Raw genomic sequence first — 144,179 nt, forward strand, 5'->3', positions numbered from 1 at the left:
TCTACAGGTTGACATCCAGTTATGCCAGCTGGACTGGGACTGAACGAGCATGTATTCAAACCAGATTCTCTGAATGTGGTTGACATGGGGGCTGACTGAGAAGCCATTGACAATGGCACTGGGTCTGGTTTCCTCTGCATGTACTGGCTTTTTGGGATCCTAGTCTGTTTGGATGCTCACCTTCCTGGACCTGGAGGGAGGGGAGAGGACCTTGAACTTCCCACAGGACTTGAAACCCTGATTGCTCTTAGGACTGGAGAGGGAGGAGGAGAGGGAGTGGGGGGAATGGGAGAGGATTGGGAGGAGAGGAGAAAGTGGAAATTTTTATAAATAAATAAATCAGTAAATTAAAAAAAGCAGGAAAAAAATAAGCATTCACATTAAATATTGAAAATACTAACTCACTATAATGGCCTTTTCCCCATTAAATATTTAAAACTGTTTTTTGATATGTCTACAGTATTATGGAATGTTGTTTTACAAAAACAACTATACAAAATCATGTTCATGTGTGCATTCTCGTCTCTAATGAAAACTATAAACATTCAGCTATTTCATTTATCAACACACCATGTTGTGTTCCCAAATATACATTTAACTTTAATGTTTTGTAGTTTACCGATGATTGTGTTGATAAAGAGATAAAAATTAAACAAAATATGACAAATACATTATACGAATAATATATATGTTTGCATTTACATAAATTTTTCTTGCATAATGTATTAAAATTTTTATGTCCTCTAAATTGCAAAAGTATGAAATAATGATAATTATGTCTAAACAAGTTTATAAAATGTTTACAAAACTGTATTTTACTTGCATGTGTCAAAATTTATATTAAATATTAATGAAAAAACGATGATCAAATTGTAGTCTATTATATAAGCAGTAAAAATATAACTGACTTTTATGTGTTTGGAATCTGTGCATAATTAAATATGCAACTCAATAATTGTGACCTCTTAATTGATTTGTTTTAGTTTCTTAAAGTGAATGCTTTCACACTGACTACTCCATAAGGCCACTAGGCAAACTAAGTACATTATGTAGGACATACATTTCTAGGTGACTATCTAAAAATTATGTTATGTTTATTATTATATTAATCAGAATTATTTTAGCTAATCTGTTCCAGATAGCTTTAGTAAAACTACTCAAGAACGCCAAGATGAGTTACTGTCCACTTCTGTTCAACATGAATCCTATTCATATAAATTCCTTAAGAGCAATAAAGAAATTTAGTGTACTTCAGGGAATTCTGATTCCAGTGTTAATTATTTACATATGTTATCAATAATAGGAATCTCATTATACAATTAATAATTTATGTGATGCTCCATATTCATGAAAAAACAAAAATAAATACTTTCTTTTTATTTAATAGAAAAAGTCTAAACTTTTTTATTACACCAGAAACTGCTTGAATATTGCTTAATTCAATGGATAACTAAGGGCAAACATTATATTTCACTTGGATAATTTCAACTGTAGCTTTCTTGAGTTTGGAATTTTATATAGTGCTATACAGCAATATAAAGAATCACGTGAAATTGAATGGAAATCTCCAAATGAAACTACCCAGACAAAATGCATTCCATAAAATAAATGACTGGAACTCTAGCAGTTAAAATGGTATTTATTCTTACAATGAATTTGTGCATAATGAACCACATTGGTATAAAAATTTGCAGGTAGACTGATACTGGTTTGCTTAATTTCAGTTTAGAATTTCCCAGATATTTTGTCTTCAAATTAAAATGTATTCAAGGTAAGCACAATTACTACTTATCACTGTTTGATAAGCACTTCATTTTTAAAACTAAGTGTGAGGGGCAGTTCATTTTTTAAATTAAGTATCATCTCCATGGATTCTACTTTTTTCTTAGTATACAAAGCTTGAGTGCCTGAACACATAAAAAATGTGTGCCTTCTGAATAAAATGATATTTTATTCCTTATGTCGACATTATCAAAAAGGTCAACCTCTGAAGTATAAATTCATTAAGTTACTGCCAATATTTTATCTTCTAGTTCACCTGAACTTTCTCTAAGGAAGAAAAAAAATCATTGAAGTTAAAATATGTTTAATCACTGGTCATTCTTTTGTACTCTTCACCCACAAAAATAGTAAATTAATAAAATAAATAATATTCATTAAAATAGTACACCTTTAATATACTTGCTATTATGTGTAAGACATTATGTCTGTTTTTTTTATATCTCCCTAAATATTGGTTGAATCCTTCCTTCCCCTAAAGCTTCTCACATGTCTCCACTTGTCAAATTCTTAACTTCTTGCTTAGTTATTATTGGTACAAATATGCACACATGAATATACAGCCTACTGAGTCAATTTCTCATTGTTCATATTTAGATGTGTCCTGTTCTAAATGTTTGAGTTTGAATTTCCCATGTAAAAGCTTGTTCTTGCACAAAACTGATTCTCCTCTCAGCAGTTATGGAGCACCTGTACCTCTTTATCATTGGGTGTGACTTTGTCAAACTCATTCACAGTATTCTTAGTATAAATATATGGATAGTATAGTCTTAGTCTTCTCTTTCAGTCATTTTCACATAGCTTAAAACAACCTTAAAATAGACCAGAGGTAGAATGTTAAAAACTTGCTTTTAGAAGTAGATTTTTCACAAATGGCTTTAATATACTTCAACTTAAACCAGTGTTTTCATGGCTAATATGAGGTGGAAACTGTTACACAGCAGGACAGCTAGATTAATCTTTGCCCTCCAGGTCCTGATATTCAAGAAAAATTAACAGAAAAGTATTGTAAGCAAATAAATAAACTAAACAGCTTCCAATTTTGGAATGAATACAAGATTCTATGTTTGAACTCATTGTAGGTCTTCATATATAATGAGTAGAAGGGGCACTTAAACAAAACTATATAGACATCACACTTCTTTAGAGAAAATACGACTAAATGGGTTTAAATATAACGAGGAAAAAATTGTAATTTTTTTTCCTTTTTCTTTTTTCCTTTCTCAAGCAAGAAGAGGAGTTACTATACTCTTGCTGGAGAGTTCATGAGTAGAATTCAACAATGGATGGAACAACAAACTAACAAGTTTCCTTTTGTCTCTTTTCTTTGTTTTTTTTTAATGAACACAAAAGTGCTATATATCTTATACAATTTTGAACAATATGTTTTAATGATTCTCATTCCTTCTCATATCTGCTTATGATCCTGATTCCCACTTCTAACTCCCTGTTTTTTTTCTCTTTAATGTCCCCATATGCATATATGCTTGTGTGTATACACGTACTTATACTACAGGCTATGATTCAATAACAGACAACTTTGACTTAATAGTTTAGGTTGACTTGTTTAATATTATCCGTTTCAGATCTAGCCACTTTCCTGCTCATTTTACCTCTCATTTTCTTGAAACAAAATAAACAAGTTTCTAAGTTCAGAAAAACATTCACCAAATTTATTTCTTATTTACTATAACATACAATTTGAGACTCTAGGAAATCAATATTCTTGTTTGAAGGAAAATAAAAGGCCAAAGATAAGGACAATCATTTATCAAAAAAAAGTCTTTCACTTGGGTTTACTTGTGTAACACAATTATTAATCCTAGTCACAGATAAAAATATCTACTTATCCCTTGAAATATGATCAGAAACTTGTGGAAGTATTTTTATCTTCCAGGCAAAAACATTTGTCTAATCAAATTATGATTATAATATCTGGAGAGTGATCTGCTTCAGCTCTGACCTTCTGAAACTAACCAGTGATCATAAATCCCATGAAGAAGACATACCCCTAAGAATACTCAGTAACTGGGAAAAAGTAGGGTGCTATAAGATCTCGGAATGCCCTTAAAACACCTCTACGTAGAGTTTAAATATGCTTGAAGGGAATACATCACTCCCTAGTTATTCTACATTCTCAGATTTAACAGGTGTTGCTCAACTTTTGCAAATGAAAACTGGATTCAGCAAAACAGAGATGAATGAAATATTGTCTTTTATCTTGTAATAGACTTGTTTTAGTTGTTGTTATTGTTTATTGAAGACTGCATGGAATGCACCTTTGAAGGTAATAGAGCAGTAGAAATCAGTTTCAGTCTCCTTTGTAGTTATGTAGCTGTACTTGGAAATTCGAGTCTTTAGTTTTGTTTTCATACACATCAGATTATTTTTCCCCTTTAAATCTCTATTATTTGCATTTAAATCATGTGTTTTTGCTAGTTGTGAAATATTTTCTTAGAAAATTAAAAGACTGTAAAAATCTGTAAATAAGGCAGATAAAGATTAAGTTCCATTCTTTGAGTGCTCCACCCACTGTCAGCTGGACCAGGGCTTCCTTGAACATCCTTTTGCTTCCCTCACAGAGCAGTGGAGGTTGGTGTCCTTATTTCATAGGCGTCCCTTAACTCTAATTTAAAAGTAAACTCAGGTCTTTTGCCATGTACCTGCAATACTATTTTTTGCAATCTGTATAAGTAGCAAAGAAAAAAATGAGAGAGAGAGAGAGAGAGAGAGAGAGAGAGAGAGAAGCAACATAAGGCAATTCTTTTGGTATGTAACATCTCCCCTATCTCCACTTAGGCCTTTGTACCTTTAATGTTTATATCTTCACTTGTCATATATTGTCAAGTGTTTATTATTCAGTTTCTTTGCCTTTAGAATTTGATGTGAAGCTCCCAAATTATAGCTTTGAAAGGCAAATTTGAAAGAAAGGCATGCCTCTTTGAAGAGAAGAAAGAGAAAGGACTTTTCTTCATTATACAATATCATTTAAATTCAAAAACTTCAATGAAATGTTGGAAACATTAAAGAGATTGCTATTATATAAATATATATATATGTATGTATGTGTGTGTGTATGTATAATATTGTGTATTGCAAAATACACATTTGTCACAAAATTGGACATGGTACCAGCAAAAGGTTGGGTTTTTAGTATAGGATATAGTTGAAGACACTCTGAGTTTTAGGTTTCTTTCATAAAGGGAGAATGACAATGAAGGTTTTCAAATTTATTCTCATTTTCTCTTACGTCATGACATAAACATCCTTTCACTAACAACTACTCAACACCATGAGGTTACTGAGTTACATAGCACACATAAACCAGTGCCAAGAGACTACAGATCTTGATCTACAAATTTGAAAACCAAATAGGTCTTTGTTACCTACAAATTGTGTGTCTCAGATATTTGATATTGTGATGGAAAGCTTACTCAAACAAAGATATATTTGATATCTTCAGACCCCAATTCTAATAAAACTGAAAAACTCTTTAGAATGTCAATTTTTCCCATAAAAATAATTTTTACATCATTTTTACTTATACTATGGCTTTATGTATATTTTCTGAATAAACATAAGAGTCAGAGATAGATGCCATGGATCCACCAGAGACAGACACTGGGAGTTTTACCCAGTAAGCCACTGCCACATGGCGATACACAGATTAATAGAAATTGGTTAAATTAATATGTAAAAGAGCTAATGGACTAATCAGTGGTTTAATGAATACAGTTTCTATGTGGTTATTTTGGGGTTAAGCTAGGGGGGCAGCGAGGACAAACAAGTGGCTCTCCTTGCAACACATAAGGACTACAAATTTGTTTGTTCATACCTCATCCATTTTATAAACATATATGGTAATTTTAATGGATCTAACAATATAAGTGCCCATAATAATTTTGAGTTGATCTAACTAATCTGGTTTCTTAAACATAATATTATTTATCTGAACAAATGATTATTATTTACTTAATTTTGTTAGTGATGATACTTATTTATATGGTTATGTTATTACTTATAGAGCTACAAGCAATGTAGTTGAAAAATATATTCATGAGAAGTATCAGGGATTCAGATATTTTAAGTAGATTATCCAAATTTTTTTTTTAAAATCTGGAATAAGATTAAAAAGAAAACATGGTGTCTACATCTCATTGTCCTATTCCCCTTTGTCCATTTACCCATTGTCAATTTGACACTGCCTCCTGAAAAGTTTTACTTGACTGGGTGTAACATATTGTTTTAAAAGCAGCAATAAGAAATCACCAAGCTAAACAAAAGGAAATATCTTGTGATTATTTTTTAAATTCCTGAGATTTGAACAATTCTTTACAATATACTGTCATATGTAAAATCAGTAATTATACTTTTATATTTCACCTTTATTCTCTACTGTAATTCCAGTTCCCTAGATGCTTACTTATATTATATATCCATTTAGCTTCTAAGTAACTTTTCAAATCTTTGGGTTTTCTTTTTTGTTGTTTGTTCTTTTTCATTGTCTTTGATTCATTAATTCTTTTAGCACTTCAAATTAATGTTAACTTTATCTTCAGGTTTCCTATTTTCTTTTCCTTTTGGTAATCTTTTTTTTTTGATGAGAAAGTAATTTTATTAAATTATAAAAGTTTCCATTTCCGCCCCTCCTCCCAACACCCTCCCACTCCCCCCACTCCCTCTCCTCCTCCCTCTCCATCCCTAAGAGCAGTCAGTGTTTCCTGCCCTGTGGGAAGTTCAAGTTCCTCCCCCCTCCCTCCAGGTCCAGGAAGGTGAGTATCCAGACAACTGGATCCCCAAAATCCAGTACATGCAGAGGAAACAAGTCCCAGTGTCATTGTCAATGGCTTTTCAGAAAGACTCCGGGCCAGCCACATTCAGAGAATCCGGCCACATTCAGAGAATCTGGTTGGATGGCGTCCTCGTTCAGTCCCAGTCCAACTGGCCTTGGTGAACTCTCATTAGATCAGTCCCCTTGTATAAGTGGGTGAATGCATCCCTCGCAGTCCTGATTTCCTTTTTCATTTTCTTCCTCCTTCTGCTCCTCATTTGGACCTTGGGGGGCTCAGTCCGGTGCTCCAATGTGGGTCTCCGTCTGTATCGCCATCCATCTTCGGATGAAGGTTCCCTCTGATCTTGCCTTCTTTGCTCGCGTTCTCTTTCCTTCTGCTTCTCGTTTGGATCTAGGGAGTTAAGTCCAGTGATCCAATGTGGGTCTCTGTCTCTATCTCCATCCATCGCCAGATGAAGGTTCTATGGTGATAAGCAAAATATTCATCAGTATGGTTATGGGCCAAGGCCGGTTCAGTCACCCTCTCCTCTGTCCAGAGAACAATCTGGGGATCTCTCCATGGACCTGGGATCTCATTTATAATCAAGTCTCCTGTAAACCCTAAAATGACTCCCTTAGTTGAAATATATTCTTCCCTGATCCCATATCCATCCTTCCTCCCTCGCCCCATCCCAGTCCACCGAGCTTTCCCCATTCCTCCCCTACTCCCTTCTCTCTAACTCTCTCCCCTTCCAACAACCCTCCCACCACCCATGCACCCGAGGTTACCTGGGACTCTTGTCTATTTCCTATCTCCAGGAGGATAGCTAAATAATTTTCATCAGGTTCACCTTCTTATTGAGCTTCTCTAGGATCACGAATAATAGGCTCAAAGACCTTTAATTATGGTTAGAATCCACTTATGAGTGAATACATACCATATTCCTCTTTTTGGGTCTGGCTTACCTCACTCAGTAAAGCATTTTCTATTTTCATCCATTTGGACGCAAATGGTGCTGGCATAACTGGATGTCAACCTGGTAATCTTTTTTTTAATGTTTGAGAGTTCTATGTGCCTGTGCAATCTGTTTTAATCAAACCTGCTTCTCATTCTCTGCCGTACAATTCCTTCCCTGTTCATAAGCAGTTTTCTGTGCAAAATTTATGTGTTCTTCCCTCTTTCTTTTCTTAAATATACTAAGTCCTATTAGTGTTGCTGCAATTTTCATGAGTGTATGAAAATCCGTTGGGGCATGTGTAGCCTATCATAGGTCTTATCCTTATGTAAGCTGAATCTGTCTCCTGTTTCCTCCAGGATCTATCATTCCTAATAGCGATCTGTGGAACTTTATGAGACCCACCATCCATGTTGGAATTATAGGTGTTTTAATTTTGGGCAGGTCTTTAAATACTTCCTAACTGCTGTGAGTTCATGCAGGCAACAGCCCTGCCTTGGTTGAAATGTACTATTTTGCTATAGACACCTCTCCAGGATTTCAATTTTCCTCCACTTTCCAGGATGATACCTGAGCCTTGAGGTGAGGGGTACAATACCAATATCCAATTGATGACTTACAAGTGCATAGTCTCTCATTTTCTGCATGTAAGTGCTTGTGCATCACTGTATTAGGCACCCTTTACTCCCAAGAAAGCTTATAAAAAGAGGGCTGGGGAATTTCCTTACACAATTCTAATATAATTTTATAAGAAAGACACTTAAGGTCATGCTCAACCTCCTTAGCGATCAGGGAAATGCAAATCAAAACAACTCTGAGATACCATTTTACACCTGTCAGAATGGCTAAACTCAAAAACACCAATGATAGCCTATGCTGGAGAGGATGTGGAGTGAGGGGAACACTCATCCATTGTTGGTGGAAAGAAAACTTGTGCAGTCACTTTGGAAATCAGTGTGGCGGTTTCTCAGGAAACTGGGAGTCAACCTCCCTCAGGACCCAGCAATTCCACTCTTGGGAATATACCCAAGAGATGATGCCCTATCATACTACAAAAGCATTTGTTCAACTATGTTTATAGAAGCACTATTTGTAATAGCCAGAACCCGGAAACAACCTAGGTGCCCCTCAATAGAAGAATGGATAAAGAAGGTGTAGCACATATACACTTTAGAGTTCTACTGAGCAGTAAAAAACAATGGCATCTTGAATTTTGCATGCAAATGGATGGAAATAGAAAATACTTTACTGAGCAAGGTAACCCAGACCCAAAATGAGGAATATGGTATGTACTCACGCATAAGTGGATTCTAGCCATAAATAAAGGACATTGAGCCTATAATTCGTGATCCTAGAGAAGCTAAAAAAGAAGGTGAACCTAAAGAAAAACATATAATTATACTCCTGGATATTGGAAGTTGACAAAATTGCCAGGCAGGGGTTGGGAGCACGGGGGTGGGGGTGAGGTGGGGATAAGGGGAGATGGGGGGAGAGAAGGGAGATGGGGAGAGCTTGAGGGAATGGGATGGTTGGGATGAAGGAGGGGTGGATGTGGGAACAGGAAAGTATATATCTTAATTAAGCGAGCCATTTTAGGGTTGGCAAGAGACTTGTCTCTAGAGTGGTTCCCAAGTGTCCAAGGAGATGTCCTCAGCTTGTTCTTTGAGCAACAGAGGAAAGGGTGCCTGAACTGGCCTTGTCCTATAGCCACACTGATGAATATATTGCATATTACCATAGAACCTTCATCTGGTGATGGATGGATATAGAGACAGAGACCCACATTGGAGCACTGGACTGAGCTCCCAAGGTTCAAATGATGAGCAGAAGGAGGGAGAACATGAACAAGGAAGTTAGGACCGTGAGGGGTACGTTCACCCACTGAACGGACGGTGGAACAAATCTAATGGGAGTTCACCAAGGCCAGTTGGAATGGGACTGATGGAGCATGTGATCAAACTGGATTCTCTGAATGTGGCTGATGGTGGAGGATGACGGAGAAGCCAAGGACAATGGCACTGGGTTTTGATTCTACTGCATGAATGGGTTTTGTGGGAGCCTTGTCTATTTTGATGCTCACCTTCCTGTATTTGGGGGCAGCGGGGAGGACCTTGGACTTCCCATAGGTTAGAGAACCCTGACTGCTCTTTGGCCTGAAGAAGGAGAGAGAGGGGTGTGGGGAGAGGGGAGAAGGGAAGTGGGAGGAGGTGGAAATTTTTAATAAAAAAAATAAAAAGAAAAAAGAAATGAACTCAGGAGCTTTTTAAAATATTTTATTTTTATTTTTATTCATTTTTTTTTTACTTCAAATCAGTCATGGGTTTTGAGGTCAAGTAACAGTACTTTCTATGACTTCTGTTGTCTGAAGTGGGATTTCAAACCAATCAGAAAATGTTTGAATATTTCCTCTACAGTCTTTCTATTGCTGTACAACTGGGCATTTTGTTGTGAGCGCAATCACAACAGTAAATCAAATAGTTCACACCTGGATAAGATTTTTAATCACCTTTTTTCTCAGTAGCATTCATAGAACCTTCGAGCATTATGAATGCATCTTTTTTGGTACCAAATTGATTCCTTCATGTCTTATGACTCAAGTCTTCATTGTCTTCAGAAATCGGTTTTATTTATTTTACATTTTGATATTTCTTATAAAACATATTTTATTATGTTTTCCCTCTCTGAAATATTTCCAGAGCCCCCTGACTTCCTACCCACCAAGCTTTTCTATCTCACTCTCAAAAAACAAACATCAAAAAAAGATAAATTAAAATTTAGAACTAAGGAAAAACAAATGAGATGAAGAATAAACAAATCAAACAATAAATAAGAATAAATAAACCAAACAAACCCAAAGGAGTATTCATGAGACCTGTTCAGGTCAACAAAAGTTCAAAACTGACAAGGCAAGTATGTGTAAAAATCCCACTCCTAACCAGGAAAATATTTCAAATTTAACTTTTTATTGGTTTTATGTGGATTTCACATCATGTGTCTCAAGCCCAGTCATCCTCTCATCCCTTCTCATCCACCCTCTACACTTGCAACCTACCTCCCAAGGATAAAACAAGATAAAATTTAAAAGAGGAGAGTAAAAAAAGAAAAATCTTTTCGTGGAAGCTAGTAGTACGACACAGTAAGTCACTCAGTTCTTTAGTTAGTCCTTTAGTTCCTATATGGTTACCTACAAGCGTTCATTGCTTGACTCATTGGCCTTGTTTGAGATCTCTGCCTTTTTTTTTTAACATCATCAATATGGGGCCCTCACTGGGTCTCCTCTTGGATACTGTTGTTGTCCTGTGTCTTATTGATCCAGTAGTTTTGGTCTGCAGGACCAACCACTTCCCATGCTCCAGCAGATCATATATGGAGTAAATGATGGCATGGGCCAACTCATAGCTCTGGTTAAAAAATCTATTTGTAAGTAATACTTTGTGGAAAAAGGAAAGTGAATTTTTATCAAATGAATGTTACTGGCTGTATCAACCATAACTTAGGGCAGTCCTCTTGGCCAGATGGTGACCAACAGTCAGAGATTCTTACTGTCAACTTCTAAAGAGCAGACAAAGGAAACTATCACTGTCTTCAGTATTTGAGGGCATATGGGGCATCACTGGAAAACAACACTAATAGAGGCATTCAATTCATGACACTTGGAGTTATCTAGGAGAGAGATTGTTTCTCTGTTATAAAGTAACTCCATTTGAACACTTTTAATATTGGAATATGTTTGTGTTTTAAAAAGTTCCTGCAATACTAGTTTATTCTTTGACATTTTTAGAAATTCTTTATGATGTTTGATAGTATGAATGAGATGTTTCCCCATTCAGTAATTTGAATACACACAGTAGAAAAACAAACCAAAATAAGAAATAGCAATTGTGGTTGGAAAGATGATTTATATTTTAAGAATTCTTTTCATTTTTGCATAGAATATGAGTTAAATTCCCTGTAATGATGCAGATGCAGTAGCTTCCAACATAATGTGACTAAGGTCCAGGGTATCTGACACACCCTTTTGACCTCTGTGAACATCAAGCAACTTCTTCTGTGAACACACATATGAATGAAGGCCAAAATCATATACATAGAGTACAAATAAATAAATCTTAAATATAATTAGCAACTTAATTTCAAAGAGATTTTTATTGAAATAACTGAATGTACAATAATAAATCAAAATCCCATGTACACATTTAGAAGAATAATGAGAGCGGCAAGTTAACTTTTAAAAGGGTTTAAACTGATTTTCAGTCCATGAAATATGAGTTCAAAAAACAAGGGGTACATTATATCATAAATAAATTAAGATGCACACGGATCTTATCCAGAGTGTATGAAGTCATGAACTAAGAGATCTTATACCATACATCTGATACTTAAAACAGGAGGGAGAACTCAGCACATGAGCTATCATATTGCTTACTGCATATTCAAAAGTTTACTAGTGCATATTTTCAACTGAACACATTCAAGAATATTCATTGAAGTGACACTAGAAGAAGATAAATAAAGAACTGAAAGAAACTCAAATGACAACTCTTAGTAGAATGCAAAATATCACAGTATATTTGTAGGTACTCTATCTAGTAAAAATAGTCAGGAGAATTAACATGAATAAACCACAGGAATATATCACTTTGAGTGACAGCACATCACAGATGTGTAAAATTTTGTCTGGCATCATACATATATATTAGAGTGATTAGAATTATCCTAATTCTAATTATTATTATATTAATAATTTATTAATATAAATATTAATGATGTATTATAATATAAATATATAAATAATAATCTATTATATTAATAATTTCTTAATTATCAATATAATGCCCTTTATAAAAAATCACCATGTATGGTATACTCAGAAGTCTGAAAAATTGCTTACATCTGAGACATTTTTCAACTATGAGGAAAGAACTAGAAGCTTGAGACTCTTAATTTGATTACATAAATGTATAAAATCTAGAACTTATTCCTATCCATATTTTTGTATGTGAAATGTTGAATCATTCTTAAATACAAGTTTTTCTTTTAAATAATGATTACATACTGAAGAGAAGACTCAATACTTAAGGTGGGTTTGGTGGTATTTTAGAGGACACTTATTAGGTTTCCAATACCCAGAGCAGGAGGTTCAGAGCCACCTGTTAGACCAGTTCCAGAATATCTGATGGCCTTCTTTATCCCTGAGCCTTCCTTCACACATGCAGAGGACATACAAATATGCACACACACACACACACACACACACACACACACACAGAGAGAGAGAGAGAGAGAGAGAGAGAGAGAGAGAGAGAGAAATCATTTACTTTGAATATCATTCTCTAAAGAAAATTTAGGAAATTATAAAATAAACAAACAAAACAATAGCAAAAGCACTTCTTCAGGTTTATTTGCCATTCATCTTTTCTTCTAAAAGAATGAAGGATATCAGTAGAGAATAGATACATGGCCTCAAAATAAATTGGTCATAAATTGATCAGCTAGTATGCATAAGACACATTGTATGCATGTACACACACACACACACACACACACACACACACACACACACATATATATATATGTTAAGTATAAGTGTATGTATGAATTTATCCCTGTGTGGGGTTCTACTTTTTCTCTATAAACAAAAGTAAATATCAAGTATTTATTGTTTGCTTCTCAATAAGCTTTTTACTATATTTATCTGCTTATTAACAAAATTAAGGACTGTTATTGAAAACATGTAAATTAGTATTGAGCAGTTCCTATTTAAAGATTGTTGGAGAGAGGGCAGCTTGCTCGTCCCTGCTGCCTGGATAGTTTAGCCCTGAAATAACTACACAGAAACCGTATTTATTACATCGCTATTTGGCCCATTAGCTCTACTCTCTTATTGGATAACTCTCACATCTTGACTTAACCCATTTCTATTAATTTTTATGTCACTATGTGGTAGTGGCTTACCAGCTAAGATTCAGCATGTCAGACACTGATGGCAGTTCCATAGCATCTCTCTTTGACTCTTCCTCCTTTCTCCAAGCATGCTATTTAGTTTTCCCCACCTACCAAAGTTCTGCCCTATCAACAGACCCAAAGCAGTTTCTTTATTAACCAATGAAAGCAACAAAAAACAGAAGGACATCCTATACCAAAAGATAATATACTAAACAACTATATGGTTTAAGGATATATCTAGGTAGTAGAAAAATTGCCTGGCAAGTGAAGGCAGACATTTAAGTCCATGACTGCAAGAAATAAAAAAAGCAAAACTATTAATGATTTTAATTAATATAAACCCAGCATTTATAGTCCATAAACTCAAAAAGTGTAAATGTGATATTTTAGTCGTAAAAATAATTCCACGAGGCCTTATTTAACTAATTAAATGTGCTATATTTTATCTATTAAAATTTAAAATAGTATAATTTTAACATTATTAAAATTACACTTTTTATTACAAATAAGAAAATATGAAAAAGGAAATCAGGACTGCGAGGGATGCGATCACCCACTGATACAAGGGGACGGATCTAATGAGAGTTTACCAAGGCCAGTTGGATTGGGACTGAATGAGGACGCCATCCAACCAGATTCTCTGAATATGGCCGGATTCTCTGAATGTGGCTGGCCCGGAGTCTTTCTGAAAAGCCATTGACAATGACACTGGGACTTGTTTCCTCTGCATATACTGGATTTTGGGGATCCAGTCTGTCTGGACACTCACCTTCCTGGACCTGGAGGGAGGGGGTAGGAACTTGAACTTCCCACAGGGCAGGAAACCCTGACTGCTCTTAGGGATGGAGAGGGAGGAGGAGAGGGAGTGGGGGAAGTGGGAGGGTGTTGGGAGGAGGGGCAGAAATGGAAACTTTTATAATTTAATAAAATTACTTTCTCATAAAAAAATAAGAAAATACCTTGTAATATCCACATTTCAAAAAACTTAGGTAAATTTGTTACTGAAAGAAGCTACTTGCGTATCTAGAACAAGAAACAGGAATTTCAGCACTTATAGGCTTCATTTACTCCGTAACTAATTAGTCGAATCCTTTAAGCAAGCTCTAGGATTCTGCATCAAAGCACAGATCAAAGCTGTGTGGAGAACACATTATGTACCCTGAATTAAGAAGGTTGAAACCATGAAATAACAGTGTATTGTGAAAAAGTGTTTGTTGGTTTAGAAACCAACAAAAAATGTTTGTACTGAAGCTTTAAAATGCATGTTTTGATAATTTTTAATTACATTTCAGTGAAACTTTTCAAAGACAAATCATGAATACCAGCATAGAAAACTACAAAATATGTTAAATTATATTGATTCCATTCCTTTTAAATTTTGGAAATAATGGACATTACATTTTAAGCATCTTTAAATTATAAATAAAGGAAAAATGTAGAGATTTCCTAAATATTATATCAGTTTATGTATTAATAGCTTATTTTAGAGTGATGACTTAATAGCTTGCTGAATCTCATTTTTAATGATTTAGAGACTAATATTAAGGCATCATTAAATAAAGTCAATAGTTTATTTAAGGATTGCCATTTATAAACCAAATCCTATATACTTTGATTTATGTCTAGCAGCAAGCATTGTATCATTCCAAAATTATATAATACTTGTATTGCTTTAAAATACTCCATTTCTTCTTTCCAAACCTTGCTATTTTATTTTATTTCTCTGGATGATTTGTGATAATATATAATATAAATATCATATCAAGTATCTATCATTCATACAGTTTGGTTAGTAGGATGGCAGATGTTAATTTTATACTACTGATCTATTTATTTATTTTACATTCCAGGTGACGTTCCTCCTCCCTCCCTTTCTGCCAGTCTCTCCTTCCCAAAGTTCTCAGTTCCCAGTCCACTCCTCTTTCTTTCTGTTTACGAAATTGTAGGTATCCCATGGATTTCATCAAACCATGGCATATCAACTTGACATAAGACTAAGCAGCAACCCATATGTTTATGGTTTGCAAGGTGACCAAGTATGAAAAGTAGGTGTCAAGAAACTATAAAAAACAATACTCAGAGATAGTCCCATTCCCATATTTTAGGAGTTTTATAAGAGGACCAAAATACACAACTACAACATATAAACAGAATGCCTAGGTTAGTCCCATGCAGGTTCCTTGGTTTTTGGTCTAGTCTCTGTGAGCTTCTACGAGCCCAGTTTAGTTGATTCTGTGGGTTTTCTTTGGTGGCCTAGATCCTCTGGCTCCTACATTCTTGCCTCACCCTCTTCTGCATATTTCCCTTAGACCCACCTAATGTTTGTCAGTGAGTCTGCATCTGTTTCCATCAGTTGCTGAATGAAGACATTCTGATGACAATTAGCCTAGGGATCAATCTATGAGTTGTAAGTGGAGGCTGTTGATGCCTTATTCCCCCAGAAATAAACAATCACACAGAAACTAGATTAATTACAACACTGGTTGGCCTATCAGCTTAGGCTTATTAACTTATTAACTAACTCTTACATCTTAAATTAACCTATTTCTATTAAACTGTTTTTTACTATGAGTCTGTGGCCAACCAGTAAGTTTCTGGCATGTCCTTCTCCTTCAGCAGCTACACAGTGCCTCCCTGACTCTACCTACTCTCTCCCTATATCTCTGCTTGAATTTTCCACCTGTCTTTATAGGTTGAAGCAGCATCTTTATTAACCAATGATAATAAAACACATTGACAGCGTACAGAGGGGAATCCAACATCATCTCCCTTTTTCTGCTTAAATAAAAAGAAAGGTTTTAACTTTAATTTGTAAAATTACATATAGAAAATAGGTGTCAAGCGAGAATTACACTTACGATATTTAGTCTATTGCATTTGGAAAGTTTCATATCTAATTTATCATTTATTTTAACCAAGAAAAACTTTAACTGTAACTATCTTTCTCCAAATCCACAAAAGACCCCAGAATTATATTATATTACCTAACTAAAGAAGAAGTCCATTGTAACTGACTTCCAAAACTCTAAAATTGACAGAGACGTCTCTCTGCTGGAACTGTCACCCAAAGTTCTTCTATAACATCCATATTCAGCATATAGGCCCATACTATCTGGCAGACTTTTCCATGAGGCAGGGAATTAGAAAGACTGTTTTGCCTGTATTGGCAGTTTGTCAGTCCTAAGGATGTCTGGCAGACACTTTCATGAAACAGGAACACTGAAGTACCATCCTATCTTTTGTAAAATTCAGCAGACCATTTTCTGTGGGTTCAGCATGCCCAGTTTATACAGCATACTATCAAGCAGTCCAGTCAAGATCAGTTTCTTTCCAAAACACCTAGCAAATGCCATAATTAGAATCTTCGGTGACTATCTTCATGGGGAAATAATTAGTTCTGCCAGGAGCAGGCATGTCTCATTGTTGAGAAAAGTCTAAAGTTCTTAAAAAAATTTTAAATGCCGTATTCTATAGGTCTTTGAAGTGTTGAAGAATATTGGCCTAACTCAAGCATATCTCCATATATCTACAAAATCTAAGTAATATGACTAAAAGTTTCATTACTACAGAAGACTATCTTTGCATTGCATTTTTAAAAGAGATGCACAAATATAATACCTTAAATACGAGTAGAAATACATATACACAGTTTTTAACAAAATCTTTATCGTGTCTCCCTTTCAATGAAAACAAACATTTATAGACTTTATGGATTATTATTTTTTTAATTTATTTATTCATTTATTTATTAAAATTTTCCACCTCCCTCCCCGCTTCCCTTTTCTCTCTCCCTCCCCACCTCCCCCTCCCTCTCTAGTCCTAAGAGCAATCAGGGTCCCTGCCCTGTGGGAAGTCCAAGGTCCTTCCCCCTCCATCCAGGTCTAGGAAGGTGAGCATTCAAACAGACTAGGTTCCCACAAAGTCAGTCCATGCAGTAGAATCAAAACCCAGTGCCATTGTCCTTCTTATCAGTCAGCCTTCATTGCCAGTCACATTCATAGTGTCCAGTTTGATCACATGCTCCATCAGTCCCAGTCCAGCTGGCCTTGGTGAGCTCCCATTAGATCAGTCCCACTGTCTCAGTGGGTGGACACACCCCTTGTGATCCTGACTTCCTTGCTCATGTTCGCTCTCCTTCTGCTCCTCATTTGGACCTTGGGAGCTCAGTCCAGTGCTCCAATGTGGGTCTCTGTCTCTGTCTCTATCCATCGCCAGATGAGGGTTCTATGGTGATATACAAGATATTTATTCATCAGTGTGGCTATAGGACAAGGCCAGTTCAGGCACCCTCTCCTCTGCTGCTTAAGGAACAATCTGGGGACCTCTCCTTGGACCTGGGAACCCCGGCTTAGTTTTTTTCCAAAGTGACTCCTGCTGTTTCTTGGGCAAATATTTTTAGAGTTCATAAAGACCTTTCCAAGAGTTCTATTCAATCAAACCACATTAGCCTGGAAGGATTCCACAGGTTCTCATTCTCTGTGACTACAAAAGCAGAACCTCTTTTCCTAAGTAATATATTCTTAGATTCAAATTTTGATGTTAAGAAACTTTAAAAATGATGATGTTGGTTTAACTTATACAACAAAATATCTCTCTATACTTAGCTCTTTCACAGTCAAAAATTTAAAGAAAACACAATAGTATATAATCTATACTCTCTATGTTTTTTCCATTTTTACATGGATTTTTTTCTATTACTTTTTAATATTAGTTTTATTACCCTTATTCCTTTAATCTATGACTGTCTATACTCTTTTATACTACTTTTATCAATCTATGACTATCTATACTTTTTTTCCTCTCTCAAGTCTATATACATTTTTAAATACACTGTGTCTCATTTAGAAGTCTTTTATGTCTGACTCTGTCCTGTTGTGTATCTGAAATCTTTTTCTGACAAGAAGCACATTTTTTAAATGCTAAGTGGGAGTATCTAGGACCAACTCTGTGTTGCTGCCTGTTGGCTCTGTCCCATCCAACATGGTGGAGGTATGTTCACTGCCTCTGCGAGCCATGCTCACCTCTTCGGCTCCAGTGATGGAGCAAGTCTACATGGGCATTAAGCAACGAGTAGCACATTGTTCACAAACTCAGTGTAAGTATTCCTCTACCACATCAGCATGAACCAGGAGGCCCACTCATAAAGGAGCCATGCAGTTTTTGCTGATAATGCTGAGTCAGGAATCCTTCTCTTATAGGAATCATGCCTCTGCTTGCCTTTAACAAACAGAACCTATCTGAGAAAGTGCTGCTACCAAGAAGCTGTGTTAAACTCTGTTCTTTAGTGTCCAGAATTCCTTCCCAAGCTCTTTCAACTTTTATGTGGATGTAACTGATCCATGTTGGCCTTCCATTTTGTAAACTGAGACTGCTTGTTTGTTTCCTGGCCACTCAGATCTGAACAACCATACAAAAACTATATTAATTACAACACTGCTTTGCCTATCAGCTCAGGATTCTTATTAAATAACTCTTTCATCTTAAATTAACCTATTTATAGTAATCTGTCTATCACCATGAGGCTGTGGCCTACCAGTCTAGTAAGTTTCCAGCATAGCCTTCTCCTTTGGCAGCTACACATTATCTCCCTGACTCTGTCCATTTTCCCTTTTTATCTCTGTTCATATTTCCTGATTGGCTTTATTCTGGCATGCCATAGGTCAAAGCAGCTTCTTTATTATTCAAAAGTAATAAAACATATTCACAGCATACAGATGGAAATCCCACATCAGTAAGAATAGCATGATACCATTAGGCATTATTTCATTGACATTTTTCCTTTCAGTCATGTTTGGTTCTATCCTGGATCTCTGAGTCAGTTAACCTGTGGGTTCCAGTGCTCTGGACAGTGTCAGCCATGGGCTTACTCTCCTGACATAGGTGTTAATCTTGGTCAGTCATTGATTGGCAAGTCCTTCAAACTCTAAAGTACCCTTAACCCAGCATGTTACATATGCAAAATGGATTGTATGATAAAGTTTATGCGACTGGATTGGTTTTTTATTCATTCAACTTGAAGTTTTGCCTGGTCACAGTTGACGGACAGGTCAGACTGTATCTGCAATTGCCAGAAGTCTTAGCTAGGGCCATCCTTTTAGATTCCTGTGAAGAAGAAGTAGAAGAGACTTTGTGAGTAGACTGTGGGCTGATGGGGTTGGGGACATGAGAGATGAAGTAGAGAGGAAGAATATTGAAAGACACTATTGAGAAAGGGAGGGAATTTCAGGGTTGTAATAAATCCTGGTGCAATGGAATATATTTTTTATATATTTGCTAATTGCTATGTTTTTTTTTATTAATTTGAAAATTATTAATTAACTTTTTCCTTTCATTTATTTATTTGTTTTATTTTTAGATCATAATGTAATTATATATTAGCACTTGAAATTAAAAAGGGTTTGCTAACTTATCCCTAGTCTCTGATTTTATTTATTTTCTTCATAAATATTTTGAAGAACAGAAATTCAACATTTCTTAATATTTTTCTGAAATTTTAAAAGGCAATGTACATTCATGGACAATGGAGAATATGGGGGTATAGAGCACATGATTTCAGGAAAGCCAGAAGAGAGCTTCATGTACACTGGAGCTGAAGTTAAATGTACTAGAACTGAACTCAGATCTTCCTCATGGGAAGTATGTGCTCTTTACCTTTAGACTACATATTTAACCACTGGTTAATATTTTAGCTTAAAACAAAAGTATATACATTATTACCATTAAGTATTACTGCATTTTACTTGTGTACATTTAAAATTGTGTTAACCTGCGTAATGGAGCATAGAATATTAATGCTATTTGTTTAAGATATATGCTCTCTGTATCTTGGGTGCAATTGATATTTAATCTGTGAGCACTTGTCTCTGTGACCACGCTTTTCATGCCAATATGTACATCTAGGTATCTGGAACCATAAGACAACTATGGTCATATATGTCATAATGACCATATGACAACTCTGGTCATTATTTTGTATCCCAGCAACAAATAATTAACTTGAATATTATTATTGTCTCATTTTAAATATTTTGAAAAACCCTTACAAAAATTAAGCTATATTACAAAATATACTGTTAAATGTTTATGATAAATGAAAAGGAATAGTTCTAAAAACCCAAATCTTGTAACAGAAATGTTACAGATATAATCACAATCCCTTAACTCTAATCTTGCCACATACATGCTCAAAATAAAATACCAGTAGCATTTTTTTTTTTTACCCTAGGTCCATGGGCTGTCTAGTCTCTGATTCTGGGTCAATCAGACAGGGCCTGGTATGGGTTCCATTTCATGAAACATGCGTTAAGTCACATCAGCCATCTTTTGCTTGTTCTCATAAGGTTTGTGACACCATTTCCTTAGCATATTTTGCAACAAGCACAAATTGAAGATCAAAGATTTTTCTGGTACGGTGGGTATTTTGCCTGTCTTTTGGTCATATTTTCTTTGATTTCTAATTCAGTGAGGTTAAAGATTTTCCTAGATAAAGGCATTAAGACTCGCTTACTGTTACATCGGTCAGATTATGTCTCTTCTTGTGTCATAGTTCACACGCTCTGAAGTCACATAAACACCAGTAGTACTAAGTTGCAGGCAGAGCTTAGGGTGTTTTACCACAGAAGTGAGCTTTATTTTATAACAACATTATATATGTATTCAAAACAACAACAACAACAACAAAAACAAAGAACCATACCCCTCACAAAATATCAACCCTACTGGGTTATGCAAAAGTACAATGAAGACCAAAGATCATACTGGAAAATGAGATTAGCACCACAACACTCAAAATTAGCTATGCTGCTGATTTTAAAAGGGTGACATTGATAACAATGGATGATGCAATATTTTAAGCATATTAAATTATTTTTAATTAAAAGGCATTTTACATACCAACCACAATTCCCCCTCCTTTCCCTCCCCTTTCCTCTCCCACCTTCCCCCCAACCCTTACCCACTCCTCAGAAAGAGTAGGGGCTCCTATAGGGAGTCTACAAAGTCAAGCTTCAAGTTGAGAAAGGACCAAGCCCTTCCCTGCTGTATTGCGGCCGAACAAGGAATCCTTTAATAGAGTCTTTATTGCGCATCAATTAATTACTTCCTTGTCCCACGCTACCGTCTCGCCAGCAAGAACGACGCGGGACACTTAGGATTCTTCTGCAGTAAAGCTTTATGCGTCTTGAGAGGGAGAGCATAAGCTTACATGGCGGAGACCCAGATAAGATGGAACCCATCCCTTATATAGGAAACAGACCCTGCTTTGGACGTGTCATTCTTTGATTGGTCAACTGCTCCCAGTCCCAGGTGAAACCTTGGGAGTAGTGGAAAATACCAACACACGTGAGCTTTCTAGCTCACCTGGCGGTGCAGCGCCATCTATGGTGGAGAGTGTGGTTGCGGCCCTCTACATCTCCCCCTAATTTTACTTCTTTGCAGAAAGGCAACTCCCTAGGAAGGTAAAGATAGAGGTCGCACTTCCCAAAATGAAAACATTAAAATGGGCTTACACGGAATCTGTCCCTAGGCTCATGACACCTGGAACCTATCCAGCCTGCCCTCTGCCAATTTTCTGGGAAAGGGAATATATGGCAGGAAACCCTTAAGCAGAGCGACTTATCTCTCAGAGAGGGCCATTCTCTGTGCGATGCTCTTCAGCTCGACAACCTTCAGGGCTAGCTAAGCCAAGCACTCCACCCTGTGCAATGGACCATAGTCCTAGGGGTGCAGGAGCTGGTTGGCTTAAACCTTACTGCTTTAACATAGATAACCACACATCAGTAGAGGCCCCCTGTTCCAGGGCAGCCAGCGCTGTTGCAAAAACCACTTTGTCCCTATGGCTTTGGGATTAGAGTCAGCAGACCATCCAGAGGAGAAACACTATTCCATAGCAGGACCGTTCCAAAACACTCCCACCCCCACCCATTCTTTGAAGTAGGGGATGAAGGACACGATCCAGGACTAGAATCCTTTGGCCAGGCTTATGTCCACTCGCGTGGAGTTGATTGTCACGATGGACCATCTCAAGGAGGACAGCAAATCATCAAAATTCTCCTGCAAGATACAAAGACAATTCTCGGGACAAGTTAGCCACTTTTATAAAGTTCTCATATAGTACACTGGTCACACAAAAGGCTGGAGTTTTCCATACATAGCCCAATTGGGCAAGCTGCCGTAAGCTATCCACCTGTTCTTTATTTTACCTCTAATAGATGTATCTATGGTAGCCTGTTGATCCAGGGCTGTAGCCACTGTGGTAGATAACTGATTGAGGGTCTCTGTTTTTTATGATATAGGCCGTGCTGTCCCAGTGGCGCCTAGGAAAAACCCAGGCCCTGTTTGTTGATATTAGGTTTAAGATTTATTGGCTCCCGTACTCCTTGCCGGTACGGTGGCCTTGGGTTCCAGAGCCCGCCCGCCATCCAAGTGCTGTGCGCGGCCCTGGGCCTGCTTGCTGCTGCGGGGATCCCTGTGTCCCACTGTGCGGCTCCGCCTGTCCCAGGCCAGGAAGTGGCGGCTCCACCCCCAGGCGCCCCTGCCTTCCCCACGGGGCTAGCCTAGTTCTCTGAGGCTGTGTTGGTGGCGGAGTGTGGCGGGAGCCGACACTCAGACCGAGGCGGCACAGGCGGCAACATCTCAAGGTCCGCCCAGAGCCGTTGCGGCTCAAGGGGCCGATGGGAGAGGCGGCGAACAGGGCCGCTTTCCTACTAGCAAACTCTCAACACCTGTGCCACAGCAAAAGCAGCTGTAAACAAACTCTCACAGACCCAGCCAACGACCCAATCACTTTAAAAATCTAAGGGCTTTTTGCATCTACCTCCCTGTGGATCCTGAAACATTAGATTTAAAACCAAATAGTTGTAAGCTGCCATGTGGTCACTGGGGAATTGAACTCACGACCCTTGGAAGAGCAGGCAGCATTCTTAACCCCTATGCTATCTCTTCAGTTCCTTATTCAGATGGAAAATCTCTCGGGCTAGTAGCCAGCATTGTTCGCCCCGCCTGTTGCCCCAGGCTGTTACCTAGGATCAGCACAGCTCAGCTCAGCCAAGCGGAACAGAAGCCACTCCAGCCTCAGAGCCCCTCACAGTTTCAGGCACATTGCAAGCCTTCTGACCTGGCAGCTTGTGGCACCGTTCTCATTCTCGGTACTGCTGTGATACCCTCCAGGCCAGGCACCAACTGAGCCTGCGCAATATGCCTCCCACCATAGCCACAGAGCAAAGCTCCGCTCCAGCCGCCCTCCAGCCCCAGCTGCACCCACTCAGAGCCCAAACCGGTGCACGGAGCAAAGCTGAACTCAGAGAAGCAGGCTTGAAAGGACCTCATTTAATCTTTAAGGGAATTTGGGCGTCGTTTAGTCTCTTTGGCTGCTTCCTGCTGTTATTGGGCCGCTGCATTTTAGGGGTATACATTACAACATTTCAGGAGGTCTCAGTGATTCAAACCACGTAAATCCCAAGTACACCCTTAGGCTCTCCCCCTCCGTGGAGACGAAAACAGAACCTCCCTCCCAAAACACCACATCCTCAGCAGTCTCCAAGTTCAAATATCCCTCTCCCATCCAGTACACAAAAGACAACATGAACAACACAACATAAAGCTTTTGACCCTGCAAATCAGCCCTCTCCCCCATCCTCACTCTCTTTTAAAATCACTGGGGGGTCCTTTTTAACTTATTTTCTTTTCTGTCTCCCCCATTCTTTACTGGAGGGTCCTTTTTAACTTATCTGGGTGCGCGCACAACCTCCCACTGCTGCTCAGTTTCTGATATGCTCTCTGGACTTTAGAACGTACCTCTCTGAGCACGCATGCCTGCAGTTCTGAATCCTCCTTGTGTCCAAGGGGTCTCCGGTGGTGCAAAGTTCTTCTTTTTCTTCCCGGGTATGGCACCAGATGTCCCACGCTACCGTCTCGCCAGCAAGAACGACGCAGGACACTTAGGATTCTTCTGCAGTAAAGCTTTATGCGTCTTGAGAGGGAGAGCATAAGCTTACATGGCGGAGACCCAGATAAGATGGAACCCATCCCTTATATAGGAAACAGACCCTGCTTTGGACGTGTCATTCTTTGATTGGTCAACTGCTCCCAGTCCCAGGTGAAACCTTGGGAGTAGTGGAAAATACCAACACATGTGAGCTTTCTAGCTCACCTGGCGGTGCAGCGCCATCTATGGTGGAGAGTGTGGTTGCGGCCCTCTACACTTCCTTATGATTGCTTTCATATATTTAGTAAATTTTCCCTGCACTAGAATTTCAAATTGATCCTGAAATTCTGTTCAATTATACCTGTTTCTTCTCCTATTCCATTTCTCAATCCCCTCTCCCATCTCCCTTCCCATGTTCTCATTCTCCCTTCAGTACGCTCAGTATCTATTCTATTTCTCATTTTCAGGGAGATCCATGTGGCCCTCCTAGTACCTTTCCCTATGCTTATCCTCTCTGGGTATGCATATTGTAGTTTAGTTATCATTTATTTAGTGGCTGATACTGAGATATAAGTGAATGCATGTTATTTTTATCTTTATGGTTTTGGGTTACCTCACAGGATGATTTTTTCTAGTTCCATCCATTTGTCTACAAATTTCATGAGGTCATTTTTTAAGAGCAGAGTAATAATTCATTGTGTAATCATATCAAATTTTCTTTATTTTTATATTGAGTATCATGTAGGCTGTTTACAATTCCTGGCTATTATGGCTAGAGCAGTTATGAGCATGTTTTAGAAAGTGTAAAACTTACAAAAATGTTTATTGTGGTAAAATAAACACCCTTTGAATATATGCTCTTGAGTGGTATAGTTGGAATTTGAAGTAGGTCAGTTTCTATTTTTCTGAGGAAATAAGTACCATACTATTTCCATACTGACTGTAAGTCTTCATTCCATCAAAAATTGAGGAGTGTTCTCTTTATTTCCTTTGCAAAGCATCTTTGCAAGCTTTCACTTGTATAATTGATCTTTGACATTGTGGCAGGTGAAAGATGAAATCTCAAAGTAGTTTTGATTTGTGTTTCCCTGATAGTTAAAGATGCCGAACATTTTTATGAGTTTCATAGCCATTCAAGTTCCCTCTGTTGGGGAATTCTCTGTTTGTATTTGTACCCCAGTTTTTGATTGGGTTATTTCGGTTTTTTATATCAAGTTTCTTGAGTTGATTATATATTTTAGATGTTCGTCCTCTGTCAGATATGTATTTGGCAAAAAAAAAATCTATTCCCTTTTAGGTAGTAGGTACTTTGCCTAAATTGATCGTGTCCCTTGCTGTACAGAAGCTTTTAAATTTCATGAGGTTTCATGTATTGATTGCTGATCTTAGTGCATTCATTAATGGTGTTTTCTGTTCAAAAAGTCCTCTTCTGTGCACTCAGTTTAAATATATTCCCTATTTTGTCTTCTATAAGATTCCATATACTTGGTTTTGTGTTAAAGTATTTGGAATTAAGGTTTGTAAATGCAGTCATACCGTTTGATCAGTACCATTTGTTGAAGATGCTGTTCCTTTCTCCAGTGATTCTGGCTTCTATTTTTTAACTTTTATTATTATTATCATTATTAAAAATTTTCACCTTCTCCCATTTTCCTCCCCTTCCCCCGTCCCCGGCCTCCCCCTCCCTCTGTAGTCCTAAGAGCAGGCAGGGTTCCCTGCCCTGTGGGAAGGAACAGGTCCTCTCCACTCCATCTAGGTCTAGGAAGGTGAGCATCCAAACTGACTAGGGTCTCACAAAGCCAGTGCAAGCAGTAGAATCAAAACCCAGTGCAATCGTCCTTGGCTCCTCAGTCAGCCCTCCTTGTCAGCCACGTTCAGAGAGTCCGGTTTGATCACATGCTCCATCAGTCCCAGTCAAGCTGGCCTTGATGAGTTCCCATTAGATCAGCCCCACCATCACAGTAGGTGGGCGCACCCCTCACGGTCCTGACTTCCTTGCTCATGTTCTCCCTCCTTCTGCTCCTCATTTGGACCTTGGGAGCTCAGTCCATGCTCCAATGTGCGTCTCTGTTTCTATTTCCATCCATCACCAGATGAAGGTTCTATGGTGATATGCAAGATATTCATCAGTGTGGCTATAGGATAGGGCCAGTTCAGGTTCCCTCTTCTCAGCTGCTCAAGGAACAAGCTGGGGACATCTCCTTAGACACCTGGGAACCCCTCTAGAGTTCAGTCTCTTGCCAACCCAAAAATAGCTCCCTTGATTAATATTTATACTTCCCTGCTCCAATATCCACCCTTCCTTCATCCCAATCATCCCATTCCTCTAAGCTCTCCCCATCCTTCCCATCTCACTTCTCTCTACTCATCTCCCCTTAAACCTACATCACCCCCTCCCTCAAGCTCTCAATTTTTGCCTGGCAATCTTGTCTACTTCCAATATCCAGGAGGATAACTACATGTTTTTCTTTGGATTCACCTTCCTATTAAGCTTCTCTGGGATCATGAATTATAGGTTCAACGTCCTTTATTAATGGTTAGAATCCACTAATGAGTGAGTACATACCATATTCATACTTTTGGGTTTGTGTTACCTTACTCAGGATAGTATTTTCTATTTCTATCCATTTACATGCAAAATTAAACATGTCATTGTTTTTTACCCCTGAGTATACTCTAATGCAGATATATTTCACACTTTCTTTTTCCATTCTTCCATTGAAGGGCATCTAGGTTGTTTCCAGGTTCTGGATATTACAAATAATGCTGCTATGAAAATAGTTGAACAAATGCTTTTGTAGTATGATAGAGCTTCTCTTGGGTATATTCCCAGGAGTGGTATTGTTGGATCCTGGGATCAGGTTGACCCTGATTTTCCTGAGAAACTGCCACACTGATTTCCAAAGTGGTTGCACAAGTTTATTCTCACCTGCAATGGATGAGTGTTCCCCTTACTCCACATCCTCTCCTGCAAAGGCTATCATTGGTGGTTTTGATTTTAGCCATTTTGACAGGTGTAAGATGGTATCTCAAAGTTGTTTTGATTTGCATTTCCCTGATAGCTAAGGAGGTTGAGCATGACCTTAAAAGTCTTTTGGCCATTTGAACTTCTTCAGTTGAGAATTCTCTGTTCAGTTCAGAGCCCCATTTCTTAATTGGGTTAATTAGCATTTTATAGTCTATTTTCTTGAGTTCTTTATATATTTTAGAGATCAGACCTTTGTCTGTTGTGGGGTTGTTGAATATCTTTTCCCAATCAGTAGGTTTCCGATTTGTCTTAATGACAGTGTCCTTTGCTTTACAGAAGCTTCTCAGTTTCATGACGTCCCATTTATTCAATGTTGCTCTTATTGTTTGTGTTACTGGGGTTATATGTAGGAAGTGGTCTCCTGTGCCCATATGTTGTAGACTACACCCCACTTTCTCTTCTATCAAGTTCAATGTGTTCAGATTAATGTTGAGGTCTTTAATCCATTTGGACTTGAGTTTTGTGCATGGTGATAGAAATGGATCAATTTTCATTCGTCTAAGATTGATATCCAGTTCTGCCAGCACCATTTGTTGAAGATGCTTTCTTTCTTCTATTGTATACTTTTAACTCCTTTGTCTAAAATCAGGTCTTCATAGGTTTGTGGGTTAATATCCTGGTCTTCTACTAGATTCCATTGGTCGACTTCTCTGTTTTTATGACAGTACCAAGCTGTTTTCATTACTGTAGCTCTGTAATAGAGTTTGAAGTCAGGGATGGTAATGCCTCCAGAAGTTCCTTTATTGTATAAGATTGTTTTGGCTATCCTGGGTTTTTTGTTTTGCCATATAAACTTGATTATTGTTCTCTCAAGATCTGTGAAGAATTTTGTTGGGATTTTAATGGGGATTGCGTTGAATGTATAGATTGACTTTGGTAGAATTGCCATTTTAACTGTGTTGGTCCTACCCATCCAAGAGAAAGGGAAGTCTTTCCATTCTGGCTTCTATTTTTATTTCCTGAAATATTTAGCTATATACAAATCTCAATAAAATCATTAAAATTAATAGACATGATATGGAGATTCAGGTTAGAATTTCAGAATACTCTCTGCTCATATAGAGGACTGCAATTTAAGTATCAACAACTATGTTAGAAAGCTTAGTACTATGTGTAACTCTAGCTCCAGAGGATTCAAATCACTTTGCTGATATTTTGAAGGCCCCCTTCATGCACATGAATACACATACAGAAAGGCACAGACAAGCATACAGACAAATAAAAAATCCTTTAAAAATATATTAATAAATAAGTAAAGTTACTGCAGTTTTTGTCCCTTCTTATTCCCATAAGAATTGTTTGACTTTCAAGATTAATATATTCCTGCAATGCAGTGTATTATTGAAAAGTTGGAAAGAAAATCTATATATTATTAAATTCAAGGAAGAGTTTAATTTCTTTCTTTATTTCTTCCTTGACCCAGGGGTGATTTAGTAGTTGACTGTTCAGTTTCCATGAGTTTGTTGGCTTCCTGGGGGGAGCATTGTTGTTGAATTCTAATTTTAGTCCATGGTGATCTGACAAGACACAGGTAGTTACTAATATTTTTTTGTATCTGTGGAAGTTTGCTTTGTTACCGAGTATGTGGTCAATTTTCGAGAAGGTTCCATGAGCTGCAGAGAAAAAGGTATATTCTTTCCTATTTGGGTGGAGTGTTCTATAGATGTCTGTTAAGTCCATTTGATTCAATACCTCCAATAGGTCTCTCAATTCTCTGTTTGGTTTCTGTCTGATTGACCTGTCCATTGGTGAGAGAGGAGTGTTGAAGTCTCCTACTATTAGTGCGTGTGGTTTGATGACCGCCTTGAGTTCTAGAAGAGTTTCTTTTACATATGTGGGTGCCTTTCTTTTACATATGTGGGAGCATAGATATTCAGGATTGAGACTTCCTCCTGATGAATTGTTCCAGTTATGAGTATGAAATGTCCATCTCCATTTCTTCTGATTGATTTTAGTTTGAAGTCGATTTTGTTAGATATTAGAATGGCCACGCCCGCTTGTTTCTTAGGTCCATTTGCTTGGAAAACCTTTTCCCAACCCTTTACTCTGAGTAAGTGTCTGTCTTTGTGGTTGAGGTGTGTTTCTTGTAAACAGCAGAATGTTGGATCCTGTTTTCGTATCCAATCTCTAAGTCTGTGCCTCTTTATAGGTGAATTGAGTCCATTGATATTAAGTGATATTAATGACCAGTGGTTGTTGACTCCGGTCATTTTTTTTTTTTTTTTAGGTAGTAGAGTGTACTTGTTTTTCTTCTTTGATTTGTGCTTGTGAATGGTCGCTAGATGTTCGAGTTATTGTAGGCCGTGTTGGGAATGTTGGATTCCATTGGTAGTGATTTTCCTTCTAATATTCTCTGTAAGGCTGGATTAGTAGCTACGTATTGTTTAAATTTGTTTATTATTATTCAATTAATAAATATATTAGTATTTATTTCTTTGTTCTCTTTTACCACATTATTCACAGTGCATTATAATTATTCATTTACTCATATTTCTTTCTTTGTATTACAAGACTTCTATCCAAACATAGCCATCATAATAAACATCACATCTCTTAAATAGTGTGAATAAATCAAATCTTACAATGTCCCAATGTAATGTGACATTTCTAAAGTATAACTTGATGTTCAAAACTCATGATTATCATGAATCTTAAATCCATCATCTCTTAGTGATTAAATCTGAAAATAAGCACAGCTATTTACATTTAATAAACAAAATGTTAAATATATTGGATTTTATTGAAGCATTTTGCTTTATGGTCCCTAAATTAAGTGGGAACTCCTCTAAAAAACATACATTAACCTTAAAGTAAATGAATTACTATCAACTTGTGCCTGACAAGTTCAGTACCTAAAAGTTGTGGTTTTAGTTAAATTTCACCAAAATATCACTTTGTATGCTATTAATAATAAATAAGTATTTTGGGTGCAGGAGAGTTGGGTCAGTGGTTAAGATCAATTCATGCGATTGCAGAAGACCCAAACTCCATCCCTAATCTCTGTATGGTGGTTCATCTCTATCTCTAACACCAGTTCTAGTGGATCCAATCCTCTCTTTTGACCTCTTCAGACACCAATAACAGACATGGTGCTCAGTACACGTGCAAGACAAGCACTCAATAACTCAGAAAATGACTGGGCAACGGTGGCACATGCCTTTAATCCCAGCACTCTGGACGCAGAGGCAAACAGATCTTTGTGAGTTAGAGGCCATTCTGTTGAACAGACTGAGTTCCAGGTCAGTCACCAAAACTACACAGAGAAACCCAGTCTTGAAAAAAGAACCGGAAAATAATTTAAAAAATATTTTTAAAAAGTGTTAGAAAAGATCAACAGTGAAGATTAAAACAGCATCTGAAAGGGTATTCAGAAAAGCACTCCTACAATCAAGAACCTCAACAGTTACAACTTCAGGAGAACGTATCAGACATTTATCAATATATTCAGCATTTTCACCCTTATGTTTCTTTTATTTGCAAAGACTGCACACATAAAAATTTGTACTTTATGATAACTTATAATACTAATATTTAATAACTTGTTTTTGCCAACTTCTTCAAAAATCTCGGTATCTGCAAAATGTAGAATAAACTTCTTATCTAAGCCTCACCTTTTTAAAGATAAGGGAAAAAATCATCTCCAGAGGTCGCAATCTTTTTCTATAATGTATTTTTTGAATTATTTTTTGATGATTTCATTCTTTCAGGCTGTTAAAGTTCCTTGGAAGCATAAAATGAAATATAAGTGCTCTGAGATCAGCAAATGAAGTCACTTTATTTACTCACAAACTTCAAGGAGTCATAATGGAATTTGTATTGGGCACACATAGTGAGTCCAATTTAGGTTGCAGAGAAAAGGAGGAATTTTCTAACTAGATACATGTTTTAAAGTATAAGTTATCATTTTAAAACATGGCATAATATATTTATAAAAGACTGCCTTATACCTCAGCTCCCATGGTCATGAAGCTTTCATGTGGTAGATTCCTGGACTTTTCTAAAACCATGTAAGCCACTTAACAGAATTAAAAGCAGAAAAATAGCAAATATAAGCATGCACAAAAACACAGTGACATTCTTTTGCCGTTCAAAAGCTAGAAGATAATTACTGAATGCCTTTTGTAAGCCCCTAAACAACAGAACTGCACAATAACAAAAAATTGTAAGTTGAAAACATTAGCCAACAAATGTTTGGGTATAAATTATTCCAATTCTTAATTATGCTATTCCAATACTCAAATTCTCTACTCATTCTCTCCTCATTGCATATATGACTTCAGTCAATAATGTTCAATATTACAAAATATACTACAGATCATAAATTGGTCAAATCTGACTTCAGACATTCATATGAATTAATAATTTTATACTTTGTGCATATCCACTTTGTACCTTCTGGTTGAAAAGAAGGCCAGACCATGAGCCTTACAGATATAAAGCCGCAGCTGTTCTCAGCATCGTGGATTACTTTATAAAGAGTGTAAATGAATGAGCTGGTTTCAAGCAACAGATATCACAACAATGTACCTTCTTACAAATTCTTTTGTTTTTAATTTATTTTTACTTTTGAAATATTATTTATAATTTTTCTTTCTTCTTTTCCTCTCTTCATACCATCCCACATACTCCTCCATGACTACTTTTAAACTTGTGGATTTTTTGTTTGTTTTTTTTTTTGTTTGTTTGTTTTTGAGACAGGGTTTCTCTGTGGGTTTGGAGCATGTCCTGGAACTAGCTCTTGTAGACTAGGGTGGCCTCGAACTCACAGAGATCTGCCTGCTTCTACCCCCCGAGTGCTGTGGCTTTTCGTTTAACAGATTGTCTTGTATGCATATGTATTAACATGAATATTCCTAAATAAAAGCTGTTAAGTCTGTATAATGCTATGTGTATGTGTGTCTTCAGGACAGACTCCTTTCGATGAACAACCAGTTCATATGTTCTCACCTTTCCTGTTCTCAGCTTTCCTCAGTTTCTACAATTCTTTGCGTAATACTGAGACCCCATGGGTTTTCTCCATCCAGTTTGGCAACCATCGGTGCCATATTCTGCCATTGTTAATTACTAAACCCACATCAGGATAAAATATTAAATGTGATGTGGTATATAGTGACAAGAAGAAAATATAGCAATATTAGCTATATAACTTTCCTAAAATCATGTGCAATCCCCTCCTTATGTTATCATATCATGATAAATATCACACTCAATCCAACAATCCCATTTCTGTTTTAGTACAATCTTTTCTTGGTTCTGGCTTCTATCAACATTCCAGGAGAAATTGATGTCAACATTTGTTATTTTACAGGTTCCTCATCCTCACTGAAAAGGTATTTGAAAAAAACTTTGCACCTCAACTGAACATATACAAATGTTCATATAATTATTACCTGATAAATACATTACTGCTACTTAGGTAGTGGGAGGAACTGTAAGTAACTAGAGAAGATTTTCAGAGGATGCTCCATTTACAGAATATAATTGATACCGCTGATGAGCAGTAAACAGAGCTGTCCACAGCTTCCTGCTTCTTCTTTATCTATGACCAAGTTTCTGCCTATGACTTTCTCACACTTCACAGAAGTTAATCTTTGTTTCAAATACTCCAAATTTCTAGTAAGAGGGTTAAAAAAGGAAACCTCTCAATTTGTTTTATTACAAAAATAAATGACTAGTGAGTCAAGCTATTGCTACCACTAAAAAATGACCCACCGTGGTTTTCTTTTTTTTACTCTTAACATTTTATTTCTGAAATGATGAGATATATGTTTCACAATTTTTCTGAAAAGACATTGAAAGTATTACATTAACTTCACTCTCTCTTTTTAAGAAGCCAGTTTGTTAAGTTTGAAATAACCCACATACTTAGTATGCAATGCATATCTGCCCCAATGAACAGTGATCTGTATATTATTTGTCATTCAACTAGGTGCTCAAAAAAAGTTATTTGCAGAGACTTCATTGTTAGAAATATTTACCAAAACCAGATGGAGTGTCATGCATTCTTAATCCCAATAATCAGAGGCAGGCCTGGTCTACATAGTCAGTTTCATGACTATCAGAACTACATAGTAAAACCCTGTCTCATAAAAAACAAACCAAAACAAAACATAAAAAATGAAAAATGTTTAACAACATCCATGTCTTATTATAAATATTGTTTTAAAAATTAATCAGTGATTAAGCACCAATATAAGACAGCAAGCCACAGTTTTCAATTTACAGCCAAGTCGTCCTACTTCAGTTGGTACCACTCCTTTCTGGTGACTAAGCATTCAAATATATGAGCCTATGGAGGTCATTCTTATACAAAGCCCCATTATTATAAAACCACAATGTTTTGATTGATCGACTGATTTACGGGAAACCATTTTTCTTACAGCATCCTTCCCTCACAAAGCTTAATATTGCGTCTGCCAAATGTATCTAAATCTCATCACTAACCAAGCACAAAATGCTTCCACACCATTAAGAAATTTAGTACATTAGACTATAATATTTTTTATTTTTTTTTTGTTTTGCAAACAAAATTTATGGTTGTCATCAATTCTAAACTTCTGTCAGTCTTTTGCTGCATCATAGGTAATAATTGGAAGCCTGGTTCAGGAACAATGTTAGGAAGATTTGGTGTCCAACATGGTTTTCTATGATAGCCTGAATTTGTGGGTAGAGTCACTAAGTATCCTATTACTAACACTAGTCCAGTTGTTGATTAACTGCATTTCTAAATAACGTGTGTGTGTGTGTGTGTGTGTGTGTGTGTGTGTGTGTGTGTGTGTGAAACTTTGATTGTAAAGGAATCTCTTTCTTTTCAGTTATGTAGTGAAGTTTCATTTTTGTTGGACTCAGTTGAATAGATGACCAGGCTCAACAATTTCACCAGTCATACCATCTTCCATGTATTCACAAGCATAATATAATTATGCAAAATATCAATTTTGACAGTAACATTAAATATTCTTTAGTATTTTAAACTAATCCTAAATTTCAATTGGAATGGTGATGCATACATTAACTCTAAACCTTTCACATTATGCATCACTGTTAATTGTCTTAAGCTACCTTAATTTTAAGTCAATTAAGCATTTTAACAATGTCAGTTGAATACAGTATAATGTTTACAAGAGTAAATATATGTGGTAAGGTAGGAGGAAACAAAGCGGGATGGGTTACAAGACATCAGCTGTCAAAACAGTTAAGAGAAATAAGTTCTAGTGTTCTGTGATACTACAGAAATAGTACGACTTGCAGTAAATGATTGCATATTGTATTTTTTTTTTGCATTTCTATGTATCTGGAAGAAACATTGGGAGAATGCTTTTGCTTCATGGTCCAGAGGGTTTCAGTCATCTAGGAAGATTTAAGAAGTTATCTGGAACATGCTTGTTCATAAAGCTCATAGTTATGTGGTGCAGTTCTGGTAGGGAGTACCTCTGACCTATGCTTGAGTTCTTTAAAAAAAAGACACAGAACTATGTTCCATGGAACTACTAAAATTTTTCTTTTGATCTTGCCTAACTGTAGAGACAAACGGTACAAATAATTTTTCATATCTTGCATACAGAAATCATAATATACACAGGGTTTAGTTTTTCTCCATCATCTTGAGGAGCATTGCTGACTGTGTTTTAACTTTCCTGGTCTTTGTATAAAGATTAATCTAGTACTGTGAGAGTCTCTTCATTTGCATGGAAACTACATTTTAACACTGTCAAATAAGCAGATCTTAAACAAATATTCCTAAACATTTTAGATGGGGACTAGAAATTATGGGAAAAGAAACTGTTACCTTAGGGTTTGAATTATATCTGTCAAAATCTTTCTGTTGAGGAGGGAAATATTTTAAGGTCCAAAGAGGTGTACAGAAAAGAAGTCAATTTGCTTCTCCTCATAACACTGCTTCAACATAACAGACAAGCAACAGAATTTGTTTAGCAAACTAGAGATCTTGAAATACACAAATGCCATACTAATGAGATTAAGTGTGGTTCTGAATCCCTGAAAGTACACTCTGCTTTTAAATAGGCAAAGTAAGTTATTTTAATAGATACACTAATAAAAAAAGGGGAGAACTTTCAATTTATACAAAGTGCTCTGCTGAAGTCTGTACTTAAATGCTTCTAGGGCTCTCTCTGCTACTTGGGTAGCAATTAATCATGATTGTAGTGTAAGGCTGTTTAATAATCACAAGTCATTAAAGAGAGCCTGCTGTGTATGTATCATAGAATGCACATTCTATTTGTGTATTGATTGATATAGTTTTTTTTATCATAATTTAAGAAGAATGGTGGATACACATGCAGAGACATACAGCTTGTTCTAGATATAAGGTGGTTTAGAAAATATCTATGGGATGACTCAAAATTTCTGAAACACTGAAAAGATAGTCAAATGACAATGCTCAGAATATGTTTCATAAGTAAATATTTATTCATTACTTTCTTAAAGACAGGTTAAGGCACTTTAAAAGAGAATTCTTAAGTGACTAAAAAATATTAAGATGAATTTTAGAAAAATCTATAGTTGCAAAATTATAATTTTACCTTAGGCACAGATAACACAAATCTGTTCATCAGCCTCATTTAACAACAGAATATTCCAGTGTACAGGATAATATTGATTAGTTCTTTGAAAGATGAACTCATATAATTACATTACATAGTTGTTATTTTTTAAAAGTTTTACAATGATAAAAATTCGCTTTTCTGTTTCTACCCTATTGCAAATTGAATTTTATTTATTTTTTGTGTTTTTTTTATTTATTAAAAATTTCCACCTCTTCCCCGCCTCCCTTTTCCCTCCCCCTCCCCACCTCCCTCTCCCCACCTTCCCCTCCCCACCTCCCCCTCCAACCCTAGTCTTAAGAGCAGTCAGGGTTCCCTACCCCATGGGAAGTCCAAGGTCCTCCCCCATCCATACGGGTCTTTAGAGGTGAACAGCCAAACAAACCAGGCTCCCACAAAATTAGACCATGCAGCAGAATTATATCCCAATGCCATTGTCGTTGGCTTCTCAGTCAGCCTTCATTGCCCGCCACGTTCAGAGTATCCATTTTGATCACATGCTCTCCTGCTGGCCTTGGTGAGCTCCCATTAGATCAGTCCCACCATCTCAGTGGGTATACGCACCCCTTGTGATCCTGACTTCCTTGCTCACGTTCTCCCTCTTTCTGCTCCTCATTTGGACCTAGGGAGCTAAGTCCAGTGCTCCAATGTGGGACTCTGTCTCTATCTCCACCCATCGCTAGATGAAGGTTCTATGGTGATATGCAAATATTCATCAGTATGGTTATGGGACGAGGCCATGCAAACTGAATTTTAAATGGTTGCCATTTGCTGCTTTTTTATCACTAGGATGGTTTTAATACTATAGAGCACGTAAGCAGGTGAGAAGACTAAAAATGCAATTAAAGAATGGTCAAGTCACATAGAAGAGAGGGGAGAAAGAGAAAGGGAAGAAAGGAAACAAAAAGAGAGCAAAGAAGAGAGGTGGGTAGACAGAGCCTAGCAATTTCCTGAGAGCACCATGATGTGGACAGTGCACATAAACTCTGTAAGACTTTTTAATGACCGTTAAGTGGGTCAGAAAAAAAGCACTTCATTTATTAGTAGGCCATTACATGGAAAATGTGATTTGTTCAAAGCCATTTGGGAACATGCATTTGGAGTTGATGTTATACAAGTCAAATATGCTATCATTTAATTTTTCCTATTTGAAAACCCAAACATAATGTTAATAAACCATAGAGTGTTCTTCCTCTCCAAGATTTATATCAATTTATTTCATCGGAGTGTCTGAATAGGTGTGTTTAAGCCCCTACAAATTTGAAGCATATTTTTTATGTATTTTATGATTAACAAGAAAAATCGCTTGGATTTCAAATGAAACTACCTATAATTTATATTAAAACAGTTCTAGTTTGTTGTGGGAAGCTGCTTCTTCAATCATGCCTTGCTGCTCAGACCCGAGATAATCAAAAACTATATTGATTTAATCACTGCTTGGACAATCACTTAAATGTATTTCTGGCTGACTCTTATATCTTCAATTAACCCATTTCTATTATTTTATATTTTACCATGAGGTTTGTGGCCTACCTGCATGGTTCTGGTTAGCAGCTGATGTCTTTCTCCTCTGGCAGCTCCATGGCTTCTAACTGACTCTGTCTACTTTCTCTATATTTGTTTTCCAGCATGGCTATATTCTTTTAAGTCATTGGCCAAAAACAGCTTCTTTATTTATTAACAAAGAAAAGTAACACATATGTAGAAGGACTTCCCACTTACTTACCATTTAATAATTCTTATTGCATCTTACTTTTAAAGTAAATTGCTGCGAACTGTGCAAAAGGAAATGTTTAGGAGGCAGTGTATTTAGTATTCCTATCTGTGCCTTGCATGTTAGCTTCTTTAGTCATGTTAGTATTTCGAAAGCTATTTTTGACAAGTAAGAAAAAAATTTAAATAAAAGAATAATGTGTAAATCTATATTTGTCAATAAGATCAGTTATTAAATTTATTTTAAACAAGTCTTTAATTTATATATAATTTTAATATTTATTCAAGAGAGCAGCAGATTTTCATATTGAAAATTTTTCTTCCATATGTTATGATATTATGCCATTTAATAGTTGTTTGAATTTATATCGGGACAAGCATATTAGTTGCTTTTCAAATGATAGTATGCATAGTTAGATAGGTGATTGACAGATTAGCTATATACCATGTAGATGACATATGGATGACAGATAGGTGCTAGCTAGATAGCTAGATGATAGACAGATAATAGCTAGATAGACAAATGCTGCAAATGTAGATAAATAATGGATATGTGTCCCTGTCATAGAGACTGGTGAGTTTCCTTGGCAATAGCTCTATTATAGACATGAACTCTCTTTTATTTCTGTATTTTTCTCCATTACATTTGAGCTCCCATCATATGATACCTTCTGCTATGTTATGATAAGAGAGTAGATTTTTACCACCTTGATATTGTATTTCAAAGCTTCTATTGCAGTGAGGAATGAGTTCATTATGAATTACCAGTATTTGTTCTTCTCAGAAAGCAACAAAAACTCACAACAAGTTTAAAGAGGATAATTTTTGTGACAATTGTAAGTTGTAGGATCATTTGTATTATGCCATAAGAAATATAGAGAAATATGTATTTTTAAGACTAAAAATGTAGTTATTAATTGATTTCAAGAATTTTATATCTTTATGTATATAATAATAGAAATATTTGAAACTACAATTGAAAATGTCTGAAATGTATCTGACTCCTTACAATGGTTTCAAGCATTCAAATACTTATTCTTAATATTTTTGCAAATAAATATTATTTAATAATAAAATATATCAAAATTTATAGCTGATATTAGAAAATTAAGAATTATTAAGCTTTAGGCATACATATTTGTTGTTTCCAACAATTTTAAGTGCAAAATTTTAAACCAAACAAACATTTAAGATTTGACATGTCCTGTAACACAGTTGGTAACAGATAAGTTTGAGAGGGAAAAGATTTGTTGGATAGAATACTAAGGGAACATCCACAATGTCATAACGTTTAACATTGCCTCTGAAAGATGACAGGGGAATTGTGCTGAGGACAAATAAAGCTGTAAAGATAAAACCTTACTACCCACTATAAAAATGGTTCAATATTGGAAGAATAAATGGGCAAGGGAGAGGTATGTGGTAAAGAAGTCCACTTCTTTTCTAATCAACCAAAAAACTGTATACAAGGAAACCAATGTTACCTCTTGGAGTTTAGTGAGAACTTAAGTTGCTGGAAAATTGTCCAACTCCCACATATAAAGGGCAAGATTCATTCAGAGAACAGTCACTGAGATCTGCATATGGGGTAGTGGGTATGGCATACAGAAGTGGTAAAATACATGCAGCCTCACTGCAGAATGGTAAAGTAGCAAAGGAGATTAAATGAGGAAGATTATAGTCTTGACTTCAGAGCAGCCTTGCGGATTGCCATTAGGCTCTATTTATGTGTGGAATAAAATAGGTGTGCATGTGTGTACTAGTGAGCGTATGTGTGTGTATATGTGTGTGGTATGTGTGAGTGTTTGTGAGTGTGATGAATTACAGTTCTAATATGAAAAAAGGTGGGGGATCATCACTGTAAAAACACAATCAGAACCTTGTCTTTGTTCTGAGAATAAAAAATATGCTAAAGTCCAAGTCTGAAATGCAATTTCAATTCAGAAAGAGATTTCTTCTCCCTATCAGTTATGAGATTTCTGTATATTCTAGATACAAACCCTTTCCAAATATGTAGTTGTTGACATCTTTCACATTCTGTGGGTTGCCTCTTTACCCAGATGATAGTGTCCTTTGCTGCATGGAAGCTTTTTACTTTTGTGAGGTACAATTTACTAATTTTTTTTGTTATGGCTATACTAATAACGTCTTGTTCAGAAAGTGCCTTCCTGTGCTTATTAGCTCAAGTATATTCCAGATTTTTTCCATCGGACTCATGGAGTGAAGTCTCATGCTAAGATCTTTCATCCATGTATAGTTGAAATTTATGCAGGGAGAGATAGGAGTCCAGTTTCATTCTTCCACATATAGCTTTCCAGTTTGACCAGCACCATCTGCTGAAGAAGCTATCTTTTCCCCACTGTGTATTTTTGACTTCTTTTTTAGAAATCAAGATGTTGCTGCAGTATGTTGTTATAAGTGACTTCATAATTCTATTTCATTGGTTAAAGTTTCTGCTTCTATCACAGTGCCATGCTGCCTTTGTTACTATAGCTCTGAAGTATAACTTGAAACTTGGAATTATGATACCTATATCAAGTGGAACATAAAAAAAATACGTGACATCTTGGCTACTTTGCTCAAGACTCATGTATTACTTCTTCTGCATGATTTAAGTTCAATAGTCTTTTAACAGAGGAAATAATGTGCAATTTTTTAGAAGTTTCTCCAGTTTTCCACTAAGAGCTTCTTAAATTATTATATATAAAGAAGAGTCTTATCATTTATTTTCTTTTTCCTTAGACTTACAAGGTAAAGTTGAATCATCTCTAAACCATTTTCATCTAAAATGCCCAGGATTCATAGTATAAGTAATGGTTTCAAACTATTATGTTGTTACTTAAAATATACGTAAAGCATTCTAGCATTTACTAAAAATACAGACATGAAACAAAATGGAAACTGAAGATTGCACAATGTTTAGAAAGTCTCTGTGTAGGGATTACCAGCAAGAAAATAAGGTTAAAATTTTCCATGGACTTTGCTTCAAAATTGCTTTCTACCCATGAGGTTAACCTGTTTTTCAGAAATCTTGAAGAGGGTTAGTGCTTTTCATGAATAATTAAAGCAGTATTTGTTTTATTTACCCAGCTGATCTTTGCAGCTTGTGAGTCATGAGTTTTCTAGTAACTTGAAATGTCTTTTCATCAGGAAGTATATGTACTATTTTAACAGTCATGACAGTGTGACACTATGTTTCAAAGACGTTTTTGCCCTGAGCAAGATTTCACATCATTTCTAGCATTTTGGGAAGATCCAAGGCTTTTCTCTAGAGGACATCTGCTAACATAACTGTGTATAAAAGACTTTTGCTATAAAAGTGTAGTCTGCAAGGTAATTTCTTTGAATAATCAAAAATTCATCAACTATATGAGAAAAAGTGGGCAATCTAAAAGGTAGATAATCTCCAGGTAATAAAATGTTATACTTATAAAAGCTGTTAACTTAGCTCAGAATCTCAGAATACTATACTAATATTACACATTTTAGTCATTTTGAACTTCCATTACAATTTACTCTCCTAAATAATATTTCATACTTCCTTTTGCCCTCCTTAATTTCCCCATACTATCTTTATTCTGTGTTAATATTGCTAAATCAAGGAGAATATTAAAAGCAATTCTCATTAACCATTGTATCACTTTCATAACTACACTTTTTTTGAACTTTTCCAGCTGCTTCTCCATGTACCAGTTAGGTTTCTATTGTTGTAGAAAACATGAACATCAAATATGTCAGTGAGCTGGATACTCCCACATTAAATGTTACCCAAGAAAATGCCTCACAGGCTTGCCTACAGGCCAATTTGATGGTATCAGTTTCTCAACTGAGGTTCTCTCCTAGCAGAAGACCCTAGTTTGTATCAAGTTTAATAAAACTAACCAAACACCTTGTGAGTGTAAAGAATATCAAGCTATCTGAAGACACTTGTCCTAAAGTCACAAATCCCTTGTCTTGTGTTTATTCTCTGACATTCATCAAGCATTTCACTATTTCCTCTTCTGTAACTTCAACTGTATATTGCCTTCTAAATAAAACCTTCATGAAGAAGGAGGTTCCAATCTTTAAACATTTAGCTTAACCTCAACTTCTGTCTTCTATGGTAGCATGTTCTTTGTAAATAATCCACAATATACGACTGTGGGTACAGACCACTGGTACAATAATAGTCTGTGTAAGACTCTCATGCAATATTAACCACCAAAAAGTAAAAATGCTTCCACAAAACAGTGCCTAAACTGGAAACCTAATTGGCAATCCCCCCACCTCCTGCTTTATACTGTTCTGATGTTTACTGAAACTTGGCAACCACTTTAAAAACCAACTTTTTAGTCAAGGCACAAAGGCCACTTGTATATAAAAAATGATGAGGTTTAAGTACTTGTATTAGAGTCACTATTAGCAATATGTGGCATAATTGATTATAATTTCCTCTCTAATGCTTAAATCTATTTTTGTTTAGATAGGTGGAGTAGACCAAACAGAATGCTGGGAGAAAGAAAGTAAAGTCAAGCAGATGCCATGGCTCTCCTCTCCGAGATGGATGCTGGTTAGACTCATGTCGGTAAGCCACAGACAAGTGGTGATACAGATTATTAGAAATAGGTTCAATCAAGATGTGAGAGTTAGCCAATAAGAGGCTAAAACTAATGGGCCAGGCAGTGTTTAAATGAATAAAGTTTCCGTATAATTATTTCGGATAATGCTAGCCGGGATCCAGGTGGCGGGAAGCAGCCTGCTGCTCCTTTTATGTTTTTGCTTTCTTTGATCACTCATATTAAGCTCTGTATTTTAAAATAACTAGAAATGTACACAATTTTAATAACTATTAGGGTTACCTCTGAATCAGCATCCTCCATTTACAATAATTTTTAAGTCAGTAATATAAAATATAAAAAAACTGTTTATAAATTAAGCTTTTAATTGAAGTAGAATTGAAACACTTTTTCCCTTCCTTTCTTCTCACCACACCTCCCAGGTAACCTTGCTCTAACTTTTTCCATTCTTGTCTCATAATCTTTAACACATGTGTTGTAGTGTTATTTCATTTGTATTTTAATAAATAAACTTGCCTGAAGATCAGAGAATAAAACAGCCCCACTGGTCAGTCTTACAGAACAGGCAGTGATGACACACACCTTTAATTCCAGTAGCCACACTAGTTTGCTATAAAAACAGAGTGATAAATGTACATAGGCTTGGGAGAGAGAAGAAAAAATTAAGTGTAGACAGTTTCAAAAGGAAGTAAAATTTTTTAAAAAAACAAAATACAGTCTTTAAAGAGACAGAGTATAGACAGTCATAGATTGAAGGAGTAAAGATAATAAAATAATTATTAAAAAGTAATAGAGTAAAAACAAATAAGCCATGAAAAGATGGAAAATTTGCAGAGAGTCTGGATTATGCATATTATCGTGTTTTCTTTGAATTTCCTAAATTCAAAAGGAGCTAGGTACAGAGAGATATTTCATTGTATTGGCCTGTTAAGCTAAACGGGTATATATGTTCTGCAGGTATCATGACTTCCAAATTTGGGTTTCCACAGAGGATGAGAACTTGTGCATAGTTTCCAGACTAATATGGTTTGATGGACCAAGACTCTCTGAAAGGTTGCCGTGAAGACGTAAACAAAATAATTTAACCCAACTGCTGACTGAGATGAACCTAGCACACAGGATACATCATGAAAGACCTGATTAACAGTACTCCCAATGAGAAGAAAGTAGTCCAGAGAACTATGTCCCTATTCCCAAATATTGTTTATAAATGTTTGTTTACATATAAAGGGAATATGCTAAAGAGATTTGCATTGGTATGGATCTTGGTTTATTGGTACGAATTTAAGGTCAATTTTATTATATGCATATTTCTGCTCTTGATTAAGGTATTGTGTTTGTTCACCTCACTTAAAAACAAAGTGTATAATTAAGAAATATAGGCTAATAGATAGCCATCTATAATAGTCAAGCTTGTAATCATGTTCGTTAGATTTTCTAGATGTACAGAGATGTATTTCAGATGGATAGACATTCTTCAAACTTTTCAAAGACTACAGAATATGGCATTTAAAATGTCTTAGGACTTTTCATGACAATGAGACACATCTTTAAAATGTTTTAAGAAGTTGGGACTTTTTATGACAGGAGACACCTCTGCTCCTGGCAGCTATAATTACTTCAAGAGACAGATTGGCATCGAAGAGACTCTTTATGGTGTTTTGTTAAACATTTGGGCAAGAAACTGCTCTTGCCTGGACTGCTTGATGATATGTTCTGTGAACTGGACATGCCAGACCCACAGAGAAATGACTCTTGAAGTTGTCTAAAGGTGAGATGATCCTCTGGGGTTCCTGCTTCATGAAAGTGTCTGCTAGACATTTTGTAGGGCACAGAAGATAACAACTGACTAACTGCCAATATAGGCAGAACTGTCTTTGAAATTTCCTGCTTCATGGAAAAGTCTGCTGGATACTATAGGCTGAAGATGGATGCGGCAACATTACAGAAGAACTTTGGGTGACTGTCCAGGCAGAGAGATGTCTCTGTCAATTATAGAGTTTTGGAAGTTTCTTACAATGCCCTTCCTGTTTACTTAGGTAATATTGTATCCTTTTGGAGATTTTGATGAAGTTGAAGACTAAAGACAGTTTTCCTTAGTCATGATCAAAGATAAAATAGATACAAATATTGTAACTGTAATTATTGCTTGATACCTGTTTTGTTATATGTAATTTTATTATGTTAAAGTTAAAAGCTTCTTTTTTATTTAAACAGAAAAGAGGAGGTGATGTGGGATTCCACTCTGTATGCTGTGAATATCACTGGTTAATAAAAAACTGGTTTGGCCTGATAGGGTAGACAGGCAAAGAAAATTAAACTGAATGCTGGGAGAAAGGAGAAAGAGTCAAAGAGAAGCCATGGAGCCACTGCCAGAGACAAATATGCCCAAACCTTGCTCGTAGGCCACGACCTCTTGGTAATGCACAGATTAATGGAAATGGGTTAAATTAAGATGTAAGAGTTAGCAAATAAGAAGCTAGAGCTAATGGATCAAACAGTGATTTAAATAATATAGTTTCTGTGTGACTATTTTGGGGCTGAGCAGCCAGGAACCAACAAGTGGCATCTTGCAACAGATATTTTTAAATATTTTGATTCTTATCATTTGATAAATTTATATATTTTTAAAATTCTATTTATATTTTTAAGGTATCCAAATAACTCCTAAATTTTTGCTCTAAGAGAATAAAGAGTTTTCAGATTGTGTAATTAATTTCTATTGTTCTATTTTCTTATTTCCTAAACCAGAACTCTGTACTGTCCATTCTGATGTCAATGCCATCCATTTAGCTTTTTTCATTTTTCCCATACCTACCCATATAACCTTAAAAAATGCATTTTTCTTGTTCATATCTCAGTTTCTCTGCTGAGATAATTTGCCAAGACTTTGCTCATTTGTCGCAAACACAAACGAGAGGCAGAAGGAAAGAGAACGTGAGCAAAGAAGGCAAGAGCAGAGGAAAGCTTCATCCGACGTTGTATGGCGATACAGACCGAGACCCATATTGGAGCACCGGACTGAGCCCTCCACGGTCCAAATGAGGAGCAGAAGGATGAAGAAAATGAAAAAAGAAATCAGGACCACGAGGAATGCGAGCACCCACTGATACAAGGGGACTGATATAATGAGAGTTCACCAAGGCCAGTTGGACTGGGACTGAAGGAGGACGTGATCCAACCAGATTCTCTGAATGTGGCTGAATTCTCTGAATTCTGGCCTTTCTGAAAAGCCATTCACAATGACACTGGGACTTGCTTCCTCTGCATATACTGGATTTTGGCGCTCCAGTCTGTTTGGATTCTCACCTTCCCTGGACCTGGAGGGAGGGGGGAGGAACTTGAACTTCCCACAGGGCAGGAAACCCTGACTGCTCTTAGGGATGGAGAGGGAGGAGGAGAGGGAGTGGGGGGAGTGGGAGGGTGTTGGGAGGAGGGGCGGAAATGGAAACTTTTATAATTTAATAAAATAAAAAAAAATATATTCAAGATGACTGCTTAAAATATTCATCAGATAATTTTAAAATCTTTCCTGATTATTCTGTAATTTGATGCTGTCATTGTTGTCAGTGTGTTTAATTCCCATGCAAAACTTCCTGAGTATAGCATAAAAGTTCATTTTAATGTAGAAAGGAAATGTAAGTCATTATGCTATGAGTCATGGATCTTCTTTAATCATTTATTTTGGCTGGATTCTCTGACACTGCTTTAAGTGAGAAAGACTGAAGGAGTGAGTGCTGCTTTCTTGGTTAAAGTGCTGCAGCCGGTGCTCCTTCAGTATGATTAACCTCGGTGTGGGGAGCGCCACTCCATTTCTACTACGTGGTTGAGGTTTTCTAGCTCTACATGTGACCTGCACTGCTATGTGAGTCTGACAAGACCTCAGTGGCATGCAAATGAATTAAAAGTAGTTATTTTGAGCCTTCTAGAACATCCCATTTTCATGGAAGCCAGTTAGAGAGGGAACATCTAGTCCTTACAAAGAACACATTTTTGTTCATGGCGTTGAGGCAACAGTGGTTTCCTTTGATGTTTTGAGACTATGGTAGAATAGTTTTTGAACAGTCTTATTCAAGATCAGCCTGAGCTGGTGAGATTGTTTCAAACAATCCAGAATTCTGCATTCTGCTTATGTTGCTTGCAGTTGGACAATGTTTCCCAGTGAAACACATCTTCCTGTTATCTTTGTTAACTTTTCTCCAACTGGTCTATAGCATATGAAGCCAAAAGAAAAACTATGGAACTCGTCAAAATATGCACAAGATATCTGACAAAGGCCAGAAACTAAAATATACATAGAATCTTTAACTTTGTTCCTTGCATTATGCACTTACTAGCAGAAATAAGGAAAGTAACCTATTCTATTTTATATTTTTCATATTCTTCCTTGACAAAATACATCCTAAAATATCTGCCCCTCTGTTTCCTCCTTCCAGAATTCCCCTACCTCTTCTCTCCATGACATTCCCAGCTATTCTATTTCCCTTCAGAAAAGAGCAGGCCTCACAGTGATATCAACCAAGCATAACATAACAAGATTCAATAAGACTAAGCATAAATCCTCATATCAAGGCTTGATGAGGCATCCTAGTAGAAGAGAAAGGGTCCTATGATCAGGGAAAAGAATCAGAGGCACCCCCTATTCCCCTACCCCCACTGTTAGTAGTCTGTTAAAACCATTTTTTTTTTTTTTTGATTTTCAAGACAGGGCTTCTCTGTAGCTTGGAGCCTATCCTGGACCTAGCTCTTGTAGACTAGGCTGGCCTTGAACTCACAGAGACCCATCTTCCTCTGTTTCTCAAGTGCTTGGATTAAAGGTGTGTGGCACCATCACCTGGCAAAAGTAATTTAATTCACCCTCTAGGGTTCACTTTATTGGTTATTTCTTTTTATTGTCTTCATCAACATGCAATCTTTGCAAGAAGACAAATCTAACAATAGTAAAAACACAATAATGTAAATCATTTAAAAATAAAACTAATTCATCTAGATTAATGAGCATTACCGAAATTTGAAATTATGTGAACATTTTCAGATAAACAAGAAAAGTTTTGAAAAATGTGCTCCTTATTTTTATTATGGACACAACAGTTTATAAAACTTAAAGACTGGACTACTTTTCTATCATAAATTCAGATGGTCAGGGTCTTTAGAACAGTTTTCAAACAAGAGGCCATGGACAGTATTTTGACCTTCTCTCTCACTTCCATAGACAACTTCGAGTCTCTGCTTTTTTTTTTCTTTAATAAGGGTAAACATTTAACTGAGATGGTGGTTGCTTACAATTAAGATATTCAGTCCATTACCATCATGCAGGGAGCATGGCAAAATGCTTCAGACATAGTGCTACATCTTGATCAGAAGACAGTAGGAAATGGACTACGACACTGCAATGTTTGAGCATAGGAGACCACAGAACCCACCCTCATGGTAACACACTTCCTCCAAGGTCATACCCACTCCAACTAGTCCACACTTCCTAGTAGTGACATTACATAGCTTTACGGGGCCTGTTGCATTCAAACTACCATATTCCACTCCCTGGCTCCCATAAGCCTATAAAAATAACACAATGAAAAATTCATTTTATTCAACTTCAAAAGTCTCCATAGTTTATCACAGTCACAGCAATGTTTAAAAGTCTAAAGTTCAAAGCCTCTACTAATCCCCTGTAAAATAAGAATCAAAAAGCAGATCACATACTTCCAACATATAATGGAACAGTATATACATGACCATTCCAAAATGTAGGGAAGGGAGCATAGTGAGGAAATACTGGACAAAAGCAAGACTGAAAACAATCTGAGCAAACTCCAAACTCTACATCTCCATTTCTAACACCAAATCTTAGATTTTCAATTCCTGCAGCTGTGTTGACTGCAACACACTTTCTCTTGAGCTGGTTCCATGCCCTAGTAGCAGCTCTCCTTGGTAGGTATCCCTTGACTTTGGAATATCTAACATTTTGTGGTCTCTAAGGCAATCCTGGCTTCAACTTCATAGCTTAAAACAATGACCTCTCTAGGCCTCCAATCAGGGACACCCCTGACAGATGCCTGGCCATAGTGGCTTTCCTTAGGGTGGAAGCAAAGTCCATAACCCCTTTCTTCTATCTTTTATTCTACAGGAAGAAGCACTTGGCCAAAGTTGCTGCCAAGTTCTGCTGCTTGCTGGGGCTGGAACATAGCCCCCCTTTTCGATTACATTTTCACAAGCTTTCCAATTTTGCACTCTTAATGAGTGAGGTGCTGCCCAGAATTCTACCCCAAAAGGGGATGCTGACAAATCTTAGAGGCAGCATGTCCTGACAGCATGATGCTATTAAAGTCAACACAAAAAAAATAAACATTCTATGAGACATTCATGTATTTTCTCTACCTTTTTCATATCTGTGAACTCATATTCATTATTTTATAATATATGTGGCTTGAAGGAAAATATACTCATCAGTGATATGAGCAGGGTATATTTCAGCAAAAATATGAGTAGCAAGTGAAAGTAATATTCTTTTAATAAAATGTTTCAGTTTTGTGATAAGCATCAAATTACAAATGGGCAATCTCAGAAAAAGGGGTATGAGGAAGATGGAAACAAAAATGATATTTGATTCCTGTCACTTAAATAGAGTGACCATGACTTTGTTGAAAAATTGTAATGAATAAAGCAATAATTGAAATAATACATTGATCAAATGCAATATGAGTTATACCAATTAAAATGATAGATTAAGAATAGAATCATGAAAATGATATATAAAAAGAAAGTTATATTAGTCTAAGAAGTTATGAGGAAAAGCTGAAATAATATGTTGGCAACAATAATACACAAAAATCAATAATTAAGCATTACTACTGTCATCAAAGAAAACAGTTTGTACCATGTACTGGGACAGCTTCCAGCTAACTAATTAATATTCATGTTAATCATTGCAGTAATGTTTGTGAGTAGCTAAGATTATTACACTATTGAAAAGATAAAAGGTCAAAATATGAGTGTCTTATAAAAGGTCTCACAGATCATAAAGCAAGCATGTTAGTTTTGCTAAAGTAAAGGACATCAAATAGACATAGTTATTAATTGCCAGAAATGTATTATGTTGTAACATTTACCTAAGTTAACTTCAGATTTTACATTGATTATTATATAAAGGGCATTTTATTATCATATATTATTATTGTGTTATATTATTTTATAAAAATCTATGCTATATCACTTTTCTAAATCTAGAAGTTTACATTATTAACAAAAGCAGCATAAAGAAATGTAACACATCTTTGGCTGCATAAAATAATATTCAACAACAGTCCTTCCTCTCACATGTATTTCAAATAACATGTGAAAATATGTGCAAGCAGATAATTTTGGTATTTTATTAATCCCTTTAAGTATACTTATTGCCAAAACCTACTTTTCCTTAAAAGTAGTATTTTTAATTGATTAAGAAATTAAGTCTGCTTTATTTTCTGATTTGTATGTATTTATGAGTGTAAGACACATATGTATGGACATATGCATGTTTGTGTGTATGTGCACATACCTGGCTATAAGCCATAGCATGTTATGTACCCTCCAACTTTATTTTCCATCTTTTACTTTTTACTTTGAGGTTGTGTCTCTGCCTCAACTCTGTGTTTAAGTTTGCTTACCTAGACTAGAAGTCACCAATCCCTAGTAATCTTCCTGTCTTCATAACCCTGGATCAGGCATTATAAGGTTTATTGCAGAAGTTCTCAACCTTCCTAATGCTGCAATCCTTTAATAGAGTTCACTTGTTGTGGTGACTGCCAACCATAAAATTGTTTTGTTGCTATTTCATAATTGTAATTTTGCTATTATGAATTTTTTGTTATCTGATATGTAGGATATCTGATATGTGACTCCCCCCAAAGGTCACAATCCACAGATTGAGAATTGTTGATTTGTAGAATGATTAGATTGTTATATAGGTTCTTTGAATTTGAACATTTTGCTTCAAGATTGTACAGGACTGTTGTGGAATATTATTTTAAGCACAGAAAGATTTATTAAATTAGTTTATGCTGTTTTTTTAATGATGTACAAATGTGTTCCATTTGTTTATGGTGCATTTGTTTAATTATGCAAAGTTGTGTTGCATTTGTTTCCCCTCACCTGCCTAAGTCACTTGACTGGGCTAATAAAATGCTTAACAGCCACAAGCTAGGCAGGAGAAGAATAGGCGGAGCTGAGAGGCAAAAAGAATAAGGGACAGAAATCTAGACTCTAAAGAGAAGGAGAATAGAACAAGAGTGAAAAAGAGGGACATGCCTGGGGCCAGAAGTAAGGCAGACAGACAAGGAAAGCAGTGAAAGTGAGATACAGAACAAAAGAAAGGTTTAAAAAGAAAGCCCCGAGGCCAAACGTAAATGAAAAGAAACAGGTGGGACAAGTACAAGATAAGGCCAAGCATTCCTAACTAAGAAGAAGTCTCTGTAGGAGCTGGGAGGTGGCCCAAAAGAAATAGCCTGCTACACAGAATCTTGGAAATGCAGAGATAATGGACATGTTTATTTTTTGCATCGTGGATCAAATCAGAGAATGAAAGAGAAGACACCGATGTCCCTCTAATCAGAGGGAGTATTGAGAAGAGTTATGACTAACTAAAACTCAGGATCTGGCCACTTCTGTAGGGACTTGGTGCACTCTGGTACCAGATTCAAACTCAATGGACTATGACAGCTAGCAGAATAACAAACAATATACATCTAAAAGGCAATAATCACCAGCTCAGGAGTCTTACAAAAAATTATCAGCAAACTCTCATCAACATACATATGTTTAAACACTAGAAATTTTCGCTCTTTTTGGAGGTAACAAACATCAGATTTATTCCAGTGCACCCAAATGAGTACCCATTTTGTAGAAAACAGAAGGAAAGGAGATAAGAATTCAAGATGAAATATTATATCAGCATAAACAAATACTTTTTTTTGTTTAGGTATACAAACAACTGTTAAAGGAAGGTCTCTTGCCCAGCAGTAAATGACCAACACTAAATGAGTTCAATGGTATTTTTGGAGGCTTAATGTCTTATATTGTTTTCTTTGGGCATTTTTTAACCTTAAAGGTCTTTTGATTATTTATTATAGTTTCAGATTTTCTGTTTTTGTAGGATTTCCCTGTGAGTGTTTGTGTGTCTCTGTGTCTATGTGTACTTCTTGTAATTTTTCTTTGGCTCATTATTTTTTTGTTTGTTGTGTTCTATCTGGTTTGTCTGTTTTTCTTGCTGTTGCCTATTTCTAATTAGAGAGAGGAAGAGAGAAATGGTGTAAATGTGGGTGGGTGTGGAAGTATGGAATATCTATGATTTATTGGAGATGGGAAACTGATTCAAATACATTGTATGGAAAAATAGTCTGTTTTCAGTTAAAAAGAAAAATGCCTTAAAACAATCCACACAATTAATAATGTCTTTTCTAATTTCCAGCTAATTTCAGATTCTATACAATATGTTCTCATATGAAAACATAATAAACTGTATAGGACGTGATTCTCTACCTACAACCCCCACAGGGTTTGCATATCAGATATCCTGCATATCAGATATTTACAATTCATAACAGTAGCAAAATTGCAGTTAAAAAGTAGCAGTGAAATAATTTTTGGTTGGGGTCGTAACAACATGAGGAACTGTATTAAGGGTTCACAGTGTTAGGAAGACTGAGAACCTCTGGCGTAGGAAGAGTTGGTGCTCACAGCATTCCAACAGCACTATAAACACCTATCTGTCCTGTTATAGAAAGCAAAACTCCAACCTTGTTCATGTCTTATACAACCTTTATTGTGCTTTGTTTGTTTTCATTGCTAAATATAACCTTACAAAATATTGGAATAATTTTCACTGATTATATTTTGTCTCCACTGAGTTTAAAATGGCTGGTCTAAAATTAGCTTATTTTCCTATTATCTAGGATATGGGGCATACAAGAAGGCTCAGTGAGCCAAGATAAAATGCAAAGAAAAATATTTGCTTTACTGATTTACATATTTGTTTATATTTAGTACCAGGCTATAGCGAGCAAGACATTTTATTTTTCCTTCTGTTTTTATACTCATGAACCATGCAATTCGAGGTTGCCTACTGCAAAGTTGTAAACTACCAGTTGTAATATCATAGTGGGAATCAAAAAACCCACCAAATAGACAGAAAATGTGTTTTAAAAGAGACATCACCAATTTATTTGTTTATAGCTAAATTCCCCTGAGCACGCTGCTTCTATTCCTTTCTCCCTGATACATAGATCAAGTTTGAGATTCTCGTCTCCTGGGAACATATTGTGAGGAATAAACAAACAGGACCTTTTTCCTTTTCAAAACTTCACACTGTCCTTCACCTTCTATGGTCTTTGAAAGTTTCTCCCTCATTTAATCTATTTTATGGCACCTTAGTGCCCTACAGGACTCTTCCACTGTCCTATTTATCTTCTCTATGGAGGATTATTTTAAAGTCTGGCTGTTTAATAGTGACTAAATATAGCAGAGGGCATGTATTAGGACACATTAAACAGAGTTCTAGTTATTTTGGTGCATAGGATGAAAATATTACTATACATTTGCTATGTTGTATTATGCTATTTTGTCTGTAAGCTTTTTAGATGATTCCTCAAAAGAATATTTTAAAGCACAACCCTGTATGTGGAGTTTATTTTGCTAAATGAAGCATGTCAGTCTATGGAATGGAACTTTTGAAAGTTGATCAAAGAGAAAACATATTTAAATGGAAATAATGCAATAAATTCCATTTGATAACTTCCTCTATGGATTCATTAGTGGATGTAATTACCTCTTTAAGATAATATAAAAAACCCTTGGTGGTTAGAAAAGAATTTGAGACTAATATAGTATTAAGTAAAATGTTGTAAGGAGGCCACTTGTTGGTTCCAGGCTGCTCAGCAGCTTAGCCCCAAAATAATCACACAGACTACCTAAGTTCTGCCCTATCAGGCCAAGCCAGTTTGTTGATTCATTACCCAATAAAACAATACATAGACAATAGGATCTCCCACACCATTAAAATCCTAAAAAGTTGAAGTTAAAATAGCCAGAAGGTTCTAAGGCTATTGCCTCAGACCCACTGCTTATAGAATAGCCAGGTGACTGAGAAATTATACTATATTTTAATTTTATAAGACTTAACGTGCTTAAAAGAAAGTACAACTGAAAATTGGTGGAAGGGTAACAGGATATTAAGAATCATAATTGATTTAATTTGTTGAGAATAATAAATTTTTCTCCAATAAATGCAGGGATAGGAAAAATTACAGGGTCACATTTACAGTTGCAAATTACCCCTCCAGCTGGTAAGGAACTAGCAGTTCAATTAGCTCTCATGAGTACATCCATTAAATCTGTAGTGACAGGGTAATTACAATCAATACGCAAGGTACAAAGACTATGTGAAATGTGTAGTGCTGTGGTTAGTTACAGGCATGATGCCAAAAAGAGTTTCTTGTTTCAGGGCTTAAATGAGGACTTATCATTGTTAATTTCAGCTGTGAGGGATAAGTTTCAAAGAAAAAAAATATGATACTGTCCTTTTGGGTGCATGGGTAGGACAATGGATATATTTATTAAATAATTAACTGCAGATAGAAAACTAATGCATGGGTGGGAAAAGAAAGGTGGAAATATATGTCTTGGAATACACAGAAATATGTGCAAATCCTAAGTGGAAATTGCTACATAAAATGGCTATAGTACATCTTTCTAACATTTCTAACCAAACAAACAAACAAACAAAAAAACTTCCAGGAAAAGTCAATACATCAGTAAAGGAATGGTTAAAACAGAACTGAATAATATGAGGATGGCAGTTGCTTAAGTGATATGAATTCCTTCTTATCTGCAATAATTTCTGAGGCATACATCTCTTTGATGAGGCTTAGAACGATTTGTTTAAAGGGATACATCTGTTCTGGATGACTCGGAATGATAGTGTCATAACCTCTGCCTCTGGTTGTGGCACTGCAAACAAAAACGAAACTAGATCAAATATGCCTGGCATATGCTTGCCTGCTGTATGCAAGGCTGTCATTCTCAAATAAAAGGGAGCTTACAAAAACTTTCATCATTTCTAATTTGAAGAACAAGGTAAAGATAAATCAACAAAGTAAGTATTTAGTGGCAGCATATGCATCAAGAACTTGGAGATCAAAATAAAAGTGAAACTGTGCAAGGTTGGGAACAGTGGAACAAGTGGAGATAAGAAGGAAGGCAAAGAGCAAGTCAGCTGTTCTTACTGCACAAGGAGACACGGATTAATTTAAATAGGCCAATTGTTAGCATAATTGGTTACTTTAAAGGAGACTGAAATAACTGTTGTTTGATAGTTAAGACATGAAGCCAGTTCCAAAGGACACAGAAATCATAAAGAGTGGACACAAACCACTTACCTAATATATAAAGCTTCAGGGAAGGTATGCCATCCTCAGCTCTACAATGAAGCCAGGTCTTGCTGCACTTGGATGGTAGGGTCTCCTTGTCACACAGAAAAGTTGTTTTTGTAAAATTTATTATTTTTTTCACTCTGTGTGGAAAGGGAATTGTGTGATGGAGGTCCTATGAAACTAAATAAGAATTACATTCTGTTTCCCTGAGCTGGGTAGTATATAAGCCTTTGACTTGACCCTGAAGAATGTTCCATTGAAAAGAAAAAAAATAAAAACTGGTGCTAGGCAAACTATCCACAAAAAAGGAACCTAGTTCTTTCCCGAATCAGGAAAAATGTCCATCATTTACTGTAATATGTTTTGTATTTTTCTGCCAGGATCCTTTGATTAGACACAAGATTATAACAAAGGTGAAAAAAAAAGCTTTGACATAATCATTTCATAGTTTTAAGTGCAAACATTTGATTGTGGATTTAAATTTGGAGGCATTAAACATCAATAACAATAGCAGAAACACTAATTTAGAAAAACAGAATTCCACTGAAAGAAGTGTCTTAAATAATGATGAAGAAGCAAAATTTTCTTCTTTAGGATATAATTGTCTAAAATTGTATAAGTGATACCATATCCAAAATGTTGGGGAATTATAAGACAGATATTAAAGAAGTCCATTACGACAATGAGAAATTAGTTTTCAGTTCCCTGTCTGTGAGGTTAAGCAGACAAGTGAATCAGGATACGTTTTGTCAGAATAGGATCTCCAATCCACTTGATTTATCTGGCATTTATTGAATATTCCACCTAATATGTGGAGAATGCAATCCCATGAAAATGATTATGGAATTGAGCACATTCTAGAGTTATCAAACACAATCTAACAGATCAGATAGACTAGAAATTGTTTCAGATATGCTTTCAGTCAACAAATGAATTAAAATAAAACAAAAATGCTAGAAACATAACTAGGGATTTTTAAGTATTAGGAAACTAAAAGGGCAATTTTCCACGTATTCTACATATTTAAGAAAAGTGATTCAGTATTTTGTGTTATGAAGATGTAGAACAAGTGTTTGCCTAGCAATATGCAAATCTCTGATAATCAACAAATTTCCAGAGCATTACATAAGCTATCCATATTTCAGTACAACTGAGATACGCCTAGGAGAAACAGAGATCTTCTCTTCTATTTTGTTTGTTTGTTTTATTTTGTTTTTTTTTTCTTATTTCTTGGTACTTTGAAGTGAAAAAAGTGAGCATCAGCTCAGCTATATATCGCAGCAGGTAAAAATGATGAGTGTTTCACACCCAGAAAATGGAAGATTATTAGCTTCACAAGCTGTTCACTGATCTCTCCCACGTACCCATTTCCAGCCTGCCATCTACATAGCAAATGAACAAGTGTAAAAAATGAAGCTGCCATGAGAGGAGCACTGGAAAGGAAAACTATAATGCATATATTACTGAAAATCCATGCTAAAGCTCAAAACCCCACTGTATGCAATTTGAGGACTAAGAAAGAGATTAAAGTGCAAATATTCACCATTAACCTTTGACACTGGGAATGTCACTGATCTGATGGTTATGAGGAAGTGAAGAGTAACATGCCTTTATGGGTAATGATGCTTGGTCCCAAGCCTGAGAATCTGACATTGACCCTTTGGATCTACATGGTGGAAGGGTGAATCACGTCCTGTTAGTGGTCCTTTGATCTCCACCTGCTCCTTGGCCTGCAAGCCCCCAACCCTGTCAATAGATAGAACATGCTCTTGTAATTAAATGTCAAGAACAAAGTTATGACTTAGGCTTATTGAAGCTTGAAATTGAAGAAAAAATTAAACTTAAAAGCTCACAATTAAGATACATTTAATTCAATTAAAAGGTTTCTAACTACATTCATTTTGTGTTTTAGAAAAAAAATCTAATAATACTTGCTAGAAGTTGAACCACATGTTATGAACTTTTTATTTATTTGTTTGTTTGTTTGTTTGTTTAAGACAGGCATTGTGTAGCGCTATCTATACTGGAACACACTCTGTAGAGCAGGCTGGTCTTGAACTCGAAGATATACACTTATGTCTGCCACCTGAGTACTGGGATTATGGCATGTGTCACCATGCCCAACAGATAATAACAATTGGTAAATGGGATACTTTAATATTACAGTATGATGTTTCCAACAATGTCATAGTTGAGACTTCACAGGAATGTCATTGTCCTGTGCCCCTTAGTTCTTTTTCTTTTGTTTACTTACATAGTTTTCCATTTTAAAATGTCAAAGTAGATTGATAGTTTACATCAAATTTATCTAATAAATTTTCTTTTCTTCCAGTGATATACACATACATATGCTATCTTATAATTAAAATTGCAGCAATTACAATGATTATTATAGGAGTACATTTTGAAATTCACTAATATGCTAATCTTTTCTTTTAAGTTTCCTCAAAATTTCTCCTAAGTCCAGATATCTTAGCTAAATGCTGAAAGCGTTTATTTCAGGCACATCTATGAACATACACTTTCTTTGTAAATGTATAAACTCTCTGTCTCCCCCAGGTCCATCTCTGCCTCTAACTGTCAATCTCTATCTTTAATGCTGTGGTTACAAACATGCTCTTTAGTTCCCTACTAAATTGGTCACTTTTAACAATTGTCTGCATTCCTCTGCTTAAATCATATTATAAGTCTTTCTGATACATGTTCAGGCATGGCTAAAGAAGTGTTAATAAAACCATAGTTTGTAACTGCTTAAAATGTTGCTATTTAACAGTTGGCATTGGGTTATTAGGAAAAGTACTGGAATGTATCTGAGAACCAAGTAAGTATATATTTATACAAATAAGTGCCAACCACAATTTATCTTAATAATCAATTCCATAAGTTCCTGACTCCTTTTATTTTGTCAGTAACGACTGTCTTACGTACAGATAGAATAGAATGTCATTACTATCGATTCAATATGATTAGAATTATTACTATGCCTATAGATAAGTGTTAACTAAAATACATCAACTACAATTGAAAATAAAGAACAACCCTAGGTGAATCTAATGAAATTAATTATATTATATATAAGAGTGCATGTGAACTAATTATACATGAGTGAACAAGGATTAAAGAGCTGAGAGTGTTGAGACATAGAGGGAGAACAACACTTTAATAACCACTGAAGCATTTATAGCACTATGTCAATGGAAATACAATGCAGGAAGATGAAGTCACAGAAGACAGGTTATTTGGCACACAAAGACTAAAGATTTGAAACATAGAAGTAGCAACTTTACTGGGTTCAATCCTGTGGAGGGAGATATAACAGACATTCAAATTCACTACAATTAAAGTATTAACTCACACTCAGATCATGGAAAAATTCTATTTCTCATAATTTAAATGTAAAACAGGTAAAAAAGATTAAATATCACAGCTTTACAAACTTTAGAATTTTGATTCTGATGCTTTTAATATAGTCAATGTTGTACTTAATTGCAGGATTATGTAATTTTCAGATCATTTTCTATCCCAACAGAAACCTCTTGCTCATTAGCAATCATCCTTTACTTTACATGTCTTCCTTGACCCTTTGACTGTCAATGATTTTTAAAACTGTCTCTATGGATGAATCTGTCTTGTTGCTCGTGCTACCTTTCTGTTCATGTCATAAAACACTCTGACCCAAAGTAACCTAAGAGAGTAACTTATGTATTTTGCTTACACTTACAGATTATAGTTCACAACTGAGGGAAGTCAGGTTAGTAACTCGATGCAGGCAATTGAAGAAAAAGCTTTGGTGGAACACCTTACTTCCTGGATCACTGTCTCATGTTTAACTTGTGTGTGTGTGTGTGTGTATATATATATATATATATATATATATGTTATATGTGTGTGTGTGTGCGTCAGATGATCACATGACCATCTGCCAGAGACAAGGACCTTTAGTAGGATGGGTCTTCCTGAATCAATTAATAATTAAAATAGTGTCTCATAGGCATGCCCCAGGGTCCTATCTGATATAGGCAGTTCTTCAGTAGATACTTTCTTCTCAGCTAACGCTAGACCATGTCAAGTTGACAATAAAAGCTAAAAAGGGCAGCATGATATTTCATATGAATAGAATAATGCTATATGTACTTTTTCTAAAATACATTCAGTTTATTTATCACTGAAAACACTATTTTTTGAGGCATTTAACACCAGTGGGTATTTCCAATAGCAATACTACACCTAAAAGTCCAACAGAAAATTGTGCTGCCCAAGTCTAACTGCCTTATTTGATCAGATACAGAAAAACACAATTATTCAAATTAGCAAAAGAGTATTCTAAACAGAGAAAAAATTAAAAGATGAAATATTTCATTATGAATATGAAGTGGTATTTCTGGAAGAATCACTGTGGGCAAGTCAAGTATTTTGTCAAATCTTTGTGTTGGCCAAATATAATACAAAAATAAAAGAGAGAAAAACAAATCCATAGTTACAATAATATAAATTTGTGGAGTATAGAAAAGAATAGATAAGGATAATCTAGAAAAAGTTAATTTAACTAGATGCTATCATAACTAAATTGTAAATATAGACATAAGCAGTTGCTGATACATTTGGTCTTCCCATTATTTGGGAAAATATTGATAGTTTTGTGCTCTTGCTTTTATATTTGACATAAATACAAAAAGTTTCTCACTTTCCATATTAATGTATTTAGTTAACACTTTAAAACTTATTTTTTCTCTAATCATTAGTGTCTAGACAGGAACTACTTAAGTTTGTTTCAAATGGATCTACTATAATTTCCTATGTTACCTATAGAAATATTGGATTTTTAAAATTAGTTTTCTAATTGGTTCTTAGCCTCTTTTTCTGTGTCAATTAACACAGAATTTATTTAAAATAAATTGCTGCATAGAATTGCTGAATTTTATAACATTCATCTTTCCAATTTTAATAATACTGTCAGCTCAATTTACAACCGTATGCAGTGATTTTCATCCCCTACAGCAATACAAGATAATGTGTATCAATCAAAGTATGGTTTATGATCATTCTTCGTATTCCTCAGTGTTTGACAATTTGATTCAATAAAGTGATTCAGTTTTTCTTCACTGGATTGTTAATACATTGGATTATCATTTGTTTTCAATACTGGTGATCAAATCAAGGGCCTTATGCATGTTAGGCAAGTGAAGTATATCATAAATCATGACCATGTTTTTTCTCATATTTATCTTACTTCAATTATGTATATATTTTTTGTCTGTGTAACTTTCTGTATGAGTATGTATTGGAGGGTTTATTGCCTGTAGCATGAGTTATAGGCTTTTGTTACTACCCAACGTGGGTTCTGGGAACCTCACTCATACCTTCTGCATGAGCTGCAAGTTCTCTTAACCACTAAGATATCTCTTTAAAAATCATTATTTACTTTTTATATATGTTTATTCTTACCTAAGTAACTCATGTGCTCTGATATCAACTTCTGAGTTTTGTATTTGACAATGAGGAAGGAAATTGGCATGCCATATAGTCTCTTAATTTCAAATAAAGGGTATATGTAGAAAAAAGAAAATTATTGCACTAGTACTGAATTATTAAAGAACAGAAAATGTAGAATGTATGTAGTTATGTAAGAAGTTTAATGTGTGAATTGGAATGCATTGCTACTGATCGCTAAGCAATCTCATGAAATGTTATCTGAAGCATTATGAGTAACAAAGTTAGGTGTGTATTTCATCCTATATCTATGTGCATAAAAATCAAAAGCTCCACTATCTATCTGAACATACAAATTGAAGGAATGTCCACTTTACTTTTTTAGAAAAGGACATTTTTTTTTCATTTAAAAATTGTTTTTATTTAGTTATATATTTTTCTCCACTACGCTTCCATCCTGACTCCTCCACTTCTACCCTCTCCCATAATCTCCACACTCCCAATTTACTCAAGAGTTCTTTTATTTTTCTACTTCTCATGTAGATTAGATCAATATATGTCTCTCTTAGGGTTCTCTTTGTTGTCAAGGTTCACTGGGAGTGTAAATTTTAGGCAGGATTTTCTTTGCTTTATTTGTAAAAGCCACATATGAGTGACTTCATATTATATTTGTCGTTCTGAGTCTTAGTTACCTCACTCAATATAATGTTTTCTAGATCTCTCCATTAGCTTGCAAATTTTAAGAGTTCCTTATTTTTTCCACTGTGCAGTACTCCATTATGTAAATATACCACATCATCTTTATCCATTCTTTGGTTGACGGGTATTTAGGTTGCTTCCAGGTTCCAGATATGACATTTTCATGCTGCTATGAAAACAGTTGAGCACATGTCCTTGTGATACGATTGAGTAGCCTATGAGGGAAATACCCCAAAGTGATATTTCTGTGTCTTGAGGTAGGTTGTTTCCTTATTTTCTGAGAAATCGCCATATTGATATCCAAAGCTACTGTACTAGTTTGCACTCCCACCAGGAATGGAGGAGTGTTCTCTTTACCCCATATCCTTTCTAGCTTAAGTTGTCATCAGTGTGTTTATTACAGTAGAAGATGGTATCTCAGAATTGTTTTGATTTGCATTTCTCTAATGGCTAAGAATGTTGAGCATTTAAGATATTTTCTCATTCTTTGGCTGCCGTTGTCTTGTTGACCTTGTCCTTTGATTTACAGAAGTTTTTCAGTTTCAGGAAGTCTCATTTATTAATAGTTTCTCACAATATCTGTGCTACTATGCTTATATTTATTAAGTGGTCTCCTGTGCCAGTGCATTCAAGTGTACTTCCCACTTTTTTTTCTATGAGAATCAGTGTTGTTGGTTTTATGTTCAGGTCTTTGATTAATTTTGACTTGAGCTTTGTGCATGGCAATATGCATTGGTCCTTTTCATTTTTCTACATGTTGATATCCAGTTATGCCAGCACCATTTATTGAATATTCTTTCTTTTTATATATTTTATATTTTTTACTTCTTTGTCAAAAATCAGGTGTTTGTAGGTATGTGGATAGTAATCCAGGACTTTAATTTTGTTCCCTTGGTCCTCTTGTCTGTTTTTATGACAATACCAGGATATTTTCAGTACTATAGCTCTGTAGTAGAGTTTGAAGTCAGGGATTTTGATGCCTCCAGAAGTTGCTTTATTGTACAGGATTGTTTTGGCTATGCTGGGTGTTTAGCTTTTCCATGTGAAATTGAATATTGTTCTTTCAAGGTCTAGGAAGAATTTTGATGGATATTCTATATAATCTGTAGATTGTTTTTTTTAAGATTGTGTTTTTTTTAACTATGTTAATTCTATATACCCACAAGCCTGAGAGAACTTTCCATTTTCTGGTGCTTTCTTCAATTTCTTTCTTCAAAGATTTAAAGTTTTTGTTATACAGGTCTTCCACTTGTTTGGTTAGAGTTACTCAAAGATATTTTTTGCTTTTTGTGGCTATTATAAAGGATGATATTTCTCTGATTTCTTTCCCAGCCCATTTATCATCTGTAAAAAGGAGGTCTACTGATTTTTTAAGTTAATATTGTATCCTGCTACATTAATGAAGGTGTTTAAGAGTGTAAAAGTTTCTTGGTAGCATTTTTGGGGTCACTTATGTAAATTATCATATCGGCAAATAGTAGGAATTAGATTTTTTCTTTTCTTATTTGTCAACAGAGATGTTGACCAATGGAATCAAATTGAAGACCCATATATTAGTCCACAAACCTATGAACACCTGATTTTCGACAAAGGAGCTAAAACTATACAATGGAAGTAAGAAACCATCTTTAACAAATGCTGCTGGCATAACTGGATGTCAACCTGTAGAAAAATGAAAATAGATCCATATCTATCACCATGCATAAAACTCAAGTCCAAATGGATTAAAGACCTCAGTATTAATCTGACCACACTGAACCTGATAGAGAAACTGAGAAGTAGTCTACAAGACATGGGCACAGGAGACATCATTCTATGTAGAACCAAAGCAGCACAGATAATAAGAGCAACAATGAATAAATGGAACCTCCTGAAACTGAGAAGCTTCTATAAATCAAAGGACACTGTCATTAAGACAAAAAGACAACCTACTGATTGGGAGAAGATCTTCACCAACCCCTCATAAGACAAAGGTCTGATCTCCAAAATATATAAAGAACTCAAAAAACTAGACATTAAAACTCTAATTAACCCACTTAAGAAATGGAATACTGAACTGAAGAAAGAATTCTCGACAGTAGAAATTCAAATGGCCAAAAGACACTTAAGGTCATGCTCAATCTCCTTAGTGATCAGGAAAATGCAAATCAAAACAACTTTGCGATACCATCTTACACCTGTCAGAATAGCTAAAATCAGAACCACCAATGATAGCCTAAGTTGGAGAGGATGTGGAGTAAGGGGAACACTCATCCATTGTTGGTGGGAATGCAAACTTTGCAGCCACTGTGGAAATCAGTGTGGCAGTTTCTCAAGAAACTGGGAGTCAACCTACCTCAAGACCCAGCAATTCCACTCTTGGGAATATACCCAAGAGATGCCCAATCATACTACAAAAGCATTGGTTCAACTATGTTCATAGTAGCACTATTTGTAATAGCCAGAACATGGAAACAACCTAAGTGCCCCTCAATAGAAGAATGGGTAAAGAAGGTGTGGAACATATACACTTTAGAGTTTTATTCAGTGGTAAAAAACAATGACATCTTGAATTTTGCATGCAAATGGATGGAAATAGAAAACACTTTACTGAGTGAGATAACCCATACCCTAAAAGATGAATATGGTATGTACTCACTCATAAGTGGATTCTAGACATACATAAAGGACATTGAGCCTATAATTTGTGATCCTAGAAAAGCTAAATAAGAAGGTGAACCCAAAGAAAATCATATAGTTATCCTCCTGGATATTGGAAGTAGACATCTACAGATGTCTGTTAAGTCCATTTGAGTCATAACAACACGGGAAATGAGGAGCTATATGAAACAATTTTACCCTTCCTGTCACACTGAACACATATTATAGACTTAACTATACTTACTAAGGAGAAACAACTTAGAATATTGAACATGAAATATTATTGAACGTATGTTTAATAACTGCATAAAGGTTTGACTTGGAAACTAAAAAAAGCTTATCATTATATAAAATTATACTGTATTAAAACTTTTTTCCGATAATTATTACTAAAATTATTAAAATAATAATGGTAAGATGAAAATACAAGGTACAATTTTATAGAAATTACTTGCAAATTTAAAGTACCTTAACTATGCAATATCTAGTATCTATTTAGTCTTTTTTATTGATTTTATAGAGCTATCCATCTTTCTCTCCTATGACTGATTTTTATTTAAAAAGGAACATGCTTTTAATAGCAATTCCACAAAATGTGTCAAAATTAATCCATGAATAGTATTGAACAATATTAGTCAATAAGAAAGAATTGCAAAAATGAAAATGCCACCAAATGCTCTAATAATGCCAAACATTGGCAAAAATATGTAGTAGTTCATAAATTCTCTAGAAGTGGTGATAAAAATTTTCAATGTCATAGAAAATATATATATATATATAGCATATGTGTTTAATTTAGTAAAATACCTTTCACTTCGTTATTCTACACAGAATCTATTTGTCCAAAAGAAATTTAAACTATACTTACTAAACGAGATACATGCCATAGTGGCACAGATGTTAGATGTAGCCTACTGTTATTTTGTTTGTTTGTTTGTGAATTTAGGACATACTCTAAATGAGAAAAACCTTGTCCGGGAGTGTAAAACTGGCCAAGCACCCAGTTGTGGCATTCCTAACCTCCATAGGCAAACCCACTACTATTATTTTGCTAAATGGTCATAGAATCATACTGCTATCAGATTTGGATTTTTATATGTTTAGCTTAATACAGATCTCATAATTCACCCTAGAGATTTATTTCCTTGTCCAGTTCACAGAAGTCACTATAGAAACTCACAACATCTCAAAGGAAAAAGAAATTCTGTGTGGTGGTCAGCCATTCATGTGAGTCATTTATACCACACTTCCGTTTCCTCAGAATTTAGAAACCATTGCAGAAGTGGACTAGAAATGTTTTAAGAATCGCGGTCAGGTAAACCAGTGTCTTCTGGGAAGTACAAGATGAGTGCATATAAACACTCACGGTAGCTGCGGTTGGCTGTTTAAGCCCTGCACAAGATCAAGCCAGTCAATATTCCAACACGGAATAAGGAAGGCTCACAAATTGTTGATGGCTCCTGAGGGCAAGGGCCTGTTTTCAGTCAGGGCATAGCTTTTGGTAGAACCACAATATTCCAGTAAACGGCACCACAAACAAAATTACATTGTGAAAGTTGAATAGGTAATAAATCAATAATAAAAAAAAACATTAAATTTGCAGGTGGTAGGGGATGGGTTAGGAAGGAATTAGGGGAAAATGTGATAAAAACACATTTTATGTATATAGTAATTCATCAAAAATCACCAAAAATATTACATAAAACTTGTAAATGACCATGACAACTTTAATACTTAGTGATTAAGAAGTACCTAAAGTCTATCTATATAACTAAGAATAAAAGCTGTGGTATCTATACCAGAATAAACTACTCAAAAGTAAAAGGGAAGCATATTTTAAAAAATTTTAAATTTATTCTTATATGTGTACTTTATTCACTTCATTTTCACTCCTCTTCTCAATATTTCTGTGTCCCCTACTTCCTCTTCCTCTCAAAATTCATAAATGGTTTCCTTTTTAAACAATTACATACTTTTAAGAAAACTTATACAAATAGATATATATCCAGCATGTTGAACCCATTCAGTACGACTTATACTTAATGTACTCTTTAGAGAAGAATGAAACTAACCAATCTAAAAAATATATTGAAAGATATTAGATGGAGCAGGTCTATGATTGTGCATGTTTTTACTGCCACCACTTGGGAGGCTGAGGCAGGTGGATCTCTGTTAGTTTGAGGACAGCCTGGTCTACAAGAACTAGCTCCAGGACAGACCCTAATGCTATTGAGAAACCCTGTCTCAAAAGCCCAAAGAAAACAAAACAAAATTAGATGAAACTGATTACTTGGTTAAAACATTTTACTTGAAAAGACTTGTAAAAAATGCAAGTAAATTCATATTGCAAGAAAGCAAATCAACTGCGTCTTGGTAATATAGAAAAGTAGGAAAGTCGGAAAGGAGAGCTAATGAAGAGAAATCACAGTTATCTTGGTTGTTTAGATAGTGTCATATGTATATGACATGTGCAAATGTGTGTGCACATAAGAAATATCAATTTTTGCATTCAAATAACAGTTTGTGTTAAAATATGCCATAGACCTTCTATTAAAAAAAACTAAAAGAGAAAAGCTGAGCAGTGGTATTGCATGCCTTTAATCTCAGCACTTAAGAGACAGAGAAATCTCTGGGTTTTAACCAGGCTGGTCTATAGAGAAGTTCCAGAACAGACAAGACTATACAGAGAAACCTGATCTCAAAATAAGCTCCTCCACAAAAGAGAAAAGGTAATATAAATGAATACAATCTAAGTATTGAGTGTACTTGTAAAAATGCAATATTCATAGACCTGTGCATGCGTGTGTACATGTGGGTGTATCTGTGAGTAGCAGCATTAATAATGTAACTGAATTTATGTATGGTGTCATTGAAGTTCTGTGTTTTACATGTCAGTTTTTTCTTGTGTAAACTGTTAACCTTGAGGGAGTTACATGTATAATAAAGTATCTTCCTGAAATAATGGGAGTAAACAGATAACCTACTTCATTTGAAAATCATAACTATATAGCGTATGTAGCATGGTGGTTTTAGATCTTAACAATTGCTGTGCATGTTAATATCTTATTTATATTTATAATTTATCATCACAACTAATTCCATCTCACAAAAATAATTTTCACAGTTTATATAATATCCTGCAGTTTCAAGTGCAATAACCTAGGTTTTTAATTCTGTGGGGTGTTTTTGTAAATAATTTCGAATAAGAAACTTTGAAAATCTTTTGTATATAGCAATATTTAATCGCTTATTACTTTTAAAATTAAAACAGAATCCCTGGGAGAATGTACTTTCTCTTCCAATTCTACTGCTATGTTCAAATAATCAACCTCTACCTCCTTTTTTGGTCTGAAATAATCTGTTTACCACAGAAGAGGAAGTGAAAAGATTAGTCATGTTAAAAAAGCCTTGTTTTCTGTTTAAGAAATCTCGTAGATTTCCAGTGGAACTGCAGTCTTAGCTGCCTTCCTTCTGATGAACCTTTAAGAACTGAAGTGTCCTGAGAATGGGGTGACTAAAGTAGCAGAGAAGAAATTGGTCGAGATCAACCATAAATGCTACATAAAATGTAAAAAATGGAAATCACTCAAAAAAGCCTAGAGATTCTGAAGCAATAAATGCCAATGTGCCTTAGACTCCAGAGAAGAAAGGAGGCAAAGGAAAATGAGCTGCACTGTTCTTATTCTGAAGGCATTTTTTAAATTGTGAGGTACACAGAAGAATTAGCTTGACTCTTATTAAATTTACTTTCATTTAATCCAATTTCAATTTAATAAATTATTTCTAATATGTGGCATTAGAGCAATTCCAGTTTTATCTAAATTATTAAAGGAAAAAAGCAAGTATGAACTGAGCCTGAAGAGAAATAAAAAAGGTTAATGTTGAAGGTAAAGGGTTTTTTTAATTAATTGGCAGAAAATCACGGTGACAATTTCATCCTGTTGCTCTCATAGAAAATGAACTATTACGTTTTTCTGGGTCTGAACAAAAACTAAAGATGTGGAGAATAATTAATTGGAAAAAGCATTAAACATCATGTTCCTTACTCAAGAGGAGGAGCAAAATGATAATTATTTTTTTCGGTAGACGAACCAGTAAGAAACATTTGAAAAACAATTAACTCCTGATCACTGGGTCAGAACAGAGTTTATTAAGAGTTTTCTTGTCAAATAACTCACAGTGCTTCAAACTGGCCTGAGACATTTCTGTAGAATGAGTGGGTACTTAAAAAATTATTTTAAAAATAAAATAATAGAGGAGTTTCATTTTGATTAAAATTGAACTTTATTAAACCTAACAAATGTTTTGACTAAAATCAGTTGGCTCTAAAGATGTTTTCCACTTATTTTGATATCTACTATGATAATCTAAATACATATTACTTTATCTAAATATACATATATCAAATGTGATAATGTACTATGCAACTATGAATTCTCCCAGGCATATTAATTTTATAATATAAGAGTAAATACAAGAAATAGCCATGTATCTATCAGTGCCCTAACATCTAATTTTCTTGCAGTTAGCTTTTGGTGGATAATATAATAATAAAAATGTTGCCAATATCAAGCATTTATCCTTATTTTTACATAACAAAAATGCACTGATAACTGTAAACACTAAAAGGCAGTTTAGTGATAAAGTGTTATACTGCAAAACTTGCCATTTAGATGGTAGATGAAGGAAAATGGGACTATTAGTGGGTGCTTTCTACAGGATTCAATTTAAAATGGCAGAGAAATTGAAGAGACATGAGAAATTCTGAAGAAAGCCAGAATAAATCAAATTTAAGCCTGCTCACAAAAACTATCTGCAGACAGAGAAGACCTTGATAACAGGAAAAGGGAAGCATTGCAAAATTCAGAAGGTCTTCAGTTTCAAAGATGATTAATCAGAACTTTTGATTACATATTTAATGACAAGTTTTTTTCATTCATATAACAAATTATTGCAGGGGTTCATAGGACAGGATAAAATGAGGGTTAGGGGAATCAGATGACAAGTTTCAATACATGTCTGCCATTTGCTAGAAACCTGACCTTGAAAAGCTACTTAATCTCCACACTACCACTGAAAAAGTAGTGTTGGAGATAATAGGGTCTGGATCTAAAAGTTGTTGTAGCGAATTTAAAGGAAGGTGCCTGAATACATTTGTTTTGGTTTTCTATCATTGTCTAAGAAATCACAATAATTTTAACAGCATAAAATATCACTGAATATCTTTTCAAAGCTTGTATAATAAAGTCAATGTAAAAATGATCTCTGCTGTCTTATTCATCTCCGAGGACACTGACATCACATCTTGGACAACTTTATGATCTCTGCTATAAGTTGTAGGGATGAATCCACATCCAAATTCATTCAGATTGGTAGCAGAATTCTGTTCCTTCTAGTTGTCTGGCAGGCTTCCTTACTACCAAATGAGGCTCTCTCTTGGCTACTTAGATGCTGTCCAACTTTGATAACTTTGATAACTTTTAATTTTATTAGTAAATTTTGTTCTTTCATGGACTTATACATGTTCACTATGGACTTTGTTACATTATTGCATCTCTCTCCCATTTTCTGCTCTTCATTCTACCTATAAATCTATTTCCCCTATTTGTTATCCATCATTTTGCTTTTGTCGCACAGTATTTACTTAGGGTCATTTGTGTGATCCCGAGTTTAGGTCCATCAGAACCATGAAACCGTTTGCAGTAGATCCCTTCCCCCTCCAAAGCTGTCTGTGAGGAGGATGACTGTGGACCCAGTGCTAATATCCATAGTGGCTATGAATTCATGATTGCCACAGCCATTTGATGTTCTGAAGACAGTATTTAACATTCCATTTTCCCATGTTCTAGGTCTCACTTTCTTTCCTGACCTCTTCTGCGGTTCTTCTTAAGCTTTAAAGGATAGTATAAACAGGACCGAATACACAACAGGCATTAATTCTCAGCATCTAATGGGTCTCTGTATTTACCTTTGTTTGCTACAAAGAGGTTTCCTGTTTAATATTGAGAATAGTCTTTGTCTAGGTCGTAGTAGATTTTAAAGGGTTGTCTAATTTTATATAATGATCCATTTTGTGTTCTCCACCCATGAACTCAGACCTCTCAGTCATAGCTTTTGGACCATATCTATAATATTGGGGGATGGATGCCTCCTTCAATGGAAAGCTGCATTTATTAAAACAAAGATGCTAAAATAAAATATACTCTAACTATGGTTTTCTATCCCCTGAATTCTATCAATTCCTCCTCACCTTTCCTCCCATCCATATACATCTTGTGTTTGTCAGAAATCAAAGTAAACATAGTAAAATTAAATAAAGCAAAAGAAAAAGTGAACCTATATGACTAGGAAAAAGAAAAAGAAAAAGACCAAAGAAAAAGCACATAAACACATATAGACACAGAGACACATCTATTTACACCCACAGGAATCCCATAAAAACAAAAGACTAAAAGTCATAATATAAAGTCAAAGGACCTATAAGGCTTAAAACAAAATCAAACCCTCAAAAAACATTATGAGACAAAGATCCTCCAGAGATGTCATTGTATTCATTTTCTGTTGGCCATTTACTTCTGGGCATGGAACCTGCCACTAATAGTTTGTTTCTCCAGTGAGACATTCATTTAGAAATCTGTTTTTTTCATCTGCTAGAGTGATTAATTGGAGACAGATTCTGAGTTAGGGATTGGAGCCTGTGACCCTTTCTTCTTTTAGCGCTAGGATGGCTAGGATGGCCATGCTGGCCTTGTCCTTGTTGCGACAGTCTCTATGAGTTCATATATCCTGCTGTCTTTAGAAGACCCTTTGTCCTTGATTCCTTCCATCCCTACTGAATCTAAGACTCTTTCACCTGTTTTGCAGGCTTCCCTGAGCCATGAGAGAAGGGAGTTGAAGGAGACATATTTTTTAGGGCTAAGTGTTCTAAGGTCTCTCACTGTCTGCACATTGTCAGACTATGGATCTTTGTATTTACTTCCCTGTGTCACAGGAGGAAGCTTCCCATTTGATGCGTAGGCAAGGCACCTACCTCCTAATATCAGAAGAATATCACAGGGACCATTTTATTGCTCTCTTCAAATAGAAGAACACTAGAATTTGGTTGTCTCCTAGATCCCTGGATTATTTCCTCTCAGGTTTGATTATCCAGTAATGCCAAGTATGGGTTACATCTCTTTGGGCCTTAAAACCAATCAGATAATGGCTGGTTACTCCCACAAGTTTTGTGCCACCACTGTACAAGTATATCTTTCAGACAGGATACTATTGTAGACTAAAAAGTTTGTAGTTGTGTTGCATGGAGGGGACCTGTTTGTTCCTCCCAGATGTCTGTCTAGCTTGGCACCAAAATTACCACATAGAAATTGTATTAAGTAAATCACTGCTTGGCCCATTAGCTCTAGCCTCTTACTGGCTAATTCTCACATCTTGATTAAACCTATTTTTATTAATCTGTATATCGCCACAGATTACTGGGAAAGATTTGGCATGTCTATCTCTGGAGGCTCCATGGCGTTTTTCTCTCTCTGACTCTGCCTACTTTCTCCCAGCATGCCATTTAGTTTTCCCACCTACCTAAGTTCTGCCCTATCAACAGGCCCAAAGCAGTTTCTTTATTAACCAATGAAAGCAACACAAAGACAAAAGGGCCTCCCACACCATAGTTGTGTTGGTGTATAACTTTCTCCTTTGGTAGTATGCAGAGTACCTTTTCTTTCCAAAAACACTAGTTAAGTAGAGTTAGGACTGTAAGTAGGCATCACCTCCAATTCACCATATTTATTGAGTTGTGTAAGTGCTATCTTAAGCAATAGGTCCCTGCTTTCATTTTGTGGATAGCATCCTATATACTTGGCAACAACCTGGTTATTTTGTGGTTCCCACAGAACCCATTTGACCAATAACTTAATTAGAGATGCAAAGTAGTCCCAGTATCAGAAGTTTCATCTGACAGCATGAGGTCTACTTGAGATCTGTCTCTTGTTTTTTTGGAGATGTCATTTAGACTGCCTTCATACATGAATACATTTTAGGATGCTTCTACTGTTGTAGGTTTCAGTAGTACAAAAGAAATATCCCTTAATTCTGGTTGTCTTTCTCTGTATATCCTTAATCACTCCCACTTTTCTCATCCCGGCATTAGATCATTCCATTCCTGCCTGTCCACACTCCATTCATAACTATCTGTTCTATTTCACTTTCCTAGGGAGAGCAAGCCCTTCCATCTGGACCTTACTCTATAGCTAAACTCTTTGTGTCTATGGTTTGTAGTTTCTTATCACTTACTTAACAGCTAACAACCACACATATGTGAATACATGTTGTATTTGACATTCTGGACCTAAATTACCACACTCTGGATGATTTTTTCTAGATCAATCCATTTGTTGGATGTCTTACTTTTTAATGCCTGAGTAATGATCCATTTTTTAAATATACTGCATTTTTTTTACCCATTCATCTACTGAGCAACATCTAGGTAATTTCCAAAATTGGCTTTTATGAATAGACCAGCAATGAAAATAATTGAACAAGTTTCTCTGTAGTAGGATGAATTTATTTTGTCTTATTTTTGCAATTACAATATAATTATGCCATTTTCCATTCTTTTCTTACTTCCACACCCTATTCCATACTCTTGCTTTCTCTTTTTCATTAATTCATTCATTTTGTGTTGCTAGCTAGCTAGCTAGCTAGCTAGATACCGGGGTTTATTTAATGTTACTTGCATGTATGTTAATCTAGGTGGGCAGTGGTGGCATACAACTTTAATCTCAGTACTTGGAAGGCAGAGGCAGGTGGATCTCTGTGAGCCTGGACTACAATAGCTAGTTCCAGGATAGGCTCTAAGACTTCAGGGAAACCTTGACTCAGAAAAAGAAAGAAAGAAAGAAAGAAAGAAAGAAAGAAAGAAAGAAAGAAAGAAAGAAAGAAAGAAAGAAAGAAAGAAAGAAAGAAAAAACCCAAACCACAAAAACAACAAATACAAAATAAATGAACAAACAAAATAAATTCAGTGTTGTGTCTATAAAATCAGTATCTTATGAGGCTGTCATGAGAGTCTTCTATCTCCCACTAAAGACCAAGGCAGTAGATTACAATATTTTGAAACCAAATAAATAAAAGTAACAAAACTAAAATGTCATTTCTATCATATTCTTGAGTGATTCCACACATAGTCTTAATAATTGGGTAATTTTTTCTCAAATATTTGTTATATATTTTGAAGGGAAGAAAGATTTTTCACTTCACATTATATTAATCACCACATATTGGACATATTTTGTAGTCAACAAATTCTCATGAAATAGTTTACTGGAATCTCTCACAATTGGAGAGGTCCCTAGATTGTTCCCTGAGCAGCAGAGGAGAGGGTGCCTGAACTGGCCTTGGTCCGTAAACATACTGATGAATATTTTGCATATCACCATAGAACCTTCATCTGGCGATGGATGGAGATAGAGATAGAGACACACATTGGAACACTGGACTTAACTCCCTAGGTCCAAATGAGAAGCAGATGGAGGGAGAACATGAGCAAGGAAGGCAGGATCAGAGGGAACCCTCATCCAACAAAGGATGGAGATAGGGACGGAGACCCACATTGGAGCACTGGACTGAGCCCCCAAGGTCCAAATGAGGATCAGAAGGAGGGAGAACATGAAAAAGGAAGTCAGGACCGCGAGGGGTGCGTTCACCCACTGATGCATGGGTACTGATCTAATGAGAGCTCACCAAGGCCAGCTGTACTGGGACTAAACGAGCATGTGATCAAACCGGATTCTCTGAATGTGGCTGACATGGGGACTGTCTGAGAAGCCATTGACAATGGCACTGGGTATTGTTTCGTCTGCATGTACTAGCTTTTTGGGATCCTAGTCTGTTTGGAAACTCACCTTCCTAGACCTGGAGGCGGGGGGGGGGGGGGGGGGGGGGGAGGGGGGAGGGCACTTTAACTTCCCACAGGGCAGGAAACCCTGACTGCTCTTAGGGATGGAGAGGGAGGAAGAGAGGGAGTGGGGGGAATGGGAGAGTATTGGGAGCAGGAGAAAAAGTGAAAATTTTTATCAATAAATAAATAAGTAAATTAAAAAAAATAATGTAATTCATTCTATAGTTTCACTTTCCCAATTTACATATATGTATATAGAGATAGATAGATAGATAGATAGATAGATAGATAGATAGATAGATAGATAGATAGATAGATAGATAGAAAACCTAGATAGATAGATAAATAGATAGATAGATAGATAGATAGATAGATGTATAGATAGCTAGATACCCTTTTAAATGCTGTATTCTTCTAGCCATTTGTATTTGATTTATATAAAACCCCAAATAATCTAAATATATTGACAATTTTCTTTCATTGTTTATCCTCATTAGAAATTTCAATTGTGAATATATTTCCTTCTCAACATATTTCTGATATATTCTTCTAAGGTTTCATTAGTATGAGAGCATAATCCTTATCAACTTACAATTAAAGTCATTATTAAGTTGTTTTAAATATTTCTCACTTATTCATCAGTTACATAATTTCAACTTTAAAGGATTTAAAAATATTTAGTGCTTTATTATGTTTTAGGAGCAGAATTTTTTGTGTTCATCATAAAGAAACTGTTAGGCTAAGAAGTTACTATTATCTCAGCATTCTGAAAACTGAAGTAAGATAATTACTGAAAGATAAAATAAAAACCACAAAACATATCAATACCCTAAAACTAATTAAATAATAACAATAAATAAAGAAAGATACTGTCAAATCTAAAAGAAGAAAAAGATGAACACAGGTCTGTCAATCTTAATGATTCACTATGCTAATTAGAACTATGTTTTAAGTGACATGTAATGTTTGCACACTGTCATGCTTTGAATAATGTATTGTTTGGTTCATAACTAGTTCTGGGTAGGACCCCAACCTTCAACTCTTAGAGTGATATTTTTCTGTTTGTGGTGAATAAATTGATGTTACTCTACTAATGCACCAAGCTCATGGAAACATTGGCACATTCGCATGAAATGGTTTGACCTTTAAACAAGACTGGATAAAAATTAGTCAATAGTTAGTTCAGGAAAAGTTCATGCATAACTAGACTCTTAGCAATAAATTCATCCCTTTACTTTTGCATAAATATCAAAAATGCTACAGAAAGTACCAGTAATATCAATACTTTATAATATTTTATAATATGTAAACTAAGAAGTTTTTAAAATGCCATAACAGGGAAAGTTCTTACTTTCGAAAATGTTAGAATCTCTGTGACAGCCAAGTACTGTGGAAATGAACCAGTACCTCAGGAACCCATTAAATAATTTAATCTCAGCTACATTTGTGGTGTTCACAGTCAAAAGAGAAGAGGTATTGTTAAGCAGGTTCACTGTGCATAGGTATAAAACCCAGGGGAGAATCTAAAACAATCAGTATTGCACACCACAGTAAATGTACTTGAATAGCAATCACAGAAGTTGATTGACAAAGCAATTCTACCAGTCACAGAGAGACAACAAGGGACATTATGCAACTAAGATTCATTATGAAATGGTAGATGAGGTCTCCTCTTTCACATGTCTTTCACGTTCTTATCACTACCAGAACCCCAAAGATAAGGGTCTCATACCTCAGGTAAACTTAACCTATAGGCTAATACACTGCAAGTTCATTTTTTTCCCCTAGAATTCTGGAAACATAATTCAGGTTACAATATTGTGTTTCTCTTTGTCTCATGACATTGAATTTCTAGCATATTCTGTCCTTATTCTGAGAATAAATAACAATTTAGAAAGAAGTTTAACCCTTGGATCACTTAAGAAATGTGAGAAATTTTGTTGCATAAACCAGTTTGAAGAGCCAATCATTCATTCTTGGATGAAGTTTGGTATGAGACTTATATGACCATTTCCCTCCTGAGAATTAAAGCTTCAAAGAAGATACAAACACCTGCTTCACCTATTCACAAATAACTACATTAAGTGACCCTTCAAAGATTTAGGAGGGCCATTCAGAATGCTATTATTGCACTAATAAACAAGACAATAAATAATATACCAGTTAAAAATTTTAGTTGTGACATCTAAAAGTATATTAAATACATAATATAAACAGTAATAATTTAAAGATAAACAAAGCAGGTGAGGGGAGATAAACTAAGAAATATATCACTTGGTAATTTGACATAATTATGACTTTACAGGAATATTTTTGATATAGCCAGTAGTAATGGAAAGAAAAGAGTAGTTGAAATTTTGCAATAGTGAGTCAGATGAATACTAGGCAGAATGATGTGTTAGTTGGGAAAGAAAAGGGACATACATATCACAATGGTATGTTCGAGGTATCCTGACTCACGTTTTAAGGATGGAACATAGGCATTTCAGTTCTGCACTGGGGGTATGTAAGTCCATATCTGGCTGGAGAGGCTTCTGCCATAATTCACATAAATAACCTCATTGATGCTCTATCCATTTGCTCCTATGATTTTTATTTTTCAGTGTTGAAGAGGTAGTGCTGGGATTAGGTGGGGTCTGTATGGACATTTATTAGCCATGAGTCCATGATAAATGGCTGAAGCATTCAGAGCTTATTTTACTCACCTGTGAAAAGATGGTAATAACCTGATCTATTGCGTGGTGCAATGGTGTTAATTGGGCACTTTGTCTTATATGATGCATTTCACAGGGTGTTAGGATCTCCAACACTCAGAAATATGTAATTTTTAATGAGTATAATAATGGGATTAATGATATGCCTTCTGTAATAGAATCCTCTGACATATGGATTCAGGTGTTCTTATGTCCATTCATACCTTCTTTTTTCTCCTTTCCTTCTCAAATTACAGAGAATAACTCGACAGGCTTTATTGACTTCAACACAATACATAAATCTTTCAGGTAGATAATTGTGTGTACAATTTTTTCTCTTTGGTGGTTATTTCTTTGCTTTAAAGTATCACCTATTTTCCTGGCATATAAATGGTTCACTAGTAGGAAAAGCGACTGCTTTCATAGTGTCATATCCACTACATAGATAGCTAAAAGCTTTTGATTTTGTTGTTTTTGCTCTCTCTGTCGCACTTTGACTCTGCCTTGAATACAGAAGCTCCTGCACGACTTTGATTCAGATCAATGATGTTACTATGAAAGTGAACTTCACAACACTGTTATGATTTTGCTTTATAAACTATCATCATATGTCTAATATGTCAATAATATATTATTTGTATTGAATGTATGTTTCTTTATATCATTATATTTACCTGCTATGATAATAATTGTGATCACATCTACCATTAATTTTTAATAAGATAACAACTTATAATCTTCACCTTTAGGTAAACTATTGAGTATCTTATTATTTTAGTGATAAATTAGCAAAAATTCAGATTATAACTATTATGTTATTTTTCAAAAACCTATTTTCATTCTTTGTGACATTTTATTTTAAGATTACATATAAACTAAATTCACATCTCTTTCCAGAAGAAATGAGATTTTGACTTAAACCACATGGGTATGAAAGTAAGGTCAAGTTGGAGCCAAATCGATATAAAAGATGCCAATCTATTACATGAAAGTAGTGCTTGATATTTTCTACCTGGGTAATGGAATTGGCTTCCCTTGCTGACTGAGAAATCTCTATCTACTTATAATAAAGCCTCTAATTTACTGATTTTACTTTGAAGATGAATTAGATGTAAAATACACATAATTGGATTGAAATGATTGAAACCTTTTGTCTCCTTCTGGGAAAGTAACAATCTTAAGCAAATAATACCTCTTCTTAAAATCAGTGAACGATTGACTAAAATACATTAATTTTATCTTAGTAATCTTAGGTATTTTGGTTATGAAGTAAAAAGATTTTAAAAACTCATCTTTGAAATACACATCAACAAATATTTTATTTTCCTTAACAACATTTTTGAGATATGCTGCGGTTTTCCATTATTAGGATGTTACCTTGCTCAAATAACTTTTCAGCATATTTTTACCACTATCAGAAGAGAAATACATTATATTAATAATCTGAAAGTCCATTTTGTGAGTAATTTCAATACTTTCATAAAATCTATAAACATTGGATATTTTTTACTAAATGGAAATGCATGGAAACAACAGGAAAGAGCAGTGAATTATAGTGAAATTTGTATTTGTATAGTATTTTATTTAAAATATATAAAGCTATAAAGAACAAAAACAATTTCTAGACAGTAAACCATATTCAGTAGAATACATCAAAGAATTGACTTCTTGTTATAGAGGTACTATAAGTGCATGTTTGATTGATTACTAACCAAACATGCTTAAATTATATTTGAACATACTTTTCAAATATGAAGAAGTTTTAATCTATGTATTAAAATGAAAGATTTCCAAGGTGAATGTTACATCATTCTCTTCAGCTCACAGTACACACCAAACTTGATACCCATGTTTAAAACTACAAATGATAATTTGCCAAGCCTAAGAGATTTCTAACAGGAAACAAATAAATTGCCAACACCAACCTCTGATATAGAAATAAAAACCTTTTTCATTGGTCTGTGGAAGATGAGTCAACTTTAAATTTTTTCCAAAGGCTACGAATTAATTTAACTTTTTTGCCTATTTAGTAGTTTTTATTTCTTCATTGTTTGCTTTTTTGTTAATAGTGGGACATCTCATATAGCAAGACAAGGGGAGAGAGAGAGAGAGAGAGAGAGAGAGAGAGAGAGAGAGAGAGAGAGAGAGAAAGCACACTATTTGTTTTATAAAAACTTACTCTCGAAGAAAGTTACTAGGATGCTAAAATAATCAATTCTTTTCCAAAGCAGAATTCCCAATAACATACTCATATGCCAACATTCCCACTTTGAAAACTGTACAATACATCTTCAATATCAGCACACTGAGTACCTGCATATAAAAATCTGTGGACATGTTCAAACCATGATAGAACCATAAAAACCAATTTATTTTCTGTATCCAGGGTTATACTCACTCTAGTAATCTAGAAGCAAATCCACAGCAACTTTTCAAATAAAAACAGAATTTCTGAAAAAAAAATGTGCCACACACCTACAAGATCATCAGTTCTACTTCTTCCTAGATAAATTTGAAAAGTTCTGTACATAAAGAAATCAATTTGCCACAATAACCACAGGTTATGCTGATGGATTGAAAATTCCTAAGAACAATTAGGAAATACTACTTGAACCACATTATGTTCTTACCAGGAACCCTCTCATATTTTCTTTTGTATTTAATATGTTGTTGTCACCCTTTGACTGCAAGAACTAAAGTTGGCATTTCTTGGTAGAAAAGAGTCAAAGTCTTTTCAATTTCAAATAGTTAGCTATCATCTATATAGAATGTTGCAGAACACTTTTTTTACTCATTATGAGCAGAGTCTCAAAGCTAGCAAAAGCACAGAGCATAAGGGATTTTAGAATGTTTACCCCAAACTGGAGGATGTATTTTACAGGGGCTCTTCACAGGATCAATGATTATTGTGGAAAATGTAACATGAAAAAATAGTATAGGGTAATGCATTGGATGACTGTAAGTAAAGAATGTTCTCTGAACACAAAGAATGGTAGTTACAAATATGAACTATCAACTGTTGGGACAGGGTATACAAGACCTCTGCAAGTCCAAGCAAAACCAAATCCTAGCATGTAGTTGTGGTTCACTCATGAACTTCTTCCTATCTACTGGTGTGGAGCTATTGACAATTGCTATTGCAAGAAAAAGGAGACAGTTTTTCTACGTGTATAGCTTCTGGTAAGTCTATCATGCTACAGTGGAAGAGCATGTATCCAATTGTATTTGGTCAACACAAACTAGCAGTAGCCTGTAATGCTTGTGTGTCTTTGGGACCACACAGACCAACAACTGCAAATAAATTACCCTTTCCTGGGACTAAGCTTTTTATTTGGTTGACCTTTGATGTCTACTAGAATATTGCTGTACTATTATAATATTATATATATATATATATATATCCATTTAAGTGTTTTATGTATGTATATAGTCATATTTCTTGAAGCTACCACAATATTTGGTTTCTATATGAGAATTTTGAGAAGTCCTTAGTTTTATGTACACCTTTGAGTACCTAACCCTCTCCTACCCCGGTCTCTCCTCTTCTAACCTAGCTTATACCTCCCTATTCGACAATTCACATTTAACCATATATACTAGTGCATTTTATCTTGCCTGCTTTGAAAGTTCCCTCCACATGGTCTTCAGTAATTTACTAACCTCTATAGGAATTTCAAACAAAACACACAAGTCCAAAGATTTAAAACTAATATCAACAAATGGGAGGAAATGTGATATTTATTTTATGGCCTGTGCTATTTCATTAAAAAAAATTGTATCCAGTTTTATCCATTTACCTGCTATTCTCACAATTTCATTTTGCTTAATTACTGAATAATTGACCATTGTTTAAATATTCCACATGCTCAATATTATCTTTCAGTTGATGGACATTTAGGCTATTTCTATTTCCTAGCTATTGAGAATTAAACAAGAATGGACATGGATGAATAATTTGATTTTATGTGCATGAGTTTTGCAATTTTTGTGCATGTGTACTACATGTGTATCTGACAAGAGAGGACATCAGATGCTCTGGAACTGAAGTTAAAGAAGTTGACAACTCCTATGAGGATTCTTGGAATCCAGCCCTGCTACTGAGTAACATCAAGTACTCCTTTCTATTGAAATATCTCTCCATCTGAGCATGTTGTATTTTTAAAAATTATTTTTAAGAATAAGATAAATACAGTGAAATATATTTTAATTACAACTACTTTAAAGAAAATAAGAACAAATTTTACTAATTAAAAATGAAACCAATAATAAAAAATGATATTAACTTCATTATTTAAGACTGAGGTACAAAGACCAGGTAAAATACCAAAATTATGGATAATTAATCTAGCCTTTAAACATTGGTTGGGGGATGTGCATTTATTATGAACACAGTAAATGGAAATTAATATGAAGTAGAATTAGAATTGAACTCCCAGATTAATAATCAGAACATATGATTAAATAGCAACTTGATAAAATCTGCAAAATATTGACTAAAAGTGAGAAGGATAATTAATAGTAAACACAGAAAATAGAAAATTACTGTTTTCTGCATATGTACTAAATACCAATTATTCATCAAATCTCTCATTAAATGCAAAATGGGTCAGAGGATAAAATTACAGCAAGAATGTGCTTCTGTGAGGGAAGTACCTATATATTTATGTATCTATTTGCTTGTCTTTACTTCTGTTTTGCTTTTTCCTAGTGTTCTTTTTTATTATTTACTTATTCATAAGAGTACTAGATTACACATTTCATGATGATATTGTCATCAATGTGTGCCCTTTTACTTATTCATGTACAACCCAGAACATCCTGCTTTTCCTCTTTGGCCATTCCAGAGCACTAAAGTTTTAAATCTTTCTCTTGCATGAGTTTTAAATATAAGATAAACTTTAACTGACAATGTCAAATTACATAAAAAAGAAATATAATAGTGTATTGTGAAGCAAAATCAGAAAAAGAGTAGTGAAATAACATTTTGACGAAATACTTAAATCATAAAATCAAAGAAATAAAATCAAGCAAATATACTAATTATATAACAAATAAACAATGGAATAAAACAAATTAGAACGGTTGGAGAAATGGTTCAGCAGATTTGAGCACTGACTTCTCTTCCAGAGGTAATGATTCCTATCACCCTCATTCAGACTCAAGGCCATCTGAAACTTATATGCAGAGGACCCGGTGTCCCCATGTGGCTTCCCTGGGCACCAGGCACACATGACACACACAGATATATATGCAGGTAAAACACTAATGGACATATACTATTTTGTAAAGAAATAAGTTGAAATGAAAACATACATTGTATATTTTATTGAAGGTTTTGTATAACTAAAATAAACTGCTCACAAGAGTTATAGCAGAAAGGAAGGTGCACATGACAAAACATGTGGTGATCTCACAAGATGTTAATCGAGCATTCTGGAGGGAGAGGCAAGCAGATCTCTGTGAGATCAAGGCCAGGCTGGTCTACAAAGAAAGTTCCAGGACTGCCAGAGCTGTCACACAGAGAAATCCTGTCTCCAAAACAAACAAATAAAGAAAAGTAGAAACAATAAATAAGCAAAAATGGTTTGTAATATAATACACATATTGACTATTTCGGGCAAATTGCAGTATAATAGAACAAAAATAGCATAAAATGTAAAAAGATAGTAAAATTAAACAGAAACTTAAAGGAGTGAGAGCAAAGTTTATTAAGAGTCATATAAAAGGTTAATATAATATTTTAAAATAGATCTTAGATAGAAATAACCTTTTCAAAATAGTTAATTCCTTTGCCCTCTCATGTTCACACTGTGAGATATTGCATACAACTCTATTTAAAATTCATCATTCTTTTGGAAAATTTCCTTTATCATATTAGGACTAATAAATATCAAGAGGAGATGTAGTTGAAATAAAAATGTGTTGAAGATGCATTCTCCAACAGGAGAAGCTGCAGTAGAGAGTGAGAGAAATATCATCAAAATATACTGTATATAAGCATGAAGATTTCAAAAGAATAAATAAGACATTAATAAATAAGAGCATACTCTATTGAGAAAGGGAAACTAGATGATCAGTTAACACCTGAAATGAAAGACAAAAGGCGTCCTAAATTATAGAGTAAGAAGTCACTATAGGTCAACTACAGACATTGTTCATGGCTTGTATATTGTAAAATCAACATGGCTTTTCTGTAATTAATTAGCTAACAACACATTCCTTGCCCACTATCCCACCCCCATAGTATGAAAAAGCTTTCCTTGGGGAGATACAACACAAACTTCTACTCACCCAAAATAAGGAGACCATAACAGACTAAAGTTTAGAAAACTAAAGTCCAATTTGATGAATCAGAGAATTTTTGTTAAGGTCGCTTACAGGAATGTGGGTGAGGGGTTACTTCCCGGTGCAGAAATGACTCGAACACAGCTGCATCACGTAAAGCCTACCCCAGCACATGTCACAGCTCAGGAAAGGCAGGAATGTGAAGCACACTGAACAGCCTACAGACAGGTCAACAGGTGCCTCCGTTGGTTTAAACTGCTTGGCAGTTGCCCTGGTTTCTTCTAGGTGCTGCTTCTAGGCAGGTGCTGTGGTTTCATAGTCTTTGCAGCTTGGCTTGGTGGAGAGTGACTTGCTTACTCTTGGGAAGAAAAGCCTAGAGAATGTGGTCAGTTTCTGGGATTTCCTAGATCTACTTTACATTGTTTCAGTCTTGGCGGAGAAGATAACACACCATGCCCTGACTTGCACCCATGCCTGCTGTCATGCTGTACCTTCAATGGGAAGACATTTTTTTTTTACATAGATACTGTACTTATGTAATAGAAGAGATAAATTTCCTTAAGTATTTTCCATAGATATCTTCAGAAAGTTTGTCTGTTGAAAAAGCCCAGTCAATATCCTCAGAAAATAATTAAGTGGTGCTAAATTGGAAATCCCAACCCAATCTTAGGAAATAGATGCAAGGAAAAAATGAAATTTCAAGAACTGTATACAGGCATCCGCAGGGAAGAGTGTATTACATTTAAGTAGAATATTATTTTTACATTTATGGAAACAATATGAACTCATAATGAGTTAGTGTAGTAAATTAAAAAATCAGTGGGTTGCTCATTTTTTGAGTTTTCTACTTTGCTTGGTCAGTTACCTAGTCTGAGAATCTTTGCTATTAATCAAATTTATGGAGACTTGGTTTCTGTGAGTTTTCTAGCAAAAGTTCATTTATATTATTGAATGGAGAGGACATTGAACTTCCGTTGTAATCCCTGATGTTTGTCCAGTTCTAAAGCTTTAAGTGATAGGGTGAAATTGTTCTGACTGTGCTTGGGTGTTTTTGTTGGAGTAATGAGAAAAGCCTTGCATGATGTCAAAATCAAGAAGCTTATTGCTGAATAAATATATCCTCAAAACCATGCTGAAGATAGAAATACCTTAGAAAGAAAGCACAAAGTCTAATGTTTTTTTACATGTACTATATTTTCTCTCCTGGATTTCAATTATACAGCCTGATTTTACGAATATGGTGTGGATATACCATTGAAAATGTTTACCAAGTACATACTTGAAAGTTCTATGGCACAAACAGATTTTCTTCTCATTGTCTGACTCTTAATCTTGTGAATTTCACTATTTGAAATCTTCATATGAATTTTTTAAAGATTTCATTATTAAAATTTTAAAAGATGAAATCTTGATATTTCCTGTATTTATTATTCCTTATTTTACTTGTTTTGCATGAGATATTTTAAAATTGTTTATGCTTTTTGAGCATGATTATAACCAAAGCATATTTCAGTTTATGGTACAATAGTAGCTTCAACCATGTACTCAAATATGGGTAGCACTTACTAAATTGTATTATCAAGATTACGGTATTTTAAGCTACAATAAAACATCAGATGATTCTTTTTTATATTTATAGTAAAATTAAACATGAGGGACAAATTTTCATAAACTTTGAAAATAACTAAAATTTTGATACACCTTCATACACACACACACACACACACACACACACACACAAGATTTTCATGGTCTTCTGTCATGTAAGTACTATAAAATTTTTTCCTTATAACTTTCAGTTCTCATTGCAAGATGTGGTAGTAAAAAGACTTTTTATTTAATTATATATAATATGTATTACAATATATTATAATTAATTAATATATTCCTTTGCAGTCAGTAATAGTATCTTTAATAAGATTACATTTTAAGTGTAATGAGCTATGATGTGCAATGTGATAATCAGTGGCCAACACAATTGAAATAAAAATTAAGTTTAAATATAGTAAATATCATAATTTTGTTTCCACTTAAAATATCCTTCAGTTGAGCCATAGTAGTATGGTATCTAAGAGAAGCATTGAAATTCAAGTTCTGACATCAGTAGCAATGTGATGAACATCAGGGTTTCATATTCAAATATAAGACTTATCTCATTGATATTTCAAATCAAATAAATAAATATGCAATTTTATATAGTTTTATACATTTCTTTTGGACAGCATTGTTAAACAGAATCATTACTTGATACTAGACATCAAAAGGATTAAAAACAAATGTTTTTCTCTCACATCAAACACCATAATTACAGTGTTCCCTTCCTCTCTTTCTCTCTCTTCTCCCCATCTCACCATCCATCCAGATCCTCTCCCTTAATGTCTCTCATTAGAAAATAAACAAGGCTTCTAAAGGATAATAATAAGTTATAACATAATAACATAAGATAAAACAAAAGCTTACACATTCACATTAGTCAAAACAATCGGAAGGAAAAAAGCCTATGGCCAGCCACACTCATCCATACATTTAGGAGTCCCATAAAAATAGTAATTGGAAGCCATAATATGTACTCTGAGGACATGTTGCAGACTCTTGTAGGCCATGTGCTTGCTGTCTCAGTCTTTGTGAGTTCATATGAACTTTGGTTAGGTTAATCAAGATGGCTTTAAATCTATTTTAAATAAAAGGATATTTTTAACTTTAAAAAGGCTAAAATATTTTTCTTCATGTAGTCCTTATTATAATAAAATCAGAATTATCATATGAAATGACCCAATTAAAAAAATTTGCTTCAAATATGTTGAAATATGGTAGATCTGGTGTGATAGCTAGGTTCTGTTAGAGACATATCTTCTTGATTCTTACTGAGTTTTGTTCTTACGATAGTATCTAGGGATTCAGGTGATTAAAGCTCTAGGTACTGATTTCTGAGTTTTTCCTGATTGGATGGGAGTTTTATTCCTTGGTTCCTCTACAAGGACTTTTGTTCACCCTTCCATTTTTTTTTCCCTGTACAGGGTTTCTCTGTATAGCAGCCCTAGTGGTACTGAAACTCACTCTGTAGACAAACTGACTTTGACCTCAAGAGAGATTAACCAGCCTCTGCCTCCTGAGAGTCTTGAATTATTTTGTCTTGTTTACTTTCATCTTTTAGAGAATGCCTGGCTTTTTGGGGAAGGAAACAGAGGGGGAGTGGATCTGGGAGCAAGGGGAAGTGGGCAAGAGCTAAGAGAAATGGAGGGATGAGGAAAAACTATAGTTGTGTCTTATTGTATGAGAGAAGAGAAAGAAAGATAAATAAAAAATATAGTCAAGAGGGAAAATACCTACATTATTAGGGAGAAAATATAAGAAAAAAAAGGCAAAAACCAAAGTGTACACTATGTGCTTATTTGTAGAATATATAACTTTTCTCTATGAAAATATTATGCAGCTAATAGACAAATTATAGTTCTATGATTTTGGAGATATCTGCTTTGGTTTTAATGTTTTTTCATTACATCCTTGTTTTACTTGTAATGACTACCAACTATTTGTAATTTCAAAACAGCTGTTGGGGAGAATTGTTTTATTGCTATGAAGCAACTTTAAAACCCTAATTAGAACAAATACAATCCACCTCTTATCATTTGTCCCATAAAACATTTTATAAATTAGTTTCCTCATCTCAGTTTCATGCTTTTGTTTTATGCGTGAACAAATTCTAGGCCTGGTTACATCTGCCCATAATGTCTGAGATACATGGAAGAAACGCCACTACCACTAAATCATTTAGGAATTGCTGAGTAAAGTTTAATGAGGGTGACTGACCAGGGTTTTAAAAATATAAATAAAAGTGTGGAGCATCCTTACTCAGTGGAGGACATAGAACATCTTAGCATTCTGAGAATCGAGTGTAATTTGATATGGATTGAACATGTGTGAAGCAAATTTCTGGGAACAGAACCTATGATGAGAGCATAGGACATTATCACCACCTTGCATTCCAGGAAATACACCTAGTATACTGTAAGACAGTATTCAACAGTATCTTGTGTGAATACTGAAGTAAATCTTGGAAACGTTTCTTTTTGTTTGGTTTTGAAATCCAATAATTCCAGTTGTGAACACACACATACAAATACTCTTTTATGACATTTTCTCTTTAGCTTCATTGAATTACTGATGTGGTCATATATATTTTTAGTTTCAAAGCCCAATAATCATCTACTGTGGGACAATGGTCTTTTACTGTATGAAGATTTCTCACTTGTATTAGTTTAATAAAATGCTGATTGGCCAGCAGCCAGGCAGGAATTATAGATGGGGTGACAAGAATAGGAAATCTGGAAAGAGGAAAGGCTGAGTCTACAGTAATCACAAAGACTCAGAGGAAGCAAGATGAGAATGTCTCACTGATAAAAAGTATCAAGCCATGTGGCTAACACAGACAAGAATTATGGGTTAATTTAAGATGTAAGAGTTAATAAGAAGCCTGAACTAATAGCCAAATCACTTTATAATTAATGCAGACCTATGTATGTTTCTTTAGGACTGAATGGTTGCAGGACCAGGGAGGGTGGAAACCTCTGTCAACAATCATACAAATTTCTTTTTTCACAGTAACTTTTAACAAGTATATTGCTCTAAACTTCTGAAAATAGTCATGGATATGAACTTAATTTTACAAAAATGTAAGGTAAATGATTTTCGAAAAATGTATTAATGGAATATCACAAAGTCTTGCTTCATTAATAATGGCTCAAAATTATATCTAATCACAATTTCTTGAGTGTTTTTACTGTTGTTATTAATGGATATTAATTAAGCTATAATTTGGTTTTCTAAGTACTAATCTTTTGATGAAAATACCATTAACAGTAGCTAATGATGAGTCAATATGTGAAGTGAACCATTGCATCGCTTATTAAAAATAATCTGTACGGAGTTAAACAAACTGATGGAAATATATAATAAGCAATTCACATCATAAATTGCTAAGTACAAGTTTTCAAATACGTATACTCTTGAGATTTGGGGTACATGTTGAATTACTTAACAAAACTATGAACATATTTATTATCTTTTCAAAAATATTTAAATAATTTAAAAACCATTTATTTTAACAGTATTGCTGCTTTATTACCTGAAGGACCAATACTTAATCCTTTGTACTGTTCAGAAAGTTTGATGTTATAATTATCAAATAGCAATTAATAAAAATGTTTTAAAGGCTCTTTTGATTCTTTATGTCCAGCTCTTTTGGAACTGAGTTTCCTTCTGTGTTAATACTGGATGGACACCTGAAAATTTCAAGCTCCAATATTACATGAATAAAGACACCAAATATTGGAAGGTGAGTTTAACAGCTCCAGTCACTGGTGCTTCAAACAACACATTATGGGGTTGCAGAATTGCCACCTCTATAAGTCACAGTGTCAATGCCAACATTGATAAAAGGACACTGTGGGTAGCAGTGTAATATTTTTCAAATACTTCTGAAATACAAAGAAATAATTTTGATAACCTTATTTGTAATTTAGGTGCATGATAAACTGAGCTATTCTAGTTTGTGGTCATGGTTCTCAATATTAAAAATAAATATCAATATAAAACAACACTTTTGCATTTTAATAGTGCCAGTTTAGATACACAAACACAAACCAAAGTTCTAGAACTGACTGATATTTTGAAAATTTTTTTTTTTTTTTTTTTTTTAGTAAATTTTATTAAATTATAAAAGTTTCCATTTCCGCCCCCCCTCCCAACACCCTCCCACTCCCCCCACTCCCCCCCCTCCTTCCCCTCCGTCCCCCAGGGCAGTCAGGGTTTCCTGCCCTGTGGGAAGCTCCAGCTCCCTCCCCCTCCCTCCAGGTCCAGGAAGGCGAGCATCCAAACAGACAGGATCCCCAAAATCCAGCATATGCAGAGGAAGCAGGTCCCAGTGTCATAGTCAATGGCTTTTCAGAAAGACCCCGGGCCAGCCACAGTCAGAGAATCCGGCCAAATTCCGAGAATCTGGCTAGATCACGTCCTCGTTCAGTCCCAGTCCGGCTGGCCCTGGTAAACTCTCATCAGATCCATTCCCTTGTATCAGTGGGTGATAGCATCCCTCGCAGTACTGATTTCGTTTTTCATGTTCCTCCTCCTTCCGCTCCCCCTCCGGACCTCGGGGGGGCTCAATCCGGTGCTCCAATGTGGGCCTCCGACTGCATAGCCGTCCTTCGCCTGAGGAAGGATCTATGGTGATAAGCAAAATATACATCAGTATGGTCATGGGCCATGGCCGATTCAGGCACCCTCTCTTCTGTCCAGAGAGCAATCAGGGGGATTTCTCCTTGGACCTGGGATCCCATATATAATCAAGTCTCCTGTAAACCCTAAAATGGCTCCCTTAGTTGAAATATATTGTTCCCTGATCCCATATTCATCCTACCTCCCTCCCCCCCCCATCCCCGGCCACCAAGCTTTCCCCGTTCCTCCCCTACTCCCTTCTCTCTAGTCCTCTCCCCTTCCATCGACCCTCCCACCCCCCCATGCACCCGAGGTTACCTGGGACTCATGTATATTTCCTACCTCCTGGTGGATAGCTAAATAATCTTCATCAGGTTCATCTTCTTATTTAGCTTCTCTAGGATCACGAATAATAGGCTCAAAGACCTTTAATTATGGTTAGAATCCACTTATGAGTGAATACATACCATGTTCCTCTTTTTGGGTCTGGCTTACCTCACTCAGTAAAGCGTTTTCTATTTCCATCCATTTGCATGCAAAATTCAAGATGTCATTGTTTTTTACTGCCGAGTAAAACTCTAATGTATATATGTTCCACACCTTTTTTAACCATTCTTCTATTGAGGGGCACCTAGGTTGTTTCCATGATCTGGCTATTACAAATAGTGCAGCTATGAACATAGTTGAACAAATGCTTTTGTAGTATGTTAGGGAATCTTTAGGGTATATTCCCAAGAGTGGTATTGCTGGGTCCTGAGGGAGGTTGACTCCCAGTTTCCTGAGAAACCGCCACACTGATTTCCACAGTGGCTGCACGAGTTTGCATTCCCACCAACAATGGATGAGTGTTCCCCTCACCCCACATCCTCTCCAGCATAGGCTATCGTTGGTGTTTTTGACTTTAGCTATTCTGACAGGTGTAAGATGGTATCTCAAAGTGGTTTTGATTTGCATTTCCCTGATCGCTAGGGAGGTTGAGCATGACCTTAAGTGTCTTCTGGCCATTCGAAGTTCATCTGTTGTGAATTCTCTGTTAAGTTCAGTACCCCATTTTTTAATTGGGTTAATTAGAGTTTTAGTGCCTAGTTTCTTGAGTTCTTTGTATATTTTGGAGATCAGACCTTTGTCTGATGAGGGGTTGGTGAAGATCTTCTCCCAGTCAGAAGGCAGCCTTTTTGTCCTACTGACAGTGTCCTTTGCTTTACAGAAGCTTCCCAGTTTCAGTAGATCCCATTTATTCATTGTTTCTCTTATTGTCTGTGCTGCTGGGGTCCTACTTAGGAAGAGGCCTCCTGTGCCTAAATCTTGTAGACTACTTCCCACTTTCTCTTCTATCAGGTTCAAAGTAGACGGATTAATGTTGATGTCTTTAATCCATTTGGACTTGACTTTTGTGCATGGTGATAGATATGGATCTACTTTCATTTTTTTACAGGTTGACATCCAGTTATGCCAGCACCATTTGTTAAAGATGCTTTCCTTCTTCCATTGTATACCTTTAGCTCCCTTGTCGAAAATTAGGTGTTCATAAGTTTGTGGGTTAATATCTGGGTCTTCTATTCGATTCCATAAGTCGACTTATTTTGAAAATTTTATCTGTGAAATATTTTTGCAATATTGATGAACTAATCTTTTATATTTAAGTATCATGTGTACTAGTTTTATAACTTTCATCATATTTTTGTATTCTAAATTCTCATTGACAAAGAGTCCATTTGAGCTGTTACAGGAGGCTCTCGAAAATTTTCTACTGACTGTAAATGAAACCAAGCACTACCTATTTATTCAAAATTGTTTATTTTAATTAATAAACACTTATAGAGGCCTTCTAATGGCTCCAGTCTCATCTAAATGTGTTAGTAACAGCAGCTTGATTTTGTATCATACTTCTTTTATTTTTCAGGAGTGAAAAATAAGAAATCTGTAAGTATACTAAATAATTTCAGCTTTATGAAGTGGAAATATCTTCTGCACATGTGACAACAGTTCCATTACAGGCCATAAGTGTGATGTGTTCAATCAGCATTAGGAAAAGTATAACAATGTCATTTTAATGACTTTGTTCTGAAGTAGAATATTGTAGATTATTGTTTCTTAAAAGAAGCAGCACAATCTATTTTTATTTGAAATCTATTTTAATTGACATTGAAATATTTATAAAATTATTTAAAATGGTAGTCTTAGCTGCCTCTTTCTAATGTGAACACGTGTTATGGTTCTTCAACCGTCCCACATGTAAGTTTAACATTAGCTGTTAGATACACGAGAAAACTTCCCTGGGAGCTTACCAGCTTCCACTAAGGAAATGAGGGCTTCATCATGAAAGTTTGAAGAATAAAACTGCAAAGTTATGTTGCTTAAATAGATTAATGAGCATTTGAAATTATTTAGTGAAGGTTTTCATTAAGATTAATATAGATACCAAAATCAAATCTACTAAAACTAGAATTTTACTTCTTTCTAATTTATGAAACTCTCTAAGTGCTTACATACAAGTTTCATATGTTCTCTTCTCTTATAGTATATTATCTTTGTTCTTGTTCTAAATAAATATATTTCTTGTTTCTAAAGTGATAATTGAATCATTTATTTTCACTTAGTCTCTATTCTAGGGAAATTGTCTACATAAACATTTTGCTGTACTGCATTTATTTGCTCATTTACATTATTTGGGTTGTTATTTGTTTAAAATGACTTACTTTAGCTTTTACTTGCTGAATATTTACATAAACATCACCATATAAGTATGTGTTTGTTCATGTTATTTTGTTTACAAAATATTTTTAATGAAAGTGTTGTAAAAGGGAAAATTTTCAAATGAATTATACAACAAAGAGTAAAACTGTCTTTCGATAAACTTCTTTAAGTAATTAATATATACTTGTTGACAATGAAAAGTGGGCATAATAGAGTTTGCTCAGTGTAATCCAAGTTATAATGTTTATTTCTGTTTTTGCTGGTGGTGGTTTTATTTTTTTGGTGTTGGAGTTCACACCAAGGGCCTGACACAATGCAGGCAAGTGATAAGCAGCTGAGTTACACTGCTATCCTGACTACTTTCACTTTTTAAAATTTTGCAGAGCTGGCTGAGGAGATGGGTCCATGGGCAAGAATGCCTGCTGCACAAGAATGGTGACCTGAGTTGGTACATACACCTCAGTTACATGGTGGAAATCAAATGTGGCCTATAATTCCTGACATTCCACCACTCTGAGATTTGGGAGAAGACAGAAAAAAGCATCATGGGCTTGGCAGCTGGTCATCAGCCTACACAAAACACCATGAGTTCCATGTTCAGTGAATGAGTCTCCTTCAAAACAGCGAGGTATACCATGACAGAGAAGATCACTATACACAAACATACTTACACACACCCACAAACTTACATGCACACACATGCACACACATACACATGCACACAATTCTCAAAAGACAGAATGCATCTGTTTCTCTGAAGACAAATACAATTCAGCCAGAATTCTACACACAATAGCCTGAGATCTACTTTTGATGGAAGGATAAATTTTGCTTGGAAGATGAAATTGTAATGGTTTGTTCTGTCCCTTTGAAAGACAAGCCTCACCCACTCTCTCCCCTATCCAGTCCACTGAGGCAAGCAAATCTTTCTTCCTCATGCAGCCTACAATCTCTCTCTCTTTCCTGTCTCACTGCCTAAGAGTTAGCTTCTGCTCTTCTCTTCTCCCCCTCTGTTTATCTTTCTGTCTCTCTCTGCCCCTTACTCTCCTTGCCCCCTTCTCCCTCCCTCTCTGCTTTACTCTTCCCTTCCATAACCCACTAAATAAATACCCACTTTCTCTACATGGTGTGCCTACCTATCTCTGTCTCTCCCACGAGTTCCTTAAAGGACTGGTTTACCCGCCAAGGCATCTCTCCCATCTGCTGCCACACCTTGGGGAATGGCACCATTTTATTTTTACCATTATAGAAATACGAATAAAATTTAATCACCTTATAAATGTTGAAAACTAATTCACTAAATCGACATAATATAAAGCTGCCTTTCAACCATATATCTCTATACACACAGTTTAACACAACTCTCAGTCCTCATTGGAGAAACTGATCTCTACACTGGATGATGGTTAACCAAATGAATCACAACTGGTGAAAATATAGAACACGGATATGTGGAGGTCTCAGACATACATTTATATTTCATGCTTTCCCCCCAAACTATGGAGACATCAAAGAAGAGATTTAGAAAGAGTGTGAAGACCAAGATATCAGGAAGTAATGGTGTCTTCTGGGCATGACAGGACCTTTCAATCCTGAACTAGCAACAGTCATACCAGTCAATGTTCCAGCTTGAGAGGAGGTAGGGAGGGGTTATGGTAGCAGAGGATGACCTACATTTAATTGGGTAGCTTTTTGACAGCTTGTGGTTTCTTGGGGAGGGCAATGTTTTTTTTTCCTTTATGAATGTCGTTCCTGGTAGATTAGCCACAATTCAGTTACTAGCACCACGTGCATGCACATGTGTAACATATTAAACAGAAAAAGAGTGTTCTTCAATGTCAAGAAGAAAAAGAAAAGGAGAACTGGAAGTTTGGGGAAGAGAGGGGAACTGTAGAAGTAGAACGAAGAGGAGAGGGAGGAAAACAAAAGGTATGTCAGGATTGATAGCATCAACTGTTCTTACAACCTGAGTTCAGTTCCTAACATCCAACTCAGGCATCTTACAAACATCTGTAACTCCAGCTTCGTGTGAGCTCATATCTTTTCTGGCTTTGGGGGGGCACCTATACATACCTGACACACGTGCACATGAGCACACACACGTGTGTGCACACACACAAACACACAAATAAATAAGAAATAAAAATAAATCATTTTTGAGAAGAACAGAGAAAAGAGAATTTTAATTTGAGAAGATCGTGTGTCTGGGGGCAGGGCAGGAGAAGAGGAGAGAAGTCTGAATATTTATATGATCAAATGCATTGTATACTTGTAGAAATTCCCAAAGGACATACAAAAGATACATTTGAAAGTTAAATTGAAAATTTAAATGTGAACACATTGATAGTTTAAGTAGCAGACTTGTGTATTTAACTGCCAGTCTCCACATCAAAAGCACTTATATGGTACCTAGATAAAAAGAAACACAATGCCATTGAATTTCTTGATTCAATGATCACACTTGAAACTTACAAATACTTATTTGCATCAGTTTGTCTTTGTTTTTCTACCAAAAATGACTGTTCTACACATTTTCTTTTATAAATAATTACAGACTAATGAAGGGTTACATCAGACAGGCTGGCAGGTTTTTTCCTGTGCATCAAAAGATCTGAAATCCAACACCTTTGAAATTCTACATCTCCTTCTAGCCTGATAGTTCTTTTGCATCTTTGTCTTTAGTACTCTCCCTATTTAGCTCCACCAAGTAAATGATTATGGAATTATAACTGTCCTTCCCTTTCAAAACATATTTTCTTCATGCCTTAAAATACTCTTTTATTTTATTTTACTAGAAATTCAGCCAACATACAAAGATATAGTCATGTATAGCAAACAATTTTTTGGAACTTGATGAAGAACAAATTATTGAAATTCTGTGTTTTACCTTAAAGAGTTATGATTTACTTAAACTTAATTTAAATACTTTTCTATGGAAAACCACTTGAAATTGGATAATTTATCAAAGGGGATAATACCTGCAAAAGATTTATTCTCTTTCTCTTAGAAGCCCTTAATTACTATACTTAAATTTTTCAGTTATGATTTTACTAAGACTTATAGGATTTAACAAAATATATAATAAATGGAATATTGTGCACCATGCAAACAATTTGTTCAAAAAGTATATGCTTTTCATAATAAGACATTGCAAAATATGTTAAAAAATCACTGGAATAGTCACAAACGCTAAGTGCTTATACTTATATAAGTCCTAATTTTACCCTTATTTTCTTCCTTTTCATTTTTGATGGCATAGGAAATTATAATTAAATTAGTAAGGCCACACTGATAAAACTGTCAGCATGCTGCAACATTACTAAAACCCCCATAATGAACCTTAAAGATGACAAGCCTGCCAAGCACAGAAGCTCTAGGTCACCCTAGATCATAATTTCACTGTGACCGCTCACCATGCATGATTTTAAATATCCAAGGAAAAATGACAAAATAAAAGATTTTATGGGCATTGGGTAACAAAAAGACCCAAAAAGGAGGAAGAAAATTGGCAGAAAAGCACAATTAGAACAAAATACAGTTTTTCTAGGATTATATTTTTATTTGGGTTTATACCCCAAATATGGTCACAATAAAGAATTCAGACTAATATGGTTGCAATGTTGAATATTGTATAAATATTATGATGATAAAGATATTCAAAAACAAACCCATCTTTAATATAATGAATTTATTACAAAACAAGTTCTCTATCTTCTAAAACTGGAGAGGACAGACAGTAATCGTTCATGAATTCAAGAACAAATTTTTTTTTACCACATAGCAACAAATTAATTTAAGCAATAACCAAGGTGGTGAAACAACAGTGTCAAATGAGGTTTATCCATTTGATTGGAATAAGAATATTGCATGATCAATTAAACTATTTCATCCAATTGACAAAAAAAGGATCAGAATACACAATCCATTCAATCAGTAAAGAAATTCCGTATTTGTCTCTTTTCAGATAAAAATTTTGAATAAAGCAGGAGTAGAAGATAACTACATTTACTTCCCGAAAGACATCTACCAAAGTTCTACAGCTAAAAGCTTGTAGAACACTTTCCCTTAGAGCACGTGTGCCTCCTCCCATCTTTTAGTTAATGATTTATCAATAGTAATGCAAAGAAGAAAAATAACCAGAATACTCCAAAAAGACTGTGGAGATACTGAAAATGTTAAATTTCTGCACTAATTTTTTACAACATAGAAAGTAAGCTTAATTTATTTTTGACATATTGTCTCATGCATTTTATTAAATTTCCTTTTCAAAATGTTTATATGAAATATATAGTTATAAGTTATTTTTCTTACCAATTTAGTATAGTAAACATTTGACGAATTATCATGCAAATGCTGTGTATTGACTCAGTTGATAGAAGGAATGCCTAAAATAAACACAGTCCTGACTTGGATCTTCAAGATCTCGTATACACGACATGATGATGCACCCCTGTTACCCAAACACTTGAGAAGGGGAAATAGGGTGATCAGAATTTTAAGTTAATTCACAGATGCAGTAGCTAAGCTCAAGTCCAAGTTATTGTTGCTATAAAAATTAAATAAGCTCTCTTTAAACTTAGATGATAAATATTGATTAACTTGAACAAAAAGAATCAGACAATATTACTTCATGGCATTTTCACTGTTTCACACAGTTCGTAGGTAAATATGAATTATTTTTTGAGAGATAGAATGTTTACATAATTGTGATTTTTGGCAGTATATATCATTTCACATGGTTACATTTATTAATTAAGCATTTCAGCACAGCATATGAAAATTATTTAGACATACATGCAGTATATAATCTGGAAATTGAAATTTCCAGCTTGATATTGGGATACTTTGCAGCAGTTATGTTTGTAAATAAAGTTAAGAAGTATGTGTAAAAGTTCAGTACCTGTTCACAGTGTAACATGATCCTCTAAAGTTTCTTTAATTACTTTGTGGATTGCTTCTGTATTTTATTCCGATGCTGATGTAAATATGTTGGCTGTCTGAGTCACATATTTTTATTTTATTTTATACATTTTTATATTTAGTTATTTAATTTTTAAAACAATCTTATGAATTTTTCATACCAATCCCAGTTCTCTCTTTCCTTTTCTTGCTCCCCTACCTTCCACCCACCCCATCCCCCATCCATTCTTCAGAGAAAGTGAGGCTTCCCATGCAGAGTCAACAAAGTCTGGCTCATCCTCCTGCATATAGGATGTATAAGGTATCCCTCAAAGAGAATGGGCTCCAGGAAGCCAGTTCAAGCACTAGAGATTAATTCTGGTCCCACTGGCAGTGACCCCACAGACTGCCCCAGCCATGCAGCAGTCACCACATTCAGAAGGCCTATTTTGGGCCTATTCAGTTTGTTGAACTGTCAGTTCAGAATCAGTGAGATCCCACTAGCTCATTTCAGCTGTTTTTGTGGGATCCCCATCATGGTCTTGACCCCTTTGTTCCTCCCTCCCATTGACTGCAATCTGGGAATTCAGCCCAGTGCTAGCTGTGGATCTTTTTATCCAGCTGTTCATTTTGAGAGAGAAGGCTATGTATGTCCTGTGTGGGATTGTTGACAGAGGTTTCTGTCCTACCTGATCCTGCAGCCGTTCAGTCCCAAAGAAACTCACAGAAGTCTACATTAATTATAAACTGGTTGGCTTATTAGCTCAGGCTTCTTATTAACTCTTACATCCTACATTAACCCAGAGTTCTTGTTTTTGTCAGCCATGTAACTTGGTACCTTTTATCAGCAAGGCATTATCATCTTGATACCTCTGCTTCTGGGTGACGATTGCAGACTGAGCCTTTCCTCTTCCCAGCATTCTCCTATTCTAGTCACCCCGCCAATACATCTTGCTTGGTTTCCCCACCTATACTTCCTGCCTGGCTACTGGCCAATCAGCATTTTATGTACAGTTGACATAGTTATACAGGCTACAAGACCATTGTCTCACAGTATGGGAAGGTTCTCTCTTTTTCTTTCTCTCTCTCTCTCTCTCTCTCTCTCTCTCTCTCTCTCTCTCTCTCTCATTTCTTCTTTTTATTTATTTATTTTTTCTGTCATGTAATACATCTGACAACAGCCTCCCCTTTGTACACTCCTCCAGTTCTCCTCCCCTCATTTCCCTTTCCCCCAGATTCCCTGTTTCTGTTTTCTTTCAGGAAAAGAAAAGCAGACCTATTTCAATATTATGTTTAGGTTTTTAAAAATGATTTTACCCTTTTCATGTTAAATTGTTTAAAATCAAAATTTGAGGAAGCATTTCAAATTTAAAAAGTATGAGGTGTTTCTATTTTTTTATATGAAGTCTGAGAAACTCCAGTTTTTTCTAAGACTGAGGAGAGATGAATTTCTCTTTCGTGGTAAACATTAAACCATTCGTTTGGTAGCTCACTTTAAAACCCTGACTTTTAATATCTGAAAAATCCACTGTGATGCAGCTTTCACCCTAAGTTGGTTTCAGAACTGTAGAATGATGACTTTATGGAGGAAATGTCTGCAAACACTGCAGTCTCAGGAGAGCTGCAGAGCTCCATCTGCTTTAAGACTGTCAACCTCGCTTAATGCAGTTCATAAAATTCCTAGAACAGAAGATTCCTTTTAAAAATTAACTTCCATGAATGTATTGATTTGGAAAATGTAATTCTAAAGATCTGATCATAAGAAAATTAAATTGAAGCAATTCAGGAAATAGTCTACAGTGCATGTTTTATTTTCCTATAATTTGTTTTCGATACAAAGGCATTGTGTTTGAATAGAGAGACTCTGGACTCATACTAATCTGATTGCAATGCTTTTGAGGAATGGGAATTGTATAGTAGCAACTATTGAAGATTTATGTAATAATATTCAGTCACATCTATGCCATATGTGGCACGAAGAAAGATTCACTCTTGAGAATTTTCCTAGACTGAATGAAATTAATGAGGTGTTTTTCATGCTTATGTGATAGCTAACATTTGCTGTCTTTGGAAGAATGAAGATTCCCTCTTGTTTGAAAGAGGTAAACTGGCTTACTCTACAAAATTTGATTTTATTGTCTCTGCTTGGAATGGTAGCAACCTTATTGTATGGGTTATCTATCCATACATTCATATTGAAGTAAAACAAAACTCTGTAAATCTGCACATATAATGTTGATTTTGATACTATTAATGTTTGTGACAAGTCTTTAGATTTTAAAAAGAGTTGCTGCTATAAGGAAGTTATTTACATTTGCATAGATCATATGATTTATTTTCTGGAATGATTTCAGAGAAAATTTAGTATGCAGTTTTAAACCTGAGAAAATAATGTCAGAAGAATATATGTGATGTTTTTAAAATCATAAAGCAACTTAATATACATAGTTTAATGATTAGATGTTATGAATTCAAATTTTATCAAAAACTTTCAACAATGTAATGTTATTTCCCAACATATTGACTTAAGAGGCTCTTGGAACAACTACAAAATGTAAGTCATATTGAAGAGAACAATTTTGTAATCAGTTTCAATATCAATCAGGATAAAGGAAGCTATTAATTTGAAAGAGAATCTAGCTGGACGTCAAATTATTTTATTTATGTATGTATGTTCTTATTTACTAAGAATTTATTTAGTTTGTGTGTTTGTGTAATACATGTATGTGTTTACTGTGTGCATAGGTACATAAGTGTATATGTGTTCTTGCATATATCTGGCATATACCTTCCTAGAGATCAATGATTTTCTTCTATTGCTCTCTATAACTTTTTTCTGATATAGGTATTGAGAAACAGAAAGGGTATAGATATGATAAGTTTAGATAGATAGGAAATGTTAGGTGACCGAACCCAATGCTCACTGACCGGCTTACCTGGCTAATCAATAAGTTCTGAGAATTGCCCTGACTCCAACTGCCTTTCTCTGTCTTGCGCATAAAATAGAGGCACATGACTTTGTCACTGGCATTGTAGTTTTGATTTTTGTTTTATTTGTTTTTTTTATTTTCACACCCCCTTTCAGTGATCAAATTCTGAACTAAGTCATCTCTCCTACCCATATTTTTATGGATAAAAATAACTCAAACTACCAACTTTACACTTCAAAGTGGTGAATAAGCAATTAGTCACAGCTTCTACAAAACTGACTGGTAGAAAAAAATGAAATTTTAGTTTTATGTTTGAAGAAAACTATCAGTTTTATAAACAAATACAGCATGTAGGAAGTGAAATCTAAAGACAATTTGCATCATAGTATGTTATGAGAAAATACACTATTTATTGCCATATGACTTACAGCTTTCTAGAATAAACATTTGACATCAATTATAGTGACCCTCATTTCAAACATCAAATGTGATTCACACACTAATAAGGATCATCCAAGTTCTTAACTTAGATTAGGTATTAATAAACCAGGGTTTCAGTAACCTCCAGAGTTAATTTATAATATATTTATGTTGTAAGCTGGCAAATGTTTTGAAGTTTCATATATTATTATAGGCCTTTATGTCTGTCTTATTGCATGTTTATTTTTTATCTTTTTATTCCCTAATATTCCACTCACAGTGTATCATTTGATGGATTTTTTTCAATTTTCCAAGTTGAACATACATGCTAGTACACTTATATAACCTTTTTAGTCACTTAGATGTAATTTTTTGCCTCTTTATACCATCCTTGCCTCCTCAGACTTTTAGCTTGTGCCTTTGGTATAAAACTTGTATTATACCAAATATATATAGACATCATTGTTGCACAATATTTTATCTGTAAATCTTTCCCTAATGTAATATGATTACATAAGTTAAATGCTGCATATTTTGGTGTGTTCTTTTGTCTACTTGTCAATAAATGAAAAATAGCACTTTACCTTTATAAGAACAGTAAAATGCACCAGGCGGTGGTGGCACATGCCTTTAATCCCAGCACTCAGGAAAAAGAGGCAGGTGGATCTCTGTGAGTTCGAGGCCAGCCTAGTCTACAAGAGCTAGTTCCAGGACAAGCTCCAAAGCTACAGGGAAACCTTGTCTCAAAAAACAAAACAACAACAGCAAAAAAGAACAGTTAAATCATGAAAATAAGGCTCAATCATTAAATCCACTTGTTCTTATAGAGGATCTGAATTCTGTTCCAAAGACCAACACTGTGCCTTGCCATCATCTGTAGCTCCAGATGCAGGATAGATACTACAATATTAACAGAACAAATATATTCATTTGCAATACAAAAAGAAAATGTGACATGGAATAATAAATATTCAAATGAGGGGGATGAATAAATCAATTGCTTTATTATAGTATTTTGTGTTTAGATAAAAATAAAATTTTAAAATAAGTTATACTGACATTATACTAAAAGTATTAATTATTATGATATTGTTTTGTAAACACATTTTGTCCTTCAAAGTACAATATGGGTGAAAACTTCAAGAGAAATTAATCACAGAACAAAGCTCTACAGGAGGTATACTAACAATAAGCAAGTAATCAAAGAATATGACAAGTAAATCACTTAGCTATAAATGAAGATTGTAATACATGTTAATAAAGGAAAGAACCTTCAATTAAAATAGAAGAGAAGAATGAAAATGTCAGCAGCATGATATCCATCAGTTATTACCTATGAGCAAGAATTATATCATTGAATTAAACATCATGGACTGCATATATTTATAAAATAGACACCTATATGCTGATTTTTGTTTTTGTATGAGTATATATACCTGATTAGAATATCTCATATATAAATCCAAAATTCTAGGTCTATGGAAAAATACAGACTACAGTAACAAATAAAATGAGACCATAGACTCCTGCTTTATACTAGATATAGATAATCCAGAGAGAAAATGAAGAAGCAAGTGTTAAAATGTACTCCCAATTATCAAAGACTATACCTGAGACACCCTCAAGCCTGTACAATGCTAATAACTTGAGGCTTAGCCTATATGCATTGTACGTATCTTTTATGACACTGCCATGCTCTATCTATGCACTTATAGACAACTGGATTTGATTTTTATGGCTAGATGAAAGAGTATAAACTGAGTCGACTTGGTCTTCCTGTGATAAGTCACTTACATTCCTATTCCTATATCAAATTTACATCTGGGCAACAGATTTTCTATACTTATTGAAATGTTCCTCTAACTTAATTGATACATAAAATTGCAAATGTCTCTTATCCCCCACAGATTTTGATTTAATATGCAGTCTACAGAAACTCTTGAAAAATCCATTATTGAAAACATACCATTGGATGAAACTTTCTGCAATGATGGCAATTGCCTATCTCTGTGCTGCTCACTAGTGGACACTAGCCACTGTCATCTAGAAGGGACTCTATCCGAGAATGAGGGTTTTAAGTTAAAGTATGCTTAAAGTTAGATGACCATTTGGGATTAGGGTTTCCATATTGGGCAATATGGATTTAAATTTAGTTATTCAAAGGTGGAGCAACATAGCAGCATCTGGAAGATTGTAAGAAATTCAAATTTTCACTGTACCAGGAGATCTGTCCATCCAGAGGGGTAAGTGTGTGCCTGACTTGTTGACCGATGCCCCAGAAAGGGAGTATAGGCATCTTCCAATCTCCTAAACTTTCTGGCCATTCATTAGGGATTTTTCTCCATGACTACTGCCTTTCTCTTCTTATCCCATCCCAGCTTACCCCCAAGCACCTCTTTCCATTTACAGGGTCAAAGGATCTCCCAATTCAGCCTGCTTCAGGGCTGAGGGTCTGGGAACAATGTTGTGAGTGTAACTGTTTCAGGAGATTCATTGTCCATTCGGCCTGAACTCAGCAAGCCTGTCCTTTTGCCAATGAGGTCCCTGGCCAGCAAATAACCAGAAGTTCAGCAAATAGCCTTTACCAGAAGTTCCATCTGGAGGGGTAAGTGAGTGCCCGACCAGCTAGTGGGACACCCAGAGAATGGAGCACCGGAACCCCTACAACCCCCTAAACTTTCTGGCCTTTCAGCAGGGCTTCTCCCTGGTACTGCCTTTCTCTACTTATCCCATCCCAGCTTGCCCCACAGCACTTTTCTCCATCTGTGGGGTCCTTAGATCCACCAACACAGCCTACTTCAGGGTAGAGAAGATCTGAGAGACAACTCAAGTGTAGAGGGGTCCTAAGACAGGGCAGACCAAGAAAAACCCAGAAGTACACAGGTAGGGAACAGCAAACATCGGACCAAGTTGTTAAGACTCTCCTAACAGCATTTGAAGGTAGAGATGGGCAGGTGTCAATGCAAGAATTCCTCCAACAACCTGAAAAAGCAACATGACAACAAGAGAATCCAGCGAACATAAAACAGGAAGATCTGAATACCCTAATCCAGAAGAAGTAGAAGAAATAGACTTAAACGTGACATTATAAAAGTGTTAGAGACCAGTAAACAGGATGTTAAAAACTCCTTTGAAGAAATGAATGAGAAGACTAACAAAGTTAAAAGAAATGAATAAATCTCCCAAAGATATTCAAGAAAACCAAGAAAAAGCAATCAAACTGGTAAAGGAAACAGTTCAAGACTTGAAAAATGAAATGGAAGCAATGAAGAAAACACAAACCAAGAGATGGCAGGATATGGGAAATCTGGATAAACGAACAGAAACTGCAGAGACAAGAATAAGCAACAGAATAGAAGAGATTGAAAACAGAATATCAGGTGCTGAAGATACTATAGAGGAAATAAATACACTGATCAAAGAAAACAGAAAATCCAACAAATTCTAATACATAACATCCAGGAAATCTGGGACAACATGAAAAGACCAAACCTAAGAGTAATAGGGGTAAAAGAAGGAGAATTGCAGCTCAAAGGCCCAGAAAATATGTTCCACAAAATTAGAGAAGAAAACTTTCCCAACCTAAAGAAGAATATTCCTATGATGGTACAAGAAGCATACAGAACACCAAACAGACTGGCTCAAAAAAATTCCCTTGCAATATAATAATCAAAACACAAAGCATACAGAATAAAGAAAGAATATTAAGAGCTGCAAAGGGAAAAGTTCAAGTAACATATAAAGAGAAACCTATCAGAATTACATGTGACTTCTCAAAGAAAGCCATGAAAGCTAAAAAGTCTTAGGTGTGCTGCAGAAACTAAGAGACCATAGATGCAAGCCCAGACTACTATCTTTCTTCCACCATCAATGGAGAAAACAAGATATTTCAGGATAAAAACAAATTTAAACAATACATAGCCACAAACCCAGCCTTAGAGAAAGTAATGGAAGAAAAATCACAACCCAAAGAACCCAACAACACCCATAATAAAATAGATATCTGACAACCTTCCACCAACACAACTCAAAGAAGGGAGAAACACAAACTCTACCACCAAAAAAAATGTAACCGGAGTTAACAACCACTGGTCATTAATATCACTGAATATCAATGGACTCAATTCACCTATACAAAGGTACAGGTTAAGAGAGTGGATGAGAAAATAGGATACAACATTCTTCTATTTACAAGAAACACACCTCAACCACAAAGACAGATATTTACTCAGAGAAAAGGTTAGGGAAAGGTTTTTCAATCAAATGGTCCTAAGAAACAAGCGGGTGTGGCTATACAAATATCTAGCAAAATTGACTTCAAACTAAAATCAATCAGAAGAGACAGAGATGGACACTTTATACTCATGACAGGAACAATTCATCAGGATGAAGTCTTAATCCTGGATATCTATGCCCCTAATATAAAAGCACACACATATGTAAAAGAAACAATACTTGAATTCAAAGCACACATCAAACCCTGCACACTAATAGTAGAAGACTTCAATACTCCTCTCTCACCAATGGACAGGTCAACCAGACAGAAACCTAACAGAGAAATAAGAGAAATGATGGAAGTAATGAATTAAATGGACTTAACAGACATCTATAGAACATTCCACCCAAACAGAAAAGAATATACCTTCTTCTCAGCATCTCCTGGAACCTTCTCGAAAATTGATCACATACTTGGTAACAAAGCAAACTTCCACAGATACAAAAAAGAAATTAGTAACCACCTGTGTCTTATTGCATCACCATGAAATAAAGTTATAATTTAACAATGATTCTACCACCAGAAAACCTACAAACTCATGGAAACTGAACATACCCAAGAGATGCCCAATCATACTACAAAAGCATTTGTTCAATTATGTTCATAGCAGCATTATTTGTAATAGTCAGAACCTGGAAACAACCCAGTTGCCTCTAAATGGAAGAATGGATAAAGAAAGTGTGGAATATATATACATTAGAGTACTGCTCAGTGGAAAAAAAAATGACATCTTGAATTTTGCATGCAAATGAATGGAAATATCTCACTTTCCTGAGTGAGATAATCCATACCCAAAAAGATGAATATGGTATGTACTCACTCATTACTGGACTCTAGCCATAAACAAAGGACATTAAGCCTGTAGTTCACAAGCTTAGAGAAGCCAAACAACAAGGTGAACCCAAAGATAAACATATATAGATCCTCCTGGAAATTGAAAGTGAACAAGATCATCGGACAAAAGTTGGGAGCATGGGGGTGGGGGTAGGGGTGGGGGTGGGAGTGAGAGAAGATAAAAGGGGTAGATAGAAGGGAGAAGGGAAAGACTAGGGAGAGATTGGGGGAGTGGGTGGTTGGAGATGGAGGAAGGGCGTATATAGGAGCAGGGAAGAAGATACCTACATTAAGGGAGCCATTTTAGGGTTGGCAATAGACTTGGCTCTAGAGAGGATCCCAGGTGTCCACAGGGATGTCCCCAGCTAGGTCCTTGGGCAGCAGAGCAAAAGGTGCCTGAACTGGTCATGCCCCACTATCATACTGATGATTTTCTAGAATATCACCATGGAATCTTTATCCAGTAACAGGTGGAGATAGAGACAGAGACCCTCATCAGAGCAACGAACTGAGCTCCCAAGGTCCAGTTGAAGAGCAGAAGGAGGGAGAAGACAATCAAGGAAGTCAGGACAGCCAGGTCCTCCCACTGAGGCAGTGTGCCTGTTCTGAAGGGAGCTCACCAAGTTCAGCTGTACCTGAACTGAACAAGCATGTGATTAAAACTGACTCTCTGAATGTGGGTTGACTGGGAAGCCATTGAAAAAGGCTCTGGGACTTTTTTCCACTGCATGTACTAACTTTTTGGGACACTACTCTATTTGGATGGACAGCTTTCTAGACCTGGATGTAGTGGGGAGGGCCTTGGACTTCCCACAGAGCAGGGTTCTCTGTCCTCTCTTAAGGTGAAAGGGGGAGAGAGGAGAGTGATTGGGGGAGAGGAAGGAGTATGGGAGGATGGGAGAAAGTATAAATTTTTGAATGAAAAAATTAAAAAAATATATTGTAAATGAAAAAAATGAACCAAAGGATAAAATTTAAAGAAGAGTGTCTAAATCTAAGTCAAAATAAAGGTAGCAGACATGAATGTCAAAAACCTAAAAAAAAAAAGAAAAAGAAATTCAAATGTTCAAGGTTTCTCTTGCAGCCAGCAAATCAGCAATCATTTTAATCAGATTCCCATCTGATCTACGTACCATAAATTTCCTATTCATTTTCTAAAAAGAAATTTCCTCCAAATGAACTGGATCTAGATACCTATTGAATCTTTTATCTAGATAACTACAGTTTCAAATTGCTATCAGTTCATTGATATTTCCAGAAAGATCAGAATAAAATATGAAACATTACATTTTTTAAAGAAAATCTATTATAGTAATCATATATTTGGTGTGGACGTCCTTCTGTCTGTGTGTTGCTCTTATTGATGAATGAATAAAGAACTCCTTTACGCCTATGCCAGGGAAGAAACGAACTAGATGAGAAAAGATAGGCTATATGCTGGGAGAAAGAAGACCAGAGTCAGAGAGATCATGTAACCTCACTGGAGAAAGACACCAGAACTTTAGCAGATAAGCCACAGTCATGTGACCATACACAGATGAACAGAAATAGGTTAAATTAATATGTAAGAGTTAGCCAATAAGAAACTAGAGCTAATGGACAAAGCAGTAATTTAATTAATACAGTTTTTGTGTGATTATTTTGGGACCTAAAAAGCCAAGAACTAACAAGTGACTCTCTTCTCCTACATATATATCTAATGAAATCATAAAATATGTTCCATCAATTTTTTTCAAAGTTGAAATAATAACTTTTCTCACAATAATGTAATAAGACTAAAAACCTATGACAGAGAAAAACTTAAAACAATACTAACACTTGAACTGGCTTTTGGGAATCTATTCTTCACAATGGGTTGTCTCACCTAGCCTTAATACAAATGAAGGAGCTTAGTTCTACCTCAGTTTGATATGCCATGCTTTGTTGACACCAATGGGAGGCCTGCCCATGGGTGAACAGAAACATATGAGGAATGGATGGGGGCTATGGGAAGTGGGCTGGGGACACAGGTACAGGAAGCAAGGAGGGAGGGAAACTGGGGTAAGGTTGTAAAATAATAAATGAATAAAAAAATAAATGAATATAATAATAAATGAATAATAAAAATATAGTAATAAAAATATAATAATAAAAAACAAGTAAATGAAAATTGTAAAATGTGTTTCTGGACAGGTCCACCTGGTTGATCCCCTGTATTCTGGGCAAGCACATACCAGGATGATGAAGAGGCATGTGGTATAGAAATTAAAGAGAAGTGGAGTGGTTCTTGCACCTTGGTGAGAACCAGAACTGAAGACCCAAAGGTTTTGAAGCACAGACTAATATGGGTGGCTGTTGCAAAGGGACCAGGCCTGCTTTTCGTCCCGCCATGCTCTAGCTAGCTTAGCCTCGGAAATAATAACACAGAATCTGTATTCATTTAAACCCTGCCTGGCCCATTAGTTCTAACCTCTTATTGGCTAGCTCTTACATATTGATTCAACCCATTTCTAATAATCTGTATGTTACCATGAGGTCGTGGCTTACCAGCATGAGTCTAGCCAGCGTCCATCTTGGGAAGGAGAATCATGGTGTCTGCCTGACTCTGCTTTCTTTCTCCCAGCATTCTGTTCTACTCCGCCTATCTGAATTCTGCCCTATTAAAAAACCAAGGCAATTTCTTTATTAACCAATGAAAGTAACACATAAACAGAAGGTCCACCTACTCCAGGTGGCTCATACTGTAACTAGGGGCCAAGTGATGTCTGTGTTTGTACTGCAGCAGAGGGTCTGGATCTGTGATCCAACAGCAGCTGGGGTGTGTGACAATGTTTGTTTCCCATGCTACCATCAAAAGTAGTCAGGTTGTGTGGTGTCTTGGCTGCCATCTGAGGTCATCCTACTGTCCAAGGACCATTCTGCTGCTGGGGCCTTATTAATCTGAGTGGCCTAAGTTACCTCCTTGGGTCTGGTAAGACTAGACCCAAGCTATGGCCCAGAGTCATGTCTGGGTTTATGATCTTACCTTATCAAGGACTCTTTATTGGTCCTTGTTACCAATTGTTACCAAGGATCATGAAGAGAGCTGACCCTGAAGGCTTGGAGACATGAGATATGATCCTGCCCCTTCAGGACACTGCAATGGGAGAGCTGTCCTTGACCCTTGTCTGAGGGCAATGGTCCCAGTGAAGTTTCAGAATAACTCAGCTACCACCCAGCTCCACATCCAAGGCTTTGAGTTGTCCCACTCCAACATCTATTACCTGCCTCTGTGTTAGAAGACATTGGTCATGCAGAACCATAACAGCAGGATCTCTATTACTCAGGAGAACAGCAGGATATCTGAGAGAAGTTTCAGTAATGGTCCAGCATTGATGTTGTAGCAGAAGCCAGATGCCTTGAACCTGACCAACAATCCGTTGCAATGAACATTTGCAATTAGAGCTATTGGGCAAAGGTCTAAACTGCATGGCACATGGCCACTCCCAAGGCCACTACAACCACAAATGAATGTGTGATGGAGAGGCAAGAAAAATGAAGGAGTGTTTTTTGTTTGTTTGTTTGTTTTATATTTTACTTTTATATATGGGGGCTACAGGTGTGGAAAGCAGGCATGGAAGGACTGGAAAATGAGTAGGATTTGGGGTATATGATGCAAAATTCCCCATAAAACAATTAAAAACTATGGAAAGAAAAAATGCATTCCTGAACCATTAATGGATTGGTGAATAAAGCCAATCATATTCAAACTGGTTTCAGTAGCATTGTATATAATATCTTAAAACAGCAAATGGATCAAATGCCTTTCAGCATGCAAATAGGACAATGTTATGTTGATTTACCTATATTTCATTCGCACATTACACTAAAAAGACATTGTCTTTTGACTATGTGTCATTCCTTATCCACACAGCTTATATTTTGTGATAGTACTTGCTGATATCACAGAATAGGAATACACAAAATAATGCTCAGTAAGATCATAAAGCTCAATGTATGTAATTTGAAAGGGTTTTAAGTGAGTAAGTAAACGTGTCTAAATATTGTCTAAATGTTTTATATACCACATACATAAACATACACACATATACACATGCAGCTATGAATACATATTTAAATTGGTAACTGGAAATTATGCTTTTCCAAGATTTCAAATGCTGCTTAGTTTAAGCATTTTAAAATATTTCTAGCCTAAATTTTTAATTAAAGTTGTCTATAAAAAGATCAATATATTTCTACTGCTTAGAATTCGATATGTGTAAGTGTAGACACTAAGATCAATATACCACATCCTTAAGGGTAAAACAGCTAATAGTAAGTAAAAGAAATCCATTCACCCAGTAAACATTCTATCAAAAGGACGACAGGAATTGTCACTAAGACCGATAATGTAGCAACAAGGATTCAAATACGGAGCTAAAAGACTTTCCCTTGATTCCTTTGGTTGATAATGATGCAAATACCACAGCAATTTTATTTGTGATACCCAGGTAAACCTGAAACATATACACAATTTGTCATTTTTTTTCTGGAAATGCTTACACACTTGAATAAAATGGTAAACAATATGATTATTGCAAACACTAATCAATTTTATTTCAAGTCTCTCATGGTACAGATTTTTAATATGCAACAGCATGTATCATTCAACAGCCTCCTTATTTTGTTGGATAATCAAATCAAGATAATCTGTGGCTCCTGAATAGCTGGGTACAGAACAAATGCATGATATACAATACAGCGTGGTGGGAATGAATGTTCTACAGAGATATAAAAAAGACTGTATTAAATATGTATTAGGTAACATTTATATTTGAAAAAGTTTAAATTGTGCTGTTGTCTATGCTGTGATAAATTGTACATTTAAGCAAAAATTTAATTTTACTTTTCTTCGGTTTTCCCATTAATAAAATGAGGAACGTGAGTGATTTTTAAAATAATTACAAGTAATAAATGTTCAGTGTTTAAACTCTAAATGACACAAAGGCAGGAATAATTTATTTCCTCTGTATGTGTTTAGTACAGTTTTATTTTTCATGTATAAACTGATAGACATCTAAGTGATTTTACTAGGAATTGAGTAAAGCAGCAAAGAACATGGGTCTGCAAACACCTGTATAGGAAAAAAATAAGATTATGAAAACTGCAAGTAAAAGGACAAAGTTGGGAAATGTATTCTTAGTGAACTTACTGGCCCCAGGAACACAAATGATGACTGTTATTTTTATTTTCAAATTTTGATTTCCCATTTGATGTTTTAGAATTCTTTGTTTAACTTGGAGTACCTGTAGGGGTCAAGGAGCTAGAAAGAGGCCACTAGAGAAATGTTTTAAGGAAAGGGAGGATAATAGGGCACAAGTTATAAAAGTAAAGGTGGTACCTACTCTGTTAGGAAATTATGTATGGGCAGAAGGATAGGAGAGACCAGGTATTGGAAGAGTTAACTAAAAATAATGAGGTCTTAAATTAATTTAGAAACAGAATTGCTTTTAAAAGATTTTGAGGAGACATACACTGCATTGGAGGTTTAGGTTTGTCCCACAAGGCAGAAGTTTTCAAACAAAAATCCCATCACCTAGTGTGACATACTTTATGATGAGTTATGGTCAGGTGGACCCTGGAACAGCACAAGCTTTTGTTATTGTTCTTAGTTTCATACTAAAACTAGATGATATGACCTGTTCCTAAAGACACCATAGTTCAGGAGGTCTTAGGTCCTAGGTCCTAGGTCCTAGTATGGTACCTTTTACTTCTATTAAGTACAGTTTTGCTATGTGGACACGATGTCAAACTACCTTCTAAACATTTATATTTATACCTATCCATCAGAACAACTAGCAACTTCGACCAGAGAAGCTTCTGCTTGAAGTGTACATAGGTTAATGAGGTGACTGTCAGGGGGAATACAATACTTGGAACAAATGCCTTGACTGCCCAACGCTAAATAGGATATCTGCATCTCCTTGTCCAAAGAAAATGGTGGAAGAGGGAACAGAAAGAATCTAAGAGCTGGACGAGGGGAAAGAGGTTTCTGAAACACTGTCTACAACTACACCCGTGATCTCACAGCAGTTGTGGCTCTGAGATTGCACAAGACTTGACCTATCAGCACTGTGTCCTGGAGCATGTTGTGGGATGGAGGCTGGGGAGTGGGAGGGTGGTACTCATAAAGCCGCACCCATCCCTGAGTAGGCAGGTAATGGTTACTAGAAAGGAGTCATCATATTCCTCATTATAAATGACTAATACGTTGTCATGCTAAAGTAAATAACTCTCCACATATGCTCATGCAGACAGTACCAAGTGCAATGAGACGCAAATAATAAAAATTATTTGAACAGAGCAGGAACTTTTTTCAAAGTAGTTTGATGAAAAAGTGGTAAGAGAAGAGGTTTTTTTTTTCAATTTCTCACAAATACCCTAGGAAAGGAATTTGCTTTTCCTTTTTTATTTTACAGTCAGAGCTCAGTTTTCCCTCTCTCCTCTCTTTAACTCCCCCCAAGCACCCCTCTGCCTCATGCCTCATCCATTCCTACCTGTTATCTTGTTTCTGTTCTGCAAAGGTGACCTTCCAAGGGTAGCTAGTGCCTTGCCTGGTACTTAGACTAGACAACATGAGGACTGGGTTCCAAAAGCCACCAAAACAGTGAGAGAGAAAACTTCTGCTCCCATTCTTAGAAGTCTCACACGATGTCCAAGTTATTCAAGTGTCATATATGCAGACAACTTAAGTCAGCCCAATGAAGGGTCCCGTCCCTGGTGGTTGTTTCAGACTCTGTGAGTTTCTATGAGCCTTGGGTAGTTGTTTAGGTGGGTTTTCTTATGATATCCTTGACCCATCTGGCTTGTACAATCCTTCCCCCATCTCTTCAACAGAATTCCTTCAGCTCAGCCTGATGTTTGACCGTGAGTTTCTGCATCTGCATCCCGGCTGCTAAATGAAGCCTCTTTGATGACTATTAGGCTAGGCACCACTCCATGAGTACAGAAGAATATCTTTAGGAATCATTACACTGACTGTCTTTATTTCCCCCCAGTCATATTTGGCTCTATTTTAGGTATCTGGGTCATCCAGTCTCTGGATCTTGGGGCTCCAGGAAGTGTCAGAAGTGCTGTTCATTCTTGAGACATGGGGCTCAGACAAGACCAGTCATTCGTTGTTCATTCCTACAACTTGAAATAAACAACAGGAAAGGGGGCATTTCAGGGCCAGATACAAATCTGATACAAGGGAAACTCCCTGGAATTTACAAAGATAACCCCAACTAAGACTCCAGGCAAAAGGGAATGATACATAACATGATACATAACTTCAACTGGCCAACACCTGTAAAGAGAGAAGACAATGAATGGAGGGATTGGGATACAAACCAAGCCATGTAACATTCCAACTTGTTGGTTTGGTCTATGGATGTGCTGGTGCAAGGGTGATAAGGGGATGACATTTTATAATAATCACGAGTACAGAGAAAGGAAAGGGTTTTTTTTTTGCAGTAGATCAAAGAAAATGTCTACAAAAATGTAACTTTCAGCTGGTTCTGGTGTTGCCTCACAGTTGCTTCAGACTTTAACTAACGAAGGAAATATAAACGGGTGAATAGTGGAGTGATGCATACCTTCCCTCCTACTTTTATTCAGCATGTTAATGAAACAAAAGGGAATATCATTTTTTGCAGTGAATCCACAGAAAAGTCTTAATAAGTCTTAGGTTGGAACAATTGCTATACATAATTACTTCCTTAAAAAAGGGACACACTTACCAATTGCTTGACCTAATAAGTAAATTTTCAAGGCACATAAGGTAGAAAGTACTTACTACCATGCATTTGTATGCACCAAACCAAATATTTTAAAAAATGGATAAATAATGCAATTCATTTTCTATCATCATATATAAAATACTTTAGAATAAAATTTCCAGTTTGAGACTTGCTTCACAGAAAAAAAAATATTTTTCGTGCTATATTTGGTCAATAGCTCATTGCTGAAAACTAGAAACTGTAACCAAAAAATTAAAAGAGGCAGGAAAATATGCAAATATATTTCAAAAAAGTGTAAGATTAAGATTTTAATTTTCTACAAATTATCAAGTAACTTTAATACAATAGCAATCATAATCAAAAAGGTTTATTGCATATTTGCTTATAAAGGCAAATAGGTTTCCTAATCAAAAACGGTCTTTTGTTTATTTGGTTATATAGGTTATTATAAAATGAATATGTCTCTCAAAGCACCAGGTGCAGACATACCAACTGAGGAGGGAGATCACCAGAGTTTGTGAATGGGCTTATTTTCAGATGTTCTATTGTTCTGTAAGTAAAGACCCCCAAGATCCAAACGAGTAGCAAAAGGAGGAAGAAAATGACGAAGGACTGCGAGGGATACTATCACCCACTGATACAAGGGGTCGGATCTAATGAGAGTTTACCAAGGCCAGATGGACCGTGACTGAACGAGCATGTGATCCAACCAGATTCTCTGAATGTGGCCGGATTTTCTGAATGTGGCTGGCCTGCAGTCTTTCCGAGAAGCCATTGACAATGACACTTGGACTGGTTTCCTCTGCATATACTGGATTTTTGGGATCCAGTCTGTTTGGATGCTCACCTTCCTGGACCTGGAGTGAGGGGGGAGGAACTTGGACTTCCCACAGGGCAGGAGACCCTGACTTCCCTTGGGGACAAAGAGGGAGGAGGAGAGGGAGGGGGGGGGAGTGGGAGGGCGTTGGGAGGAGGGGCGTAAATGGAAACTTTTTATAATTTAATAAAATTACTAAAAAAAAAAAGACTATTATAGAAATGGCAAGAAAATTATGAAGGGGAGATATTTTATCAATTTTTAACAATATTATTGTAACTCACAGTGAAAAGTTACCTTCTCAGAACTACTGTGGAACAGTTGTATATCCAAATTTAGAAGAAAAAAAACACATGCTAAAGAATTACTACTCAACATTTAAAAAAAAAACATGATCATTGCATAACCCTAAAAATGTAAAAATTCTGAAAGACAGAGGAGAAATTTGCTAACATATATTGAAAAAGATGTGTTGAAATATTGCTTCAAATACGCAAATTTAAATGTAAGCTTCAGATATAAAAAGAAAAATTGAATCCAGCCAAATTCGGAGAGTCTGGTTAGATCACGTCCTCTTTCAGTCCCAGTCCAACTGGCCTTGGTAAACTCTCATCAGATCCGTTCCCTTGTATCAGTGGGTGATGGCATCCCTCGCAGTACTGAATTCGTTTTTCATATTCTTCCTCCTTCTGCTCCTCATTTGGACCTCGGGGGGCTCAGTCCCGTGCTGCAATGTGGGTTTCCGACTGTATCGCCGTCCTTCATCAGATGCAGGATCTATGGTGATAAGCAAAATATACATCAGTATGGACATGGGCCACGGCCGATTCAGGCACCCACTCCTCTGTCCAGAGAGCAATCTGGGGGATCTCTCCTTGGACCTGGGATCCCATATATACTCAAGTCTCCTGTAAACCCTAAAATGGGTCCCTTAGTTGAAATATAATCTTCCCTGATCCCTTGTTCATCCTTCCTCCCTCCCCCCCCCATCCCAGGCCACCAAGCTTTCCCCTTTCTTCCCCTACTCCCTTCTCTCTAACCTTCTCCCCTTCCATCGACCCTCCCTCCCCCCCATGCACCCGAGGTTACCTGGGACTCTTGTCTATTTCCTACCGAAGTCTTTCTGAAAAGCCATTGACTATGACACTGGGACCTGTTTCCTCTACATATAATGGATTTTGGGGATCCAGTCTGTTTGGACACTCACCTTCCTGGACCTGGAGGGAGGGGGAAGGAACTGGAACTTCCCACAGGGCAGGAAACCCTGACTGCCCTGGGGGACGAAGAGGGAGGAGGAGGGGGAGTAGGGGGAGTGGGAGGGTGTTGGGAGGGGGGGTGGAAATGGAAACTATGAATTTAATTATTAATTAAAAAAAAAAATAAAATTGGGTCTGTACCTTTCATCACTGAATTAGGACCACCTAAAAAGGCTTACCCTTGTTGGCAATTTAAATATATAATAGACAAGCAATAAAATAACAATAAAAGAATAGCCAATCCCAAAAAAAAAAAAAAGAAAAATTGACCTCCAATAAAATTTAACAGTTTTAAAGGACCCAAATTTAAAAATGAATATACATTTCTATGAATAAAATACATGACTGCATACACTATTACAAATTTAAGGCAAAATATAACTTTTTTGGTTTTTAAAATTATTTCTTAGTTTATTTATTTTGTATTTAATTTTTATTAATTTGATGATGATAATGATGACTTCAGTTTTTCCTCCCTTCTTTCCTCCAAGTTACTTACCTCTATTTCCCCTCTGCTTCTAGTCAATCCTCTTCCTCTTCTGTTCAGAAAATGGCAGGCCTCCCATGGATATGAGCCAAACTTTTAATATTTTAGTCTGTACTGAGACAACCAACTCCAAAAAAGAAAATGTGAGGAAAACATGGTATTGAAGATGATACATAATTGAGTAATAATTGATTGAAAATCTTCTCTTTGTTTCTATTTTTTGAAAAACTAGAAATCAGTCTGGACATACCGATAAACATGTTGAAGTGGCCAAGTTAAAGAGACTGATGTCATAATGTTTATGAATACAGAGAACCATAGAACACCTATTTATTACATATCAAATTGCAACATTGGTAAACCATTTTGAAATATTATTATATTCATTTATTGTATGCTCCATAATTTCACTCAAAAGGCATTTTATCAAAGGAAGTGAAATTCAAGTTCACAAAATGCTACAGATCCATATTATTAAAGGAAATATTAAAAACTATACAACTCTTCACCAACATGTTCACCACAATTGAATGACTAAGCAATAAATACCAACTCACTTAGGTGAAAGAAACATTAATGATAAACTAGACACAATAGAGCAAGAAAAATCAAATTAAGTGTAGCATACTGGCCAAAAGAGTACTTGTATTGTGATCCTATTTTCTGGTTGCTGCTGAAAAGGGAAAAATTCACTCATAGGGTTAAAATATACTTTAGTATATAACAGTATGTGTAGATATGTAGAAAAGTATTGACAATTACATAAGATATAAGAACTTTTTCATATTTAATATGCCTTTCTATGGAAAGTAAATAATGTGAACAAACACTTATCAGAGATTAACCATAATTAAATGTAAGTTATACATATTATACTGTGTCTATCTTGTATTTCAAGGATAATAATAAAAAATCAATAAAGTTTAAAAGGTTAGTCACAAATCTTTTGCTTTTCGAACCATCAATACTGCCACTGTAAATTTGAAAGGGTGTCTGTGCAGATCCCAATTTCAAACATTTTCTTCTCACTATTAATTGTATTTTCAAGGATTGTCTTCTCTAAAATTAGGTCAGGGAACAGGAAGAGATAAGTCATTAGTGCTCAAAGAAACACAAATGACTTGGCTGTACTTGATTTAGCCCTTTCCTTTCCATTCACTGGTAGTCTGTAGTTCAGGTTATAGCTATATGTAAACAATGTTGGCTTTCTCTTTATATGGTCTTTAGGTCCTTTAAAGATTCTCTATCATAGAAAAATCTCTCAGAAAAGCACAGCCTGAATTTCTTTTGACTGTAACAGAAGTGTATTCAAGGAAACCATCTATTCTCAGAGTGGTATTACTTCAATGTTTATAGGCATCATCATGACTTCTACCATTCCTGAACTTTCAAAATGTTTCCTATTAGTTAGTATAGAGTTAATAGAAATATTGTTGCTTCATTTTGATATTTTTAATAACTCGAATAATTCACATATTTTTACATTCTTCTTGAGTACCTTTAATCATTCACTTAACACATTTCATCTCTGAGTACTTAAGAGAATACTTAAAGCCAACCTTCACATGTGATTTGCTCCTATATGCTGAGGATTCCAATGTCAATAGAGTGAAACTGAGAGTCAGAAAGACACATTAACATTCAGTTCCAAACAGTTGACCTCCAGAAGCTCTCAGGCTCCAACCTAGTGCTGTCAGTCCAGAATCTATGCCATCCCAAAACAAAGTCAAAGTATCTGAAGATTGGGGGCACAATGCTCATACTCATTGTTTGCTTCTGCTTCTTGCACCTAGTCAAGGTATGATCATGTGACTAGAATCGGGTTGAAGAACTGAAGAATGTTGAACAACATAGTTTATACGAGGAAGCTATTCTGAGAGGGATCTAGGGAAGACACTGTCCCAAGAAGTCTTGTGATTCCAGTGGGAAAAGGCTACCAGAAGATCATAGCCCTAAGCTGGACAACTCGGGAGGATTGAGCTAACAATGTGACTTCATATTATTCACTTCCTACCCTGCCTGCTTACCTGGAACCGAAAAGTCTTTAGTGAAAAAAAAGAAAACTGTCCCAGACTTGTTGAAATATTTGCCAAGACTATAATTTTAAAGCCCTACACCAAAGTGATTCTTTACGTGATTTCTAGAGAATTGAAATAACTCATGTGGTGTGAATAATCTCATCACTGTATTCTAGTTCAAAGTAATTTGTGAATATCCAGGACAAATTTTTAGATAGTGGTTAATCCTAGAATGTGGAGTGGGTGTATCTGTTCAATTCTAACTATTATCCAACTGTTATCAGCTGTTTCTGACTAGAGTTAGTAGTTTTTAGGTTGCCAATACAATAACTACAGAAGGAAAGAATTCTCATCCATGCTGTAGTATATGGAGCTCAACTGAATATTTTTCTAGTCTTCCCAAACCTGTAAACTATAAAATACAACACTACATTTGTGATGGTAGAATTTAGTAATTGGATATTTATGTTGCTTTCAAGAAAAACACAATTGTTTACTGGGATGTATTTTCCTCATCACACTTTACCACTTTGAAAAGTAATATTTTGTGACAACATGAATATCCCCTCCAAATTAGCTCTGATGCTTATTTTATTTATATACTTGTTTCAGTTTATAAAATCAGATATTATAAAAGAAAACCTGTACATACAGTACAATGAAAACATTTTGCAGGAAATGGAAATATACTTTGGATTTCCAGACAGTTTATTCCATGGAAAATTTAATTTGTTTTGACTATTATTATCAAACATAAAGATGTACTTAAATAAAATTTCTACTATATATGATATTGTCATATTCAATGTTGATTCACTTAATCACCTCTTTGTGCCATTTGAATTATTGTTTGTTTATGTCTATAAAAGAAGCACTATGCTAGAGTCACAATGAAAATGTACCTTCCGATCTTTAAAATTGGAAGTAGTTCTATACTTGATCACTCAAAGTCTTAACTCTTTAAGAGATCACTCCTTTTTCTTCATAAGTGTTTTACATTGTTTTGATATAATTCCCAAATTATACTAATCTTTTTTATTACACCACAAATTTTCAGGCTATAGTTTAAAATATGAGCATCATGAAGAATTTAAATTAGTGTTTAAAGACTTCTACTTGTTGGCTTGCATTGCTTACATAATTTCTGAAATATTCAAATAAATAAGTGGGGAAACAAAATAAGTAACAATGCATGGTTCTGTGAAAATTTGGAGATGAGGCCTCAATCTTTCTTTCTGTGCTTTACATTTATAGATACACATTTCATATTATTCAAGGATAACTCTGTACTACCAGAAATATTAGAAAACAGAATTGTGGAAGTTTTATAGCTGCTGAATGTAGATTTGAGACACAAAATTCACAAGGTTTCCCAGAAAATTCCAAACTTCATTATGTCAAGCTCCTCTTGACATGCCATCATTCCATTACAGAAATTGTACACTTTTATGACATATATGGAAACAATTTGACAAGAAATTTTATAAGATATTGTGATTCAGTCTCCAAACATAATATTTATTTTAAATAATTTTATGCTGACAATGCAAGGATTTATTTAAGGAATCCGAAACAAACAATCTACAAATCATCTATACATGTGTTCTCTTACTAACCTAAAATTGGGAAGGAGGGATTCTGTGCTTTCTTCACTCTTTACTTCAACTTTCTAAGAAATTTGTTCTTTCTTTCTTTATTTAATATACGTTACTGAGAGTCTTAAATACATAAAAATTACATTATACAGAGCATATTTTTCATAAAATTAGATTTTTTTTACCAACCTCCTGATGCATTTGAATCATAGACAGTGCATTTCTCGTGAAGTTGCTCATGCCAGGAAAGAGCCTGTAGAAAAATCAATGCCCATTACTGGGTACTTCATCAATCCTAACATAGTACTTCCTTCTGGTGGCACATAAAGGGAGAAGATGAAAGCTTGCATTTATCAAAGGTCTTAATGTCACCTTCTGCAGTTTATGGTTTCGCATATAGGTGCAAATACATGAACTGACTGACCTTGTGTGTTTGAGAAATCCCTGATGAAGGTTGAACAAAATTACTATGTGTAATATAATTTTCTTATTCTTTAAGGAAATTCAAATAGTATGAAAATAGAGAGTGGAAACATGTACAAATATCAAAATCAAATTAAGTGAAAAGTGAAAACTACAAATGAGATTTATTAAAGTTAAAAGTTCTGAGAAGAAAAAAGTCAGTTGTTTGTAACATCTTAAAAATTAGAAAATATGTAACTAGCATATTTAGATGGCTTATATCATATCAGGCTCACTAAATTCTATGATTTTAAGGTATGTGAATCTTAATACATAATAAATAATCATAAGGAAGAACAAGTTGAAAGTGGTTGTGTTGTGTCAGTAGATGTTCAGGGTTCAGATAATATGGCTGACAATTGTACACACATTCAGATATTAATATATGTCAATTTTTGTAAATATAATGGACAACCAATAAAATAACCAAACTTTTATAGCCAATTGATACTTGGAAACAGAGACCACAAAGTACAGTAAAGAAAAGATTTTCAAATTGTCACTGCAGGTAAAACTCTTTAGAAGAATGACAAAAATAAAACTAAAGAACATTCAACTTCATGTAAAAAATTTTAATCAAAATTGATCAAAGACCAAAGTTAAGATCTTAAATGATATAATTAATACAGAAAAAATGTTAAAATATTCCAATACATTAGTATAAACAAGATTAATTTATTCAGATCATCAAAGACACAAAAAACAAATAAAGGTGATTATGTCAAATTATAAATGTGTGCATAGCAAATGAAATAACACAATTAAAAACCAGCTTTTATAGTTGGAGACAATATTTTCAATGTATTTAGGTTGGATTGGATGTTCAAAATACTTGTATACCAAAATCATATAAACCAATTGAAAATGAAATAAAGCAGTAAACAAAAAACAAATGTAAAATAAATATGTAGGAAAAATGCCTAAAGTAATTAATATGAGGTAAATGAAAATAAAGATATAAAGAATTAGAAAGTTTTATGAACTACTGTAAATTAAAACAAATGTTATAGAATACCTTATGCATTTTTAATCAATAAAAATATACTTATCATTTCATTCAGAAATCACACAATTATATACATTGCCTAGTAAATAAAATCATTTTGTGCAAATAGAATGACTGAACTGGTACAATTATTGCAAAAGTTTTCTATAGCCAAACTATGAAATCTCCCTTGATAACCATCAGCTGAAAAGAGCGTAAGAGAATGTATCATATACACACAATAGAAGACAATCTACTATTAAGAAAAATTATGTCATTTGCATCAACTTGGTGGAAGTAGAAAACATTATGTTTTGTGAAATAAACTACATGCCACAAGGCAAATGCCATATACTCTTACTTATATGTGAAAACCCAGTCAATCGTACATGAATAGAGTTGGATAATACATCCTTCAGACTAAGAAGGCAAGGAATCATGACCAAAAGATATTCAGTAAAGAACAATGAAACAGAGTCATAGAAATTAATTATTTTTTCACTTTCTTCATTTTCTCCTATAACTCAATAAGTTATCTACTAATAAATATCTAATTCCCATTTCATATGGATACCAAAGAAAGGATACACTGCACTGTTATATAGCAGAGCATTTGTGTAAATAAGTAAAGATGTGTTACATGTTTGTGTTGCAGAATAATCGTTGAGCTAGTTAAAGATGTATTGCTGTTTCACCTTGCTTGCCTAAAGCATCTAATTGATCTAATAAAATGTTGAATGTCTCACAGCTAGGCAGAAGAGGGATAGGTGGGACTGGCAGGTAGAGAGAAATGGAGAGTCAGCCATCCAGCCAGGAGCCAGAGCCAGCCAGCCAGACACCAAGGAAGCAGAAAGCAGTATGGACATATGCAGATGAGATAAAGGAACCTCAAGGTAGCATATTGATTAATGGAAATGAGTTAATATAAGTTAAAAAAAACAGCTAGCTAAAAACAAGCCTAAGCAAAGGCCAAGTATTCATAATTAGTGATAGTCTCTGTGTCATAAAGTGGATGCTGACTGTCTATGAAAGCCAGCTATATTCCACACTTAGAAATAATATTTGAAGATGTTTACTTAATTTTTATTAAACTTTATTAGTAAATACCATGAATATACATGGTATTATCATAATGTACACCATCATATATACAATTTTTACATTCTAAAACGTAGGCATATTCTTATACTTCATTAAGACAAGTGTTTAATTACTTTAAATCAAAATAAAAGTTGGTTTCTGTTTTAAAACAAAGAAGCATCCCTTCCCCTCTGCAGATTGAGCAGCAAGTGGAAGCACAGCGTAAAAAAGTACATGGAAGAATGGAAACCCTTCCTCCCGGTTCCTGACAGCAGCAATAGAATCTCAGGCAGATTTTTAACTTTAGCACTTGCTTTTTTGGAAAGGATAGATACTAATGACGGACTTAGTTTGTTTTGTTGTTTGTTTGTTTGTTTGTTTTTGCTTTACTTTGCATCAGCATCAGTTATTTGCCATTTGTACTATGCTACATATTTTTCACTTAGAAATAAACACATAAATATTTATAAATGGAATAATTATATTTCTGATCACCAAAACCAAAACTAAATGTTAGTAAAAGGTTATTCACACTTGAACACAACTAGATTCTACGGGATAAAGAAGAAAAGCAATATGTGCTATGTACAACATGGTAGTATTAAATAACAGAACCACAATGATAATCATCTGGAAATGATTGTGACTACTTGATGGAAATAGTCAGTCTAGATATTGAATGAATACTCGCTGAAAATATTGTACAAACAGGCAAAAATGATCTAGCTAAAAATTCACAATTATTACTTGGTTTCTTTTGACCAGAGAATGCCTTTGGTTCAAATATCATGATACATCATCCACCTCACTTTTGTTTTTCTGTCTGGTTCTCTTTAACTCATATTAAAAATAGTGTTCCTTCTCACGCATCCTAGCTGTCATGACTGTCCAGCAACCAACGATTTAAAATACTGGGCTAGAGAGATACCTCAGTTGTTAAAGAATAGGTTCACAACCAAAAATATTTTTCAAAATACACCACACATAAGAGAGTGAAGCATCTAAATATTAAGAACACTGTTATAAGAGGAAACATAAAACTTTGAGTACAGAATTAGAAATAAATGTAAATATTTACTTATGATAAGAAAGAAACCATAAATAATTGCTGCAGCCTTAGAATTCAAGGTTTCTTTCTTGTGAAATTGCTTTAGGCAATTTACTTCCAATGCTTGCATAGAAAAGCTTCCTATTTGCAATCTGTCTTCATCTCTTCTTACAGAACAGGCTCCAGCCAAGAGAAGCTTCAAGCAATCCTACACCACTCTTCCATGGAGGAACTTTGCAACTAAATGTTCATTAGTTTCAAGGTTATCTGCTTCTACCTTCAGGTCACCTACAAAAATAGAATTATAAAAGAAATGAATTATATTGAAACTTTCTTTAACTAATGAAATCACCATACATACATTCATTGTTAGCAAAAATACGTCTATTTTATTATCTTCTACAAACATACTGTAGTGTATAACAGAAGGAAAAAATACTTTTATTATATTCCATCATCTCTGGACATTTACCTATACCAAAAATGAATTCAGATTTGAAAAGAGTGTCACAATTTATAAATCAGAACACACAGAAAATACTTATTTTCCTGAGAAGACAAAAAACTATACCACAATACGATGTGGGAATCCCTTCTGTGTGCTTGATTACCATTAGTGAATAAAGAAAATGCCTTGGCCTGTTGATAGGGCAGAACTTAGGTAGGCGGGGAAGACAGAACTGAATGCTGGGAGAAGGAAAACAGAGCTGCCATTGAGCCACCAAAGTCAGACATGCTGAATCTTTGCTAGTAAGCCACTGCCACGTGGAGATATAAAGATTAACAGAAATGGTTAAAATAATATAAGAATTGGTCAATAAGAAGCTAGAGCTAATGGGCCAAACAGTGTTTTAATTAATACAGTTTCTTTGTAGTTAGTTTGGGGCTGAGCAGTCGGGAACTAACAATCGGCCTCCTCCTTGCAACAACAATATGACCATAAGCATTCTGAAAAATAAATTTTAGGATGGTAACTTGCTTTCTCAGGCATAGGAGGAATTAAAAGTAAGAGTGGAGAGTGGATTTAATCAAATAATTGCATGCATTTAAGAAATATTCAAAAATTTAATAAAATTCATATATTTTAAGAAAAAGATGCTAAACTTGTACTAACATGAATTTTTTTTAGTTGAGGAAAGGACCAAATGAATGAAAAGACAATCTGTAAAATAATATTTACAAAAATTTGAAATTAGTATCTATATTCATCTTTGAATTGAATAAGAATACAGCCAACCAAAGATATCAAAAAAAAACTTCATCTGTTCAGAAAATGTACAAATACTCTTTTCTGGTCACTATATTCAAAAATAATATAAATTACACATGTAATTACCATAAACTTGGTATATGAGGAAAGGAACCAAAAAGATTGTTAAATGTATATGAGAGCCAGGCAGTAGTGGCACACACCTTTAATCCCAACACTTTGGAGTCATAGACAGGCAGATCTCTATGATCAAGGCCATCGTGGTCTACATAGTTATCTCCAGGACAACCAGCACTACACAGAGAAACCCTATGTCAAAAACAGGACAAAACAGAAACAAAAAAAGCAAACCAAAAATATTAAAAGATATAAGAGAATTGGAATTAATTATTTTCAAGTATTACCAGATTATACATATGAGATTTAACCATATAAACCATCTGTTTGTATTAATATTCACAGGTATATCTGGTAACCAATCCAGGACCTATATTATAAATAATTGCTATATTTAGAAATAAACAAAACAATCACTATCTATTGGACAAAAGACAGAAATAGAGCTCTCTGTAAAGGCTTACTCAAGTGAATAATAAAAGATCAAATTTCAAGGCATGGTAGCTGTGATATCTTTACTGCCACAACTTGGATGGCAGAGGCAAGAAGATCTCTGAGTTCGATGCCATTCAATGCCAATCTGGTCTACACAGTGAGTTCCAGGAGAGTTAGAGCTACACAAAAAACCCAGTCTTGAAAAACCAAGAAAAAGAGTGAAGGAAAGATAAATCAAGAAAGAGAGAGAGAAAGAGAAATAAAGAGAAAGTAAAGCTAAGGATCATAAATAGGAAAGAAGTATAAATCAAAAGTCAAATGAGATATGAGATATATGCTATTTCCAGTAGAAAGGATATGTGTTCATTTATTTGTTCACTTGTATACGTGTGTAACATGAAAATCTTTTTAAGCACAAGAGAAATTCAAAGCCTTGTTTATTGCTGGCAGGGCAGAAAATAATCCAGTTTATGGTGGTAGACACAATATTAATCAGGATCATAAGGATGAAAGGAAAGACACTTACTGCTGTTAGTGGAAAAACTATTTCATTCTCTCTCTCTCTCTCTCTCTCTCTCTCTCTCTCTCTCTCTCTCTTAATTTTTCGAGACATGGTTTCTCTGTAGCTTTGCAGCCTGTCCTAGACTTGAACTAGCTCTTGTAGAGCAGGCTGTCAGGCTGGACTTGAACTCACTGAGATTCAAGTGCCTCTGCCTCCTGAGTGCTGGGATCAAAGGTGTGTGCCTTCACCACCTGGCCTATTTCAGTCTTTGGAGATAGACAATTTGAAAAGCTGTAGAGTAAATTTAAAGACAATTGTAAATATATTTAATTGTACACATGAAGTGGTCTAATGGCAAATCTATATTATTCATGCATTACTAAATTTTAAAAGTTAAAGCATTAGTGAAGTATAAACTAAATTATTAAGGAAGAGATTATCTAAAAACTTTAGCTTTAATTCACCCAAAATACCAGAGATATATAAAAATGGAAGCTACAGGTAGTGAATATTATATTGCAAATATACCTTAAAGAGTTGTCCATTTTCATTAATAAAATTTATATATTTATTTTGATTTTAAATAAAATTCCAGTATACACTTTGTTTGCTTTTATAAATCTTGAATGTCTGATTCTAAAATTTAAAAGTAAATATAGAGGACATAGAAAAATCAAAATAAATTCTTTGAAAGGGAGTAGTCAACACTCAGTGATTTCTGATTTTAGGATTTAATATCAGGCAATAATAAAAGACAGAATGTGAAATAAATATGAAGATAAACTTATACACCAGGGAATGAGGTGATTCCCTCCTGGCTTCAGAGCAGGCAGAGAAAAATGACTCAAGAAGACCCAAGAATGAAACTCAGCTCAGCCATATTTTATTATAGCCAGTGTTGGGCCAGTACTTTAACTGTCTGACCCAAATAATTTTACTTTAGCCCTAATTTATCATAGCACTATTTTGGGAAAAAATTCAAATAACAATGAACTCAAATGCATGAGTGCAACAAAGCTTCAGATATGGTTACTTTGAAGATCTTCATATGAATTCATTCATCCACTAGATGGATTCTTGTCGATTTAGAAACAATGCACAAGACAAGAATCTAAGCAGAATGCTTGCCAGCAATCGAACACAGAAGTTACTTAAGCTATAGTAAAGAACAAAGGAAATCTCTTATAAGTATGAGTTTTATGTCTTATAAGTAATATTTAAGGTCTTACAAGAAAGAGTCTGCGATAAATAAAAACAAAATTCTGGGAGACACTGGCAGTGCTTATATCATCAGGCAACAAAGGATTGGCAGGTTGTAATAGACCATTCCTGGCATTCCAGGAAGAGCAGATAGACACCTCATTCTATTGAAGAAGTAAGCATTATGTTTATTTAGCATTATGTTTATTTTTCCTGACTTCTCCAGTGCTGATCTGTGTGTGTGAGGCAATTTTTTTTGCCCTGGACAACTGAAATAGAACAACTCTAAGAACATATATACATATATATGATGAATTTTTTTAAATATCCCAGACAATCAAACGGAAATAGTGTAGCCTTCCTGTGACTTTAAAGACACCGAGATATATGTACTGAAAACAAAACAAAAGAACACAAACACTGAACAAGAAGTTACTTTCTAATGACATTAATTTCAAGGGCATGGTAAGTTTAAATGTGAAAATGGAAACAAACGTTTGGGAAAGGAAAGTTATTAGTCTTCCTGGGTCCCTGGTCACTTACTCAAGAAAGGCTTTCTCAGAAAAATGTCCTGATCGCAACCTGTCTTTAACAACTATTTGAGGTTGTTGGAGAAGAGAGTAAAAATACTTGGTGTGTTAGACTTTCACACCAACTCTTAGGTGGCCTTGAACAATTATTCTTGTTTTTAACATTCTCATGGATTTATAGTTTCTATAGTGAAAAATACTACCTGTTTCTCAAGTATCTTTGGCAGCTTCTCTTTCTGAGATTTAAAGTTATTTTTATGTCCGACAACCTCAGCTTCAGATGAATGCAAGAAAACTGGCAATTAGGAAGATTTTTCTGATTCTTTGTCATTGTTGTAAGAGTGAAACTAATGAAATCTAGCTTTCAATTATCCAGGAGGAAGATCAAACTCTGTGCCATTGAAGGCTTATTAAAATACTTTGTAAAATAAAACTAGGCTTAGGTTTATATTTTTCCTTACTTATTAGTGATAATATCTAAATAGAATCACTCCCAATAATAAGTTTTTGTTATATATAAGTTAAATTTTCCCATCTTATTTGCTTTTATGGCAATTAACTAAAATAGATTAAAGTACAGAAAATAACAAACTCATTACTTATAAGTCTTGATTACAGGTAATTTTTAACAATATTTAAAAATAAATTTTAACTATGACAGGTGAGAAAACAGTTTAATTTCTGCCTATAATAATGCTTGATTCTATCATGCAACTGTCAAAATTCTAACTATTTATTGTTACCAATATGTTGTTACTATTGATATGCACATTTGCTGAATAGATGTTATTATAGCATACCATTTATGGATGAAAGCATGTAGTAATGGGCTTATATACTATTTCATTTGGTAATGATAGCCTAATCAATTGAATTTTTAAGTATGATAGTAATTATAATCTCATTTAAATTAAAAATTGTCCTTATAATCCAAAGTACTAAAACATTAAGAAGTGTTAAAGAGAAGGATACAGTCTTTTTTGAGTTTTAGAAATTTAATAATTTTAAAAATATATAAACATTCCATTACCAGTAATATTTAAGTTTGGAAGAAGATTAGGAAAGCCAATAAAAAGAAACTCAATAATAATGTTTACTAATAATTCCTTCATTTAATTGTTTTCAGTAGCTGTCAAAATTAAATGATTCTACAAGATTTATTGAAAGTCAAGCCATTTAATTTTATAAACTTTATTGTTCTGCCTGCAAGTATGTCTGTGTGAGGTTGTCAAATTCCCAGGAACAGTAGTTAAGAGCAGGTAGTGCTCTTAGCTACAATCCATAAACCCAAAGTGGTTAGTTATAGAGGAAAAGTCTATGGAAGATCCATGGATCTTTTTAGGAGGAGGAAATAGACTAGATATTAAGGGAAGCCTGGAGGCTAACAAGGACCTGGAGAATCAAGTGGGGAGTAGAGGGAGGTAAAGAGTGTTGAGGAAGAGAAATAGGGGAGAGACAACTGGAACTGAGGTGTGTTTGCGGGAGAATATGGAAACCTACTGTGGGGGAAACTTCTTAAAATCTCCGAAGGTAATGCTAATGAAGTCTCCTAATAATGGGGGATACGGAGTTTCAAGGGGCCTTTTTTTTTCACCAAGCAAGGCTTCCAGTGGGGGAACTGGATTGCATACTATTGAGATTTCAGAGAAGATGTTGGTTGTTGTTGAGATAATGGGATGCTCTGTACAAAGTGAAAACAGTGTCCCATTGCAAAGGACAGCACCCACAAAACTCATTGACCATGGAGAAGTCAAATTGGTGCCTTTGTAGAACATCCATCCCTACTTTCTAATGTCTTTGCTGAGGGAGGGTACTCTGTAGGCTACAGAAAGAGAATTAGCAACACTAAACCAGCCACAAAGCATTTGACCTACAATCTGTTCTGCTGCAAAATATGCTAGGTTAATGGTGGCACAGAACTTGTTGGAGTAAATGACCAAAGTCTGATTTGACTTAAAGACCACTCCATAAGACATGACCCATACTCAACACAGCTTTGATAATCAAGAACCAGAGACTAGATTGTCCAGAGATCTAGGGTCAAACAAAACATTAACAGTCTAATTTTTTTTTAAAAAAAATATCTTTTAAAGTATCAGTAAAATGACTCCTAATGATGTTCTGCTATATTCATAGATCAATGCCTTATCCAGTCATCATCAGAGAGGTTTCCTCTAGCAGCAAATGTTAACAGATGCAGAGACCCACAAAGAGTAATTCCGTGCAGTGTCTAAATGGGGTGTCTCGATCAATTCCCTTCCACCAAAGCTCAGGGAACCCCATAGAAGAGGAGTAGAAAGGAATGTAAGAGCTGAGCTAGAAGAGATAGAGGACACCAGGAGAACAATTTGTTCAGGGTCAACTAAGCAAGGCTCAAATTGTACTCATAGAAACTAAAGTAGAAAGCACAGGGTTCACACAGGTCTGCCCCAGATCCTCTGCACGTGTATATTTTAGCTTTTAGCTTAGTATTTTTATAGGACTCCTGAATGTAAGATAAAGTGGCTCTCTGATTCTTCTGCCTGCTCTTAAAACTCTTTTCCTTTTGTTGGGTTGCCTTTCCGATTTCAGTTTGATGATTTTTGACTTATATTGTTATATTTTATTTTGTCATGTTTGGTTGTTATCTCTTACCAGCCTTTTCCTTTCTAATGGGAGACAGAAAGGAATGGATCAGGAAGGAAAGGGAGGTGGGAAGGAACTGGGAGAAGTAATGAGAAGGAGAAACTATAACCAAGATACATTATGTGAGAAAATAATCAATTTCCAATAAAAGTTAAAATAAAAGTCAAGTCAGAAAAACTATATCATAAAATATCAAAGATTTACCGTGTCTTTGAAGTCATACTCCTTGCAAGCATTTAAACTTTACAAATGCACACACTGAGTAAACACACATACACTGGGAAATCATTTTAGGAATTTAGGTCCACACAGTCATAGAAAATCTTAAAGTGAGACACAAATCAACCCCATAGTTCGTCCTCCTGGCATTCTAAGAACAGGAACTGGAGGTGAGTATTTGATTGCTTCACTGATAGTTGTGCTTACAGTCCTAGGAATCTAAAAATAGTGAAGGATAAAAAGGAGTTCAGAACTTATTCGTCATTCAGTTTCCTCTAGTAGTGAGTGGGTGAAGGGTCTTGCCATGTACTCCACGCTGCAATAAAATATGAAATATTTCTTCATTATCACTAATCCTGTTGAGACTGCAGGCATGTTCTGCCGAGCTCTTATTAATCTGGAAATTTTAGTTTCCATAGTAGTATTTAGCCATACTTAACTTTCATTGCACATGCCGGATGTTGCTATTATAAGAAAATTCTATTTGGGGCATTGTGCTAACTTGGTTCTTCTGGTGGTTTTCTTGTAATTATTTTTTTTTCCATCTCAATGCTTAGAAAGTTAAAGGTTGTCACAAACTACATCTCAAATAAATCAATTATATTTATATGACTGATAATTACATTTTTAACATGCAGTGCAGTTTTCAAAGAATAATAAGAAATAATGTATTATTCTCTTTAAATGAGGGTAAGATGCATTTTCCCTCCTAACCTTGATTTCTGTCATCTTTCAAAACACTGCAAAACTTCCTCATCTTCTTCAAAGAACTATGGCATAAATAAACATAGATATCATCTTTTGTCAACATATACAAAATACAGAAAAACTGGGCATGTCAGTTATTATTATACAGATGGTGGGTGATAAAATAAAATTAAAGACTCTTGCTATTTCAGGAATCTTGTTTTTTTTTCATATTTTATCCTTACCTTACCACATAGAAATAATACAGCAGCTAATCTCAGCAATGCTTTTTTTTTCTTCAGAGAATTTCTTGAATAAAAGGCAGGATTTTTCAAAATTCCTTTCTTTATTTAAATTTTTATTTGGTGACTCGAACAAAAAGTAGTTTTAGATTTCCTGAACACCAAAGAAGAAGCATTATATAGATCGTGCTTCTGTGTTAATCCTATTCTTAGATATTAAATCAAAAGCAAAATTTTACCTTTGACATTTTGAAGATGACATTGAAACATAGCTTTTCTCTAGGGTCAGAAAGAAAAATATTTAAGAGCCAAATAAGTTTCTGTATTTGCTCTGAGTAAGGAAAATTCAGCTATGTAGAAATACAGATCAAGACCATCAAAAAGAATCCAACTGTGTTGACATACATATCTCAGCTCTCCCAGATTGCTAGACAGTGGGGAAAAGGTTACTTCTGATTAGGGAAGCCTGTTTCTTGTAGTTTGTTCTGAGAGCTCAAAATAAATAAAATAGATATTGAGCTACAAAAGTATATAGCAGGAATTTTCTGCACCTTTAGGGTGACTTGTTATAGGAAATATTTCTCTTTTGTTAAAATAAATTAAGTATTTAGTTACATATTGGATCATTCTAGTTGACACTTGGCATAATACAGATTTATATAACAGCTACTGATCTGACCTCAAATACTTTGACCACATCTTAGGAAAAGGCCCTTTCTCAAGAACAGTGGCTGGCCCGAAGTCTTTCTGAAAAGCCATTGACTATGATACAGGGACCTGTTTCCTCTGCATATACTGGATTTTGGGGATCCAGTCTGTTTGGACACTCACCTTCCTGGTCCTGAAGGGAGGGGGGAGGAACTTGAACTTCCCACAGGGCAGGAAACCCTGACTGCCCTAAGGGACGAAGAGGGAGGAGGAGAGGGAGTGGGGGGAGTGGGAGGGTGTTGGGAAGAGGGGCGGAAATGGAAACTTTTATATTTTAATAAAATTTACTTTAAAAAAATAAAAAAAGAACAGTTGAGCAGTCCAAACTGGACTACACTAAAGGTAAAAAGAAAAAAAAATACCTCAAAGTTGGGTGAGTAAGGAAGTGAGGTAAAAGAGGGTGGGTATGGCTGATAGGGATGATAGAATATTGTGAAGGAGAAACAGAGCCAAGTTGAATATCTAATAAACACAAGTGCACATATGCACATTTTTGCATGCATACACACATGTACTGAACTGATCCTCTGATTAAACAGAGAATGTTTGCTTTACAAGAATATTAAGGAAATTTGGACCTTAGATACAATGACTTGTATGTCAGTTCAGAAGTGCAGAAAAAACTTTTTGGATTTTTCTATACTTAAAGTATACCAAGTATGAGAAAATTCTCTGTTGGTGTTTTATATTTTTTCAAATAAATCAGCACTGTTATGCTTCTGTTACCTTAACACTCCTACAAGTCAATGTGAAAAATGATAAATATGTTGTATGTTTAAAATGTAGCCAAGACTGCAATGTAAGATAAATACTACATTTTTATATATTAGATGTTGGATAATTTAATTTAACTGGATTTTGGTTACTCTTTTTTTTCCAAGTTTTTTTTTTCCTACATTGGCAGGGCAAATCACAAACTGATTATATTTGTACTAACAAAATTGAATTGAATTTTTCAGCTACACAGAGCAGCTACTCTGCTCTCAGATCATGAAGGGGTAGGATCTCATAAACAGAATACATTATAGAAATCTGCAAGCAATCACATATATGTTTTGACATACTCAAGTAGAGGTTAATTTAATTTAAAACTGTTTTTCCAAGACTGCATACGCTAGAATATTTAGCATTAAGCAATCTTACAAACTGCACACAGATTGTTTTCTCCATATTTTTTGTTTATTAATGATTATAAAATTAGAGAATGATGTGACATTTGAAATGTTTCAGATGAAACAAAATTTAGTAAAATAAGCATCATCAGAAGCCTGGTGGTTCTGGAGCACATCTTTAATCCCAGCACTTGGGAGGCAGAGGCAAGTGAATTTTTGTGAGTTTGAGGCCAACCTAGTCTACAAAGTTATTTCCAGGACAAAGAGGGCTACACAAAGAAACCCTGGCTCAAAAACAAACAAATAAACAACAAGAACAAACCATGATTGAAATATAGTCATCATGCAATGAAAAGAGTGACAGTCATATATAGCTTTCTGGCACTGTCATGGTCTCATAAGTATGCACCTTGAACTGAAACATGTTTTGCCCCATAATTGCTGGGTATATTGTACTACATGGAATTATCTTTTCTTTTTAAAAGTTCATCCTATTCTTTTTTTGTTTAAAATATGTGCATAATATAGTAAAAGATCTACCACTATATCCACTTGTGGTAAAGAAGGGACAAGACAATTAAACTTTATGACAAAAGAAATATATGTGATAAAGAACCATGCTGAAAATATGTGCATAGTATAGAACAAGACCCACACTTTACTCACTAGTCATAAGAAAAGAACAAGGTATTTAAACTTCAGCATAAGAGAAGTACATGCGATAAAAATATCTATGCTGAATACTGAAGATTAATGGACCTTTATGATATCTATCATGATAAAATTTTGCTCATGTGTGCTCTCTCTCTCTCTCTCTCTCTCTCTCTCTCTCTCTCTCTCTGTGTGTGTGTGTGTGTGTGTGTGTGTGTATATAAACCATTTGTACTTAAACAAACAGGGCATCTATGAACGACTGAGTGAAATGAAATGATAGCAGGCAACGCCCTTGACAATGGGAGGCATAGGTGTGGACTTTGTTGTATTTTATTTGAGAGGACTATTCCCTCGATGTGGACAAAGGGGTAACTTACTGAAATTTGCAGTTTTGTAAGAAAATGTAAACTCAGAGAGTGGAGAATCTCTTCCAAGCCTTCATGATTTTAAATAAAAGTCAGATGTGATTCAGAGTCAGAGAACAGATAAGAGGTCATGATACAGTAGGGTCAGGTGTGACACCACTTGTGTCCATGTTCTGACACCGATGTAGTTTTAACTTTCATAACTCTTTAGCCTGGCTACTTCTCCATTTGTGTGTGTGTGTGTGTGTGTGTGTGTGTGTGTGTGTGTGTGTAGCATACATACAGTGATTTTCCGAATTATTTTTCTCAAAACAGAATTCCTTACTTAGATAGTATATTTAATAAATATACAATAAAGCTGTTAAAGAGGAACTTGTTGTTAAGCTAAACTGAAAATTATCTACACAGAGATGAATAGGCAACAATTTTCTCAGTAATATCTATAAGAAAATAAAGTTTAAATTAAAATAAATGTTTACATTGAAGAGTTGAAAGAGTGGACTTGTTAGTCTTTCTCTTTTAGCAGTCTTAGTTTAGAGAGGACTGACTTAACCTTTGCAAATTCTCCGTCACATTTGAAGAAGTTTTTGGAGTTGAGTCTTCCTGAACTTAATTTTCACTCTGTCTAGTAACCATAGTGGATAGAAGCTACATCAAGGGACAAGAAGATTGAAATGAACATCCAGGGCCAGGAATCTGGTCAACTACAGAGTAGGAAATTTTTCTAAATACAGGAAGATTGAGGTAGCCGGCTTTCTTTCTCACATTTATACATAAGAGAAATATTAAAAATTAGCAGCTAAGCTTGCTGCAAGACATCAGGAAAACCAAACAACACTCTTTTGTTAACCTGCACAATGGATAATAACACCAGCAGATGTGACATATCAGAAGCCTCATTTACACATTGGAGTGTGTCAGGGACAGTAGGAAAACAATCATTCTTATTGGCGGGAAGGAAATAGCAACACATTGGAAATTCTATTTAGAAAATGTAAGTGTTAATAAAGAGTCAGGAGAGAGACAATGTATTATTTAACACGCTCTACAGGGAGGAAGTATGCCTCCCCCTCTCTCTCTCTCTCTGCTGCTATAAGCACATTCTTCTGGAAGAAATTCAATTGCAAGTGCACTCATAAGGTTTCTCGTCCTCATCATAATGAATACCTACATAAAATCATAGGCACTGATGCACTTGGAGGTTTGATGGAGCTGTGGCAGAAGGCTACAGTGATTACAGAACATGCAATGTTCTGAGGAAGGCAGGAACGAGGACTAACTTTAGTCTGTGCTTTGTGGGCTTAGTGACTAAACAGAGTGTGGAAGAGGAATACAGAGCCAGATGAGTGAGCAAATTTATCCTTTTGGAAATTTCTGTTCAGAAAAAGAGTTTAAATGTTTTGTAGTAGTATTTCATTTGTATTTTAATAAATAAAGTTTGCCTGAAGAGCAGAGAGTAAAACAGTCCCACTGGTCAGACTTACAGACCATGCACTGGTAACAAGCACCTTTAATTCCAGTAGCCCATACTAGTTACCATAGATAGCAGATGTGCATACCTTTAATCCCAGTGGTGTATACATTTAATTTCAATTTCAAGAAAGGATTAATAAATGGGAAGAGACAGCTCTCAGTCACAATCTTATCCTGAGATTTCTGGAGGCAGGATCACCATCTGACTGAGGTAGAGGTAAGGATCAGTAGCAGGCGATTTTACTTTTCTGACCTCCAGGTTGAACTCAGATTTCTCTCTCTTGGTTCTTATTAATCATACTTCAAGGTTTCATTGTTGCATGACACTGAGGTTTCATAGTTTTTTGTTTGTTTGTTTATTTATTTATTATTAATTTTTAAAAATTTCCACTTCTGCCCCTCCTTCCAATACCCTTCTACTACCCCAACTCCCTCTCCTCCTCCCTCTCCAGTCCTAAGAGCAGACAGCGTTTCCTGCCCTGTGGGAAGTTCAAGTTCCTCCCCCTCCCTCCAGGTCTAGGAAGGTGAGTACCCAAACAGACTAGGATCCCAAAAGTCCAGTATATGCAGAGGAAACATGTCCCAGTGCCATTATCAATGGCTTCTCAGACAGTCCCCATGCCAGCCACATTCAGAGAATCCATTTGATCACATGATCATTCAGTCCCAGTCCAGCTGGCCTTGGTGAGCTCTCATTAGATCAGTCCCCTTGTATCAGTGGGTGAATGCACCCCTCGCAGTCCTGACTTCCTTGTTCATGTTCTTCCTCCTTCTGATCCTCATTTGGACCTTGGGGGCTCAGTCCAGTGCTCCAATGTGGGTCTCTGTCTCTATCTCCATCCATCGGCGGATGAAGGTTCCCTCTGATCTTGACTTCCTTGCTCACGTTCTCCCTTCTTCTGCTTCTCATTTGGACCTAGGGAGTTAATTCCAGTGTTCCAATGTAGGTCTCTGTCTCTATCTCCATCCATCGCCAGATGAAGGTTCTATGGTGATATGCAAAATATTCATCAGTATGGTTATGGACCAAGGCCAGTTCAGGCACCCTCTCCTCTGCTGTCCAGGGAAGAATCTGGGGACCTCTCCTTGGACCTGGGAACCCCTCTAGAATCAAGTCTCTTGCAAACCCTAAAATGGCTCCCTTAGTTGAGATATATACTTCCCTGCTCCCATATCTATCCTTCCCCCCCATCCCATTCCCCTAAGCTTTCCCCAATCCTCCCCTACTCCCTTCTCTCTAACCATCTCCTTTTCCTTCCACCCGCCCCACCGCCCTGTGCACCCAAGGTTGCCTGGCAATCTTGTCTACTTCCAGTATCCAGGAGGATAACTATATGATTTTCTTCAGGTTCACCTTCTTAATTAGCTTCTCTAGGATTACGAATTATAGGCTCAAAGACCTTTAACTATGGCTAGAATCCACTTATGAGTGAGTACATATCATATTCCTCTTTTTGGGTCTGGGTTACCTCACTCAGTAAAGCGTTTTCTATTTCCATCCATTCGCATGCAAAATTCAAGATGTTATTGTTTTTTACCGCTGAGTAAAACTCTAATGTGTATATGTTCCACACCTTCTTTAACCATTCTTCTATTGAGGGGCACCTAGGTTGTTTCCAGGTTCTGGCTATTACAAATAGTGCTGCTATGAACATAGTTGAACAAATGCTTTTGTAGTATGTTAGGGCATCTCTTGGGTATATTCCCAAGAGTGGAATTGCTGGATCCTGAGGGAGGTTTACTCCCAGTTTTCTGAGAAACCGCCACACTGATTTCCACAGTGGCTGCACAAGTTTGCATTCCCACCAACAATGGATGAGAGTTCCCCTCACTCCACATCCTCTCCAGCATAGGTTATCATTGATGTTTTTGAGTTTAGCTATTGTGATGGATGTCTGCTAGAGGATCAGTGCCCCTTGCCGGCCAGGAATGTTGCTGAGCTGACACAGCTGTTTGTTTTGTTTTGAAGTTGGATTCTGCTCACTCAATGAGGCTGAATCCAACCATTTCCCTTTGCTGGAGTCTTCTATACAATCCATCCTTCTCTTTGCCCCCACTTAAAAATGTTTGCTTCTTATGATTCCTCTTTGCCATTTCCTGTGAGCTACTTGCTGACTCAGCCTCCTGCTTGTAGGTTTATTGTTGACAAAGGCAAAAGGAAAAATAATGCAATACATTTTGAAATAACATACTCCAACTTTACATTTTTTTCCTTACAAAAATGACAACTTTTAATTTTAACATACTAAGACTTTGTACAATAAGAACAATTATCAAATAAGCATTACATTCACAATGTACTAAATTCCAATTCACTTGTGTGTGGGAAATTTAGAAAAAATACTCCATAATCTATCCTATCTAAGTAAATTCATTTTTTAAATATAACTTACTTTCTATCATATTGAATGACAACTGTAACAGTACCTAGCCAACAGACAAACTGCCAATACAGGCAGTATAGTCTTTTAAATTGCCTGCTTCATCAAAAAGTCAATCAGATACTATGGGCCTGGAGCCTGAAGGCAGATGCCCCAACACTGCCAAAGAACTTTGAATGTCTATCCAGGCAATCAGATTTATCTATCAGACAGGGTTTCTCTCTTGCTTTAGAGCCTGTTCCAAATCTCACTCTGTGGACTGGGCTGTCCTTGAATTCAAAGAGATCCACCTGTCTCTGCCTCTTGATAGCTGGGATTTAAGGCATAGGCCAGCACTGCTGGTCTATTATATCCTTCATATTTCGTGTTTTTACACAATAGTTTTATTATTTGAGAATTTCATACAATGCATTTAAATATATTCTCCTTTCCAACTCCTCCCTTTGCCAATGTCTGAACCTTTCTATCCTTTCTTTTGATATTATTTCAGTTTTTATTTTCTTCTTTCCTTCTTTAGTCCAGTTCGTGTTTGTAAGCTGGTTTTATGGTTGAGGTCTATCTTGTTGTTTCCTAGGCTTATCTGTGTTACATTAATAAAAGAAACTGATGTCTCTCTTTCCTGAGATTTTGCCGTCTTATACTTCTTTTTTTCTCACATTTGTTTTAAACTGGGGGATTTATCTTCTACCCCTCTTACTATAGAAAATTTATCTGTAATTTGATGTTTTTGTTCGTACTTCTAGTACTTTGAGCCAGCTATAGTAGAATGAACATGTAAACTCTCCCTATAACTCTGAAATCAATCAGACAGTGATGGTGCATGCCATTAATCCCAGCAGTTGTAAGGCAGGTGGAATTACATTCCAGGGTTGCTTAGTCTACAAAGCTGTTCCAGGACAGCCAGGGCTACACAGAGCAACTCTGCCTCAAAAAGACCAAAAAAAAAAAAATCTTCAGAGCTTGAAAAGCAGCCTGGATTTCACAGTGAGACTCTGTCTCAATAATTAATGTAGGCAGAGACTGCTCCTTTTTTAAAGTACCAAGGGAACATGGCTAGGACCAACTCCATTTCTCTGTCTCTTTGCTCTGACCAGTCCAGCATAGTGGAGGCATGTTTATCGCCTCTGCTAACCATGCTCACCACCCTAGCTTCAGGGATTCAGCCGGTCTATGTAGCCATTAGTAACAAGCATTTAAATGCTCCATGGCCAGATCCAAGATCTCCCAAAAGAGCCAGAAAAGTCTATACTGGCAGAACAGGAAGCTAGCTCTTAAAGAAACCATGCCTCTTTTCAGGAGAGACTATCTGTAAAAAGAAAAAGAAAACAAAATACATCTACCAAGAAACCAAGACATTGTGCTTAACTCTGTTCTTTTGTGTCTAGAATTTTTCCCCAAGATTTCTCAGTTTTTATGTGCATGTAGTTGCCCCAAGTTGGGTGCCATTTTTTAGGAGACTGCCCATCTGTTCCCAGCCGTCCAAACCTGAATAATCACACAGAAACTAAATTAATTATAGTACTGTTTGGCCAATAGCTTAGGTATATTCCTAGTTAACTTTTATATATTAAATTGACCCATTTCTAGTAATATGTATATTGGCACTAGACTGTGGAGATGATGTGGGATTACTCTTTGTATGCTGTGAATATGTTTTATTACCATTGGCTTAAAATAAAGAAGCTGTTTTTGTCAATGGCTTAGCAGAGTAAAGCCAGGAAATCTGAACTGAGATATACACCAAGAGTAGGTAGAGGCAAAGAGATGCCATGTAGGTGTTGAAGGAGAAAGACGCCTTGAATCTTTACCAGTAAACCATAGCCTTGTAGTGATATACAGATTAATAGAAATAGGTTAATTTAAGATGTAATAGATAGTTAATAAGAGGCCTGAGCTAATAGGCTAATCCGTTTTGCAATTAATATAGTTTCTATGTGATTATTTGGGTCTAGCTGACTGGGAATGAAAGAGCAGTCTCCATTTACAAATTAAAATAGCTAAACACATGCACACACACAAAATATGTTTCAGGAATAAACTAAGTAATATGATCAGCATTTTCTTAGAATTTAAATAAAATTAATATATCTTAGAAGCAGTTCTTTCCACTAAATAATAAGATTTATTGTGTTATCTTAAAATTTGAACATCTTGTAGAAATGGGTTATTATTGCAGGAGGTTCTTTGAATGGACCCAGCTAAGATCGTAACAGGCTGTTCAGTCTTTTTTTCAGAGATCAGGGCTCAATTTCAGTTTTCTGAGCCTGAACAAGCAGTTTCTGAGGAAAGCCATGAATAAAGGATAATCAATATCCAGCACTCCGAATGGCAAAGAGGAGGCCTGGTACATGCAATACTAGGCCAGGCCAGTGCTTAGCCAGCCTCCACAGCAGCTCAAGGAAGGGCCTAGGTATTGTCCAGGTCTGCCTCCCACCAAAAGCAAAAAAGAAAGAAAAGGAAAGGAAAAAAAGCTGTAGCCCCGACTAACTCTGGACTAGACCTAACCAATTAAAACATACAAATATGATTTCCACTTGCTTATATCAACCATATTTAAAATGACCTCTCAGTTAGGTTTAAAAGAATTACTCACCCCTTTGTGGGAGGTCTTGCCATCTTGTCTTTGTATAGGACAGTTGGCCCCAGTACGCTGGAATAATAATAAAAAGCTCTTTGCTTTCACACCAGATCTGGTCTCTTGGTAGTCTTTGGGGATCCTGATTCTGGGTACAATATTTAGGAAGTATTCTAAACGTTATATTTTATGATATAATGTTATTGAAACAAAATGCTGCATCATGTTGGCAACTTGATATTAGTTACTATCTTAGTCATTATTTTGATACTACTAAATTGATATTAGTTACAGCTTGGTTATTATTTTACATACAATAAAATGTAAACAAATAATAGAAAAGCACTTTGGATAACCTTCTATTGTTATCTTGCTTGCTCACAAGCACACTTTATAAGTATAAATAGCAACCCTGTTTTTAGTAAAAGGAAGACCATGGTATACACTTAACATTTTCAGAGTGTTAAAATTGCAAGGGAATTTTTATGAAAGTTAATATTACCTCCATGCTTTTTAAGAAAGTGAGAAGCATCAAAGAAAAAATAAATGTAGAAGTTCTAACTGGGACTTGAAAGATCACCTAAAAAATAAAATACTAAATATAAACAATCAAGCATAATGGAGTTAAAACTAATTCTCAGTTAATAGATATCAATGTTTATCAGGAACATACAGAAAACTTTAGATATTGTCCTTGCCATCAAGTCTTCATACATTGTGAAAATAAGGCAAGATCTTCTGGCTGTACCCACTTACAGTTGTACCTCACAGACTTTAAACTTTTCTATAACTATTTAGTGGATTAAATATAATAAAATTTAATTTTAAAGTTAATAAAAAGTCAAGGAAGAATTTAGCTAAATATTAATAATTTTAATAAAAATTAATAAAATATTTAGACACTTTTTAATGAAAAATATCTGATATTTTAATAACACAATGTGACTTCTTATGAAATATATATTTATTTGAATCCCGTGAGATGTTAAAAACATTCAAATCCTGATTTATTTTAGGGCTGGGCTTTAAAATTCAGATTTCTGATGGTTCTGGAATAATGCTTTGTAAATACAGCTACATATTTCATATCTGAATTTAGGAAAGGTATATCTGCCTATCTTTAAAAAAGAAAACACATATTGATGTTTGCAATTCTTCTATGGACAGTATACATCACCATTCTAGGTATATAAAGTTAAACTATTAATTTGATATATAAAACACAAAGAAATAGAGGAAGCCAATATTTATGTCATTTAAGTCATGTTCGCTTGGTTCATACTTAAGATGCGTTGAAATTAAAAGGTCATTTTTATTTAAAAATGCCTTGTCTTCTTAATGTAAATAAAGTGTTACTATGGATGTGTTCTAGAATGTGAATTCTATAAAACCTGAATATCTAACTTGGGCATCTTTAAAATAAAGAGAATATGGAGAGAAATAGATTTGTTTATTTTTATGATTCAGGAGCTGCTTGGGATGCAAACAAATTTTTACCAGGCTTTCTAATAAAATCATTTCAGCTTACTTCTTACTTTCCTTTCTTTCTCTTAGCGTACAATTATACGTCTTGTTAAATGTTTAACTATATTCTTTTTACACAGACCTACATCCACACACATATAGACACTTGATTTTTGACAAGGAAGTCAAAAGTACTACTGGAGAAAATACAATATCCTCAACAAACAGTCCTGGTCAAACCAGATAACCGCATGTAGAAGATTGCAAATAGATCCACGTCAATCACCCTGCACAGAGCTCAACTGAAAATGGACCAAGGACATCGACATAAACCAGAAAAGCTGAAATAGAAATAAAATGGAAAATAAGCTTGAGTAAAATTATAACCTTTGACACAGAAAATTTGCTTCTGTGCAAGTCTCTAATACTATAAGCATTAAGACTAAAAATTAAAAGTGGCATCTCATGAAGCTAAAAGGATTCTGTATGTAAAGGACACCATCTGTAGGGTAAATCAGTAACCTACAGAGTGGGAAAAGATTTTTACCAATTATATATATAATAAAAGTTACTATCTAGAATGGCTAAATAACAAATACTCAGTATCAAAAAAAAAACAATTGGTTTTACTTTGTCGTTCAGAGAAAAGATAAATTATTTCAGGGTTAGACATTTTGCCTGTGACTTCTATGTTTCATATACAAATAATTGATTTTCATTGAATTATAAAAATTATTATGTTAAAGTTATTTTCTTAATTCAAAAAATTGTAAAGAAAATAAGATAAAAAAGATGTGAAGTATAGGATAAAAATAGTTGAATTAGGGTAAATAATTTACTAAAATCCTCAAAATATATTGAAAAGAAAAAATATATAATAAAACGGTATTTCCTCCTTAATAAAAATCAATTGTCCAAAACAAAAATAACTGACAGCAAATCTGAAATTATAAAATATAAGTTACAAACATATGTATAAAATGAAGCATAGAGGTAATATAAGTTATTAACTTTGTTATAATTAGAGTATTAAAATTAAAATGTTCAAAATAAGTGCTATACTATAAGTTAAAATATGACTTTTTATTTTCAACAATAAGGCTTTATACTTAAAAAAATAATGACTGAGAGAATAAGGACTTTTTAATACTTCCACTACTAAAAGAAGAATTTGAAACTTGGTATTAAATTTTATTCAAATGGCTCCATATTAGGACACAAATATTTTCAATACTAAGTCATATGCTTTTCCATAGGTTAAAGGTTTCTCTTCACAAGCCCAACATTGAAAGATAAATTTTGAGTCTCAATTTTACATTCTGATGACAATTTATAAATGAAAATGACATCTAAATTTTAAATCAAGATTAATTTTACTTGGTAAAATCCTTAAAATTTCCGACACTGCTATTATAATATGTAGAGCTTATAGCTGTTAAAAATTATTACCAAATATTATAATTAAAAATATTAACTTAAAATATAGATTCAGTTACAAAACATTTCCCCAGTAATATTACAAGAAATGAACAATTGCATCAAGGAGAAGTCAGCCCAAGTGATTTGTCAGCAGGTAATGATATTACGTAAAGATATGCTTCCTTGGGTAAGATTGATCTTCACTCTTTCTGCAGTCCATAGTTGCATGCTCTTTGTCTGGGTGTGAGATCCTGTGAAAGCTTCCCCTTCTCCCTTCTGTATTAATACATCTTTTGATATTGTCATTATTCAAATCTTATGAAAACAATTAAAGGAGAATTGGTTTCACAGAAAATTTTGTGGTATTCTGATCTTTTTTTTTTTTTTTGGTGTTCTGACTTTTAAGATCTTTCTGACACTTCTTTGAAGATGTTCCTAGCCCATAGAAGCAGGAAGTATGGTTTATATGTATTTGTGGCATCCCACAATATTTGTCGCTGAAATGCAGCAATTTGTCTGTTTGTGACTTTTTATAATGATTTCCATTTGCTGTAAAGACAAGTTTATTTGATGAGGGGTGATGATAGCAACACATGTCTATTGATATAAAGAAAATTTAGGCCCAAGTTCACCCTTTTGTCTACCAGGAGTCCATGCTACTGTGCTGAGGAGATCCATCCAGAGGGGTGAGTGTGCGGCCATCTAGCTGGAAGGTCCCCGGAAGGGAGTGCAGGGCACCTCCAATTCCTGCTGCAGGGGATTCTTTGTTCCACACAACCTTGCCTCCCCTCCCCTGCCAAGTTTACCCTGTTGTCTGTGGGGTCCTTGGCCCAGCAGGAGTTCTTGCTCCTGTGCTGAGGAGATCTATTTAGAGGGGACCCTGCCTCCCCGAAGCCTGCCCTATTGTCTGAAAGGTCCTTGGCCCAGGAACAGATCCTGCTCCTACACTGAGGAGTTCCAGCCAGAGGGCACTCATTTCTATCTGTTAGGTCCTTAGATCCACCAGCACTACTGGCTCCACTGCTGAGGTTGCCTGCGAGAGGCCAGATCAAGAAAATTCCCAAAGTACACAGTCAGTCATAGCAAAGATTGAACCAAGACGCCAAGACTCTCTTGGCTGCATTTGAAGGAAGAGACGGGCAGGCACCAATGCAAGAATTCCTCCACCAACCTGAAAAGCAAGATGACAACATCAGAATCCAGGGATTATGCAACAAGAAGACTTGAACACCCTATTGCAGAAGAAGTAGAAGAAATCAACTTTAAATGTAACATTATGAAAATAATAGAGTCCTTTAAACAGGATGTGAAAACCTCATTTAAAGAAATGGAGAAGACAAAAAAGTAGAAGAAATGAATAAATCTATCAAAGATACCCAAGAAAACCAAGAAAAAGCAATCAAACAGGTAATGGGAACAGTTCAAGACTTGAAAATTGAAATCGAGGTAATGAAGAAAACACAAACTGAGGGAAGGCTGGATATGGAAAATCTGGGTAAACGAACAGGAACTACAGAGACACATATAACCAACAGAATACAAGAGATAGAAGAAAGAATCTCAGACACTAAAGATACTATAGAGGACATAAACTTATTGATTAAAGAAAATAACAAATCCAACAAATTCTTAACACAAAGCATCCAGGAAATCAGAAACACCATGAAAAGATCAAACCTAAGAATAATAGGGTTAGAAGAAGGAGAAGAATTACAGCGCAAAGGCCCAGAAAATATATCCAACAAAATTATAGAAGAAAACTTTCCGAACCTAAAAGAAGGATATTCCTATGAAGGTACAAGAAGCATACAGCACACCGAATAGAATGGATCCCCCAAAAAATCCCCTTGCCATATAATAATCAAAACACAAAACAGACAGATTAAAGAAAGAATATTAAGAGCTGCAAAGGTAAAAGGTCAAGGAACATATAAAGGGAAAACCTATCAGAATTACACCTGACTTCTCAATGGAAACCATGAAAGCCAGAAGGTCTTGGATAGATGTGCTGTAGAAACTAAAAGACCGTAGATACAAGCCCATACTAGTATACCCAGTAAAGCTTACATTCACCATTGATGGAGAAAACAAGAGATTCTAGGATAAAAACAGATTTAAACAATATGTAGCAACAAACCCAGTCTTACAGAAAGTACTAGAAGGAAAACCACAATCCAAGGAAGTCCACAACACCCATAATAACACAAGCATCTGACAACCCTCCA

This window comes from Myodes glareolus, chromosome 5, assembly GCF_982192425.1.
Source record: "Myodes glareolus chromosome 5, mMyoGla1.1, whole genome shotgun sequence".
Lineage (NCBI taxonomy): Eukaryota > Metazoa > Chordata > Mammalia > Rodentia > Cricetidae > Myodes > Myodes glareolus.